Source organism: Peromyscus maniculatus, chromosome 1 (genome assembly GCF_049852395.1).
Source record: "Peromyscus maniculatus bairdii isolate BWxNUB_F1_BW_parent chromosome 1, HU_Pman_BW_mat_3.1, whole genome shotgun sequence".
NCBI classification, from domain to species: Eukaryota; Metazoa; Chordata; class Mammalia; order Rodentia; family Cricetidae; genus Peromyscus; species Peromyscus maniculatus.
The window spans coordinates 61,824,833-61,967,949 of NC_134852.1; the positions used below are offsets into that span (position 1 = coordinate 61,824,833).

Here is a 143,117-nt window from a genome sequence, read left to right on the forward strand (position 1 = left end):
CAGTGACGAGCTGGAACTATATCTGGCTTAGGTGGGGGCCACACAAATCTATGCATGAGTTCCAACTGCATAGAGATTTGTAAAACTGGGAAACACTGAAGAACACTGTCAACTCCAATTCCTGTTTTGCATGTTGTACTGCATGTGTGTAAAATGTCATTGTGGTAAACAACTGGATGATGAATGCGTGGAACATTTTTAAATGTCTGGCAGCTTCCTATGAACCGACAATTACATAGCACTAAAAGAATTCTTGGTACCATGCACAACTGTTTCAAAATCCTGAAATCATGATAAATTTAGCAAAGTATGGCTAATATATGTAAGGCATTAATGAAATAAAGAAAACCTCCATAGCTGGGGAGACATACATGTGGAATTCAGAGACTCATTATCTCTAGAGAGTCTATGGTCCCCAACTATATCTAAAGACTCAATGAAATAAGAAAACCAAACCCCAATTCATGTTTTGTTTTGTTTTGTTTTGTTTTGTTTTGTTTTGTTTTGTTTTGTTTTGTTTTGTTTTGTTTTGTTTTGTTTGAGGCAAGGTTTCTCTGTGCAGCCCTGGCTGTCCTGGAACTCACTCTGTAGACCAGGCTGGTCTCAAACTCACAGAGATCCACCTGCCTCTGCCTCCCAAGTGCTGGGATTAAAGGAGTGTACCACTACCACCCAGGCCAACTTATGTTTTTGTAGAAACTATAGGGAGTCTAAAAATTACATGGAAACTTAGCGGGGAAAGGAAACTTATTTTAAGAATAAGTTCAAACTTCAGAATCAGTTATAAGAATAGACCTATGGAACAAGACATAGCCTAGAATAAGCCTATACATTGCTTTGATTGGTGACAAGGTGTCAAAGTAATTCAAGTAAGAACAATGTTTATAAAAACAGGAAAAAAAGATGAAAGAGCATAAACCTGATGTTGAAAAGAAGGATCTTGATCCTTATCCCACACGACACACAAACACTGACATGAGAAGAACATGTGAAAGGGAAAATTGGAATTTTCTGAATGACAATATTTGCACCTTTAGGTAAGTCAATGGACTGAAAGCATGTCCTCCCCACACCCCCATTCATAGGCTAAAGCCCTGCCTTCACTATGATGGCATCTGGATGTGGGGACTTTTGAAAGTCATTAGGGTTAATGAGGGTGTGGGTCCCATGGTGTAGTTAATGCAAGTGGACAGAAGCTTTCTTATATGTGGTTTTTCTTACTTTCTAACTCAGTCATCTTTGGGGAGCATATTCTAGTCTCCACAGGAACACTCAACAGTGCAGAGGTTTCCTCTCATAGTGGCAACAGTTCATGAGTGGAGTCTATGGAGAGTTTTCTCCAGACAAGTTCTCAAGCACTAGCCAGCCTAAGTGTGATGAGGTTCTGGGATCCATTAACCACATCTACCATAGTTAGGGTTTTGGGGGATGGTACCATGAAGTAGGAGAAAGACAGAAATAATACAAAAGGGTGGGAAGGTGAATAGAAGCCATGCTGTTAGAAGTCAGGGCCCACAACACTGGTTAGACATTGGGTCCTCTAGTTGACAGGGGTGCATAAAGGAACCACTCCCACTCATTTGTGATATCCCAAACTATGCAAACTGTGTCCATATGCCCAACAACTGAACATGAAAACTCAGTGTTAATTTTATTACCTCTCACACTGCTAGCTCCCATTTCTAGATAATCTGAGGTTCTCATCACAGCAGATGATATGTGAAAATAACTAGAGTTGTTCCATGGTTGGATGAGGACCACAGCCACACGCAGGATACCCCTTCCCATTGTTTGAGTCTCTGTCAGGTTCTCTCTATGACAGACTCATTCCTCATTGTTGATTCTCATCAACACAGTCATTTCACAGAGGTAGGGCCATTCATTCCAACCATGTCTCTCAGGGACAAAGATCTCAAACGAGACTGAGAAGAAGGATTTACAGCATCCTCAGTTGGTTGTCATCTGGATACAGTGTCATTAATTTGTCAGTGCCAAGAGCTGTGACAGTCACAAAGAAGACCAAGAGAGGCCAAACAGCTCCAGAGTGTTCACTATGATTTTTGAAAGCTGCAATGTGGTTATTCTTCACAATCCAGAGTTTTTTTCAGCACCATAAAGAGAAGATACTGGATAACAATGACGGAAAACACACCTACATTAAGATAGCTATGGAACAAAAGCTTATTGGAGAAGAACTTCATGTTCTGAACCAAATTTATGGAAATTATTATCTTAGATAATAATGACTTGCTTCTACTGGACTCAAGCAGAAGGTTTAAGATATAAATGCCATGTTCTCTTTGCTTTTCAATTGTGCTACCCAGAGCACAAAAGACGCCCTCCTATAATGCAGGAAACCCATAAGCAACTTCTAGATGGGGGCTGCCATCCTGTTCTCCTTTATTGGAGGTTAAATAAAGGGTAATGTGGCATGTGACACATAAAATGCATTATTGTAGAAAGGAATCCTGAACCTTGAAATGACAGTGGTGGCCATCTTTTCTTCTCCCATGATATATGTTGGGCCAATGAAATTCCAGTGGTATTCAGAGTAAGGTGAGTGGCAGGAGCCGAATTTTAACATTGTTGGACAAGATTGTAAGAGTGTGCCTCATCCAGAAACAAGGAAGGATTTCTATGCGACACCTCTTGGTACCAAAATGACGACACAGCAGTCACCTGATCACCTTGCATTGTAACATACAACAAGAAAAGGAACATGTGGACAGCTGTGACCCTGAATACTATGGAGACTTTAAACTGATTCCAGGAACTCGAATACACAAACTTGCTTGTGAAGGTGAGAAGCTTTCTGAGGGCTCCACCGCTCCCACCAGACACCATTAATGGAGTACTACAGGTCCTTGAGAAAGCTGAGGCTGCTAAGCAGTCTACTGACATGCCACTGAGTAGCAGAGGGGACCTCACTGTCACTGTTGGCATTGGGCGGGGTGGGGGTGTCTGTCATACACCCTTCCTACTTTTATCAGTTTGAGTCTGGTTTTTTGTTTGTTTGGTTGGGTTTGTTTTGTTTGGGTTTTTTTATTTAAAGAAATGTATTCATTTTACATACTATCCACAGATCCCCCTTCATCCCTCCTCTCACCCCCACATCCCTGCCTTTCTCCCCAGACCAACCCCCCATGCCCTACTCCAAAAGGGTAAGTCCTCCCATGGCGGGACAGAAAAGCCTGATATATTTGATTGAGGCAGGACCAAGCCCCTCCCCACTGCATTAAGGCTGAGCAAGGTGTCTGACCATAGATAATGGGATCCAGAGATAGATCCTAATCACACTGCCAGGGGCCCCTCAAACAGACCAAGCTATATAACTGTCTCCTATATGCAGAGGGTCTAGTCTGGTCCCAGGAAGGTTCCACAGCTGTTCCTATGAGCTTGGTTCAGTTGTCTCTGTAGATTTTCTCATCATGATCTTGACTGCCCCCCCCCTTGTTCATATAATCCCTCTTCCCTCTCTTTGACTGGACTTCTGGAGCTCAGCCTGGTGCATGGTTGTGGATCTCTGCATCTGCTACCATCAGTTACTGGATGAAGGCTCTCTGACGACAGGGTATTCACTGATCTGATTACCAGGGTCTGTTTTGAAACAATGTAACAAACAACTGGTCTGGTTGCATGTTTTCCATTTACTCTAGTTAATATTGTCATCATACAGGGCTGCAGAGATGGCTCAGCAATTAAGAGCATTGGCTGCTCTTCCAGAGGACCCTGGTTTAGTTACCAACATCCACGTATTGGCTTACAACCTCTGTAACTCTGGTCTCATGGGATCTGACATTTTCTGGCCTCCACAAGGCATTACACACACCCAGTGCACAAACACACATTCAAACACTTTTACACATAAAATAAAAATAAATAAAATCTCCAAAAGTTTTTAATATTCTTTTTTTTCCTTTTATATTATTTTACAATACCATTCAGTTCTACATATCAGCCATGGACTCCCTTGTTCTCCCCCCTCCTGTCCCCCTCCTGCCCTCCTCCCCTTCCCCCGAGCCCATCTCCCATTCCCACTTCCTCCAGGGCAAGGCCTCCCCTGAGGACTGAGATCAACCTGGTAGACTCAGTCCAGGCAGGCCCAGTCCCCTCCTCCCAGACTGAGCCAAGCGTCCCTGCATAAGCCCCAGGTTTCAAACAGCCAACTCATGCAATGAGCACAGGACCCGGTCCCACTGCCTGGATGCCTCCCAAACAGATCAAGCCAATCAACTGTCTCACCTATTCAGAGGACCTGATCCAGTTGGGGGCCCCTCAGCCTTTGGTTCATAGTTTATGTGTTTTCATTTGTTTGGCTATTTGTCCCTGTGCTTTAGCCAACCTTGGTTTCAACAATTCTCACTCATATAAACCCTCCTCTTTCTCACTAATTAGACTCCCTCAGCTCCACCCAGAGCCTAGCCGTGGATCTCTGCATCCAGATCCCTCAGTCGTTGGATGGGGTTTCTAGCACGACTATTAGGGTGTTTGGCCATCCCATCACCAGAGTAGGTCAGTTCCGGCTGTCTCTCAACCATTGCCAGCAGTCTATTGTGGGGGTATCTTTGTGGATTTCTGTGGGCCTCTCTAGCACTTTGTTTCTTCCTTTTCTCATGTGGTCTTCATTTACCATGGTCTCCTATAAGTTTTTAATATTCTTATGATTTAAAAATCTTCTCTTTTTTACTGTATTTATGCTTCTAAATATCATTTTCAAGTGGTTATATTAGTTGTGACCAGTAATCTAGACATTAGATTTCCCTTTTAATCCACAGGGGGAAAAATTACTAAAAAATAAATTTGGCTAAAATTCAATAATATGTGAATTTTAGGACATATTTGTAATAATGAAGATGTTTTTCTTCATTGAAAATGTAAATTACTTCCTCCCTTCCAACCAGCTATTTATCTTTCATTTCTTATAATCTGGTGTACTCTTATGGTCTGTGTAAGCACCAAATGAACTTCCTGGCTGCTTTTTTTAAAAAAAAATGACACATGATGTTCTGTTTTCATTTTTCTTGCTAACATAAAATATTCTGACAAAAAGCAACTTAGGAGAGAAAGGGTCTATTCAACTTAAAACTCTAGGTCAGAAACCATCACTGCACACGTCACAGCAACAGGAACCTGTGACAGGTGTATCACCTCCACAGTCCAGAGCAGAGAGAAATGAATGCCTTTCTGCCCGCCCACTCACCTGCCTGCCCGCTCACCTGCTCACCCCCCACCCCTCGTGCTCAGATAAATTTTTCCACTCACACGTAGTTCAGGACCCCCTACTTTGTAAATGGTGCTGCCCACAGTGGGCTGGGTCAATTAATTAATTAAGACACTCTCCAACAGATATGTCCACAGGCCAATCCAATGTGAACAATCCATCATTGAGACTCTCTTCCCAGGTGATTCTGGGTTGTATCAAGTTGACACTTAAAGCTATCCATCATACATGGTTTCTTTCAGATTTAATAAAAATGTTCCAAAATTAGATTATGGGCTAGGCAAATGGCTCAGTTGGCAAAGTGCTTGTCCCACTCACTAAACAAAATTCTGGCTCAGCGGCACACATATGTAACTCCTGCACTGGGGAGGTGCTGATAAACAGATTTCTAAAGCTCACTGGCCAGGTGGCTCAGACAAATTGGAGAACTCTGGATTTAGTAAGAGACCCAGTCTCAAAAAAATAACATGAAGAGCGATCAAGTAAGACATCCAGGGTTGATTAGGTCTCTGTGCACGTGTGGGGGGGTGTGCACGCACGCACGCACACGTGCATACACACACATGCATACACACATATGAACATATACATATGCCAAACAAAAAAATAGAAATTAAATAATTTAATTAGATTGTGTAATATATTTGCCCAACTCTGATGATAGTACAAATCGTCTCTGTTCGTATGTATTACACATAGATGTCCACTAGGGGGCGCACATTGCAAATTAAAGAAGGCTTGAAATATGACTAGGACCCAATCCAAGTTGTGTTTCCCAGCATGTCTATGTGACAACTCTAAAACAGGTACAGTGAGATCATGCAGAAACAGCCGTGATGGCAGAGATTAAAGTTATGCACAGACTTACAGCAGTCTCACCCCAACCAAGCTTAGTCTGACTTCTGGACTGCTGTACTGTGTCTGAATATCCCTAATGTCCCCCAAAAGGTCCATATCCTAAGAGGTTGGTCTCAGGGATATTTAATTGGAAGGTGTGGAAACTGTGAGAGGTGAGGTCTAGTAGGAGAGCATTGGTCTTTAAAGGTGTGACCTTGAAAAAAATTGCTCTGTGTGTGTGTGTGTGTGTGTGTGTGTGTGTGTGTGTGTGTTCAGTATGTCAGTATTTTGCTCCTACACACACTTTACTAGATGCCAAACAAATGGCATCATCTGATCACACACTTGAACCTCCAAAACTGTTTAATTGTTCTTCATAAAGTTAGCAGTCTCCCCAGTATTTCATTGCATTAATGCAAAACTAACTAATCAACATATAAATTGTAAACACTGAAGATCAACATCGAGGTCCCCTGTTGTGGGCACCATCCCTCAAAGATACCAATAACCCTGGGTAATAACCGGAACCTTGTGTCCAAAAAACAGCATCAGTTCATCCTGGCTAAAATTGACAGACCCTTGATATAAGTACTTGTCACTCCTGCCCAGAATGCCTTCGCTAGCACCGTGGGCCAAGGGTTCAAAGTCAGGGTCAAAAATAAGATGAGCCAAACAAGACATGTGAGGTGTAAATATTAAGATTTTTTAGCATTGACATCCAAGGCACCTCTCTCCTCACCCTAGTCCCACCCCTGCTTGACAAATATGATTCACTTCCATGAAACCACAAATGGCATCATGTTGGACCACAGAGCCTTTGAGGAACTAGAGAAGAAAACACCAGGCACATTGTGGACTCCACTGATCAAATCATTTGCCTCACCATGTAATACTGATAGCAACAATGAAGTCACCTATACAAGCTGAGGGTCCATCCTCAAGCCAAGGATGACTCAAGTGGAAAGTCCTCGATGAGTGAAATACTTGTTCAAGAACTACAAGATAGAATCAGGCTTGGCCCCATTCAACATCACTCTCGGAAGCACCAGGAACATTTTGGCTTCCCACACCTGCAAATCTAGACCACAAGTATCACATGATGCTTACACTGGGGTATAAAATAAGAGTTTCCCCGGCCCTGAACAAGTTGGTTGCCCCCATTCTCCTGTTCCTGAGCTAACAGACCATCAGGGAAAGGCATAGGAGTGACAGATACTCATCACCATATGAAGAATGGTTGCTACCGAGTGGGACAATGTGAGGTGAGTCCACAACCCACTGTCTCTTCTCATTTCATCCCAGCTTTAACTGTAAATGGTAAAAAATATAGCCACGATGGCCTGCCAAGGAGACAACAAAACGGAATTAAGACTCTCAGGAATGAGTGTTTCCTCATTCTGCCAGACCAGCCAAGACCCTGGATAAAATGCAAAGAGTCCACAATGAGCTACTTAGAGAAATGCGGTGGTGAGCTGATGATCTCAGGACCAGCTGCAAGAATGGGAGCTGTGAGCCCCCTGGGGCCATCTGAAATCCTGGCAAACCTCTGACAAGGTGGAGTCAAGTCATTTCAGAGGACTCTAGGCTGTGCCAAGTTGACAACTAAAGCTAACTAGGACATTCCATAACCCAAACCCCAGAACTGCACCTTGGGAGCCAGATTTAAAGGGTCCCCTGGTGTCTCTGGTCACCATGAGCTTGGAAACCACTGGTTTAGACCACTCTCTTGTAGTGAGTGGTTTAAATGTGTATCTGTATGAGCTTTGTGTGATCTCAAAATGAAATTTCAAGATCTCTCCCAGGATCACAAGTCTAACATCCTGCTAATCACTCATTACAAACTAATAGCCATTTTTTTAAAATCATAGAATGACTATTCATTGCCAGGGGAATTTACTGGACCCATTTCGGAAAGTGACACATTTTCTGAGTATGACACATGCTTTATTGACTATGCTTCATGAGATGCTGAGGGCTCTTTCTAGTGTGTGTGTATGTTACTATAGTAGTCAGAATAGACAAGGTGAGGCTGTGACAACAAACACCAAAATCTGTGACTCAATACAAGAGTCAGTTACAAAGTCATCTCTTCAGATGGGTCCTCCAATCAGCAGGGCAGAAGTTTCCTCCTGAGACCCCTCCAGCTCAACACTCAGCCTAGACTTCACTACTGCAGGACACTCTCTAGAATCAGTTGTATTATGCCACATAAGAAGTCATTGAAGGGCAATCCTGCTGTATGTTCAGAATGGGGCCCTAACTGTACATTAAGGTGTGGTGGTATTCTAGTTATACTGAAATGTGATTTTGATTGTATGTTAATAAATAAAGTTGCCCGGGGGTCAGAGCTATTAGAGCCATAGCAAGAGTGTGGCGGTGGTGGCACACGCCTTTAATCCCAGCACTTGGTAGAAAAGCTAGGTAGATCTCTGTGTGTTCAGGGATACAGCCAGCATTGGAGACATACACCTTTAAGACCTGGGGGGCTGTACATACAGACAGTGATGAGGCAGTCACATGTTTGGGTTTACAATCAATGAAAAGGCAGAACAAAAGACTATGAAAAGACTTACACACAGGAAATAGGTCTCTTTCGGGAAGCTAGGAGCTCGCAGGAGGAAGTGTAAGATTTTAGCTCTGAGCTCTGACCTCTCAGCTTTCTCTTTTACATTGGTTCTGTGTTTCTTATTTAATAAGACGGTTGGTTACATCAACATTAAGGAGACCAGCAGTGGCTACCATAGTTAAATAAAATGTATAAGATATGGGAAGCTGGGAAAGAAAAATATAGTTCCATGTATGTGTGTGCATATATTTGCATACTCTGGTTTTTGCTTGTTTCTTTAAATCATTGAGGTTGTAAGCTATTTTGAATAATTTAAATTTTTATTTTACGTTTAGTTTGCATCCTTATGGCAATACAAAAACTCTCAATCTCACATCTGAAAGGTAACCATGTGTATTCTTAATCAAAGTTGGAATCACTGTTTGCATTTATTTCATGTGTTTATTCTGTTTACCAATGAGATTTCATTTGATCGCTAATAATTTTGGTTTTAGTTTCCGGCAAGGCATTTCTCTCTGGGTCTCCGTTATTCCATCTCTAAAATTAAAGATATTTGAAGAAATTGCCTCTAAGATGCCCTTCAGCTGAGGATGTGCAAATGCACAACCCTATGATATCTATTCTCTTTCTACTTTTTCCTCCACAACTGCACCCAGGACCATTCATACCTGGCAGAATAGACTTTGAGCCAGCCTCCCTAAGTCTACTTCCAGGGCCCAGAGCAGCTAGCAGTGCTCAGGCATCCTGATAGTGCCATTCAGAGTCCATAATTGCTTCCACCATGATGTATAAGCACCATTATAGCCTTAAGGCCCTGGCCAAAAGCACAGAACGCTTGGAATTCTAACTTTGGTTAGAAAACAACACTGGAAGTTACTTCCCCCAGCATATTCCAAAAGTTTTACGATTTTTTTATTTTTATTATATTTATTCATTTAACATTATGTGTGTTTTACTTGTGTGTGTATGTGCAATTTGTGGTGTGTGTGTGTGTGTGTGTGTGTGTGTGTGTGTGTGTACATGTTTGGTGCCCACAGAGGTCAGAAGAGGGTATAAGATACTCTAGATTCTGGAATTACAGATGGTTGTGAACCTCCGTGTGGGTGCTGGGAATTGAACTCAGCAAGTGCTCTTAAATGCTTAACCATCGCCTCAGCCCCCAGGCTTTTTTGCTTACAACTGTACACCCTGTTACTTAGGACAGCTCCTGGAACGTAGTTACAGACTCAGTATTTTCCATTTCAGTAAGTGAGTCTAACCTCACCTCCACCCCCGTTTTAGAGCATGCTTAGGAACTCACCATCTGCTTCTCTAGCAACAGAGATATTATTACCTAATGAGATACTCCAGTCCACTGTTTCACCCAGAGACGGGCATACCTGGAGAACAATGGTGTTGAATTTTATTCAAACTGTTAACACAGCAACCAAGGGGAAGAAAGATGGACAGTCAAGAAAGTAAACATCAGCTCTGAGACAGGAAACACAAGCTCCAATGACAACCACCCTCTAAAATGTAGGCTGTGTTTTGCTTGTCCAGATATTGATGACTATTTTTAAAATCCTGCCTTGAAGATTAGACAAGGACAAGATTTTCTGAATTTGGTGTTTAATGTCTAAGGTTTTCGGCACAGAAGCCAGCAGGGGGCGTACATGCTGCTTAATCAGCACATCTTGCAGAAACTGAGGCTGATTCTGCACTTGAATAAACACTGAGACATATTAAAGCTCTGTCACTGTCTCTTTTGACAACACAGAGACTGTTCTATAATGTATATCCCCAAGTAAGAAAGGGACTTGGCAGCAAATGGTATGTAGTGAAAACAGTGTGTCTAAATCCTTCCCTTAAAAGAGTCCCAGAGGCAAGCCTAAGACCTAAGTAAGAATTGCTACTGTAAGCCCAAAGGGTAGGCCTTGTTCATCCTGAACTAGAGTTCTTCGAAAGTTACCTATTGATGAATACTTTACACTCTGTCTTCATTAGGATTACTAACGCTGTCATGAAACACCATAACCAAAGAAATCTGGGGAGGAAAGGGTTTATTTGACTAACCCTTCCGCATCACTGTTCATCAGTGAAGGAAGTCAGGACAGGAACTCAAGCAGGGCATGATCCTAGAAACAGGAGCTGATGCAGAAACCATGGAGAAGTGCTGCTTTCTGGCTTGCTCAGCCTGCTTTCTTATAGAACCCAGGACCACCAGCCCAGGGATGGCCCCACCCACAATGGGCCTTCCCCCATCAATCACTAATTAAGAAAATGCCCTACAGTGGTAACTTATGGAGGCATTTTCCCAATTGGAATTCCCTCCTTTCAGATGACTCTACTTTATATCATGTTGACATGAAACTCTCCAGCACACAATCTAACCCTCTGGCATTCTTCTTGTAAATGGTAAGGCTGGGAAACACTGCAGAGGCATCAGGCAATATGGATCTACTGCCTCTGACATAATTGACATGGTCCCTCTTGGTTGAAGGAGGTGGTGGTTTGGGTGAGATGTCCCACATAGTCTCAGGAGTTTGAATAGTTGGTCCCCAGTTGGTGCTACTGGAGGAGGCTTACAAGGTGTGGCCTTGCTGGAGAAGGCATGGCACTGGGGGTATGCTTTGAGAGTTTAAAGACTCATGCCATTTCTAATTCACTCTCTACTTCCTGCTTGTAGTTCAAGGTGTGAACCCTCAGCTTCTACTCCAGTCAACGTGTCTGCTGCCTACTGCTTCTGCTCCACCATCATGGACTCTAACCCTCAAGGACCATAAGTCCAAATAAGATCTCTCTTCTATGAGTTGCCTACATCATGTTTTATCATCATAACAACAGAAAAGTAACTAACTCACAGAGTCTGACTTAAATCCAGGAGGTTATTTCAATAAGCCTTTGACTGGATGTGGGAGGTGGTCTTTAAAAACAAGTCATTGGGGCAGGATATGGTTTCAAATTCTAGCTCTTAGAAGGTGGGAACAAGAAGATCAGAAGTTAAAAGGCAGACTTACCTACATGAAACTCTGTCCTAAAAATAATAATCATAATTATCATAGGACAGTCTAAACTCTTGGTGCCTAAAACTAGCCTTTATAGAAAGAGTCATTGTGATACTTTAGCTCAAAACGTGAGAAAAGGGGAGGAGGAAAAGAGTGGAGGCAGAGGTCTGAAGAAGAAAGAAGGAAGGGAGGGAGGGAGAGAGGGAGGGAGGAGGGGGGAAGGAAGAAAGAGATGGAGAGAGGATTGGGGATTTTTGAATGAAGATTCCCATGGCCTGTCTCCAGGCAGCCTCTGTGGCTGTTCACTTTCCTAGCAACTGAAGCTATGCTGCGGTGTTTGAAGTGCTCTTTTTGTTCCAAATCAAAGATGAAGAATGGACTCCCAAGACAAAAGGCATTTTCCTCACAGGGCTCGGATAAATCAGAATCCAAGGGCAGGAGAGTCAAGGGTGAGCGATCCCTCAAACCCCATCTGCAGAACAATCAAGTGTTGTCGATAGCACCACTCACTTCTGAAGGGCAGGCGTGGAAAACGTCAGCTTCAGGAAACCAGACAGGCCCTGGGAACTGGCACAGTCAAGCATTTCACTTGGCCGATGAAGATTTAGTCCTGAGAGGAAAAAAAGAAGTCACGAATAGAATGATTGCAGATGCCAGGGAAATGGAGCAAGCTGAGGTGGGTAAGACACAGGAACTTTCCCTCTTAAGAATAGAAACAGAGGAAACTGATTGATGGGTGATAAGTAACATTTGTCCTCAACTATGAGGATAAGAATAAGGGCTTTGGTAAACTGGATGCATCCTGCCTCTAAACACCATTTGCTACCCAGTTCCATTTGATCACTGCCATAGATGGATGGAATATGACTGTTGCCAAATTTCCTGGGGTTTTTAATATGGACTAGGGACTGAGGACGTATCTCGGTGTGTGCCTACTATGCACAAAGTCCTCAGTTCATCCTCAGCACCACATAAACAGGAATGGTGGTGCATGCCTATAATCCCAGAACTCAGGGGTGGAGACAGGAGGATCGGGAGTTCAAGGTCACCCTTGGCTATATAGCAAGCTCAAGGCCAACCTGGAATGCAAAGGACCTATGTAGATAGATAGATAGATAGATAGATAGATAGATAGATAGATAGATAGATAGATAGATAGATAGATAATAGATGATAGATAGATAGATAGATAGATAGATAGATAGATAGATAGATAGACTAGATAGATGATAGATAGATAGATAGATGATAGATAGATAGATAGATAGATAGATAGATAGATAGATAGATAGATAGATAGATAGATAGATAGACTAGATAGATGATAGATAGGTAGATAGATAGATAGATAGATAGATAGATAGATAGATAGATAGATAGATAGATAGATAGATAGATAGATAGATGATAGATACTTCACATGTGCGCACGCGCGCGCGCGCGCGCGAGAGAGAGAGAGAGAGAGAGAGAGAGAGAGAGAGAGAGAGAGAGAGAGAGAGAGAGAGAGAGAGAGACTGCATGGGGGAAGAGAGAATTGAGAGAATTAAAATGCCCAATTTTTTTTTTAATGATGGCAACTAGTTAAATACAAACCCTTCTGGAGTCTGGATCCAGCCCCTTGTTTTTTTTTACCCTCTAGTCCGGAGCACCATACTTAGTGAGGAAGAGTTCTCCTGGAAAACCATGAACTCCAATTTTCACCCAGATGTCCCCTTTATGATCTCACAAAAGACACTTTTCTCCACTTTGTTTCTCATCTAAAATGGGAGGAGGAGGAGGAGGAGGAGGAGGAGGAGGAGGAGGAGGAGGAGGAGGAGGGAAGGAAGGAACCTACAAAATCTCATTACAGTCTCTGAGTTTTTGTGTCTGTACAAAAGGAAATTAGCAAGGCATCATGGGACAATGGTGATCTCTGGAGGCCAAGTGCCCAGCAAACTCCTGTATCTCCTCCCCTGACTCCTGTCCCACTGGACTGTCAAAACTCCTGTCCCCACTGAGCACACACTGTCGACCCTCCCTGCCAGCCTTCTCCCCAGCAGATGGCACCACCTCTAACCCAACTGCCCACGTTTTCAAAACTCTAGCCGTCATCCTAAACTCCTCCCTCCCCCTCCCCCCTCATCCAACCACAAACACTATCTATTTATTTTTTTAATCTCTTACCTCTGCTCACTTCTCTCCATCGAAGGCACCTTCCTTCTAGTCTAGACAGCCATGACTTTTACCCACATTACATCTGCCTCCTTTCCCCCTCTCTTTGTTCTCAGCTCTCTTCAGTCCATCCTCCATAAGCCTAGCCAGAGTCCTTCATAAAACACAAGTGCCCAGCTTAAAACCCTGTGGTTATCAGAGGCCCGGTCCACAGGAAGGAACACAACCTGGCCAAAAGCTGTGAGCGGGGAGGTCTTGGGCTTATGGTAGAATCCTCTATTGATGCCAAGGATGTTTTGATAATGGAATCATATTTAAACTGTCCCTGGCTGCTTGTATGGATTCCTACAGACTGGTGTAGTTCTCTGCCTTGGTTGGAGGAGTCTGTCAGCCATGGGCACAGGTCAAATCAGAGACTGCTAACTCACCAAAAAAACTGAGACTGAGGGATTGCAGAGTTCTCCACTGCAAAAGAGACATCTGCATCGCTCACTCCAAAGCTCGGGAAACTTCTCAGAAGAGGAGTGGAAGGACCAGAAGAGCGGGAGAATGGAGAGGAGCGTTATAAAATGCTGTCCTCCGAACAGGACATGGCTGTTGCGTAATTGTGAACACTCGGAAGCTGTGACACCTGCAAAAGACAGGCACAAGGGAGAGATAGGAAAGTAGGAACAGGCTAAGAAGAAGGGAGTCAGCAGGCGTGGGAGGAGGAGAGGGGTGGTGATGGGGAGAATGTGATCACTGTGGAATGTATTCACATAGAAAGCTGTCAAAATCTTACTGCGTTTGCCCTCAAACATCCAGACCCCCTGTATTATTTGCCTTGGCTTCTCTGTGACGGAGAGCCTGATGGAACATTTTGGCTCGCAGCTTCAGAGGACTTTGGTCTCTGACAATGGGCAAGGCATGATGGTGTTCATAGTGATGAGAATGTGTGATGGAGGTGCCACACTCCATGGTGCACCAGGAAGCTGTGAGAGCGACATAGAGCCAGGAGTTGGTCTTTTTCCTTCCAGGGCGTGTCCCTGGTGACCTACCTCAGCCATCTAGGTCTCACTTCCTAAAGGGAAGTAAATGTTTAAACCATGAGCCAGAGGGGAACGTTCAAGCCATAACACCTCTTTAACCCAAGACCCAGCATGCGTGGGCGCAGAACCATTGGCCCTTCTTTCTGCCGCTCAGGACTCAGTGTCCCGGAGGAGTTAAGTGTTCAGCTGACTGAAATCTAAAGTTTAGTTGTGGGCCTACCCCCACTGGCTTGTGACAAGTCCACTTTAATAGTCCCATCAGGACTTTACACAAGACCTCCTCTAAAAGAGAGGTACCAGGGGCCTTTGGTCTATCTAGCCTTAAGTCCTGCTGTGGCATTCTCATGGTCTACCCTGAAGAAAAGAAACCAGCTTGTTCACCAGTGAGTAGCTGTCACCTTGCATTGCCTGGTCCCTAACAGCCAGTGCACTGTTTGATGAATGGATGAGTAACTGGATGGATGAATGAACGTAAGAATCACCCAAGGACTCTGCCAGCCACTTTCCAGCTACGTGTCTCCAGTGAGCCTGCTCTAGCTTCCTGCACCTGTCCTTACAGGTGGTTGTGGGGAGAAGTTAAACAAGAGGTGTAAATGTGTTGTAGGACCTATAAAATCTGAATCTCGACATCGGCTGCTACACACCTTCTCTGTGCTTCAGTTTCCTGGCCTGGTTCCTACTCCATAGCCTTAAAGTATGAGTTAAGTGAGTTAGCATATGCAATGTGCTTTAAATGGTACTTTACACATTGCAAGTATTATCAGATGAGTGTAGAGTAGCAACAATGACTGAGCTTTGCAGCCCTCTGGGATGCTGGGTGTGGTGAACGTCTGCTCGTTTTGGATGAGGTCTTGATAGGATCATCAATTGGGGTGAGCCCTTCCCTAGTCAGTGGAAGCCTACAACCAGAGTTCCGTCAACTAGGCACTTAAGCTCCTGGAACTTTGAGTCCAGAGAAGTGGAAAGGGGTAAATGGTTCAATGTTCATGCATTCTTGGGGATTTTATTTACCCTACCAACCTCTGGAGCGGCCCAGCTTCCACCTTTCGAAGCTAGGTTCTTCAGCCTCCCTCCACCTGTGAGCTTCCTCGAAACCTCCCAGGGCACTGGCCATTTCTTTGAGCCACTGCAGGAACTCTGCACTTTTCCAGACCCCAAAGCCGGTCAAACCATAATCATTGTGAGATGTCACACAAGGTGTTTCCCTTTCCTATGCCTCAGTCTTCCCCTTTCAAAGTGGAGCACTCTGAGTAGGGTGTCGTCCTCAACCCTGGATAATCAGCAGAACCTCTAGAAGCCTTCTTTATCATCAAGCCTCACTCGATCTCAAGCTGTCCACGGGGTGGGGGCCCCTCAGAGTAGCTATATATTTCACAGTTGCCCCAGAAGACCTGGAGACACAGTCACTTGGGAAGCTCTGGCCTGCATGGCCTCTGAGGACCCTTTCAAATCAAAAAGGCCTGGGATCCGGAGTGTACATGAAGCTACTGCCCTATAGAAACCCAGTTTGGGTTCACATCCCATTACTCTCCACATCTAGGGGAAAACTCCATGTGTTAATTGTTTTCCTGTCGCTGTGGTAGAACACAATAGCCAAGGCAACTCACAGACAAGAGCTGTTCTGGCTTACAGTTCCAGAGGGGTAAGAGTTTGTCATGGTGGGAAGACATGGCAGCTGGAGCAGGAAGCTAAGAGATCATACCTCTACCACAAGCACCAAGCAAAGCCAGCTGAAAATCCCAAAGCCTGTTCTCAGTGACATACTTTCTCCAGCAAGACCATAACTCCTTAACCTCCCCCAAACGGTGCTACCAACTGGGGACCAAGCATTCAAAAGCCTGGGTCTCTGCACGACCATTACCCTCTAGTACCTTCCACATATTAGAATAAAATTCAGATATTTTCCAATATCCCTACACATTCTAGCTCACGCATTCCTCTCCTCCCTCGCGTCTCATCTTTATTCCTGGTAGAAAAAGGTCTGTCCTTTGCACTCGGAATGGCTGCTTCCTCCTGCAGCTCAGATGAGCTCTCCTCCTCAGAGACTCTTCTCTGGAAATCTAGTTGAGAGCTGTGCCTCTCCATCTCCAGCCTCCATCATCTGCATGGCCAGCCTCTTTTCTTTCTCTACCTTGTGCTTGCCATAGTCTGAATTAGCCTTATTCGCTGTTTTATTTTAACCTGGTTCATTGCCAGTGTGTCCCCTCCACTGGAAGGTAAGTTGTATGAAAGCAGGTAACCTGGCTGTTCTTCAATGCATACCAGGCCTGTGAGTGGTAGGGTGCTCAGAGCAGACCCACAATAAAGCATCTAGTAATTCCTATAGTTTGCAAGAAACCCCAAACAATAAACGTAAGACAAATAGAGCTTCAACTCTCACTTACCTGAGCAAGTTTTTGTTTTTATTTTACTTTTTTTAAACTTTGTTGTTTTTCGACAGGGTCTCACATAGCCCATGTTAGCCTAGAATGTGCTATGTAACCAAGGCTGACCTTGTATTCCCTATGTCCCTACCTCTACTGCCAGGATGCTAGGATTACCACGCCTAGATGTGAGCAAGTATTTCTGATATTACATTCTGAGATCAGGAGCCAAGTAACCTTAACCCTCACTTTGAGCTGACAGGCTGGTGCCTGCCATTCCCAAAGGCTTGGCCTAATCTGTAGTGACCAGGGGCAAGGGGATCTCACCACACTCTCCAATTATATACACCACAATGATCTATCCTTAGCTAAGGTTCTCCTCTGAGAAAGCTTGAGAATGACCTTGGTCATCCTTTTACCCTTCAGGCTTGCAGCCAAGAAATATAACTCCGGGAGTGAGCTCCTGTCCCTGGAGACCAATTGATTCGCGTAAAAGCTGTGCTTTTTATTTTCCTGTCTCCACTGTCACGGTGTCAGGTCTAAGCCCAAGTCCTGAAGATATAGCAGCAGGGCATTTTTAGCCCCCTCAAAGAGTCACCTTTGTTGGTTTTAATGTCCAGATAACACCTAAACTTTTATTGAGAGATCCCATCAAAATGAGGTTCATGAATTTCATTCACCCGTTTGCTTTGTAGGAACCTTAAACAGTGACCTACTTGATAATGACGCTAAGGTCACTGGAAACACAAACCCTCAAGTCTGCCTTCAGAAAGCTCCTGAAACCCTGTTCTCAGGCCTGAGAGCTGGAGCTACCTCAAATTCTTTACAGAAGTGAGTAAGTAACGAGGAACAGAAAGGAAGTGTGAGCTACAAAAGCAGTACCCTACATTGGCAACCAGGTATATTGTTCTATTCTCCAATGCCACTCAACAAAAATTCAGAGTACCTTGTGTATGTCAGACAGCCAGACACCTAGAGTGATACGCACAGATAGAGATGTTTGCCCCATGTGAATCACTGGAATCAGTGAGAGAAGATGGACATTACATAGTGACTTTATTGGGCATTGGAGAGATATCTCAGTGGTTAAGGGTGTGTGCTGCTCTTACAGAGAACTTGAGTTCAGTTTCAAACACCCCTATCAGGCAGCTCACAAGGCAACCCTAGTGGGATCCAACACCTCTGGCCTCTTCAAATACTAGGGCACAGGTCTATATACCCACACACAGACACAGACACACACACACACACATACACACACACACACACGTACACATAATTAAAATAATAAAAGTTACAAAATTTAATAGTGGCTATTAAATAAATTATCTAATTTGTAATTCATAAATTTATTCATATAGAATCTCATAAGAAATACATATAAGATGTACACGATTACAATATAGGTTATAAACAAGTTCCACAGTGTGTCAGAAGGTAAAATAAACCAACATAAAAGAAAAATTAAAGGCAGATCAGAACAGCCAAAGGGAACAGGAAGGGCTCCCTAGAGAGAGCAGTCACGGAGGGTCGCCTCACTGAGTGACTGATACTTCAGCAGCTCTAAGAAGGTGAGCTGTACCTACACAGAGACTGTCCTCCTTTCTTTTTAGCTTCCAACGTGCTCAGACCCAAACCTGACCCTCATGACAGCACCCCAGGAGTCCCTGGGGATGAACTCAAGGTCTTTTGTCCCTTGGGAAGCACAGTGGCTAAGGGCAAGGATCCCAGTTCCAAACTGTCTTCAAACACTGACTCTACCACTTTCAGGGTACATGGCTTTGTGGGTGGTGTTCCGTTCCTCTGAGCCTCAGTTCCCTGCTTCAAGCTGGAGATATTAATAGTACCTACGTCACTGGGCTCTTTTCAGGATTTAGTGAGATAACACAGGTGAATTCCTTTGCACACAGGAAGAACTCAATAACATCAGCTGTAATTATTGAGCCTCGCTCTGGTCTCTCAGCATTTATTTACATTTTCCTTGGTCCTGGTTCTTTATCTTTATCGATATTTTAACATTGTTTATGGTTTCTGCTTCTGTGGTAAGCCACCTCAGATCCTTTGTGGATTGGGGTAGTTTATAAATAAGTAAACAAATAAAAATCTGGACAGGAGAACATTTACAAAGAAGCAAAACATTTCATTACCAACAGACTGAACTGCAAGTGAGGCCAAAAGCAAGAAATATTGATTCTGATTCCTAAGAGCCCATCAAAAGCCACCAAAAGACATCCTGGTTTCTCTCCAACTATCTTTCCCCCTTCCCTCCCCCCTCCTTCCTCTCCTCTCTTTTTTCCCAAACCCTTCTTCCTCCCTCAAGAGAGGGTAAGTGAGTCACACAAAATGACTCAATAACCCCCTCGATCCTCCAGCCTCCTGGCAGCTTCAGTGTTGTGGGCCTCAGAGAACTGCCCTTCCTCCCCGTCAGGAAAGAGAGAGGAAACAGATGAGGTCACTTTCCATGTTGATGGAGTTACAGGAGGGAACGCTGGCTCTGTGAACTGACAGACACAAGCTGGACTCTTCCCTGTCATGAGTGACTGAGCTCTGTGGTGACGTGAAAGTCCCTGAACCCCTCAGTGCCTCTAGTTCCTGATTGACAGTAACAGCACCTCCCAAGGTGCTTGTGTAGATGAAAGCATAGAATTTGGGACAGCAACACATTATTTTCAAAATCTTCCATGAATGTTGACTGTACCAAAGTAACCCTTAGAGAGCCATGGAAATCCTAAAGTCTTCATAGGAATGGATATGGCAGGTACAAGGTGAACAAGCTGCTTGATAGAGACCCCAGCAAGAAACAGAGGAGAAAGATCATTTGAGCCCCGATTACTTTTTTTTATTTTTATTTTATTTTTAATTATATGTATGTCTGTGTGAGCGTATGTCATGTGAGTGTAGATGCCTGTGGAAGCCAGAAGATGGAGTTGGATCTCCTGAGGCTGGAGTCACAGGTGGCTTTGGAACTGGCTAGAGCTTCATTTGACGGCCACACCTCTTAAGTGATATTAAGTTACTTATTCTTTCTAGTTCCTTTGGATTATTGGCTTATCAAAAAATGTCCACCACTCACCTAAGTAGCCACAAAGATTAAACAAAGAAATACCCTGGGAATATACAAAGCACTGCCCCATACACATAGGCACTCGACAGTCACATTGGTGATGTCTGGGGAAGCTCGACCTGACAGTCCACCATGGTGCTGATACACTCAGGAGAGGACAGCAGGTCCTTATGCACCCCACCCACACACCCAGGCAGCTGGGGAGTGTGACCTGGAGTATTGTCTGACACTGATTCCTTCTTCCCACCCCCACTTCCTGGAAAGGAAATTCTGAGAGAGTGCATAGGAGGCCTAGCTTGTCTCTGTGTCCCTCATAGACAAAAGAAAAAAGGTCAATCAAGGCCTAGCGTATGGCCTCCTGATCAATATTCTTGACCTTCAGACACAGGTGTCTGATGGGCCTTTCTGTGTGGGAATCGGGCGAGCAAAGTCTGAAAGTCTAGAGTGTGTCTAGGGGGAAAGATGAGAAAGTAGTGGGGGCTGAGTGTCCATGGAAACACCACTTTAGCTATCCCTTGGATGAAATGGGGAGCCAATGTAGGCATTCGGATGAAGAACCAATGCAGATCGCCACCTGAAGGATGATCTGAAGGTGGCCAGAGAGGTTCCAAGTTCCAAGGAGGAGGTGACAGTAATGTTGAAAATTGAGCAAAACACGGCAGGGGGCCCGGGGGAGGGTCCGCGGGGAGGGGGGGTGTTATTACAGGCCCAGGCACAGCATGGTCAATGGCCTAGAGATGGGAAAACAGCAGTTGGGTGACAGTGGCCAACTGCACGGCTGCAGTAAAGTGGCAGTTGACAAAAGAAACTGGAGCACCTCCAGGTACACAAAAAAAAAGGTTTTTAACTGCTATAGTAAAATACGAGGAGCAGGCCTGCAATCCTAAGTAGGATAATCACAAAGACCTCATTGAAGCAGCACATCAAACAGGTAAAGGAGAAAGAAACCCATGTGTTTTTCTGGAGGAGAAAGACTAACAATTCAAAGGTCCTGGGGCCTGCCTGGCTGCCATCTTGGTTATGGCCACTGATTGGGAGGAAGGAGCGAAGGGCAGGAAGTGAAGTTAGACCATGACAAGGACGCCTGCTCATGAAGACCCTCCCTGGCTGTAGTGTGCGCTTTAGCTTTCCCTTGGATGCAATGGGCAGCCACTGTGAGAGTTCCGACAAAGGACAGATGCAGCCTGGTGAACGTTTCAAAAGGATCGCTCTGACTGCTCTGTAAAGAACCGGCTGCAGGTGGCCAAGGATGGAAGACTAGTAAGGAGGCTACAGCGGAAATTCCAGCTACAGAGAACGGTGACTGGGACCGTTCTCCTCAGTAGCCGCATGCTGCTTCTCATTTTCGCCATGTAAAACTGCTGCGCGTGCAGTCCACTGCCTCACAGAGCCTCCAGTGGGGTGAGATGTCAGGAACCAGCCCCAGAGAAGGTAAGACTGGGAATATGCTGCACCAGAGCAGCCCTCAGAACCCTGGTACCCACATGAAAGCAAAGCAGATGGTGCCTGCCCCCCTGCTTAAGTCAGGAGCTCTAACCCTGGTGGAGAAAGAGGTATCCACCTGCTCTTGCTCTACAAAGACAGAAAAGGAAGGAGTGGGAAGTCAGGCGCCTCCTCCGAGTCCTGGAACAGGTCCTGAGCGCCCGGGTATGCAGTGTCTCCATGGGTGCAGGTGCCAGCATCCTGCAGGAAGCGCTACAGCACCCCTCTGTGCACGCACACCCCCACCCCAGTTCTGACCCCCTTTGTCTAGCTTGCCTCTATCCTCATCTATCTGTCTGTCCATCCTGCTCCAGATTTAATGTGCACAACCCTAGTGGGGTCCCTCTGGCGGTTGCCGTAGTCGCGCAGCCCCGACCCGGGGCTCCCTGGAGAAGAAAATCATGAATGAAATGGATGCGGCGCTCCCACTCCCCCGCCCTCTCAGTCCAGACAACCTTGGCATGGGGGCGGCGCCTGTGGGGACTCCGCGCACAGTTGCTGCGGGTGAGGGGGCGCCGGAGATGGGATCCGAGGTTAAGGGTCTGTGGTGCGGCCCCTTAGAGCCTTAGGCGATGCCAGAGCTCCCCGCCCCCACCCCGCCAAGCGGGCGAGCCCTGCGCAATTCCCGGGGAGCGGCGCAAGCCCGTCCGGGGGCGGGGCGGAGCTGGGTCTGGGGGTGCCAAGCAGACCCGGCAGCTGCGCCCGCGACTCCGCAGCCCAGGCGCATTTGGTGGGGCGATTGGGCAGGGAGCGCGCAAGGAGCGCGGGACTGAGGGCTCCGCGGACAGACCGACAGACGGACGCCCCCGCACACGCAGACGCACCGAGCTCCGCACGGCCCCTGTCACATACAGACAGGGACACACGCAGACACGCACACTCGCGCGCGCGCATCCTCCCGCCAGCCTGCCTGTCCGCTCGCCGGCGCCTGGAGCCCGTTCTGGCCGGTAAGTGCGGCGCCTGGGTGGGTGCCTTTGTGTGAGAAACCCGGAGGCACTGGTATGGGGTCCCCTCTGGGGCGGCAGCAAAACTAACACCTCCTCCAACCTCGGGACCCAGGAGCCCGCTCCCGCCCCCGCCACGCCCCCCGTGGGGCGTCCTGGAGACTGGAAGTGGGGTCCCCACGCAAGGGAGGGAGCTTGGCGCTGGGGACCACGGAGGGAGCGGCCGGCACTCCCCGCGCTCTTGCGTGGTTCCAGGGAGGGATCCAGATAGTGGTCCGGGTCCGAGCCTCTGCGGCCCAACCTGGTGTGCAGCTCTAGGCTGTAGCGCCTCTCCAGAGTCTGAACCCCCAGAAGCGATATGGAGATAGGAGCTAGCCTACTGATCTCCAAACTGTGCCCCCCGCCCCCGACTCTTTAGCCATCCGCCACCCGTTTCCAAAATAGAATCCCGGTGCGTTCCCCTCCTCCGACATATTGCTTTTTTTTTTCCCCGGAGGAGGCCCGGGCTCCTGAAAAGCTCAGGTCACAATCCTCACCATGGATCAATTTAGAGAGAGGGGTAGGATCTTAGGGCCCAAGGAATTCATTTGACAGCTTCATTTTACAGACAGGGAAACTGAGGTCCGATGAGGTGGCTTGGCCAAGGTCACCAGAGAGTTGGTAGCAAAGCCTGCATCAGAATCTGGGCTGCTTGGTTTTTATATTCATTTTCCTCCCCTACACAATCAGACCCTATTCCTATGAAGCCCCAGAGCCCAGACATCCACGTGAGTATGCCAGGTGAATCTTGGCAACGCTGGCCCTTCCCCCAACTGAAGCTAAAGATTCCATTCATTTCCTGCTATCCTTACTGTTAAAAAAAAAAAAAAAAAAAAAAAAAAAAAAAATGGGAGGGGGTGCTTTAGTTTGTCTCATTACACCTCAAAGAGGGCTCTGTTTTGTAAGCACGCCATGGTTTGGAATGTAATTTAGGAGAATGGAGCAGAAATTAGATTCCAGGGTGTTAGTCCCAGCCCTTCCAGAAGTCACTAAGCCTGAGGGTCCTCAGTTGAACTAAGCGATGTGGCATTCCAGGCTTCATCTTCTTACCCAACTTTAGGCTGACTGCATGCCCTCCCTCTCAGTCACTCTGCCCTCCTCCCTAAGCACCCACCTTTCCTCATCCAACCAGGCCTTTGTGGCGGTCCCCAGGCCCCCACTCCTGTTTCTGGCTGCTTATTAAGTGTGACCTCTTGATGTTGCTGAGAAAACTTCTGGGAAGCTCGAGTTACAGCTACACTGAGCTCCCTCAAGGGCGGCTGGTTGTCCTCATCCAGAGTGGGCTGTCTGGTGACCGAGGATGCCCCGAGAGGTGGGTACAAGCACAACTGGAGGGAGAAAGGATGAGGTCGGTCACCTTGCAGAGTTTGGATGGGATAGGAAGACCAAGTTCAGACTCTAGGGCCATGAGGTTGTCTCGAGTTCAAGCTTCCTTGAGTGAGGTAAGCAGGGCAAAGGTGGCTATGAAACAGCTCTAGGAGCCACCACTGACATTGTAGTCTGTGTGGGTGACATCCTGCTCCTAACAGGCACCATCTGTATGAACTTATAAAGAGCTACAGCCCATAGGTTTGGGGGTGCAGGAGCTCCCACCCTGAGACTGGGAGATCTCTGTCCCACGTCCAGCTCCTCACAACCGTGCAGTTCCAAAGCTCCTTGTACCCACTCAGCAGTGCTTTCTCCTTGAGGAGAATTCTCAGGTGCTCAGGACAGCTTTCAGGTCTGAACTATTTGTTGGGGAGAACTGTGGGGGAGGGGAAAACACTTTTTTTATGTAACTACTCTGGGCCTGGTTTCCTCTCCTTTTACTGTGTGAGGGAATGTTTCTTGACTTAAAGAGATAATGCATACAGGCTACTGAGCAGAGTTCCCAGGACAGAGGGAGAATTCAAGATACTCACAACATTAGTACCTTTGCTTTACAGATATGCCCCCTACCTGTTCCCACCTTGAGATCATCTGAGGGATTCTAGGTCGCCACAGTCTTCCTCCCTATAAAGCTAGACCTCTTCCTGCTGACCTATGCCTTGGTTCAGTGCTCAGCCGTGTCAGACACCCATGTCAACACCCCGGTGGGGCAGTTCTTTAGTTCACAGGTTAGTTTGCAGTTATTTAGCTTGAGTAATTTAACAATTAATGTTTACACGATGTCAGACTTTTCTTACCCCGGGTCACTTGGGTTTACTCTGCACAGCACCACGGTGATGCTGACAGCATCGTCAACTCCATTCAGCAGGTAAGGAAGTTAAGACTGAAGAATGCAAAGACTCCAGGGGACAAACAAGACAACCCACTGGAAGAGTTTAGAAGAAGGCAGGTTTCTTCTTGAGAAGCAAGGTAGTTTCATGAAGCTAGGCAGCACCTGAGCTAGGTCTGAACGACCTGTATTAGAAGACAGATGGGGTGTTTCCAAGAGGTGGAAACAGCCTGAGCAGAGGGCAGACAGATTCAAGGACTCAGAACATGGTCAGAAACTGGAAAGCAATCCATCCCCACTGAAGCCAAGAGTTAAAACCAATTCATGACAAGGAAGGCTTGGTGAAAGCAGGCAATGGGGCCTGAGTGGCAAGCCAAGAAATTGGACTTTCACTGTTGAGTCGAGGAGAGATGTAATCAATCTTGCTACACGGAGGACAAGCTGGATGGGGACAGCCTATTGACAGGGAGCTCAAGCAGGAAAAGATGGCAGTGGCCTAGGTGAGAGATTACAAGGATCTGGATTGGTCGTGGTTGCAAGAATGGATAGAAAAGGGATCTGGCATCAGCAAGGGGCCAAATTGTCACCCAAACCTGCAAGTGACCAAATGTGGGCATTTCAGAGAAAGAGTAAGCCACAGCAAGGCTTTGAGGTTGAATGGAGGGAGAAAGAGACTTGGGAAGGGCAGGAGTGACAGATGGGAGCTTTGATGACTCCTGACACAAAGCTTGGCTTGCCAACCCCCTGATATTGTCAAGAGCTAGCTCATCCATTCATCCTCTGATGCATAGAAATATCCGTGATGTGCTGGCTTATTGCAGGTTCCAGGGATGTGTTGCTGCAAAAGACAAACTTCCCACATCAGCCCAGGAGAGACAGAAAATAAAACCTAAGCAAAGATAAAATACTTGAGGTGGCTAGCAGTGCTCTGGAAAAGGATAAAGCAGGATGAGGGGTAAGTGGAAGTGAGGTGGAGGAAGAGATGCTCCTTAAACAAAACTGCCTTTGGGGAGTTGATATGCAAACAGAGCCTTGAAGGAAGTGAGGAGGAGACTTGAGAGAGCAGTAATCTCTAGAAGAGGTTGCATGTGCAAGAACCCTGGGATAAGAAAAAATGGGTATTTCCAAGGAGCTCCATGGAGATAGATAAAAGATAGGCAAAGGAGAATTCGGGCAAAGAAATATGTGCAAAAGAGGGCAGGGCCCATCATGTGGCTGCTTATAGGTCTGAGGAATGAGACCTATAATACATTGGTGTTAATGAGTCCAAGAGGACCTGAGTCCTATTTGTGTATTCTTACTGCCCAGCAAAACAACCCTAGTGCTATACACAGCGAGTGGCTCACTAAATATAGTCATTGAAGGGATAAATGTTGGACCTGGCCATTCATGCACCAGATTTCATATCTTAGACTTAGCTGAATCAATAAATATGTTGTGTTGAAGTAAGGATACAGTGAACTTGTAGTATGGTCACATTCATAAAACTTAGAGGACTTGAATGCCTGTGTTGTAACTTGAGTTAGACACCAGTATTTGAGGCAGCAAGATGGCTCAAGAGATAAATTACTTGCCATTGCAAGCCTAACATCCTTGGTTTGATCCCTGGAACCCATGTAAAGATGGAGAGAAACGACTCCACAAAGTTGTCCTCTGATCTCTATATATAGACCATGGTACTCATGCACCCACACACAAACATTTTTTAAAATCTTGTATCTTTTTCAGTCTGCCTGGATGTTGTAAACACTGCTCATGACTGAAACCAAGTAGAAAAAAAAAAACATACCTAAAATGACTGCAAAAAAACAATTAAAAAGGTAACATTCAAGGTCTTTGTTCTTACTTGTAGCACAAAGGAACATTCTTCTGTTCGTTTCCCATTTACTCCTGTTTAACTCCGGCACCCTCCACCATTTTTCTAACAGACATTCTGAAGACTCTAATTTCTTGCACAAAGGCACAGATTTTCAGGACAGGGCATTATCTTCATCGGTAAAATGACAGATCCCAAAAAGGCAGAGATAGCAACAGGACATAGAAATTATTTAGAGAAGTATGAGTACCTTAGGTACCTAATTAGTTATTTAAATGAATCTACAAGTGTCAAGGGTAAGACTCTAGAAGGTAGCCAGCCATATATTGCTCTTGTGCATTAAACTAAACAAGGCATGTATGGATAATTTAAATTATATAGGACTTTATGCCAAAAACAAAAGGTCACCAGAAATTACCCATGCACTCCAATAGACTGGCACAACTGTTGGTGTGTGTCTGTGTTCTTACCCTAAACTTACTCATGGCTGAGTGACCTGGGTAAGGTTCTTTCTGTCTCCCAAACTTAGTTTCCTATTTCTGGTGGGGTGTGATTTGGATTTCCAGGATACTGAAACACTAAGCCCTTCTAGTCTGTGCAGTTGACATTGCTGCTGTGGCCCTCAGATGAGTTTTGAGTGTGAGGCAGACAGGTGATATGTTGGCCTGCTGCCAACATGAGCTGTTACTGGGAACAGGAGACAAGCTGTAAGGTGGCACCTTGTGGGGAACAAGTTGACAGGTGGTCTTGGTCTTAGAATCAAAGACTGTCTGAACCTCCTGGTCCAGACCCCATCTGAACCTAGCAGATGCTTTGGCTCCATATCCTAGAATAGGAAGAAACATGGGACATAAGAGCTGGATCCTGGAGAAAATAGAGAGACACGTGATCAAGGAGTTCTAGGAGAGGGTATGCTTAAGCCCTGCTTTTAGTTCTTTGGGGTATGTACCTACAGGTGAAATTGCTGGCTTATATGGTAATTCTATGTTTAACTTTTTGAGAAGCAATGGGGTTCTTTTATTTTTTTAAGGGGGAGAGAGAGAGAGAGAGAGAGAGAGAGAGAGAGAGAGAGAGAGAGAGAGAGAGAGATTTGTTTGCCTAGCATGAAGAAGACCTCTCATGGACATCTTAGGAACAGAGGGTGGAGGAAGAAGCCATTAATTTAAAACAAGTAAATTTCATGTGAGCTCTGCATGATCTTGGAGGTAATAGAGAGGAAGAAAGGGGAACAGATTACAAATGAGTGCAGCCTCCATTTCTGAAGAATTATTGTGATCCAAAGGCACTGTGGGTGGAAAACGAATGTTCTCAAGAGAGATCGCAGTGGGTGGAATTCATTCAAGCATGCAGGTATTTACTGCATTGGGCATCAAGGTGGACATGGGAGCCTCGGCAATCAGCATGACCTGGAGGGCCTTGCCCTTGAATCACTCTGCTCTAGTAGGGGCCAGAAAATCAATCTAGCAACAGTGATCCATATCAATGTGTGTCTTGAGAATAAGACATGAGAACTTTCAGATAGACCTGGTGCTTTATCTGAAAAAAGACCAGTTTGCAAGCCTCACTACTCAGGAAGCTAAGGCAGGAGAATCGTGAGTTCAATGCTAGTCTGAGTAACCTAGTGAGACTCTATTCAGAATTTAAAAAAAAAAGAGAGAGTAGTGGAGATAGAGATGTAGTTTAGTCAGTAGAGTGCTTGTCTGGTGTATATGAAGCCCTGGGTTCAGTTCTCAGCAGTGCATAAACTGGGTGTGTAATACATACCAGTAATCCCAACACTTGGGAAATATAGGGAAGGGGAGCTAAAGTTCTAGGTCATCCTTTAGCAACATAGTAAGTTCAAAGCCAGCCTGAGACACATGAGACCCTATATTTACCCTATCTTTATTAAAGATTGCTCACATATAATCTTAAGGTATATTTTATATTCAGTCAGATGCACAATGGTCTACTGAGTATTTACAACCCTGTGGGCTTGTATGCTTTAAGGATGCTATTCATGTGTTACATGCATAATGTACAGCTGCTTTTATGGTTTTATTTTTATGGAATCAGAAAAGTAAATTTCTTCCCATGTCTAAAAAGTAAAAAGGTATAGATGTGAAATGCTTCATTAACCTCCAGCTTTCAGAGACAATAGCTATTCCCATTTCTATCATTGTGGAAGGGTTTTATCTCTTCTGGATCTTCATGTAAGTAGAATCATGTTATGGGTGGTATTTTATATTAGGAAGCAGTTTTTTGAGGGCCATCCATGTAATTGGACTCACACAAATGGATCCAGTGACATTGATTTGGGCTTTGATTTCTAAATGCCAACTAGAATAGTAACATCTGCCTTACACCCCCAGGGGGAAAAGTGGCCTTTGGGCTCAAATCAGTGTCTTGTCCTTCTGCCCAGCCTCCAGCCACACTGAGTGGCCCCTCCTTGCCCACTTACCTCACCAAGCCTTTGTGTCCTGCTTCCTCCCACCCCAAACATCTTCCCTGCTCTCTAGGGACTCCTTGTCTTTCAGCTCTGGTCTGTGCAACCTCCCAGACTCCAGTTACACACACCCATAAGGCATCCTCAGCTTTCACTTTGCACATATCTGGCACCACTCACTAGATTGCAGGCTAGTAGAGGGCAGAGACCAGCTCTGTGTCTCTGGAATGAGCTATATAGATGTGGATATTATTATACTATGTTTCGTCAATTAGTTCAGATACAAACAGAATTTAAGATGGGAGCAGATGCAGAGACCCATAGCCAAACACCAGGCTGAGCCAGGGGAATCCTGCAGAAGTGGTGGGTGGAAGGATTGCAGGAGCCAGAGAGGTTGAGGGCACCACAGGAACACAGCCCACAGATCAACTAAGCAGGGTTTATAGGGGCTCACAGAGACTGAAGTGACAACCACAGGCCCTGTATGGGTCTGAGCTTGGTCCTCTGCACATAGGTTATGGTTGTGTAGCTGGGTATTCTTGTGGGACTAACAGTAGGAGTATGGGGTGTCATGGACTCTTTTGCCTGCTCTTAGGACTCTTTTTCTCCTACTGGGTTGCCTCGTCCAGCCTTGATATGAGGGTTTGTGTCTAGTCTTATTGTAACTTGTTATGCCATGTTTGGTTGATATGCCTAGGAAGCCTGCTCTTTTTTTTTTTTTTTTTTAGGGAAACAGGAGGCGTGAATCTGGGGGAGATGGGCGGTGCCAGAGTGGAATGGGGAGAGGGAAGACCAGGAAGAGGGGAGCGAGGGGAAACTGCAGTCAGGATGCAATATATGAGAGAATGAAAGAAAGGAGAAAAAAATGACAAGTATGCAAGCCAAGTGTGGTGGCCATGCCTTTAATCTCAGCACTTGGAGGCAGAGGCAAGTAGATCTCAATGAGTTCAAGGCCAGCCTGGTCTACAAAGTGAGTTCCAGGATAGCCAAGGATGTTACACAGAGAAACTGTGTCTCAAAAAACAAAACAAAAACAAACAAACAAACAAACAAACGAACGAACAAAAGTATGCAGCAGCTGAAGAGATGGTTCAGTGGTTAAGAGCACTGGCTGCTCTTGCAGAGGACCCAGGTTTGATTCCCAGCACCCACATGGCAACATATAACATCTTCAGGGGTTCTAGCCCCACCTTCTAGCTTCCATGCATGAAGTGCACATTAATACACACAGGCAAAACATCCCTACACATAAAATAAAAATAAGCATTTTATGTATATACGTGTACACGTGCACTGAGCTGGGGATTATCTAAGTGGTAGGTACTTGAATAGCATCTAAGAGGCCCTGGATTCAATCTTCAGGACCACAAAATAAATAAACATAAAAACACAAATTTAAGAATAACATTGGGAGGGTGACAGTAAGATGACTCAATGAGTAAAAGTGCTTGCAGACAAGCTTTGACCTGAGTTCTGTACCTGGAATCCACATGACTCCAAAAGTTTTCCTCTGACCTCTGCAAGCATACCATGGTATGTATGCACGTGCGCGCGCGCACGCACACATGCACACACAATAGATGACAGATAGATGGATAGATAGATAGATAGATAGATAGATAGATAGATAGATAGATAGATAGATAAATGTGTGTAAATTTTTTAAATAAAATAACTGCAAATATCTCAGGCCATTCTCTGAAGCTGATTTTTAAAAAAGTGGTGAAAAGAAGTCTGTAATTCCTGAGCACAGACGAGAATCATAGCCTAGGACTTATGGCCAAAGAAGAGCTGTGCAGCTCAGGGAGCCATAGGGAAGCAGAGACCAGTCAGGCAAAGCTGCCTGGAGGAGGTAAACTTCAAAGGTGGAGCCTGGGGTTATATAATCAGAGGATAATCCACAGAAAACCTGAAAGCATGATCTGTCCAATGGTGCCGAATGCTGAGTCTCAAAAAGCCATCCTTCCCTCATCTTTCTCTCCTTCGTCTTCTCTCACGTCTTCCTTTCTGGTCTCCTTCTGAATGTGATGCACAGGGAAGAACTGAAGGCTCATTGCATTGCCTTTTGTTTCTTCTCTGTGTTGTCTCCCTACACTGGATGAAACCTGCTGCTTACTCCTTCTTTGCCTGGACAGCTCCTAGAAAGCCATAGTCACAGACCGAAGAACCAGGGAACAGCTCTAGCAGGGGGTATGGTTCACTACCAGGTCCTAGACCACCAAAGCACTGGAGAAAGAATCCAGTTAGAGCTCAGGTTGCATGCAGCAGCCTCCCTGAAGAGACCTCCTGGAGGAGACACACAATAAGGTGAGCCTTGGAAGAGAGGGCAGGAGGCCACAGCTTGGAGAGCCTATCCAAACAGGAAGCGTAGGAGACAGAGGCTGAGAAGCAGGAGAGAACATGGCTGGGGAGGGACCTCCTGGAAGAGGACCTGGAGAATCCAATTATTTTACCTGCTCCTCCCCGGGGCTCTGGGTCTGACTGAGGATCTGGAAACAGCCAGGGCTCTCCAGAGGGGAGAGGAGGAGTTTGGCTGGGAACCCTTCTCACCCTGCAAATCTCTTCAGCTGCAGGGATACCTGGCAGGGCCTGAGGCAATGGGAGGCTGACTTTTGTAGCTGATGGAACTGCAAAAAGCAAGAGGTCTCCCCTGGCTCAGAGGGAGACTGGAGAGGACGCTTTGAGCTATGTCAATGGGAACGGCAGTGAGGATGTCTACCTCAGGATTACCTAGCGTTTTCTGCTACACGTGATTCGCTTACTAGTCTTCACCACAGCCTTGCAGTTGCATCATACCTGCTGAGCTTCAGAGAGATTAAGACACCAGCCCAGGGCTCTATAGGGGAAAGGTAGGATACAGTATTTCAGCGTCTAAACCCATCCTTTTCCCAAAGATCTGTGATTGACTTAGGATGGGTGACTGCAGGATTGCCAGTGTGTCATGTTTTGAGAGAGTCAACTCATGATTGAGATGTCTGTTGAAGGCCACCCAGGGCCCCAGGAATGCAGCTGTTTCCAAAACACAGCAATAAAAGAATCCACTGTCCAGAGTGCAGGGCCAGGCTTCATCCTGTCTTCTCTATTGGCCAGAATGACCACCACATCAGATCCTAAGTCTCCCTAATTTCTTTTAACTTCTACAAATGGATGGTGATGTCTCCCTCTATGGTGGTTTGAATGAGAATGTCCCCCCTACCCACTACCCCATAGGCTCATATATTTGCATGCTTAACCCCCAGTTCAGGAACTGTTTGGAAGGATTAGGAGGTGTGCCCTTGTTGGAGGAGGTTTGCAGCTGGGGGTGGACTTTGAGGTTTCAAAAGCCCACAGCAGGCCCAGTCTCCACCCCCCAACCTCACCCCCACCCCACCCCCACCCCACACATGCCTGCTGCCTATAGATCACGAAATTAAAATCTCAGATACTGTGACAGCGCCATACCTGTCTGCTTCCTGTCATGATAATGGACACACGCTATGAAACTGTAAGCAAGCCCCCAATTAAATGTTTTCTTTTATGAGTTGCCTTGGTCATCGTGTCTCTTCACAGCAATAGAAGAGTGTCTTGGACAGCCCCCCAGGCTTGTCTAAGGAAGCATGTGGCACATGGAAGCACCTGGCTTGTCTTTGTTAAATTTGTTTCAGGAAGTAGGACCCTTCCAACCTTCATTTCCAGTCCCTTCTAGATCTTTTTCCTGGTTCACACCCTGTTGATGCAAAAGAACCTCAATTCAGAAGCTGTCTCTGCTTAGCCTGTGCCTGGGCTCTCCTAGGCCTTGCCTCTGACTCTTTGTTTCTGACTCCTCCATCAAACCCTGAAGTGCCCCCATCTTCCTCACATGTACTGATGAAGCCTAAGCCAAGCCTGACCCCAGAAGGGCTACTCAGAGGCTGGAGTGGGACATAATGGGAACTAGAGCCAATGTGGAAGTGGCAGTGGCTGAGACTCCCTAGATACAGGTGGAGGCAGACTTCGAGGTGGGCCTCAGCCTTCCCTTCGTGCATCCAAGCCTCGTGAGAAGGAATGCAGAAGATTCCAGAAGCGATCATCATAGCTTCTCCAAAGCAAGTCACAGCAACACTGATAGACAGTCAGCAGCAGCAGCATCAGGAAAGTCTGGGTGAAGCCAGAGGCAGGGAGAGACCAAAAGCACAAAACAGTGTGGTGAGGTGACATCTAAATCCCAGAGGACAGCAGAGAGCTGCAAAAGAGGCAAGGCCTCAGTACTACAAGTCAGGAACTCTGCTGCCAGAGCACAAGACAGAAGGCCAAGTGTGGGGACGAGGTCTCTGTTAAAGCCAGAGAAACTATGCTAAACATGGGTTCCCCCTTAACAGAACTGATGGCTAACACTTAGGGTACTGTGTGCTCTTCTAAGATCTTTTTAGGTTTACTTAGCACAGTTATCTCTGTTGGTCCAGTTTACCAGATTTGCCAGGTCCAGTTTTCTCACCAGATAAGGAAACTGAGGCACAGAGAAATTGAACAAAGCTCTGGACTTCTTCCAAGGCTGGCAGCAAAACCCTTCATAGTTACAGCTTGAAATCAACCATTGTATTAGTCAGGGTTCTATGGAGTCACAGAATTTATGGAGTGTGTGTGTGTGTGTGTGTGTGTGTGTGAGAGAGAGAGAGAGAGAGAGAGAGAGAGAGAGAGAGAGAGAGAGAGAAAGAGAGAGAGAGAGAGAGAGATTTATTGGAATGACTTAAAGGCTGTAGTCCAGCTAATCCAACAATGGCTAGCTATTAATGGAAAGTCCAAGAATCTAGTGGTTGCTCAGTCCCACAAGACTGGGTGTCTCAACTTGTCTTCTGTATATACTGGAATCCCAAAGATGTAGGCTTCAATGCCAGCGAAGGAATGTTTGTGCTAGCAAGACAAGGACAAACAGGCAAAGAGCAAAAGCTTTCTTCTTATATGTCTTTATATAGACTTCAGCAGAAGATATGGCCTGAATTAAAGGCCTGTGTTTTCCAGCCTTAAGATCTGGATCAAAGGCTTATGTTTGTCTTCCCACCTCAAGACCCAAATCAAAGATGTGTGTCTTCTTACCTCAAAGGTCCAGAGTAGAAGTGGATTCACCCACTTCCAACCATGCAGAAAATCTCTCACAGGTGTGGGTTGTAGTTAATTACAAACATAGTCGAGTTGACAACCAAGAACAGCCACCACGGCATAGTAGCAGCATTTACACCATGGAAATTGGCAAACGTTACAACAAAGCAGAGCTCTGTCATTTAAACCTTTCGGTGTGTATGATTCAGGACTCACCTTGAATCTCCACAGCACTGGTATGGGAGGAAAAGGGCTGTAGTCATTAGAGAACACCCCAGAGCCTCACTCAAAAGAATAACAATGGGCATTCCCCCTTTAAAAATCACCATATATCTGTACAAATCAATGGATGTGATTATGACATTTCCATCATATGTGTGCACAATATATTTCAATCCTGCTCAACCCCTTCCATGCTCTTGCCCCCTCCGCCCTCCTGCTGTTCCTGCTCTTCCCACTTAATCTCACTTCTATTTTCATGCCTCTCTTTGTTTGCTTTTGTTTTGTTTTATTTTGTTTTGTTTTGTTTTGTTTTGTTTTGTTTTGTTTTGTTTTGTTTTGTTTTGTTTATCCAGACAGGGCTTCTTTGTATAGTCCTGGCTGTTCTGGAACTCTCTCTCTGTAGACCAGGCTCCCTCTGTAGACCAGGCTGGCTTCAAACTCGGAGATCAGCTGCCTCTGCCTCCCAAGTGCTGCGATTAAAGATGTGTGCCACCAGCTCCCAGCTGCCTTTTTTTTTTTTAAGTCTATATTCTACCTATTAGAGAAAATGTAATATTTGTCTAAGTCTGGCTTATTTTGTTTAACATGATATTCTCTGGTTCTATCCTTTTTCTATGAATATGACATAAATTCATCCATTACAGCCAAATAAAACTCCATGGTGTGCATACACCATATTTTCTTTATCCATTCAGCTGCTGGTGGACATCTAGGTTGTCCATACCTGGGTATTATGAACAGTGCCACCATAACTTGAGTGTGCAGTTGTCTCCTTCCTCTGTTGGCTTAGATTTCTTTGGGTAAATACCTAGAAGTGGTATAGCTAAATCCTATGGAAGCTCTATTTTTAGCTTTTTGAGGAACCTCCATACTGACTTCTGAAGCAGCCACACCAAATTTACATTCCCAACAACAGAATCTAAGCGTTCCCTTTCCCAGCATCCTCTCTAGAGTATGCTGTTTGGTTTCCTAAGGATAGCCATTCTGATTAGAGTGAAGTGGAACCTCTAGTTTAATTTGCATTTCCCTGTTGGCCAAGGGTGTAGACATTGTTTTACATTGTTTGTTGGTCATTTATACAATTGCCTTTGAAAAGGCCTTGTTCATCAGCTGGAGTCTTTAGGAGCTTATGGGATCACATCCTGAACATTTTACGTACATCTCATACAAAAACCTTGTATAGGACCCAAAATTCACCTAATCTTTTGAATCTAAAGTGTGTACTGGGTGAGGAAATGGATACCTAGGAATCTGGTATCTTGGCAAAAATCAGGTAGGCAGTTGGGAGTCCTAATTTGTAGAGCAATATCAGGGGCTCATGTTGGCTTCTTTTGTGGTGATTAAAATCATTCAACACTCAAACTCTAGCCCACTTTGACTTATTTACTTTTTTAGAACTACTTTTTGAACGACTGCCTGGATAAAGATTAAGTGTAAGAAAAGGAACACTCATCTGAGACCATAAAGCAAGCAGTTCAAATAGAACCTGGCTGGGGTTGGAACAGTTTAAAGCCTGCCTCTGCTGTTTGCCAAGTGTGCTCTTGAACAAACAATCCTCTCTCTCTCTCTCTCTCTCTTTCTCTCTCTCTCTCTCTCTCTCTCTCTCTCTCTCTCTCTCTCTCTCTCTCTTCTCTCTCTCTCCCAGGCCTACATGCACATGTGTAGAAGGAGCATGTTGTTTCCTACCTGGGATTAGAATGAGAAAGGAGAAAGGAGGTGATGTGCTTGGGGTGGGACCCAGCACACAGTAAACCCCAGTCACAGGGAGGCCATGATGACCATACCATAGGCCTGGGTGCAAATCTTCCCAGTGAAGCAGGCCCCTGGGCATTGATCACAGAATAGAGGAACAAGAACAGGAAAGTGGATACCAGGCTCCCTGAGGGAGTCAGCAGGAATTCTTAAGGAGGTGACATTTGAACAGGGTCTTTAATTTTTTTGTTTTGTTTTTTGTTTTCTGTTTTTTCAAGACAGGGTTTCTCTGTGTAGTTTTTTGGTGCCTGTCCTGGATCTCGCTCTGTAGACCAGGCTGGCCTCGAACTCACAGAGATCTGCCTGGCTCTGCCTCCGGAGTGCTGGGATTAAAGGTGCGCACCACCACTGCCTGGCTTCTGGTCTTTAATTTTTATTAGCACAGAGTAGTGGGTTTCATTACGGTATTTTTGTAAACAGATATCATTTATTTTATTCTTATCCACCACTACCGTCCCCTGTCTTCCCCCACACACTCACCTTGTAGGCCTCTTTCTTTGCTCTAAATAGTCCCCACTTCTCTTAAAGGGAAAATTGGTGTTTTCCCAGCTGACAGTTAAAGGGACCTTTCCAGTGGAGAGGAAGGTGCATTTCCAAGGCATTAGAGATGGGGTGAGAGTCTAAGTAGAGAAAGCATTGGCACCCCCACAGAAGGTGTGATCAGCATCAGCACCCCACAGGAGGTGTGATCACACCTTCCCATTTGTGATTGCCTGTTTTCTCCTTGCAAATTAAACTGTGTACCTGGAGAGGGGGGAGCAGAATGGAATGTTTTCAGAGTCATAGAAAGCACAGGTAGACCAGATGGCCTTTGAACCCTCAAGACCTTCAGTTGTCCTGTGAGTCCCTGCCTGACACACTGTTCATAATCAACATAGGTCCATACAGCCGTGTGGATGATCGCACTGTCCAATGATCACATCGGGACTCAGATTCCACCAACATCTGGCTCAGCTCAGTCCACCCTCCACACCTGGTCAGCAGCCTTTACCCAGCCTCCCTGGACCTGGCCTGACGTCCTTGGTGTTGAGAGTATCTTCTGCTGAGCCATTGCCACTCTGCCACTGCCCCTTTTAACCTTGACAACCACAAAGTTGAAACCTGGGGGATAGGCCCATTCACTAAACATCTTTTTTGGGGGGTAGGGTGTGTTGTTGTTTTACATCTTCATTTTTATTACAGGCTATTAAGATTCAGATCATATAACACCTGTATCTATAACCAAGAATTAGTAGGTTCTGGACCTGTAAGTGCATCTGTCTATGCTCTGATGGAACATGGTTGCCATTATCCACACTCCTCACACTGCCTCCCAAGGCAGGCTTATGCTTCCTGGGAAACTGGTGCTCATCCACCAGTCCTTCTGCTCCCACAGAGGACATCAGGGAGCTTCCCCACACCAGGACCTGGGTGCAGGAGTCTCTCTCTAGTCTCCCTCTCATTGACTCACACTATGAACCCAGAAGAACTACTGTACCCCCAAGCCTTAGTATCTTCTTCTGTAAAATGGGAATCATCACATGCTTCCCCATCTGTCTGTGGGAAGGGCTTGCTTTTCTTCTTTTTTCTTTTATTTTGGGGAGGGGGATATTTTGTTTTGTTTTGTTTTTACATCCCAATCAAAGTTTCCCCTCCTGCCTTCTTCCCAGTTCCTCCCCGCTTCCCTGCTCCCACCCACCCACCCTGTCCACTCCTCCTCCACTGTTTCTGTGTGGATACAGGCAGGCCTCCCATGAATATCAACCAGCCATGGCATACAAGTTGCATCGAGACTAGTCACCTCCTCTTCTATTAAGGCTGGATGAGGCAATCCGGTAGGAGGAAAGGGTCCCCAAAGCAGACAACAGAGTCAGAGACAGCCCCTGCTTTCACTGTTTGGCATCTCACATGAAGACCAAGTTACACAACTGTAACATATACACAGAGAGCCTAGGTCAGTCCCAGGAAGGCTCCCTGGTAATTGGTTCAGTCTCTTCGAGCCCCTGTGAGCCCAGGTTAGTTGGTTCTATGGGTTTTCTTGTGGTGCCCTTGACACCACTGGCTCCTACAATCCTTCCTTACTCTCTTCAGCAGGATTCCCCGAGTTCCACCTAATGTTTGACTGTGGGTCCCTGCAATGTTTCCATCAGTCGCTGAGGATAGCCTCTCTGATGACGGTTGGGCTAGGCATCAATCTAAGAGTATAGCAGAATATTATTAGGAAGCATTTCACTGGCTCTTTCTTTTTTTTATTTGTGTTCAGGTACCCACTTCTGGGTCCTGGCATTCAGGGGTCAGCTCCCTCTCAGGGTATGGGAGCTCCCTCTCCACCTGTACCAGTCATCAGTTGGTCACTCCTACAATTTCAGCACCATCTTTACCCCAGCACATCTCATAGGTAGGACAAATTGTAAGTTGAAGAGTTTGTGGCTGGATTGGCATCCCAGTCCCTCTCCTGGAAGTCTTGCCTGGCTACAGGAGATGACTGGTTCAGGCTCTGCATCCCCTATTGCTAGAAGTCTAGGGTCACCCTTATAGATTCATGGGAGTTTCCATTGCTCTAGGTTTCTAGCTCATCCCTGAGATGTCCCCCCAATTCGTTATCTTTCCCAGTACTCTCTCTCTTCCTCCATCCTCCCCCCACACACACACCTGGGAAAGGGCTTTCTTAAAGAACATCCAGCACCTGCTAGAATGTGTCATCTTCCTATCTCTGATATAGTTTATATCCAGGGCTAGAACATGGAAGAGAAAGGACCAAAATGTGGATAATAGGGGCAGATCTGTAACTGTGAGTGGCCTTGGGCAGGTCACTTCACTTGGCAGAATCTCTATTTTCTTCTCTAGAAAAGTAAAGTTAACAGTGTATTCCTTCTAGGCTGTTGTGAGGGCCAAATGCCTCACACAGTGCTCAGGAAAGGGCCTTCGTCAATGCCGCCCTTGCCCATTCCCTCTTCAGGCATGGAGAGTGGAAAAACAAGCCTGATTCTGTCTGCTTCCCTCCCTCCTCTGGGCAACTCCTCCTCCTCCTGATTTCCATCGTCATCAACCTACCATGAGAAACAGACGATAGAGATTTGGAAGATCAGGAGTGGCCCAGGGAAGGAATGGACAGTGTCCACAGAGCCTTCACCACCACCAGCACTTCCTCCCTCTGTTGTATCTTTGTTGGTCACCTGCAGGGTTTCTGGGCATCCGCTATTTTACCAGGCTGTAGGATAGCCCCTGGGGAACTAAGGAATAAGCTAGAACTTAGGGGCCAATGATGCTTAACAAACAAGGACACTTGCTGCCAAGCCCGATGACCTGAGTTTGATACATGGAACCCACATGTTAGAAGGAGAGAACAGGGGATGGAGAGATGGCTCGGAGATTAAGAGCACTGACTGCTCTTCCAGAGGTCCTGAGTTCAATTCCCAGCAACCACATGGTGGCTCACAACCATCTATAATGAGATCTGGCACCCTCTTCTGTATACATAATAAATAAATAAATCTTTTAAAAAAAAAAAAAGGAGAGAACAGATTCCCACAATGCACGTGCGCACATGCATGCACAGGGTTGAGGCTGGCTACGTCACCTTTCTTGGAGTGAAGACAGCTCTCCATATCCTCAGCACCCACCTCCTTGTCCAGAAGATTCCACCTTCCTCAAGACACAAAACCTTAAAGGACAGCTTCTCGGGAACATGGCTTTGGGAATCTACAACCAAGCCTGCCTCAAAGTAGCTAGGACGGGTCTGTCTTGCCTCTCTGGAAGCAAGAGTAAGGAGAAGGAAAATGAGGAGAAAAACACCACCAATAGGCATCTCTGCAAATCATCCCGTCCCACGCCACCCTCCCTTCCCACACTTGCCTTGTCAGGCTGAATTTCTTTCCTTCGAGAATATGCCCTGCTTTCTCTCAACCCCACATGACCTCCTCTGCTTGGACAGCACTCCCATCCCACAGTCATGCCCACTCCTCCATCAGTTTGATGACTCCTGTGCCTTGTTTGGGGCCTCAATGGTACCACAGGGAGCCCTGAACATTTCCTAACCGGCATCGACATGGGCCTGGCTTTTTTCCTACGTTGCTTGTGTTCATTGTGTTTGTATGGTTTGCACACAGTAGTTGTTTGTAGTAAGCACACACCGAGGAAATGGATGGGCCAGTCCCTGTGTTAGACTCACCCAAAAGACAGAAAGACAAGCTGCCAAGCCCCTTAGGTGGCCTGTCCAGGCCGTTCCATCCTCCCTTCCTTAGGTCTCAGGAAATCCCATGCTCTATAATGCCACCCACAGAATGGGGATGAAAGGGAAGTCATTCATTTGAGTACACCTCAGCCAGAGAACACTCAGGCCCCTTCTTTGGGATCCAGAGCACTCCTAAGTCTGTGGTCTGCTCAGACGAGGGCACAGATGGCTGGACAGTGGACAGATGGGCCAGGAGGGTAGGCAGCTTGCTGGGATGGAAATAGCATGAACTAGGCATTGGGAGTCCTGGGCGCAGAGCCTGTCTGTTCCCTGAGTTTGCTGCACGCATCATTCTGGGCTCTTTGGCTGGCGACAACAGAAACACTTAGTAACCGAGACGGCAAAGATACTTATTAGAAGCCTTGGAACATGACACAGCCGTGATGGGCAACTGAGGTCTGCTTCAAGGATCCTTCCTGTTACAAGGGGCATACAGGGCACTGGGTGAGAGGGTGGGTAACTACTGACAAGAACTCAGGACTTGGTAAACTACCTCAAAACAATTGTTTACACCATGTGACCTGAGTTACTTCTCTGTGCCTCAGTTTCTCCATCTGGATGTTCTGAAGCTGGCCTCTTTCTCTTTACATAGACAGTTTGCTTTTTAGCTGAGGAAAATTCCTGGCCCTGGCCCCATATGGCACTTTTTTCCTACCTGGATACCTTGGGAATGAAGTTTGAGGGAGCTAGGTGAGTGATCACTTGTGTGTGGTCCCTGAAGGGCCCTGAACCTTCCGCCTGCATATTCTGTAACTAGTGACTCATTTGCGTGATGTGATCACCCTGATCATTTCTTTTCCATCAAGCCAGCACATGCCTCTGCATGTTAAACTTGCCATAACAAACCTGGATAGGGTTCTACCTGGCCATCTTCTCTATGCTGAGAAGCTTCTAGCTGGATCCAATCTGTCCCCTCAGAGACCCCAAAGCCACCAACCCGGAGAACCTGACACTACCCTTTGTTAGACCTTTAACCTGTCCATCAAAGGCTCAGGAGCTGGACTGGATGCCTGGGATGCATCAGGGGCAGAGGGGAAAGGATGCTCCCACATCACTGAAGTGGGTGGGAAAGGCAGGTGCATCAGCAGCTAAGAAGCATTGGAACAGAGTAAGCAACAGGAGAAACGTGAGCCAGGTATTGGAGAGCCTGGGCGGGAGGGGGAGAGACACTGATTCTTCCCTTGAAATTAGGAAGTGCTCCATGAAGAGATACGGAGGAGTAGGATGTGGAAGAAGTTGGAAAGAACATTGCAGGTTGAGGAACAGAGAGAACCAAGGCATGAAAGTGAGAGAGATTTCGTTTGGCAAATAGAGATAGAGGATAGGATCTTGGGGAGAAAGTGATCTTGAGGAGAGCTTTGTGGTGACAGAGAGGCATGCTGGGAGGGCTGATTGCAGGCAGAAAGTCCATGGTAGGGGGCAAGTCTATCTGGATTGCCCCAGCTTCATACCCAGGAATCACAGTCCCTCCCAGCTAAGCTTCCTCCTCCCATCTCCTCCATACCTCCTAGGATGAGCACCTGCTCAGGCTCCTCTGCCTGCCACACCAAGTCTGTCACCTTTCTCTTCATAAACACTGCACAAAGCTAGCATCTGTTCCAGATGCCCCCAACAGCACCCACCCACCTACTCCTAGGCAAAGAAGTGGTACCCACCACGTACCCCCCATTGTCCTTGAACAAGTCCCTGCTGGAATTCCCCCAACTCATGGCATCTATTTGTGGCAGCACCACCAGCCATGAGCTCCTAGAAGTTGGGTGGGTGGTCCAGGCTGAGTCTGTAACTATAGAGTAATATTATGTCCACAGACAAAAAGGGACAGTTAAACATAATGGCGATGATATCCATGCTGCAAGGAGCTTGGGATGTGACTACTTTATTTACAGATGAGGACTCGGGCCCATGGCAGGGAAGGGATGGTCCAAAATCATAAGCTTATGGGAATCATAATAGCAGTTGGCAACACCATTCACAAAAACCAAAAGGCAGAGCCAATCTACATGTCCACCAGCTGACAAGTGGACAAATGCAATGTAGTCTGTCCATACAGTGGGAAATTACTCACCCATAAAAAATACGGTACTGGGTAGTAATGGTTACCAGCTTAATAAACCCCGAAGACACTGTGCTAAATGAAAGAAACCAGACATAAAAGTTTTCATGTATGATTCTACTTCCATGAAATATCCAGAACTGGCCAGAGAAACAGGTATAAAATCAGAGATTGCCAGGGGCTTGGAGGACGGAAGATGGAGTGTGGCTCCTTAATAGGTGTATGTGGGGTTTCCTTTGAGGAGGTAAAAACATGTAACTAGATAATGGTAGTACTGAACATCATAAGTGTATTCAGTGCACAGTGATAGGCTTCAAACAGGCATGATAGTCCCAGCATTAAGGAAGCAGAGGTAGGAAGATCAGGAATTCAAAACCAAACTGGCCTGCATAACGACACTGTCTCAATAAATAAGTAAATAAAGAAACAATAGATTTTATGCTCTGCAGACTTTATGACCAGATGCCCCCTGGTGAATCCAATGTCCCTTACATCTGTGCTGCTAGCCTCCACCTTCCTCCTGCTACAGACCTCCCAAGCCCATGCTGGCACTGGGAGACTCGTGCCACCCCTCAGTACAGGGAAGCCACACAGCCAAGTGCAAAAAGGCCACCCCACCCAACAGGCAAGGCTCATGACTTCTGGGAGATGTTTTGTTCTAGTGCCTCTGCTGAAGCTTAAGTCTCACCTGCTTTCCCATTCCTCTGACCAGCCTACTTCCAGGTCTAACACTTGTACTGCCCAAGTCCTTACTCTGGCAGCCCATCATCTACTAGAAACATCCTTTAAGAAGTAGCTCCTGCCTTCCCTTTGGAGGACACTTCCTCCTCCCACAGACTTGAGTGGAACTCTCCCCCATATACACACATCAATCAAAGGAGATGCCACGGCACAATCATGTTAGCACCTCCAGCTTTTTGGTCAGATGAGAAGGGTCCTGGCTTGCTCAGCATTGTATTATCAGGACTGCCATAGGATCAGGATCTTGCTCACAGAAGGTACTTGGCAAATGCAGGCTGAAGGCACCCATCATTTCTGAGGCGCTCTGCTTCTAAGAGCAGCAGTTGCTGCCTGTTGACACAGGAGAGTTTTAGCAAATGTTGTCCAGGTGATAGAGGTGGAGGAGGAGAGGGTTGCCCACAGCATTCCATTCCAAGCTGCTCTTTCTGCTCCTGGTGGCCAAAAAGAAGGGCAATACCCAGAATCAGGGCTTCTCTGTGCTGTGTGAACGGACCATCTTTTCTGTCTCTGTCTCTGTCTCTGTCTCTGTCTCTGTCTCTGTCTCTGTCTCTCTCTCTCTCTCTCTCTCTCTCTCTCTCTCTCTCTCTCTCTCAAATCTGGTCAAACTCCTGACACAGCCTAGACACACAGCTATGAGAAGGAGTGGGGGCTGGAGTCCACCACAGGGCAGAACCACATCTTGCTCCATTTTCCTCCACAGTGCTGGGGTGCTACTCTTTCTGCTCTTCTGATTATGAAATTAGTCATTTTCTAGGAAGCTTATTTATAGAGTCCACTGCACACATGCAGCGCTGAGCTATTCTGAATGTGGCTGGAGTGTGAAAAGCAGGTGTGAGTCACATGTGGGTCTCCTTCCAGATACCTTGATTACCTTTCTGCCCTACATCACAGGCCACTCTTTTGGGGTATCTTCCATCTAGGGGTGCTCTTATAGTAAAGCAAGTTCAGGATTGAGAGGCTGTTCTCACACTCAATCCCTATGGCTCCCATTTTTAATTCAACCTGCTTCAGTGCCCTCTTCTACGAAATGAAAGGTCTTAGAAACCCATGATTCCCTGGCTGCTGTTGAGGACCGTTCCAGGTGGCTCAACAAAGACCCACCCATAAAGTGGCTGTGATGGTGGCGGCTTGAGGTAGCTGATGTTTTCTGAAGCACATTGCAATGGCACTCACTTATTCTACAGTTCTTTATCTGTTGAGTCTCCTTCTATGGGCCAGGCACTGGGCCGTACCTTGAAGATGCAAGCTAAATTTATAGAATTAAGAGTGGTCATTGACCTTTTGCAGCCTACACCCTAACGGCTGACAATGATGTTGGTCCAGCAATGGCCTCAATGAAAATGGGCTTCCTAACTGTGTTGAGCGCTGAATAAAAGGTCCCAGCAAGTAGAGATGAATGTCCTATCCAGGCAGAGAAATGTGAGTGCAGAGGCATTTAAAGGAAGGAGCCTGTCCAAAGCAACCCGAGTAGCGGTCAGGGCAGGAGGGACGGAAGGTAATGCTGAAGGAGAAATAATCTAGTTAACTGCATTAAGGGATGTTTGTCTTTGTTCTCAGTGAATCGGGATGCTGTGGGAGTATTTTTCCACAGCAAGTTATGTGGTGAATTTGAATTTTGAAGAGCTGGTTCCAGCTCAAGGATGCCCTGTCCTGTGTGCAGTTTGGGAACTTCACAACCTATGTAAGTGATAGACTTTGGCACTGTGTTGGGGAGTGTTTTTGATGGTCTTGGGCATCCATTCAAGTTGGCCTGAACGGATGCCCAAGACCATTAGGTAAAGAGCACACTTACAGGCAGGGATACCTTGAAGGTAATGTCCCTCTGTGTCTGAGACATCTGGTCTCTAGAACTTGAGATTCTCAGAAATGCTGCCAGTTAGAGTGAGAGAGGAAAATAAAACAAGACAATACAAGTTAAGAGTGGAAAACACCAAGAGTGGGAAGAGTCAGCCTTATCCTGGCCTATCTGCCCTTATTATTGAAATCTGTAGTGGTCCTAAAATAGGCTGTAGGATGGATGAGAGTCCACGTTGCAGGACTGGTGGGCAGAGGCTACTGGCCTTCTGGACCTCGAATTTGTGCTAATGAGCCTGCGTTAAAGGTTGTTCAGCTGCCAGTTCTCCTGGCTAAACTAAGATGTGGGGGCCTAGTGAGAAACCCTTGGCCATCTCACCGTCTTAATGGATGTGTTCTCCAACAAGAGACTCAGCACAGAAAGGGCTAAGGAGCTCTGAGGCTCCAGTCCTCTGCAATCCTTCTCTCAGGGCATGGCCACAGCTATGAATCAACCACAGAAGCACAGATCCCAGAGTCCTAGAATGCACAGTAGACATGAAGGGATGATCTCTGATAGGCACAGCCTAGCTTGCATGTTCAGGCCTGATCCAGCCCACAACTGCCAAGAGTTAGGTATGAAGGGGAACCAGGACCATTGGGGCTTACACCTGCATTGCAGACCATTGGCAGAGCAGGGGATCCTGTGAGCATTATGGTGCTCTGCCCTCCAGGTTTGTTGAGTCTGAAGATACTTTCTGGAATCTAATTGATTTTGAACAAGCTTTTTCCAGTTCACTGTGTGAAGAAAGAAAATTAGACCCTAGGGCAGTTTATTAGGTACCCTGATGGGCTAGAAAGAGGGTTTTCTGGGGTTTGGATAGATAGCTTGGTAGTTAAGAGCACTTGTTGTTCTTGCAGAGAACCAGGTTTCAATTCTCAGCACCCACATAGTGACTCACAACCACCCGGAACTCCAGTTCCTCTCTATGGCACAAACCGGCACATATATGCATCATCATTATCATCATCATCACTAACAAAGGAACTAGGAAACAGAATGGCATAGCAATAAGAACATTAGCTTGGAGCTCTCCAGTGTAACTTCAAATGCAGCTTCACTCTGATAAGACCTTGAACAAGCCACATAAACCTCCTAAGCCTTGTTTAACAAGCCCCGTTTCATGGGGTCATGGTGAGGACTCTGTTTCAGAGTCTCAAGAAAGTGAGCCAGTCTTTTGTTGTGGTGGAGGTGTTGGTGATGGTGTTGGTGTTGGTGGTGTTGGTGTTGGTGGTGTTGGTGGAGGTGGTGTTGGTGGAGGTGGTGGTGGTGGTGGTGGTGGTGGTGGTGGTGGTGGTGGTGGTGGTGGTGGTGGTGGTGGTGGTGATATATGGAAAACACCTACAAAACCCTGCCTCTCCTCTGCAGCTTGATGCCATAAGAGGCTCTTCTTTCCCTTGGGTCCCTTGATGAGGTGGAGCTAATTCAAGGAATACTGAGGGAAACAGCTTTTCATCTTTGCTGGGACTCTTGATCCTGGACCACCAGCATCCCCTGACAACAATTTCTCTCCCACTGCAGGAGTGAGAGAGAGAACCAGGCTGCTGATGACTCCGAGGGAGGGGCCCTGGACATGTGCTGCAGTGAGAGGCTGTCGGGTAAGTGTCCTCAGAACTCCTAAGACCCAAGAACTCAGATTGGAGAAAGAGGGTACCAGCTGACACAGAACCAGAAGTCTAGTTGCTTGTGAACTTGCTGTTCTGAGGTCTGTCTCTCTGTCTAGTTGAGGATTGGTTTCTCAAACCCTCGGTGTCTTTCTGTCCTACGGTCATGTAGGGCGGTTCTGTCTGCTCTGGGAGGAAGAGCAGACATCTGAAGGTGTGCTTGGAGGTAGAGAGGAAGAAAGCAGACAAGGGAGCTTAGCATGGAGAGAGAGCAGCTGACCAGTAATGTGTCAGTGCAAGCCTCGGAAGCAACGGAGGAAATCTAAACCAGGTGATGTGGTCTGAGCTGAGGGTGGCCAAGCAGCATGCAGAGCTGCCTGTCAGTCCTGCAGAGAAGCCTGGCTGAGAGTCAGAACCTACAGCTGGAGTCCAGGTGACCACAGATGTGGGAGTCTGCCTGCCTGAACCCCTGCCATGGCTGTCACCATGGAGACGGCCAGGGCACTGTGCCCACAGAGTGGCAGCATGGCCCACCAGTTGGAGACCATGATCCTGGTCAAAATAAACTGCATTAAAAGGAATAGAGTGGAGAAAACAGTGAAAGGGGCTTTATTTTCTTTTTATATGTTTTAATTATTTTTCTTATAGCAAGTGTCCATTGCAGCAATATTACAAAATAAAGGCAGGTGAAACATTTGAAAATTTGCCATACCTTTGTAGCATAGCCTGCGTGTTCATATCCCCCACTCAAATGTTTGTTTTAAAAATAGCCTTTTGAATTCCAACTTCGAAGCCTCAAACCTGTAATGTCTGAGAAACCTTGCGATCGTGCTAGTTAAGAAGCTTTAAAAGTGCCGTCTCCATGTGACATTTAAGATTGGCATTGAAAACAAATAGATGTGCCTCTGAAGCAGTGACTTCAAAATAAGCAATTACAGCATCCACTGCCCACCCTTCCCCAGCTCCCTGGCTCCTCTAGCAGCCTGAGCCCTTGGTGCAGTTCACCCTCATCCCCTAGGGGCACCATTGCACACCGTGATCCCCTGGTTTTGCTGGTGGGGGGATGAATGCAACTCATGGGAGGCAGCCTGGCAGGGACCACAAGGAGCTAGTTGGAAAGAAGGAATTCTCCGAAGGTTATGAAAGCTGAGCATCTGAAGGACCCCTGTATGCTGGGGCACAGAAGATCTATCCTGCATATTCTACCCTGCATATTTTAGGAGTATGACATAAGCCCAACACATAGACATAAAGATCTGGGCCCACGGGATCAAGAACTTACTTTCTGACTCTCACAGTGGTCCAGTCATAAAAACTGATGATTCCAGAGGAGGGAAATGAGTGTTCCATCACTGGAGGCATTCAAGTATTGGAAGAGAAGCAATGGAGAGGAAATTTCCACAGTGGGTGGGAGGGTCTCAGTGACATCAAAGTCTCTTTCAACTATTAAACACTTCTGTGATTCAGATATGAGTCATAGAATTCGGAGATGATTCTACAATCAGAGATGGCCCCACTGGCTAGAAAATATCCACAGAAAGTAGGACATAATGTATAGGAATCCAGGGAGGAGCATGGTATGGAGGAAGAGCATGGGGCTTGGCATTTGAGTCTGACTGTGCTATTTCCAGGCTGTGTGTCTATGGGCAAGTCATTTACCCTTGCTGGACCTGTCTCCAGTCCATCATCTGAAAATGAAAATAACAGCAACATGAATATTCATCTTCACAAAGGTCCTGGGGAAGTAAATAAATGTAACCAAACATTTGTTCAGCAAGTCCATTTATTGAGTACCTACCATGTCTCAGACACTGTACTGGGTGCTGGGTATATAGTGGTAGATGGAACATAGTCCCTACCTTAGTTGAAGGTTCACAGACAAGCTCTGAGCTGAGCCAATTCTGGAAAATGGGACAAAGCCACAGCAGAGAGGTTACAGTAAGAAGCACAATATGTTTAATTCTAACTCTCCTCCCCCAGAGCCAGCAAACAATGTCGAATGGAAGAGATTAGTCATCTCCATTGAAGCTTGGCACATTGCCTGCCTTATGCAATACTCAGGAAGTTGGTATCATTTACTGCCCCCATCTTGCAGATGACAGGACCAAGGCCCAGGGAAGTTGGACTTCCTTCCCTTAGGCAAGGGAAGACCCAGTCCAGCCACTCCTGAGCCTGTGTCCTCACCACTACCCTGTTCTCACCTCCATTGTCTCCATAGAATTAGTGTTGTCTGTAGAGGGAGAAGGAGTGAAGATGTGTTTGTCCTCAGAGAGGAGCCGGGCAATGTCACTGTGCCTGTCTCCCTCTGTGTCCTGCTTCTTCTGGAAAACCCTGTCTGCCAAGGGCCAAGAGGGTGTATGCCCCCTAGACACCTACGATGCCAGGCAGATATGGTATTGTAATAATTATTTATTTTGTGACCATGAGCTCTTTAAGGCAAGCCTCTCTCTGTCTCGATTCTGTGTCCTCCATGCCCACCATTTATTTGGCCATGTCTTAGTTATTCACCATTAACTGAGCACCTACATGTGACTGACACTGTTGTAGGTTCAGGAGATCCCATAGAAAATGAAACTGAGAGAGTGCCTACCCCGCAGCACTATATTATGTATTAAGAGTGGGTTTTCAAGCCTAGAGAGATGGCTCACCTTGTAAGAGCACGGGCTGTTCTTCCAGGGAGTCCAGGTTCAATTCTCAGCACCCATAAATCATCTGTAACTCCAGTTGCTCCATGAACATTGCATGCATGTAGTGCATAGACATATGTACAAACAAACATCCATACACATTAAATAAATTAATTTAAAGAGAAAAAAAAAGTGGGTCCTTGGGGCTTAGACCCGACTCAGTCACTAATCAGTGAGATGCTGATTTCACCTCCCTGGATCTGCTATCTATAAAGTGTCAAGATCAGTCTTCAGTGCCATACAGAATTGTTGGATGGCTCAGTGAATTAACAGAGAGCTGAGAGCAGAACCTAGCACACAGTAGTGCTACATAAGCATTCACTGTAAAGGGAAGATAGGCAAAATGAGGAGGGGGCATCATTTGGCAAACAGAGGGAGAGACTGTAGAAAAAGATGAAAGCAGAGGGAGACAGGGACGGACTGGAAGGTAGTTTCGTATTGTGACTGTGTGGACCTGAGCCTGGTGTGCAGCAGATTGCCACCAAGACTGGTCATCCAGATCTGCTGACCTAAATGGAAACTTGGACATAAAACAAGTGGATGTATAGAGGCCAAGAGCACTGGGGTGCTGGGCCTCTAGAAGAGCCCATAGACACTGTGAGCAATTGCATAATGATAATAATGGTATAAGAATACAGCCCTAAGTAGTTTCTCTCCCTCCCTACTGTCTTCCCTGCTGGGCAAGACACAGGCAGAGCGAGGGCCAGCCATGCCAGGATGACTCATTCATTCCCACACAAACTTCAGAGTAGAGTGACATGGCCAACACTCAGAGACTCGGTCACCCGGACCTGAGCCAGCATCAGGCAGGTCATATAGACCTCTTAGATAATGCTTCCTGGAGTGAAGATGTCTTTAGACATCACCAGCAACCCAGGAAGCCCGCAGCTGCCTTCAAAGCGGGTAGGCTGCTCACACCCTCCAGGGTACTCCCACGTTTGCTCACACACTTGTGTTTGTTCTCATTTGACACAGCCGCATGCTCACGTACACACATGCACATGCCCACACAGTCACCCAAGCACGTGGCCTGCCTCAGACTCACAGGGCCCTGTGGGGGTGGACACGCACCGCCAGAGGACACACACCTGCATGTCTTCTTCCTCTTGCATGCTCAGCTCGCTCGGCTCTGCAGCTCCATCAGCCTTCATCCACCATACAAGCTCCCTGGCAACTAAAAGACACACCAGCTCTTTCACTCTCTTTAGTTCTTCCCTGGGACTACACCCTGATCTCATACATATGCACAAACATTAGAAAGTACCCTCCTTCCTTCTACATTCCCTGTCCTTTCGCTGGCACGTAGCCACTCTTGGTTTCAGGAACCAATGGTAGGCACTTGGTGTAGACCTGGATGCCTTCTCCACTCCATGCATATGCAGGCTTCTTTTCTTTCCCCTCATTCACACATTCCTTTTCACGTGGTCACTCTCTTCTCTTCCAGTCCCCTTGCATGCTCACTTTACTTGCTTTGCAGTCATCCAAACACATCGGCACATTCAAATCCACACTCCCTGCTCTTTGGTGCGTAGGTGTTCACATTTGCATAAAAGCAAAGAACACTGCTAGGGCCTCTGTTCCTTCCCCCAGCTAGCAGTGGTATGGGCCTCGCCTCAAATCCAAGAGCTTCCTTAGAGTACATGGGAGGTGGAGAACACTGGTGCCAGTGATGGCCAGGTCGTGCAATAGAGTGACATCATTAAGTCTTGCTTGCAGTGTCTCCAATGGGCAGACTCATGGGCAGGCTGCCTCCTGAGATCTGCAGGAACTGGGGCCAGATCATCAGTGAGGACTGTAATGGAAAACCACCTCCTGTTCAATCTTGTACTGCAAGGACCCTTGCATGTGTGCATGTGGGCACATCACTCTGTATAATCAGTCATGGTCCACAGTTCACCCCAATCAGTATGTAACCTCAGAAAGATGCTCCTGAGGGAAAAACCTTGAAGGCATCAGGTCGTGGTAAAAGGGAATTCTGAAGTCCTCACTATTAGAGTACTGCTTGAGAAGAGGGCATGGACAGCAGGTGGGTGCCTGGGCACCCCTCCCAGGACTTGTGAATTATTTCCCTATAAAAATGGTGGGGCCAAATGAGAGGAAATGCAAGTCCCATGTCTAGGAATGCCATTGCTCTGGAGACCGGGGTACTCCAGAGGCCCTTTATAGCTGACTAGAGTCATGATAGTCCTAGCAACCCTAGGGTTAAGTGTGTGATGTTCATCTGGGTTCATACAAGGTTTCAAGTGTACACTGAAGGCCTAGAACTTGTCCTTTTGGTAAGAACAGAGATGATGTCTTGGGCTAATGGCTCTGAACCATGCTTCCATCTTCAATCTTGATATGTTGAAGGCAGGTCCCAGCCCAGCACTAGATACAGTGCTCTGTATGTATGCTTACCAGTGTTCAGTGGATTCTCCTGAGCCAGGGATGAGGTCTCAGTCTCAACAAAAATCATTTGCTTATCCTGGGTGCTGCTTTATGGAGTAAAGGAGATAGATGCAGGTCTGTACTAATGAAGGCTTGGTTATCCTAACCCTGCATTGACCCCCCTGTGATCAGCAGAAGGGGTCATAGCTTTCACTGCATCTCCATCATGCCACTTAAGAGGCTTTGTGCTAGAAGCCAATGGACTATTGAAAATGCCCTTTGATCAACTCAAATTTACAGAGCATCCACTCCATCCTGACATGTCCCAGATTAGTGGTATAGTGCTAAGCAAAGCAGATGTACTCTCCCTACTCTCAAAGAACACAAGACACCAGGGAAGGCCTATATGCAGCTCTAACTTCAAGAACCAGGAAAGGCTCCTGCAAGCATCCTAGAGGATGAGTAGGTCCCCACTCATGTCTTCAGGGTCTCCATCAAGCGTTGTAAGGAGAGAGGTAACCTCAAAAGGAAACTTAGCTTCCATCTGCTAAACCCTGTCCTAGCTGAGCATCCAAGCCTGGTGCCTAGTACTGGTTCTAACTAGCCTGGGAGCAGGTGCAGGAATCCAAGTGGACAAGCAGAGAGGAGGCAGAGTAGATGTGTCATATGGCTGAGGTGCTGTTATGCCTGTTCACAAGCACAGCACACATTCTGCATGTCTTTCTCTTTTCCTGGTGGTGGGGCTAGAACTCGTGGCGTATGTGCACACTAGGCAAGCACTGAGCTGTAGCCCCCATTCCACTGGGTTTTATTTCTTTACTAGATTGATGCTTCTGTTTTCATTTAGGACTACTAATGCATTTAGAGATGTTATACACTAATGATTTGAATCTTAGACCATTATAGAGTAACAAAACACTATTAGGATGTGCTAAGACACTAATAGAGTAACATTTTGGGAAGAGGCCTTGGTCAGGTATCCACTAGTCAGCAATGATAGAATTTAACTAGTCTCTGACACCATGACAGAAATGAGATCAGGAACCCCATGTAGCTGGGCCTAGAAGTGCTTTGGGGAGGTAGACAGACCTGGGTTCATGTTTCAGCTCTGTCACTAACTGGCACCATGGCCTCAGATAAATCATGTTTTGACCTCAAAATTCTATTCTCTAAACTATAGATCATGATGTAAGATCTTCACAGAGGCCATGATAATGAGCTAATAGATTGAAAGTGTTTGTTGCACAGTGCTCAGTCAGTAGCTGATAATGATGGTGGTCATTCCAGAGTATGGAGCATGAACAGAAAAATTCTTGCATTTTTATGGGCCTGCTCCAGGGCTCAGGTGTCAAGTTCTGGCCAGTTCTTCAGCAATGTAGCTTTATCTCTTCCATGACTCTCCACCACAGGCCCGAGATCTCACAGAGATAACCCAGCTCAGACAGGAATATTGTCGGCTTGCAAAGTCAGGTAGGAAAGGGTCCAGCTGGTGGGAAGAGAATCTCTGTCCATTTTCCTTCACTGAGGCGGACACAGCTGTGACAGTGTAGGGAGGTGTCTGGATGTGCAGGGACACTAAAGAGAGAGCCTCTGCAGCTGCTGCCTCTACAAAGGTTGATGCCAAAGCCCATTGAGATAGATGAGAACTCACCACATCCGCAAGATATGTGGGGACAGATGATCCCCTTTTCCTTTGTTCTGTCCAGTGTCAAGCCACCCTAGCTCTCAATATGTTCTTTAGGACCTTCTTAAAATGTGTCCCTTTAACATCCTCCTTTACTCCAGCTCATTCATTCTTCCAAGATCTCAGTGTCTGTTTTAGTTAGCTATTACTTCCTTATAAACTGTCTCAAAACTCAGTGGCTTCAAACAGGGACCATCTTACCTACTCATGAACTACAGGATCAGGCAGGGTGTTCTTCTGCTCTGTGTCAGCTGAGATCATCCACCAGGCTGTGTTCACCTGTTTAAAGGCCTGGGAAACAATGGCCATGAAAGCTTTTCTTATGCATCTGGTGCCTCAGTCCCGGCCATGTGGCTTTGCTCTCTCTTTAGTTAGCCTGGGCTACCTCACGGCATGGTAGTCATAAGTACGTTAGACTTCTCATGTAGCAACTGACTCCTGACCTTCTAAGAGGTGGAAACAGAAGCTTCGGATTTCCTAAGCCTCAAAAAAGAAACTATAGTATTATTTTGATTTATTGATCAAAGCTAGCCACAGTCTCAGCCCAGATTCAAGTAGAGGAAGAAACATGGCACCTCTTCATGGGACACTAGGAATCTACACCACTCTCATTTACCATAACATCCTTTATCAACTTCTCTGCTCCTCTTATATGCATTTCTTTCCCAAATATCTATTCCTTTCTCCCATTTCATGTCCCACTGTTTTTCCAAGCCTTTCCTTATTTCAGCTACTCGCCTGTACATATCTTAAGTCTTTGGCTCTTCTCCCTACTTGCAAAGAGCATAGCTGTGTGCAGACTCCTCAGCAATATTTGCAAGGCCACTGTGTGCTACATCAAAATAGTTTAAAGTTGAAAACAGAGCCAATGAATTTTGAAATTAAGTATATTCTGTCCTACATGGACAAATATTCATCTATAAGGAGTATGAAAACCAAGTTCATACTTATTAGTTAAGCCAGGCTAGAATTGTGACCCCTTGGCATTCTGCATTAAGATACAAGGTTTGGAGAAAGTCAGTACTAGCCTATCAGGCTCCATCCACTGCAAGGATATTCACATGCACTTATGTGCAGGGGCACTCTGACCCACACATCTGATCTCTTCTGCAAACTAGAAATGCACACAGCGCTGTGTTGGGCATTAGAAAACAAGAAAAGAGAACAACATTCTGAACAACGAGGCTCAGGCCAGTCCGCACAGAGAACCTTTGGATTTGTGTATAAACTGAGAATTGTCTTCATGGCTCCATCTATTCCTCACCTCTGAGAAGGATGCCTGGTAAAAGAGTAGATAAGAGCCCTTCAAATATAAGTTCAGACCAAGAACCATTTTCCTGGTGTAATGACAGTACTAAGCACGTATGCCCTGGTGGTGAGCATCACTCTTGTGGCTAGATTAGGACAAGCCCCCACACTATTCCAGCTCTCAGGTCACTCTCCTGCACTGGGAGACAGGGAATTAGTCTTCAGATAGCAGTTGTGAGGCCACAGTGAGCTGGTATATTCATGGAGCTTGTAAACTAGAGTCTACTCATTTGTCTATTTGTTTTCTAATTGTTGGATTCAGGCCTGGATATGAATCTGAGCTCTTCCTTTTAAAGTCTGGGATCCTGAATAATCATTGCACAACTCTAAGTGTCTGTCAGCCCCGTTCAGGCTGTGGCTGCCTGTGACTGTTAAGAAAGATGGTCTTTTTGCCAAATTCCAGTCAACTATCACCTTGCTTAATACAGACCATTTCTAGGCCAGCAAGATAGATTGTCAGATAAAGGTACCTGTTGCCAAATCTCATGACCTAAGTACAATCTCTGGGAACTACATGGTAGAAAGAGAGACCCACTCTGCAAGGTGGTGTCCTCTGACTTCCACACACATGCCATGACAAACATACACTCAAAAAAATTAATTAGAAAAATAATTTTTAAAAGACAACTTCTCCACCACAAACAAGGCCATTTGGAATGTGCTTCTTATGTCCACCCAATACAGGTCCACCTTTCTGCCAACATGCGCAGCCCACACCCAGCAGGAAGGCCCACTGTAGCCATGCCCAGCCTCTCAAGCCTACCATAATAAATGTGAATCCAGCCTGTTGTGGGGTCTGTTGTCTGAGAAAGGAATAAAGCTGCTCGTGTTAGACAAGGTCTGTTGCACAGTTAGTTACCAAAACCTTTATAGCTTCAGACGTTTGTTATCGTACTGTGTTTTTAATTCAGGAGCCCTGGGCTCTGAGCCTCTCAGACCATCTCAAAATGTTGGCCATTGTACAAAAATCTCAAAACTTGCCTAAGGCTGAACATCTACTTTATCGAAGTTCATCCATATCCCTGCAGCCTGTTGGTCTCAGTTCCTCTCCAAGCAGACCTCTCCACAGCTACCCAGTCAGGAAGCTGCTTCCCCCAGTGTGAGTGACTCCAGAGAGGAGGAGGCTCCCCAGATGAAGTTACAGTCTCTTCTAACCTAAGATTAGAAGTGATATGCCTTCACTTCTGTTATGTGCTTTTGGCCACAGAGCCTACCATGGCTGCCATGTGGGAGAGACTGCAAAAGTTTGTGAGTACCAGGAGGCAGGATCATTGAGGGCCACCTTGGGGGATGTCTACTGTATTGCTTAAAAGTTGAATAATTAAATTTGAAAAGCTTTTAATAAAGCTTAGTATCGCTATCACCCTCCATCCAGCTTCCTTTTCAACACAGTAGACGATTTCAGTGTGCTTCCTTCTTAGCATCTTTCAATGTTCAACTTGCAAGTTAAGTTCTATGTAGTTGGAAATATGGGCTGGTGTATCATCAGTCTTAACATTTTAATATAAAATGTCTGTCTTTTAACATAGTTAAATCCTCATAATCCAAAGAGACATAGTCTTAGGATGTGCTAATGAACTGTAAGGGGGAAAGCCCATTTACTAAAAGAGAAAAATAATAAGAAGGACATCAACATGAAACCAGTGCCTTCCTCAGGTGGTGGGACTGTGAAAGACTTGGTTTTTCTGTATTCTCTTATGGAAACTGGACTCTCTGCACTTTCTAAAGTCATTTTTATACAAAAGGATGGCGCATTCCAAAATGCTAATTAAACAGTAGCTGTAGGTGGTGGGGACACTCCTCCCCCTGCTTGCTCTGTTGGCAGACCCCAAACCTGTGATTGACCCAAACCCACGAATCCCAATGAGAGCTGATTAGTCCTGTGGGGAACCTCTGTAGACACAGATGACCACAAAACATGGAATTCTGTTTCCTTGTAGAAAACCAACAAAATGACTCAGAGGTCACATTGGTGAGCCCACTCAGGGAAGGGGAGATTCAAAGGCTCCTTGACAATGAAGCCATGAGTCTTTCCTACTGGGAGGTGCTGATTCCCAAGCAATGTCTCTCCAGCTCTTTCAGGAGCAAGAACAAAGGTTCTCAGGCTTCTGTTCTGTCTTCCTCTTCAGACACTGGACAAATTTCTAGTTCAGTGGTTTGGTTTCTGGTTTCCTTAGAGGCCGAGAGGGTATTGTCACTGTCAACCAAGCTTCTCGGTGTCTGCCGTCAGCGCATCTTCGGTGGCCCACATGAGGCCCCAGGCTGGCTTCATGAACTTGCTTCCTGTTCTCTCTGCTGTGCCCCTCTATACATAATTTGTGTGTTTAATGCTCATTCTTGCTCCTGCCCTTGCTGAATAATGTCAATATTTCATATTCTATATTTTTAATAGTGTATACCATATAGGTGGTCCCTGATTTGCAATGATTGGAATTAAGGTTTGTTTTGTTTTGTTTTGTTTTGTTTTGTTTTGTTTTGTTTTGTTTTGTTTTACTTGAAGGTGAAGGTGAGGCAGTAGAAACAGAACTTCAAATTTTGATCTTCTCCCATGCTAGCAACATAAAGTATGCTACTCCAACAGCGAACCAAGTCAGTCAAATCACCAAGGGTAAATAACTGAGTTTGCCCTACTGCCAAGCCTGCTGTTCAGTGGGTTAGAGGGAATAAATGCATCTACTTAGGGTATTTTCAACTTGCAGTGGGTTTCTTGGGCAGTAACTCCACCCTAAGTCAAGCACTCACGCTTTGTGTTGGATCTTGGTTTTGGTACTCAGTATTCTAAGTGAGTCTAAGCTCCACCATGATGCCATATGTATCTTGATATTTTGCTCCTGATGGATGCCAGTGCTCTCTTTATGTCCCTGAACATTCGGCCTTTCTCCTCCCCTGGCAATGGACATGCAGCTGCACCTCCTCCCATCAATAAAACAGGAGAGAAATATGGGCTTACTCCTCCCTCAGTAAGATGGTAAGGTTTTTGTTTTTGTTTTTTGTTTGTTTTTTGTTTGTTTTTGGTTTTGGTTTTTTGTCAACTTGACACAAGCTCAGGGTCATCTGAGAAGAGGAAACCTCAATTGAAAAATTACCTCCATCATATTGCCGGTAGGCAAGTCTGTAGGGCAGTTTGATCAATGATTATTGTGGGAGGGCCCAGCCCACTATGTGTGGTGCCACCCCAAGGCATAAGAAAGCATAAGTGAGCAAGCCAAGGAAGCAAACCAATAAGAAGCAATAAGCCAGTGTCTGTCCGTCAGAATGCCCCCATACAATGCCTGAAAAACCTGCCTCAGCTTCTGCCTCCAGGTTCCTGCCTTAGCTTCCCTCCATAAAGGACTGCAAGCTGTGAGATGAAATAAGCCCTTTCCTCCTCAAGTTGCTTTTGGGCGTGGTGTTCATCACAGCAATAGAAAGCAAACTGGAATACTCTTGGACTGTGTCAAAATTTCCTTGAGCTTTGCACCTCGGAGCACACCTTCTGCTTTCAAAGCAGTTCCAGCAGAGAACCTGGATGCAGGAGTCGTGGGTGGAGCCTAAGGAGCCAGAGCCTGCTGGACCTTTCCTACTGGCCGTGGCCAGGACTTTTGTTCTTTATCCTAAGATCAAAGAGAAGCCATTGAATTAAGCTAAGCAGCAGGCTCAGGATTCCTTTTTAAGCAGAAGGGTCTTAAAAGCAAGACAGGCCCTTAAAGACCTGCTCTTTAAATTCGTGGAAGGCCTAGAGAGGCAATGGAACACCCAGGGTCACAAGCCTGACACGGAGCCCTCAGGCCCCACCACCTGGAGAATGTGGAAAATGAGTCTGCCATCTGATGGTGGCAGTTCCTGGGGATTTGTCAACCCAGCTGTCTGGGGTGGGGGAGGGGTGCGGCTTGGATTGCTCTTATTCCTCTCCTGCCATCTGGGCTGTCTCCGACTTCTGAGGTCATTTAGCAGAAACTGCTAAAGAACTTCAAACTAGGGCTTGGCTTGCCACTGCCTTGGGCTCACGCCCCAGTCCTTCAGGATACCCCCCATACATCGCTTGTGAAGCCTCTTTGCTGTCTCATTCATGAGAGAGAGCTAATGAGAGAATTTAGGGAGGAACCTCTAAACCAGGGTGTCGTGGTGCACACCTGTAATCCCAGCACCCAGGAGATAAAGACTGGAGGATCAGGAGATCGAGGTCATTCTCAGCAGTATATTGAGTTCAAGGCCAACCTTAGGCTATCAGGGACCTTGTCTCAAAAATAAAACAAAAAAGACTCTTATTGTCTGGATCTCCATTTCATTGTCAGACAAACAAGAAGGTGGAAGGAGAAACTCTCATTCTCTATGTGCCTTTGTGCTTAGGTTTGAGGCACTGAGGGCTCCTGAGGGTCTCTGATGTCTGTTCCTTTGGTCCTCAGTGTGGTGGCTGGGCCAGAGGATGCACCCATAGGGTCTCACTGGCACTTTTCACCCTCGTACTTTGGAGCCTCCACTGCAGAGAAGCACAGAGTGCTCAGCCTTTGTGAGCAGCTGCAAGGCTGTCTGCAGTTTCACACAGAACCGTTCCATTATATCCCGTCCAAAGCGTACTTGAGTTGCATTTTGTTTTGAAAGCGTGTTAGCATTGTGGATTTAATTAACCGGCAGAGACAAAGCCTCACTGTTTCCTCACCCTCAGTCCATGCCCATTCTACCTACCCACTGACCCCAGTTCTCAGCCAGCAGTCTCGAAGCTCCAGCCCACATCCAGGTGGGGTGCTCATTGTCCTCCGGGAAGCTCAGCTGGCACATGAAAAGGAGGTTCTTACCGCTGCCTGCCTCCCCACCCCACCTCTCGCCCACCTCATCTCTTACCTCTGGCTATCGTTTATTGAGCATTCATGATCTACCGGGCTAAGCATTTATGTGTTTTTAGCTCATGCTATTCTAAAAGTCCTATGAGATAGTATTTATTCATCCATTTTCTAGAAGAGAACTAGGTTCATTCAGATTGTCACTTAGCCACAGTGTTTATCCAGGGTCACATGTAGTAAATGGCAAAGCTAGATCTCAAGCCTCAATCTGTAGGACTCTACAACTTTGGACTTCTGGCTACTACAAAAAGCTGCCTGCCCAGAAGACAGACTGGTCCTTAGTACTACTTCAAGTTCTCTGGAGGTCTGCCTACCTTGAGTTTCCATGCACAGTCTCCGATCAGGCCCCCTTCCAGAGAGTAGACTCTCCAGTGTCTGTGAGCAGGGGTCAGCTCACATGCCCACTGCAGACTAAGCAGTGGGCACCCTTGACTTCCAAAGCCCTCCCCACTGGGAGGGGAGGCAAAGGCAGCAGCGGCAGTCTAGGATAGGTAACAGAGACAGGATGAGAGGACAGATGTTGGCACTAGACCTCCTAAGGCTGTGTCCTGACCCTTCAACCCATGGTGATAGCTTTGGACAAGTCACTTTCTCTCAAACGTCTTTCTGTTTTCCAAACTGTAAAAGAACGGTCCCATCACCTCCATCATGCAGTCATTCAAGGACTGACTGAGTCAATGCTTGTAAAGAGGTCACTGAAGTCTCTCTCCACCAGGAAGCCAAATTTCACACAAGAAACCAGCAAACATTACGTGGGCTTTCCTTTCCCAGCCTGGCAAGCCTTTATGTGACATCCCTTCTGCTTGGGATGGGAGCACAGACTCCACCTATTGACAAAAGGACCGTTGAGGGATTTACTCTTGTTCAGACAACCACAGAGAGGTTTCACACCTTACCCAAGTCACTGGGGCTGAGAATGGTGAGCACCTGCATCCTAGTCCAGAACCTTCTCATGCCCAAACCAGTTTTCTTATGCTACTTCCTCCTGAAGAAGTAGGAAGATGAATAAGCTGTGGGTGTTGGGGCTGAGAAGATGGCTCACTCAGGGAAGTGTTTGTCATGTAAGTACAGAGACCTGAGTTGGGATCCCGAGCATCCACAAAAACAAATTTAAGAAGTATGGCATCACGCGCTTGTAATCCACCACCACCCTCTCCTAGGAGATGGAGACTGGAGGATTCACAGAGCACACCGGCCAACCAGTCTAGACTAATCTGTGAGCAATGCACACACACAAGATGCAGGTCACACCATCAGCCAGCTTACTGTCCAGGGACCTTCTGTGGATCTTTCCATCTTGGTGTTCACTGGCTAGCAGGACTGATGGGGTAGAGGTGTGGTGGGGAGCCAGTTCACATTCCCAGAAAGCTACACCTACTGCCCATTGCCTTTGCAGAGAAGAGACAGAATTTTTTTTCACCAGGATTCCTGGTGTTCCTAGAACCCTGCTGGCCTACTGGTATATGTGAGTGCATACATACATACACACACACACACACACACACACACACACACACACACACACACACACACGCACGCACATACTAGTGACTCCATTTCCTGGGTTGTTAGGAGGGTTGAGAATCGATATTCACAAAGCTCTGGGAGCTGCACCAGTGTGTGGTAAACAGTCTGTTTCCAGAAGTTCAGCATGGTGGCTTCCACCTGCAATCCCGGCATTCAGGAAGTGAGGGCAGGAAGGTCAGGAGTTGAAGATCTTCCTTGGCTGCATGAAGAGTTCAAGGCCAGCATGGACTGACTATAAGAGATGCTATCTTGTGGGTGAGGAGAGGGGGATCTGTTTGCTCATAATGCTTGGGATAGCAGCCAACCCCCATGCTCTGACACTGGCTACCTGATGACCTTGGGCAAGCCTTGTTCCCACGTTGTCCCTCAGTCTTTTTAAAGAAATCATCAGGCTGAGCCAATATCCTTACCTCAAATTCTCAGTCTCTGATAGTCAGTGGCTTTGGAAGCCTGAACAGGACTAAGTGCCATGCTTAGGCAGGCATGGTCTCCTGTGACTGGTAGACTTAGCTGGGAGGTCACTCTTGGCCACTCTTGAGAAAGATGAAAAGCTGAATGGGACAGTCTCCCTCCTCACATAAACAGGAACAGGCTGAGCCGGGCTTCAGCTCCAGTTATGGTGGGCTGATGCTGAGAGCAGGCGGATGAGTCACTGGGGAGCCTCCGTGGTTCTGGAGCTCCAACCAGCCCCCGGGCAGAGGAACTGCAAGGCTGAATGGTGTGATTTGAGAGCTGGGGTACAAGAGAGGGATCAGCGTGTCCTCACATGCTCCAGATGACTTCTGAAGACTGTTTGCCTCCACGCTTTACCCAGAATCTCAGGAGTCTTGGCCTGGGTTACTGATCCCTCCTCTCAGTCACTCTTCCTCTCCCTCAACACCACTCAACACCCAGGATCCATCTGCCAGATGTCAGGTGCAAAAGCTGCACCAACAGCCCAGGACAGCTGTTTAGGGCTCAAGGTTCCCACATACATATCACTCCCTCTTCAGTCTCCAGGCTCTCCCTATCCTTCCTGCCTGTGCTATAGCAACCCTTTCCTAAGAAATCATACAGCAAAAAAAGAAACCATCCCTTGGTGTCAGGAAGCCCAGGGTTCAAATCTCAGGTCTGCATTTACTTGGGAAAAGAAGTGCTTGGCTTCTTGAAGCCTACATTTCCTCACCTGGAAAAAAAACCCTTACACCTCACTCAAGAGGCAAGCCTAGCAAGAGCCTCCAATGAAATCGCTTGGGGGAGGGGGGGGTTCATGCTTGGCAAAGCAGCTACCTTACTGTGAACTACTGAAAAGCTAACCCTAGATGCAAGCATCTGCCTCTCACCAACAAATGCCTCTAATGGTGACGCTGCTGTAGAGAGGCCAATGCAACTACTTTGGGAATTGTGCAGCCAGCAGGCCAGGGAGAACATGAAAGTGAGTGAAAGGCAGGTTAAGGCAAAAATAAGAGGCATCATTAGCTGGGTGGTGGTCCCAGCCCTTCGGAGGCAGAGGCAGACAGATCTCTGTGATTTCAAGGCCTGTCTGGTCACAAAGTGAGTTTGGGGACAGCCAGGACTACACTGTCTCAGGAAAATAAATAAAAAGAAGTGGCATCATCTCTAGAAGAAGAAGAACCAAAGATAAGAGGAGTAATGGTCCAGGACCCTGGCACCTTCACAGGCTGGATTGCTTGTTCACTGCTCAATTCCCAGAGCCTGGCTGAGTGCTTGGCTCACACAAATCCTTACTGGACGGCAGGGAAGCAAATCCTTGTAACCCCAGTGCTTGTCATGCACTTGGCGGCAAATAAACGTGCACTAGAGTCACACCCAAGTGAGCAGAGCCTAAAGTCAGGCATGTGATCCCAGACTAGAGTCACACACACCCAAGTGAGCAGAGGTTAAAGTCAGGCATGTGATCCCAGCACAGTTCTCCCTACGTGTGATTCCTACCACTTCCTATCAGAGATCCCCACTGCCCAGCCCTGGAGATCAGGGCTTCTTAACTGGAGGTCCATAGAAGCCCCTCCAGATTATATGAATAATATGGTGTGTATTTGACAGTGTATCTAACCTGATTTTAAAAAATCCTTAATTTCTGTCTAGAAAACAATTTTTTTAAGATTTATTTATTTCATTTTATGTATATGGGTATTTTGCCTGCATGCACAGATATATGCACCACATGTATGCCTGGTACGATGGATCCTTGGAACTGGATCCATCTGAACAGTTGTGAGCACTATGTGGGTGCTGGGAGTTGAACCCAGGTCCTCTAGAGAAGTAGCCAGTGCTCTTAACTGCTGAGCCATCTCTCCGGCTCCCATTAAACTAGTTTTTAATTATAAAAAGTTTCTGGGTTTTTGTTTTGTTTTTGCTTTTTGTTTGGTTTTGGTTTTTCAAGAAAGGGTTTCTCTGTATAACAGGTCTGGCTGTCCTGGAACTTGCTTTGTAGACCACCAGACTATCCTCGAACTCACAGAGATCCACCTGCTTCTGCCTCCTAAGTGCTGGGATTAAAGATGTGTGCCACCATCGCCTGGATAAGATTTTATTTTTTATTTTATGCATGGGTGTGTGTATTAACATTCATTCATATAGTGCCTGCAGAGGCCAGAAATAGGTATCAGATCCCCCTGCAGCTAGAATTACAGATAGTTGTGAGCCTCCTAATGCAGGTGCTGGGAATTGGACTCTGGTCCTCTGAAAGAGTAGCAAGTGCTCTTAGTCACTGAGCCATCTTACTGTATAACTGTAATTAATGAGGCAATTCCACATAATTTATTGGGTAATCAAGAGAGGTTTATTTCTGGGATAACTTACAGCCAATAGGGGTTGGTTACAGGATCCGAGAGAAATGAGGTACCATCCAGCTTCCAGGACTATGAGGTTTCCAGAAGGGGCTCCCTCTCAGCCACGCCCCAGGGGCAGGTCATAGGCAAGTATGACAGTCACCTAGGGGCAATGTTTCAAGGTCAAAGCTGGAACATCTGCCCACTACATTTCTGGTCCCCAATTTTTTTTAATTTTCATATTATCATTATTATCATTAGTGTGTGTGTGTGTGTGTGTGTGTGTGTGTGTGTGTGTGTGTGTGATATTGGGAGGGTCACACATGCCATAGCACATGTGGAGATCGAAGGACAACTTTATCAAATTGATTCTCTCCTTCCACCTTTCTATGGGTTCCAGGGATCAAACTCGGGTCACCAGAATTATGTGGCAAGGACCTTGACCCACTGAGTCATCTAGCTGGCCTCAGAAAATGATTTTAAATACACTCTGAAAGGTGTATATCTGCCTGGCACCTGGTAAATTCCATCATTTGGTTCATCAGAACACCAGAGATTTTTTTCTTTAAATGCAGTGCCTTGGGCTAGAGCTATATAGCTCAGTTGTCAGAAGGCCTGCCTAGAGTGCACAAAGACCTGGGCTTGGTCCCTGTCACCATATAAAATCAGGTGCAGGGGTGCATGTCTGTCATCCCAGCACTTAGATGTTCAAGTTTATCTTCAGCTACATGGTAAGTTTGCAGGCAGTCTGTAATACAGGAGACCCCATCTCAAAAAAAAAAAAATGTGTGTAGAGCACCCACCTTTGTCTCTGACACCTTGATTCAGCCTGTGCTCCCCTCTCACCCCCATCATATGCCTGCAGCTCATCTGTCATCTCTCATATGCAAGCACAGGGTCTCGGAGGGGCTGGCTTGCCTTCTGAGTAGCCATTAGGCTCAGCCGCTCTCACAGGGCAACGTGCACTGTCGACCTCTATATCTTAGGCCCCGAAGTGTGACAGGTGGAGTCAGGGTCAGACCTTGAGAGTACCTACCAGGATTCACACCTGAACTCAGAGCTTTTATCTCTTTTTAAGAATATCTTTATTGCTACACACACACACACACACACACACACACATATATAGTGAACATATGTATATGTTATATATTACAGGGAACTTAAGATATATAAATAAAATCACCTCTCCTCTCACCATCCCTCCCCGCCATGACTGACATGGTGGCACATGGCTTTAATCCAAGCACTTGGGAGACAGAGGCAAATGAATCTCTGTGAGTTCAAGGGCAGCCCAGTCTACTTAGAGAGTTCTAGGCCAGCAGGGTTGTACAGTGATACCCTTTCTCAATAAATAAATAAAAGCTGTTGTAAACACCTGACTTGTTCTCTTTCCGTTTAGCACATACATTTATTAAACACTTAATTGTGTGTCAGATCACCACGCTACCGGCTTGCTTACACTACCACGTCATCTTTATCTTTAACCATACTCCATCTTCTCAGTATATTTCTATCTTTCTTAAATGTTAAAGCCAATAAGCTCATGCTGTGCCATAACCTTGCCTTTCACACTCCAAATTTCTAAACTTTCTTTCCATGTTATTAAATATTCATCCACAGAATCACAATACAATGGTTGCATGATACTTTATTGCAGGCAAGCTTCATCCTTCTCAGACTGGAGCACATGTAACCCTGAGGGCAAAGCCACAGGATAAATGTCACCCATCTTCCTGAAGCACAAATTTGATTCAAAACTTTGGGAGGGGAAAAATATTCAGTATCAAAATGAGTACAGAAAAGCCACAGTGTAGGTTAGAGACAACCTATAATTTTCCAAAGAAAAGCAACAAAATCCCAATCTACATGAGCTTAACAGATTACCTACTGAGTTTACCTTCTGAGGCTAGAAGCAGACAAGAACAAAATTCCAGTTCGAGTCCCTGTGTGTATCCATAAAGAGAAGCCCAGGGAAGAGAAGAAATGGCTGGAGACCTGCAGCTTACGCTGAGGCAGAGGAGCCAGTGGCCCTGGCCTGCACCCTTCCACCCATCCCGACCTGACGTCACCTGTCAATGTGTGCAGGGGGGCCTTACCCCTGAGAAATCCACACCCCTACACGGGTGCAAACCAGCTTCCTACACAGTCCAGCTTCTAGCAGCAGCTTTTCCTCTCACCCAGCATCAAGCTGAACTTAGTGCTCACTAGCTGTGTGCCTGCCGTGGTGACCTGCCCTCCTCCTTCCTTCTTAGACGGTGCCTCACCTGTGCAAGCAAGAGTTGAATCAGGTGCCTGCGAAGTGTCAGGAATCATACAGTGTTTTATCTGCAGTGTCTAAAGTCTTTGTAGCATCTTTGCAAAGTACCTATCTTCCCCATCCCCATTGAATAAAAGAAGAAGAGGAGAAGGAGCTAGGCAGGGTGGCACACACCTTTAATCCCAGCACTTGAGAGACGGAGGCAGGCAGATCTCTGAGTTTGAGGTCAGCCAGAGCTATACTTGTCTCAAACATGCAAACAAACAAAAGGAACAGGGTAAAATAATATCATTTGTCCATGAGGCACTTGCCCAGTCAATATGTATCAAAACCTACATACCAACAAACATGTGCTATAGACAGTCACAGAAGCTGCACTGATACCAATCTGCCTTCAGGGACTAATGAGTGAATTGAGACAGTGGCATTCTACAAGCCATAGTGAGCATAGTATATCCAGAGTCCCATGAGACTGCCTCAGACTGAACCCACCTCTTCCACTTACAAGTAGGCCACCTTGGGGGCAAAAAACCACCACCTCTTAGCCTTCTGCCCCTCATCTCCCCTTTGTAAAATGGGGGGAGTGATGGCAGTGCCAGCTTTCTGGGGATACTGTGACCAGCAGGTGAATTAGCGTATGCCAGCATTCAGAACAGAGCCATGTCGGGGTATCTTGCTGTGGATGGTAGCATGAAGGAGTGGCATGAGGAATGGGGCAGAACCTAGTTCCAGTGACGTGAAACTGGCAACTACAAGATGAATAGGGGTTTCCTCGGTGACATATACAGAGGTGGGCGGGGCAGGGTGTTGGAGGGATGTTCGAGGTAGAGGGAATAATAGGCAAAGTACAGCATCAGCTCACCTGGAGAGCTATGGGGGTGTGGCTAAAACACAGCGTCAGGGAACTATCTGCCCCCCACCCACTGCAGCAGTCAGCAAGGGGGCTGTGGTTTTTAACAAGGCTTCTCCAAGACCCAAGGTTCTTGCATAATGGTGCCAATCTAAGTCTGGTGTGAGGCTCAGTAAATGTTGAGTGAGTGACTGAACATGTGTACAGCTGTGTTGGCCTCACCTGCTCCTGTTATCGCCCAACCAGAAAGCAAGTCCACAGCCTCACATGCATACTGATGCGTGAACAGCCCCTTCCCAACTGTCCTGTCCAGCGATACACATCCATTTGGTCAGACTCTTTCTTTTTGGCGATATACTGAGCTGAGTTTGGGTGGACATCTCCAACATCTGGAACTCAGCTGTTCCTGGTTCCCCACACCACATCAAGAGGCTCAGAGCTAAGCCAGCACGTTAGAGGTGGAACTGCTTCTGAATAGTCTCAAGGGAATCAGGACTGGGACACTGGAGGCCCAGGCAGGGGCACTCGGAGCACTCGGTGACAGCCTGTGCTGCACCTGACAGGATGTAGGGGCTCCGTAAAGCTCAGTCAGGAAACCAGGGGTGGGCTGGAGATGTAGCTCCATTGGTCTTGCTTGCATGGGGCTTGATCCCCAGCACCACATAAACTAAGTATGGCGGTGCTCACCTGTAATCACCGCACTCCAGATTGGGGGTGGTGCGCAGAAGGGAAGAAAGAAAAAGAAAACGGAGCCAAAAGGGTGAGTGTGAGCCTGACAGCCTGAGTTCAAATCCCAGAACCCACATAGAAAAACTGAATGTGGTGCCTTGCATATGTAATCCTGGCATTTCTAAGCGGAGGTTCAAGAAAGAGACAGGAAAAAGAACCAGCTGGTAACAGCAGCAGGACAGCAATGAAAACAAGAGGCTCTGCCTCGGAAGTCAGCCTTTGGCCAGGGCACTTGCATGCGCACTCCCAACAAATGACGTTTCTTTTAAAGAAGAGAAAGACTAGGGGGTGGGGCGATGGCTCTGTGGTTAAGAGTACTTGCTGCTCTTGCAGAGGACTCAGGTTTAGTTCCCAGCACCCAGGGCATGCAGCTCACAACTGTTGTGCCCTGGGTGTGAGACCCCCGAAGAGACCACCAGAGACACAAACTCACCGAAATGCAAAAGCAAGGTTTATTGAAGCAGGTCAAGCCACGGCAGGGCCCTCGTCAAGCCATCCAACATAGTAGAGGCTGGAGGAGGTGCCCGCCCCTCTGCAAGCTCAGGTTTTAAAAGCAAAAACCATAAAGTTACATCATTTAGGGGCACTAGTATGGGTGCAATTCTGATTGGCTCAAGATTTAATGGCTTTTCAGAATTTCTGTGTTATCTTACTTTGTAGTTTTAACTGGTTGCTTGTCAAACTTTATAGACTACCTCCAGCATTGGGGCATTCTGTGGTTAATCAATTGCTACCAGATAGTCCTTCAAACATCCTGGCTTTGTATTTATGACCATCTCCGGCATTGGGGCATTCTATGGTTAATCAGTTGTTACCAGATGGCTCTTCAAACATCCTGACTTTGTCCTGGGACCTATGTCAGCAGCTCTGAGAATTTTGAAACTCGGGCCTGTTTCAAGCTGGGGTGAGGGGCTTGCTTGAAATGGGGTTCCTTTGGTTCCTCAACAATCATCTGTAACTCTAGCTCCAGGGGATCCAATGCCTCTGACTTCCTTGGGCACCTGCACTCACACACATATACCCACATTTAGAAGCATACAACTATGCATAATTAAAAATAGTCATTTTCTTAAAAGGGAAAGAAATATGTTGAACCCAACCCCCATTTCTCAGATGGGGAAACTAATGTGCAAAGAACAAGTGCCCTAGGTCACGACAATGGCAGTCTTACTAGAACTGGACCCCAGGTAGCCATTATCTATTCTTCTTACCAGAATTTCCTTCCATACTGTGCTGATTTCTCTTCCCCAGTTGGTGTGGGGGGTCTCAACATGGGGAAGATGCATAGCCATAATCACCCCCGGGATTTCAGTCTTCCAGCCCCACGTGGAGCACACATCACAAAAGACGAAAATCTGGAGAGCAGGCGTGGGTGGGTTGTTCAGGGTCATGGCCTGCTTATGCCATATTCTTTATTTTTTTTTCTCCCTTGCTTTTTTAATTGAGTTTGAGGTAGTTGTTTTTGTTTCCTTAAGAAATGGAAAAAGAATGAAGCTGCGTAAATACAACGGTATTAACTCTGAAAACCCCCTGCCATTTTAACTCCCTTACTGCAGAAATAAAAGAGAAATAATTTGTCCACCCACACGTAGCTCTTTCTGACGAAGGTAGGTGAATATTGCTTTGCTAATCGAGGGTGACTGCTGGAAGTGGAGCCTCGCTGACTGAGCCAGGATTGAGAGGAAGCCACAGCAACCCTGAAAGGGACCAGACCTCCAGAGGTCGGCCGAGTCCTGTGCTCAGGCAGAGCCCAGAGTTCCCAACCCCTCCTGTCCCATCTTCCGCAGGTCTCCCCCAGCCGGTAGAGATGGAAGCACTGGACGAGGCCGGAGGGCTCCCCAGCAAGCAGAGGGAGATGCCACCACCCCCGCCACCCTCCCCGCCCTCTGAGCCAGCTCAGAAGCTGCCACCTCAAGGCTCCCGGAACCACTCCCTCACTGTCAGAAGCAGCCTGTGCCTGTTCGTTGCCTCTCAGTTCCTGGTAAGGATACCACAGGCCTCACTCGGGCCTGAAGAGAGGGTGGGTTGAGGGACAGCCTTCTACTTCTTCCCAAGATGGCTGCCCGGGGAGGCTGAGGGATGAGGGTCTTTCTGGTGGCCCTCGGTTACTCCAAGTCTCCAGACCGGAGTGAAGGGAAGGCGGAAGTTCTGAGCTACAGTCTCAGGAATGAAGCTCCTCCTAGCCTGCTAACCCTTATTCCCTAGCTAAGAAGACAGGATCCCCAGTCCCTGAGCCCCTGGTCCTCCAGAGTTCCCTCTGAGGACTTCCTGTAAGGAGGCCATTCTGGAAGACTTCTCTTCTGTGTGTGCTTGTGGGGTCTCCTGTGGGGTCTCCGGTGGGAAGGGTTCTGTCTCAGCCACCTGTGATTAGCTTTTCTCCCGAAGAGTGCTGGGGCCTCCTCTAGGTCCATGGCCCTTCCCTCCGATGCCCAGTCTGAGAGACTCAGGAGCTTCCTGGGGGCCCAGGTTGGGGCTGAAAGTGAGCTCTGCAGGGCAATATAGGGCAAAGGGCTGCAGCTATACGCTCAGTCTGCTCCCCTGACTGCCCCAGCTCGCCTGTGGGGTGCTCTGGCTCAGTGGCCATGGCCACTCCTGGCTGCAGAACACCACAGACCTCATCTCCTCCTCGTTCACACTGTTGAACCATCTGGGACCTGTGGTGAGTAAACTCTGGGGGACCCCCAGGATGGTGGGATGGAGTGGGATAAGCTGGGGCTTCCCATCCCTCCCTCCCTCACAACACCCGCCTGGGGCATCTCTGAGTTCAAGAGATGTTTCCAAGAACCCAAAGGCCATCTGTGTGCATCCCACCCAGACCCAGGATGGGTTTTCTTGTTACTTTTGAAGTAGATAAGGCTATTGCCCTTTCCCACTCCTCAGACTACTGACCAGTTTGTCTGATGTTCCCCAGGCCTGGCTGGGTTCTGGGACCTGGGGGATCCCGAGTCTGCTGCTGGTCTCTCTAACTGTGGGCCTGGTCATCATCACCACCCTGGTAAGTAAGGTGCCTCCTTGTCCTCAGCCTCAGGGCAGTCCTTCCCTCTCCAAAAAGCCCCACTTCCTACTAGAACCACCTGATCCCTGACCTGGGTTCTGAATAAGGCAAAGATGGACTTGTCTCCTTCAGCTGCATGCCTACTTAAAGCAGGAGTCTCCTTTCTAGAAGTGATCGGGGCTGAGAGAAAGGGCTGAGGCAGAAAGAACCCCCAGGCCCCACCCAGAAGGATTAAATCCACTAGAAACTGAGGACAGAGAAGGGAGAGTCGGGGTGGATCCTGACATCCAAGAGTCAGGAGAATGTGGTTGCTCTAGACCTTATAGCATCAGACAACTCAGTCCCACAGGGTACCCCATGAACCCAGCAGGCAGCAAACATGATCCCAGGTCCGTGATGCTGTTGTGCTCCCAACCAGGTGTGGCACCTCCTCAAGGCACCCACAGAGCCACCCGCCCCACTGCCCCCAGAGGACAGGCGCCAATCCGTGAGCCGCCAACCCTCCTTCACCTATTCGGAGTGGATGGAGGACAAGATAGAAGATGACTTCCTGGACCTGGACGCGGTGCCTGAGACACCTGTGTTTGACTGTGTGATGGACATCAAGCCTGAGACTGATCCCACCTCATTGACTGTCAAGTCCATGGGTCTGCAGGAGAGGTGGGAGGGGTAGAGGAGGGGTGGCTGGGGGTCACAAATTCCCAACTCCCGTCAGAAGGGTAGATGCCTAGCTCCAGGTTTAGAGTACAGGGTGAGCCTCATAGCTTAGCATGTGCAGACAAGTGCTTTTCCAACAGTGCATATTGATTGGGGTGCTTTCAAGATGAATGCCCACGAGTACAGTTCCTTCCCATGCACACACAGGCGTGTGCAGGAGTGCACACGTGCACAGCCGTACTATCCTTGGCTTGAGGAAGTCAGGGTTGGTTCCCTCACACAGGGCTTGTTGGGGCCTTTAGCTTAACGGTGTTCCTTGTAAGCTGACAAAGGGACAATAGGTAGCATTTCCCAAAACTTCTACTTCCCTAGAGTTCCCCATGGCATTCAATGAGCAAATTTTGGGAGGTAGTGACACCCTGAGTTTAGGGCTGGGTAAGCCAGCTCACACATGGCTTGAATTACCCACAGGATGTCATGGAAAGTGCTGGAGGAGGGCTCAGAAAGCCTAGACAATATTTTTTTTTTGGCTCTGCCACTTCCTCATAGTCGAAGCCTGGACAGTGCTAGTGCCCTCTTGAAACTCAGTGTCCCTTTCTATATAATGAGGATGCCCTCCTTTGCTGAGGCTTTAGACACTGGGCATGGTGGAGCTGGCCCAGTATAGATACCTTTGCTGCTACTGGCTGCCTTTGCGCTCCCTACTTCCCTGAATGCAGAGGGCCCTGGCCTCTCCTAGCTGTGATGCACTTAACGCCATGACAGCCTCATTCTAGGACTGTGAGGCTAGGGTCTGAAGCTGTGCTCTTGGGCTGGAAGATCACCTTAGCATGCGTCTTCCCTGTGGACCTCCTTTCAGGGGGCCACTAGGGATTGCTTGGGGTTGAGCTTTCAGAACTGGAGCCTCCACCCCACTATGGGAAGGAGCCAACCATGGTGAGGACAGAACCATGTGCTCCTTAGGACAAGCGCTTGTCACATCCCTCTTCCTGGAGCCACCCTGCTCTCGTCCGACCACCTTCCTCCTTTCTTTCATGCCTAAGGTTCTTCTCTTCTTCTGTAACTCTTGCAGGAGGGGCTCCAATGTCTCCTTGACCCTGGACATGTGTACCCCTGGCTGCAATGAGGAGGGTTTCGGCTACCTGGTGTCCCCACGAGAGGAGTCAGCCCATGAGTACCTGCTCAGTGCCTCCCGCGTCCTCCGGGCAGAAGAGCTACATGAAAAGGCCCTGGATCCCTTCCTGCTGCAGGCAGAATTCTTTGTGAGTCCCTTGAAGTAACCACCCACCCTTGCACTCATAAAGGGCCACCACTCGGCCACTCAGTATCCCAGAGTATACAGACCCATCCATGGAATAGACTAGCAACCCCTTGTCATCTCTCCCAGCATCCTGGGCAAGCTCTCAGCCTCTGAGACCTGATGTCCTCATCCGGAAAGTCAGACAAATGACAGGGTCTTTTTGGGACAGGCAGACAACGGTACTTCTGGATCTATTGGGAGGACTGTGCTCTGGAAGCTGTAGAAAGCATCCCCCTGGTGGTGTAGTTCAGTGGTAGAATAGGTACCTGGTAGCATACACAAAGCTTGGTGAACTCCCATAAGAAAAAGAAAGCCTCATCTACTCATTCTCCTGTCTTCCCGCCCTCCTCTGCCTGGTATCATCAAGGATGTTTAGCCCATGCTCCTGGGTCCCCCCTTTTCTCCTCTGGGTTTCAAGCTTAGGCCCTAAGTCCTTTCCCAACCTCTGGCTGACATGTGCTGGATTCAGAAGGGCCCAATAAATAACAGTCCTGATCTCCTGCCAAGAGTGCTTAGCCAGATAAAAGCTCAGCCTTAAGAATGTGTGGCCCTTATCGTCACCAATACTAAGTGAGACTTTTGATACTGGTCCTCAGAAATGGCAAACTCCACTGCCACGGGGGTCTTGGCCTTTCCCCATGGGTCTGCACCCATAGTTAAGAAAAGAACCCCAAGAGGGGCGATGGAGGAACTGAAGCCCAACAACCCACTTTCCCTCTCCCACTGTGCTGCTTGGGCTCAGTGCTCCATAGGCTGACTGCTCTTGTGGGGACACTCAGATCTCCAGAACTTGTCTCCACCTGAAGAAAACCCAAAGTGGTGGGTCCCGACCTTCTTCTCCAGCCATGTGCTCCACCCCCATACCTGCAGGAACTGTCCATTTCCGGGCCAGGTGACTGGCACCTTCCTCACATCATTCCCACCTCAGTGTCTCTGGAAAGCCTTCCTCCACCACCCCAGCTCCCACCATCATCCTCTCCCCGTGAAAACAGTCCTGCCCATCCCTTCCTGCTCAGTAGATACCATAGATTTGGCCAGGCAGGAAGGAACACAGTCTGCTAACCCACTCCATGGGCAGTTCTGTACATGTGTGTGGTGGGTTGTTTTTTTTTTGTTTTTGTTTTTGTTTTTAATTATTATTTCTTTTGATTCTCACAAGAGCCATAGAAGATATCACCATCTGCATTGGGCAAAGACCATCTAGTATATCCAGAAACAATGAGCAGTATGACCAGGGGCTAAAGTGTGCAGACATATTAGACAGAACATTAGACAGGATGCATAGGGAGGCATCCCTAGGGAGGTATCCCAGAGGCCATGGGTGGGGGAATGGAGCTGAGGGGAACCTAAGAGCTAGAGCCAATTTGGAGGTGCAGGGCTAAAATTAGTAGTACTCTCAGCCAGCATAGCCCCATGAATGCAAAGCCCCATGGGCCTGGGCAGAGGAGGGAGGCACAACTGGGGCCTGAGAATGGCAAAACAAAGAAAGCCAAGTCAGGAAGATCAAAAGTTCAAAGCCCGCCTGGGCCACATAGTGAGTTCAAGGTTGGTGAGCAACTTCCCGAGACTGTCTTAGAATTTAAGGGAGGAGCTGGGATTTTAGCTCAGTGGTAGGGTACTTGCCCAGCATGCACCGGCTCTAGGCCCAACCTCCAATATAAGGGGGACGTGGGGAAGGGGACCAGAGAAGCAAACCCAACTGCAGCTAAAGGGAAGCCAGGTCCAAAGAGACCTCACATGCCAGGGAACCCATCAGACATGGAGCTGCTTCAAAGGGACAAACAGCCTTACGGGATGAAAAGCAGGTTCCCTTTTTACTGGGAAATCAGGGAAGGTTCTTAGAGGAAGTGACCTCAGATAGACAGGATGTGTAGAAAAGATGAGAGTCATTCAAGTCTTACCAAAATGAGAACATCACAAACAAAAGTCCAGGGTGGGGATGACCACAGCAGGAACACACATCCCCAGAGCTTCCTGGCTGGCTGCTGCACAGAGAACAGGGAAGGAGGGGGTGACTGTCAAGGTCTTGTTCACTTTTGCTTGGCCTTTATTGAATGTCTATCTCAAACCAAGCTGGCCCTCAACAGACAATTGCTGTGCTGTTTATTTTATGCACTTGGCATATGCCAGTAACTATTCTAAATGCGTGTGTGTGTGTGTGTGTGTGTGTGTGTGTGTGTGTGTGTGTGTGTGTGCTAACTCACGCAGTAGTAAATGCTTGTCGAATGAATGCATGAACTCAAGACAGCCCCTGCACTGGCAGTTGGAGGCAAGCAGCGCCTGAATTTGGACTTCTGGGAAAAGCAGCCTGAAGCTGCTCACAGCCCCGTATCTTCCTCATGTAGGAAATTCCCATGAACTTTGTGGATCCAAAAGAATATGACATCCCAGGGCTGGTTCGGAAGAATCGGTACAGAACCATCCTTCCCAGTGAGTACCTGCTGCTCCAGGGTGGGGGGGTGGGGTGGGTCCTGTCATCTAGGAAGGCCTCAAGTCCAGAGATGGACCTCCAGAGATGATGGACAGTCATCACAGTAGATGGTATGGAGACCGGGCCAATCAAGGAGAAGGGAATGAGAGCAGAGACTGGCTCCCTTTCTGGCCCTGGACCTTTCCTGGCTAGTGGCATTGAGCTCTGTAGAAGCATTGGGAGAAAGGGTGGCTCTGAGGCAGTGAACAGTGGCTGAAGTTATTGGCATGGCCTTTCTCTCCTGACTGGGTATATTTTAAGAAGAAAACATTAAAGGCTCAGAGAAAGTAAGTGGCTTATCCACAGCCACACAGCTAGTAAACAAAGATCTGCCCTAAATCTGGGCCTCTGTGACCCCAGAATCAGGCTCTTCTGTCTACCTGTGTTCTGTGTGACCTGACTATCAGTCCTCTAGCAGGCAGAGCCACCTCCAAGAGGGAACGGGGTACCTCCATCCTGTAGTGATCTGTCTACCATGGGGTGTGTCCAAATGAGGCTAAGGCCTGAGCAGGGCTTGTCTCCTTTGGAGACGGTTATACCAGGTGACCTACTGTTCCCATTCCATCCCATGGTGTCATTGTCATCAGGTCGTTTTGATCAAGGCCCTCTGGGGGCTAGCTCGGAAGGAGGGGGTGACATGTTGAAAGTAAATCCCCGAAAACCTACTCCAACCAGTTCTTGGAGTAGCAAGCCCTTAAAAAGCAGTTTGCCATCAGCATCTCCACCAGCATGGAAGATGTCATGACTTATTTTTAACTTTTAAAATATCGACTTGTGGTTGCTATGGTTACACAGTCTCTAGGTAGTTACGTTTAAACAAAGCACCATTTAAGGCCAGGATGCCTTAGTTGGGCTGCTCACCTCTTCTTTCAACTTGTCCTCCCTGCCCCTGTTCTTCCTGCAGGCAGGGGCCTGGCTACCCCAGAACCTAGGGTTTTGCTGGCTCCTTAGAATGGCCACTGGACTCAGCCATAATCCATGTGGTCCTGCTGGACTGTTGACAGGCTCCCATCTCCTCCAACCATGCCCAGAACCTCCAAGCCCCCAAACCCAACATAGAACGTTGTACAGCAAGGCAGAGCTGACCCTGAACCTTAAGAGACTGGACTGGGGGGAAAAAGGTCATGGAAGGCTCAGCAGAGGCAGCCTCTGGGATCAGGAGGGGGCTGGAGACACACTGAGATTTGTTCTATCATTGATCAAACATGTTTCCTGAGCCCCATCCCAGGGACTGAAATTTTGGATTCTGCACACAGAGCTGTCAAGCAAAAGAAACAACTCTGTGGACAGTCCCAGGGTGAGCACTGACCTAGCAGCAGCACTAGATTCAAGGGCACAATGGCTGTCCCAATCACACAGTACCTCCACCTCCTAAAGAATGCGGAGCAACTGGGAGACAGTCTGGACCTTCTTGGATGAATGAGTGGATCAATCTCCCAGATCTGACCCCCTCCCTTCCATCCTTACTACCAAATGACTTTGTGGGGGTTCAGTCTTCCATGTTGCCCAGTTCTAATGAGCACCATTGACATGTGGTACACTGGCATAAATGTCCCTGGGCAAGGTGCCAGGGAGGGCAGCCTGCGACCTTGACACTTGTTACTGGACTGTGGCAGTCATACCCTGACTGCTTTTTCTCCTTCCTGCCCCTCTCTCACAGTGGGCGCAACAGAAACATAATCATGTCACCTCCCTCCTTAAACACAGTGAACGTCACCCTCTCTAAACGTGGTATGTGAGACTGTGGCACCTGGCTCCTCTCCAGCTCCCATCTCTCGCCAGTCTCAGCCTTGGCCTGTGCACCTGGTCAGGCAGTGTTCCCTGTTTCTCCTCCTGGCCCTTTAACCCCTGAAAAGTGCCACATCTTCCGGGCAGCGCAGCCCCCCTGGCCCAATCACAGCCCCCTCTATCCCTCCAGCCTCAGAGCTCTCAGGCCATGCACCACTTGTCTCCCTGCCCAACACTGTGTCCTCTTTGTGGCAGGGACCATGTGTGTCTTGTTGATCTAGAAGGCTCTTCTCACAAGCCAGCATGGACCTGGAGCTGTAGAATGCAATCATTACCATCACCGCAGTGACTCCGTGATGGCAAAGCTCTACTGTCTGGCCAGAGAGGGCAGTGCCCACAACTGTCCTCCCAGCACCTAACCTGGATAGGCAAAACCAAGAGGTCCAGGCAGAGGTGCCTGCTTAAGCACTCTCTTCTGCTGATGCTGCCGAAGCCCCTCCTACCTACTCCTACCCCTCCCTACCCCTGCACTACCTCTATACCCTCTCTACAAGAACCGTCCACCCCCATATCACCTACCATGACCCAGGCAGAGACGGGGACTAGCAGAGGGATGGAGATGAGAGGCGTATGCCTGTCACCCCTAGGTTTTTCCCCATTCCCACTGTCTGCTGGAACTCATGACAACAGCAACTGCCTGTTATGTAGCATTTGTCATAAGCTACTGTGTGCTGCTTCAGGGGCTCTGCTTTTTCCTGTTAACTCTTTTTTTTAATATTATTTATTTATTTATTGTGTATACACATGCATGTAAGTATGCATGGGGCACACTCGTGGAGGTCTGAGGACAATGTGTGAGATTCAATTCTCCCCTCCAGCGTATAGGTCCCGGGAATCCAATTTGTTGTCAGCCTTGGCAGCAAGTGTCGTTACCCTCTGAGCCATCTTACCATCTGCCCCCTGTTAACTCTTTAGGTCTTTATAAGATAAAGGAGGGCCGGGCGTTGGTGGCGCACGCCTTTAATCCCAGCACTCGGGAGGCAGAGCCAGGCGGATCTCTGTGAGTTCGAGGCCAGCCTGGGCTACCAAGTGGGCTCTAGGAAAGGCGCAAAGCTACACAGAGAAACCCTGTCTCGAAAAACCAAAAAAAAAAAAAAAAAAAAAAAAAAAGATAAAGGAGGTTGTCAGGTAATGACTCTTAATAACACCCCTGCATTGCCTGTGAGGGCATATACTGGCTATGACCCCAGAGGAAATGTGGATACTGTGGAGTAGGACAGAGACGTTCGCCCTATACCAGAAGACCCAGCTCACAGCCTCACCTGTCTCCCACCTTAGATCCTCACAGCAGAGTGTGCCTGACTTCACCGGACCCTGAAGACCCTCTGAGTTCTTACATCAATGCCAACTACATTCGGGTATGTAGCTCCATCCCGAGAGCCTTCCACTAAAGGAGAGGCCTGAACTGGTGGGATCTATCCTCCAGATTTGTCCCCAAGCCGGTGTGGCTCCTACAAGCCCCAAAACGAGCCTAAGTGTGGGATGGGGCCCTGGGAGTGCCGCCTCTGACCCCGACCTGACAGGCTGGATTTGGCTGGCTGCAGGGCTACAGTGGGAAGGAGAAAGTGTACATCGCCACACAGGGACCCATCGTCAGCACTGTGGCGGACTTCTGGCGCATGGTGTGGCAGGAGCACACACCCATCATTGTCATGATCACCAACATCGAGGAGATGAACGAGGTAGGGACCATGTGCCATCGCTCAGTGCTCCCTGCTCTCTGTCCCACATGAAGCATCTCACTTGCATATTAATTTTTATGAGGCTCTTTGTGAGCCTGGCGTGCACTCAACTGTCAACATAAGGAAATGGGAGGTGTCGAGAGTTAAGGTATGCACTCAGGGCCACATAGAGCAGAGCAGAGCCTGGAGCTGGCTTCTCCCTCCCCATCCAATGGCCGTGCTGTCAACCATGATAGTTTGCTGCTTCCCAGTATGACACTGGTGTGGAAGTTCATGATGAACAGCTCATTTAATTGAATCTCCATTTAAAAAAAAAAAAAAATCCTTCTAAGGGAAGCTGGAGAGATAGCTCAGTTGAAGATCTCAGTTTTAACCCCAGGACCCATGAAAATAACAGGCATGGTGTATGCATTTGTAGCTCCCCCCGCCCCCCCAGTGCTAGGGAAGCTGAGACAGGCAGATCTAGAGCTCACTGGCCATCCAGTCTCCTTACTTGATGAGTTCCAGCCCAACAAGAGATCTTGTCCCGAAAAACCGAGGTGGCCTGCACGTGAGAAACAACACTTGAGGTTAAACTCTGGCCTACACACACACACACACACACACACACACACACACAGTCCTATAAAGGGTACCATTTTCATTTTTCAAATGTGGAAACGGAAGCTCAGGAATGAGGAGGTCACGGGTTATGAAGCCAAGATTTCAATACAATCCTCTAATAACAAAGCCTGTTGTCCTTGTGTGCCCGTCTGTTGGCCCCAGCAGAGCAAGAGGGAATGTGGGAGGAGAATAGTAGTGTAACACAGCCTGATCTTCTTGGTCCTTGCAGAAGTGCACGGAATACTGGCCAGAAGAGCAGGTAGTCCACGATGGCGTGGAGATCACCATACAGAAAGTCATCCACACTGAGGACTATCGACTGCGACTCATCTCCCTCAGGGTGAGGCCTGGAGCTAGACAGGGCAGGGCTGGCTGCGAAGCTTAATTGGGACCACCAACTGAAAAAAGTACTCAGAGGCCTACTATAGGTGATGCCTAGGCCTATGTCACACCCAGGATTCACTGGTAAGCAGGGTGAATAGACTTGGACACTAGGGTCAAGACGGAGCCCCGGCTGCATTTTCCAAACCTTATTTTCATGTGCCATCAAGCTCTTCTGTGCACTGCTGCTCATAACAGTTCTAGCTCTTCTCCACAACCTCTCAAGGCCAGGACTGTCCTGGTGAGGAGGCTTCAAGTGCTTCTAGCATTGTTCTTATCATGACAGAAGGTTCTTTATGACTTTGAGTGCCAGTAATGTCCCTTCCATTAGAGTTCTGTCTTCTGGTCTGATGCACCCTATATGTCCACCACCAGAGGGCAGACACTCCCTGCTGCTTTGGGGCACACAATCATGCTTACAGGAAATGGCAGGAAAAGGGAAAACACATAAAATATGAGCAACACAGAGCAGCCCAGAAGAGAGGGGGAAGATGCCCCTCCCACCCAAAAGTTGCACTTCTCCCAGGATAAGCAGAAGAAGAGAGACTGCTCTTTAGGGGGCAGTAGAAGGTTCTGGTTTGGAGAGGTAATAAGGGGTGTTGTGTGTGTGTGAGTGTGTCAGTGTGTGTGTGTGTGTGTGTGTGTGTGTGTGTGTGTGTGTGTGTGTGTGTGTGTGTTTTGCAACAGAAGGTTCTGGTTTGGAGAGGTGATAAGGGGTGTGTGTGTGTGTGTGTGTGTGTGTGTGTGTGTGTGTGTGTGTGTGTGTGTGTTGGAAGGTGATCACCAGAAAGGTGGAGAAGTTAAGTGGGGCACCAGGAAGCTGATGCTCTGTTCAGAAACAGCCTAGAAAGGTCACTGATGCTGACAGCCATGGGGTCCAGCCACAGAAAGGAGCTCAGGGCCTGACATTTGTCCCTCTGAGCTGTCCTGTTTCCTACTAGATGCAGAACTAGGCAAGATACCAGGGTACCTGAGCCCCCAGAGGACAGTGTCCATATGAGCATCTAACACCAAGATTTACTGGAAACACTGAAGGCCAGGAAGTAAGAGGCAGGTGCTGCGGTCACTGTCACAGCCATGTAACCCAAGAACATGAGGAACCAGCTTCCAAGTAGAAAGAGGCTGGGTGTGGGGCTGCTCATCTCAGTGCTATGGGAGCATCTGGGGAAGAACGAGGGTGTCTTGGGGTTTAAGGGTGTTCACAAGCACCTGCTGTGGGTGTGGTTCTGGCCTGGGTATGGGGGACAGAGCTGTGTTCTGGACTCCTTCTTCAAGGAGCACCTATAGGATGGTAAATACCAACTAGTGACAGGCAAGGATACAGAAGGGCACCCTGCCATATGGAATGCTCTGGGAATGCTTACCGGAAGGGCTGTATGGGACCTTGGAGGATTAGTAAGGGGTGAGCAGGAGCAAACAAGTGGGAAGGCTTTCCTAGTGTGCAGAAGAAGCAGCTGTGGGTGCAAGCACACATGTGTGCCCACTTCCTATATCATGTCCTCCCACAGCAGAAAAGATGATGGAGTGAGGAATCTCTCCAGGGTCTCTAATATAAGGGAATGGATCACATTTGAAGGTGTGCACTCCTGACCCACAGGCCTCACCTTCAGATTCCCACCCAGTGGAAATGAGCTTTCAACATATGAAGTTGGGGGACAGGAAACCACACTTTCAGTCTGTAGTGAAGGGTTTCTGGGTTTGGTGTAGGGTTAGGTTTCCAGTCCTAGAGATTTAACCCAGGTTCTCACACTAGGCCAGACTCTCTCACTGAGCTACATCCCCAGCCCTTTTTATTGTTTTGTTTGTTTTGAGACAGCCTCACTAAGTTTCCCAGACTGACCTGGACCTACTTTGTAGATCATGCAGGCCTTGATCTTCCTGCTTCAGGCTTCCAGGTAGCTGGGATTACAGGCCTGCACCATCAGGCCCAGCCAGCAAAAGGTCTTAAACACAGTGCAGTGTATCCAGATTTGTGCTAGGGAGAGACCATTTTGATACTATGGGTCTTTGACAGTTGGGGAGAAATAGGGTAGGGTCATCCCAAAGTGGGACAGTAGAGCAGAGAGGAGACTGGCAGCACATACTGAGGACAGCAGGATGGGCAGGCAGAGCACAGTGCCTGTGCTCTGGGCCATGTGACCAAGGGGTGCCTGGAACATCTGTCCGAATAAGCAATTTCCAGATAGTAATGAATTGGAGAAAAGGCTCTTTGCCTTTCTTGGATGATTTTAGAGTTTAGAGGCCAATGTCTCTCTCTCTCTGTCTCACTCACTCTCACGCGCGCGCACGCACGCACACACACACACACACACACACACACACACACACACACACGCACACCAAGCTAACTCTGATCTGTCTTGTGCCATTAGGCAATATGGTAGATGGGGGCTAAGAATCCTTACACTCTCTGCGCCCCTCCCTTTCCTCCCTTCCCATCTCCATCTTTGGATGAATTAGGTCTGGGAACATTCACATGTATCTGGGGGGTGGGAGGACTCTCTCTCTCTCTCTCTCTCTCTCTCTCTCTCTCTCTCTCTCTCTCTCTCTCTCTCTCTCTCTCTCTCCTGGGCAGAGAGGGACTGAAGAGCGAGGCTTGAAGCATTACTGGTTCACATCCTGGCCTGACCAGAAGACCCCAGACAGGGCACCCCCACTCCTGCACCTGGTACGGGAGGTGGAGGAGGCAGCCCAACAAGAGGGGCCCCACTGTTCCCCAATCATCGTTCACTGCAGGTGGGTTTTCCTGTCCACCCACTGGGGTGGGGCCACCCCCATCCCTGGGCTACTGTGCGCCTCACCCCATCTATCCTCTCGACCGGCCCTCAGTGCAGGGATTGGGAGAACTGGCTGCTTCATCGCCACCAGCATCTGCTGCCAGCAGCTGCGACGGGAGGGCATCGTGGACATCCTAAAGACCACATGCCAGCTCCGCCAGGACAGGTCAGCCCCTGGTCCAGGGAGGGGAGGGTGGCAGTGTGACGTGTGCATGACTCGAGGGGCGGTGGATCAACCAGACATAGTCTGTAAGGCAGATGGGGAGCAGAAAGAAACAAATGGGAGAGAGCAGAATCCAGGCAGCTCTCTGGAGGAAGACAGAAGACAAGCCGCTGGCGGGAAGGACAGGGGCTGAGAACAAGGGTGTGTCCCTGAAATGAAGGGGCAGAGGGCAAATGGCTGGGAAGAGTTGCTGTCTCTGAGCTACAGAACGCTGGTGCCCCTAGCGTTTGAGGACCCCTCCCGCAGCTCACTGCCTCTCTACTGGCCAGGGGTGGCATGATCCAGACATGCGAACAGTACCAGTTCGTGCACCACGTCATGAGCCTCTATGAGAAGCAGCTGTCCCACCAGTCCTCAGAGTGACCGCGCTCTTCCTCTGAGCTCCTCCGGGCACTGCCCAGCCTGAGTCTGGGCCTTCACCCCAACAACCTAAGATCTGGCCTTGGGCCCTGGGCCTGCTCCCTGTCCCTTCCCCTCACCCTTCCTTCTCTTCAGTCTGCTCCCCCTCTGTTGTCCTGGCCTGGTCCCTACCCCCAGCCTAGCTCTCCCACTGTACATACTGCAGAGTTGGGGAGGGCAGGGGAGGAACTGCCAGGCCAGGCCTGGGGCCCCTGGGCCTGACCCACACCGTACAGACCTGGGGCCTCAGTTTTAACCATGGTTCCACTGCTACTTGGTCCAAAATGTTTCCATGCCACACCCCAAGTGTTCTACCACTACGTGCTCTGTCTGTCCATCCATCTCTGCTCTCTGTACCAGACACTGTGTCCCCTCAGGCAGGAAAGGAACACTGAACTGAGCTCTAGACCCTCAGCCCCTCCCCCAGCCCCCAAGGCAGAGGTACCTGCCTCTAGCCCCACCAGCTCCTCTGAAAAGGCAGATTGCATTTTGCCACCAGGATGTGGACAGCAGGAACAGGATCCAGAGAGCAGGCAGGGGAGCACGTGGTGGTTAACAGAGAGACCCCAGCTAAAGAAGAAGGTTCCTGGGCAAGGGTGGGCATTATTCTAGACGCCTTCTGAGTGTTTGATACTCTCAGGAGGCAATGGCCAGCCTGTGAGGCACCGGAGAGGAAGAGGACAGATGCAGGTGGGGAACCCCAAAGAGCCGGGCCCTGAGGGGGGCCTCCAAGAGTAGGATGGGGACTCAACTCCAGACCTGTAAGACATCTTTCTGTGTCACCACGGGGAAGCCCAAAAGTCTCGCTGGCTGTGTGTTGCTCTGTGTGTGTTCCCTGTGTCCATGTACGTGTTGAGAGCCCATGAGCAGGGGCGTGCATGACTCTTTGGCAACATGTGTTATCTGGGAGCCACGTGTTTTTATTGCTGACTTTAAATATTTATTCCACGGCAAACAGAGACATTTGGTGTCTTTTTATAACTCGCTCGTGGTCATTGATTAGAGCAATAAAGAGAGCATTTGGAGCAAAACTAAGTCTCCTGGGTCTGTCATTGCCGGTTCCTTCCATCCCCAGCCTCCTTGCAACCCAGGGTTTTGTGCCTCTCCTCTGCCCGTGCGCATACAGTTGGCCCTCTTGCTCACTGGCGCCCCTTGTGGAGATTGGGAATATATGTGAAGCCGGATTTGAAAAGACAAAGTCTATTAATACCTGAAGATTGCAATTCAGCCTTCAGCCCCAGCCCACAGAACTACACTGTACCACAGGGAACCTCACAGATGGAAGGCAAAGCGGCTAGTGGGTCACCAGCTAGAGAGCTGCTCCAGGGAGGCCAAGGGTGGGGCAAGGGGGCATTCCCCTCTCTGATTGGATAGTATACTTCTGTTCTCTGGGACCCCCATCTGAGCTTCAGACACCTTTATCTTTTCCTATTGTCTGTGCCATCCCCTCCATGGTTGAATCTTTGAAGACCCTGTTGGCTGGCCAGCAGCCTGCCCTGGGGTGACCTCCATTTTTACCATCAGTGGATGACAGCTTCATCTTAGGGCCAGGGGAGAAGAACAGAGCAGAAGTGTCCCAGATGGCTTAGAATCTAGTTCCCTGGGGCCCTTTGGGAGGGGCTACTCTCAGTCCAGGCCTTCCAAGGGAAACTACTGGGTTGCAACTGTTACTGGGCCCCACAGAGCCAACAGGAGGTCAGTGGACTGGTCCAACAGGTCCGAGGCAGGGCTGCCAGCTCACAGAGATCTCCCTTTCAGAGGATGGGCCCTTCTACCCAGATTTCAGAGACTGGACTGAGGAATAGGAAGAAGAGCTAATGTCATTCCCCTACCCCATAAGGCCACACAGTGCAGGACAAATGGTATTCCCAGGATTTGTGCAGGGTGGCACAGCCACAGGACTCACCCAACGTACCTCGTCCAGTCCTGAGAAGACAAAAGCCTTCGGCTTCACCCCCAACCCTGTCGGGCTGTATGTGCTCATGTACCCGAGCATGGACAGCAACCCTGGCCCCCTCAGCTCAGAGAAGCCCCACCCTGCAGCAGTAAGAAACAGCACCTCTACCATAAGGCACAGGAAATGGACTCCTGACCTGCCACCTCAGCTTCCCTCAGGCCTAGTCCCCAGCATTCCGTCCACAGGACAGAATCCAGCTTGCTTCCCTCCTCCAACTCCCATGGCTAAGCTTTGTGCCACCAAGTTGAAATAAGAGCCTAAGAAAGGGGTTCCCCCCCAAAAAAAGAAAGGGATCCCCCAATGACGGGTGCAGCATCTAAGGACTAGTGACAGTCAATGCCCGCTGTTGGAAAAAAGGAGACCGACCACCCTGCTTGGCCAGGGCAGCAGCTGAGCCTCCAAGCCACAGGCACAACATTCAAGGATTGGAAGGCTCAGGTTAGTAAAGAAGGGGAGGCTTCCTGCCATTTCCTCTGGAAAGAGACATAAACTAGTACTTCCTGAGCCAGAGGGGGAGATGGAGAAAGGCAGAATATGGAATGCTCTCAGAACCCAGAGACAGAAGCAAAGATGTACAAGGTAGAAATCAGGCCAGCCTGGGCTACCAAGTGAGTTCCAGGAAAGGTGCAAAGCTATACAGAGAAACCCTGTCTCAAAAAAAAAAAAAAAAATCGGGAGTTAGTCTCAGACCACCTGCTCAGAAGAAGGCTTTGAATTCTCTGAAGAACACTGGACTAGGCAGGGCTGGTGGAGCAAGAAGCTCAGATTCTGTTCTCAGCGACAATTTGGATAGGTCACTTGAATCAGACACGTTTCTTCATATGCAAAATAGGTTCTTAAAAACCACCACGCAGGTTAACTAAGAGGCAGGTGCGTCCAGTCACCTGAAACACTAGTGCCGTCGTCAAGAACAAGAAAATGCCTTGTAGCCGGGCGGTGGTGGCGCACGCCTTTAATCCCAGCACTCGGGAGGCAGAGCCAGGCGGATCTCTGTGAGTTCGAGGCCAGCCTGGGCTACCAAGTGAGTCCCAGGAAAGGCGCAAAGCTACACAGAGAAACCCTGTCTCGAAAAACCAAAAAAAAAAAAAAAGAAAATGCCTTGTAAACTGGTATACGGAGATCTCCAAGGCACAGAGAAAAAGCAGGGGCAGAACTGTGTATGGCAGGCCACCTAATGTGTACAATGTGAAGGTCGCATACCCCTATCCGTGTCTGAATGGAAGGGCTTCAGTGGGAACCCCAGATTGCATCTGGAGAGCTGGGAGGTGGGAAGAAAATGTTTATGGCATCTGAAGTTGTTAATATATTAAACTACTGGTTTTAAAAAAGTATAAGAAATAAAAGCTAAGCCTCTGCCTTTGTCCTGTGACAAATGAAAACAGCTGTGGAAACACAGTCACCTGTCTCACCATTCCAAATAATGCAAGTCCCTAGGACCGAGAAAAAGTGCTAATCAGCTTCCTTGAAAGGCCTACCTCCTAATAGCATAGTCAGAAATCCCTCCTTTGGCCTGACTTCATTTCCTCCTGATGAAACGCCCAGCACTGTCTTCCTCTCCCATGCACCTCTCAACAGGTATCCTAGCTCCCTGTGAGCCCTACTCAGCTATCTGAGTAGGTTTAAGCCCCAGATCCTCCCTCTCCAGGAACCTGGGATTGTTTGTGTTGCTGGGTGAAGGAACAGGCCCGCTAGTGATTGTAACCATTCAGGGAAAATAAAATGGGGTGTAAAGAAAAGAGAGGCCAGAGAGTAAAGGTCCATTGCCGGACTGCTCTCCTTGGCTGCGCATTCCCACCTCTTGTGTCTACAGACACAGCCCACGCACACGCACCACCTCTGAATATCCCTCCTACCCTCTTATCTTCAGGGGCCTCACCCCCTCTGTGGTCTACACAGGTGAGTGCCCACGACCACTTACCACCAGCAGACGGCACAGGAATATGTGTCCGTGGTGTTCTCCAGCTCCACCACCCACCTGTAGACCTCTCAGACAACCAAGATGGTGGGAGGCAGTGGAATGGGTGAGGGGTATGAAGGGAGGTCAGGAAAGCCTTTCTTCTTCTGTACCTACCCATGGGTGGCCTCAGTCTTTGCCATGAGTTGGCCCTTCAGGAGACCCCAATACCAGCAGCAACCTCCTCCCAACCTGTGCTTCTAATCCAAGGCTTGAGCTAGATGGCCAGATCTCTGGGAAAAGAGATTAGGAAAAAAGACGAATCCCACAGATGTGTGTAAAAGGTTGATAAACTCTTGAACTGATTAAGACATTCAGAGCCAGGGGCAAATGGGTTGCATGAATGTCACTCTTGTAGGAAGGTAGATACTTTATCTACATTGAGCAATGCTAATCCTGGTCCACTTAAGAAATGGGAGACCTGGCCACAGGCAGAGGTAAGACAAGCACATAAACAAATGCCCTTAGCAATCAGGCTCTGAATCCTTGGGGGCCGGACTTGAAGGAGACAGCAACAGCGATGGAAAGCTGAGAAGGGGTCTCAGAGCAGGACAGACGGTTTCAGCTGAGTCTCTGGTGGAAGCTGTTAAAAGACGCCTGGAGGCCAAGGTATTGAATATCTTTCCCCACAGTCATTATAACTACCTTCAAGGTCCCAGAAGGACAGAGTCTCACTAAGTCATCTGTGTACAAGGTCATGAGATAAACAACATACCACTCTGGCCAGTGAGACAGTGAAACAGTAAAGCAGCCAGGACTCAAGGTCTACAGTCTAGACCAAAAAAATGCAAAATGGTTTACAGTCATGATTCTCAGCCCTAGCTGTGAATTGGAGTCATCTCGACAGAGGGGTGGGGCTGGAAAAGCTAGCCATGCCCGAGTTTCTCCCAGACCATTAAATCGGGAATGTTTTTTAAGCTCCTCAGGGATTCTGGTGTGCAGCCAGGGTTGACAGGAGTGACCAGCAGAGCTCAGGCAGGGAATGGGGAAACACGAATGTGAAGGTAAAGTGGGGGGACGCTTGAGAGGACACCCTTCTAAAGAGAGAGATGTGGTTCACCTCCCACTAACTAGCAATCAAAATTCACACATGACATCTTTCCTTTTTCATGGACGGCTACTTTGTTTACACATCGTGGAGGTCAAAAAAAAAAAAAAAAAGACATCTGCAGGCAAAGTACAGCCTCCACACCGCCTGTTTAGACCTCTAGTTGCTATTTAAAATCAAGCCGTGAGAGCTTCTTAACCAAATGTTTTCCATCTCAGCCGGAGTGCAGATAGCAAAAGCACCTACTTCACTGGCTGCCCTAAAGATTAGCACAATCACCTCTGATATGTGCCTCCCACCACCCAGGGCACAGAGGAAGGGCTTGTAAAGCAGAGCAATTATTATTCATTGATAACTCATCAGCCGTAAGGATCTTCTGTAGTTATAGGATAGAGCACTGGCCTAGCAGATACAAGGCCCTGGGTTCACTCCCCATCATCACAAGAAAACAAAACAAGAAGGGGATGAAGTGGGATGTGCTCTTTCGGTTCAAATGAAATCCACAGACAGCCCCTCTGGGTTGGCAGTGTATCCTGTCCCTCACCCAGGAATCACTACTTCCAAGAAAACTAATGCTGAACCCACAGACTGGCTGAGAAAATTTAGGACAGAGTTCAGCTAAGCTACAGCCCTCCCACGGAGAAGCAGGCCCAAGTACCTTATATTAAGGGACCAGAACTCCCAAGAGAGAAGCTCAAGAGAAGATAGATAGATAGATAGATAGATAGATAGATAGATAGATAGATAGATAGATAGATAGATAGATAGATAGATGATAGACAGATAGAATGATTGATAGATAGATGGATAGATAGATAGATAGATGATAGATAGATAGATAGATAGATAGATAGATAGATAGATAGATAGATAGACAGATTAGATAGATAAAAGATGAACAGATAGACAGATAGACAGGTTAGACAGACAGACAGACAGACAGACAGACAGACAGACAGACAGACAGACAGATCTCCTAAAAGGGAAGTCTCCTTTTATACATCTGTATAAGATTCAAGGTGGCCCTACAAAGATCCTTGACCACTGGAATGGTGGAGAGGTGTTAGCTCCCCCTAGTGGCTGAAATTTGGCAGAATTTGATAACGATCAACTCCAGCCACAGATGGTTTCCTGTTCTCTCTGTCCCTCACTGCCCTTGCTTTCCAGGCTCCACCCACGCAAGCAAATGTGACCCTCAATCCCTCATTGAACTCCCACCTAGAGCCTTTCCAGACCTCTCGCTTGGCCCACAGGAAGTAGTGACAAGGAAGTCGTCCAGCACAGTGTTGTTCTCCACCAGACCTGGAATTCCAGCACCCTGCCTGGGGAAGTGTCCCTGAGTTCATGAGAAACCTCATCCCATCATCTCTCCTGAGAGTATGCCTCTCCCTGTGTCTCCCCTAGTCCTCTTTTTTCTCCAGCCTTTTCCATGGTGTCCCCCAATACACAAGCAAAGTATTGTATTCCTCCCTGCTCCAGGCTGGACCCTAGCTCTCCAGGAGGAGGCAAGGACTAGACAGTGCTTCCAACCTACAGGCTGTGAAGTAAAACATGGCACATTTCCACCATAGGGAATAAAGCAGTGTTCAGGGAGCCCTGGTGCAGGAAAACCTCAAACTCACCATGTCCTGAAGAGGGGGAGGGGAAAATAGCTAAGACCTTCTACGACAAAATCTACAAGGAACACAACACATGCTAAAGATGAGGCTGGACACCGAGGAGGTGGAGGCCTAGACACCTCCCACCCATTACGCACCCCTCCTGACCCCCTGCCAGGGCAGACTACAGGCCTCAGCCACCATGCAACCCCAAAACAGTAGTGGGAGAAGGGACACCACAGGATGGGAAAGGCCTTGGGGACTGAGGTGTTACTAGAGCAAGCAGGGGCCCAAAATTATCTGCAGGGCAAGGCGACAACTAGGGCCAAGCCAAAAGGCAGGGTTACGCCAGCAGAGGAAGGCCGAAGGAGTAGCTGATCAAACTGGGGACTCAGGAAGCAGATAGCTACATAGTGAGGACAGCAAAGAGGGACCATAATGGATGCAGTGAGACCATGCTGGGGGACATAGGGTTAGGGGTGAGGCCCGGAGGTCCTGGACCCTCCAGAAGAGCCTTATCAGGGACCAATCATCCTTAAGGTATCACTCGGGATCACTTCCAGAAAAGTGCTGCCTGGCTTCAATTTCTGGCTTCCAGAGGCTGATGTAAAGCAGAGATGGGTCACCGGGAGACACTATAATGGCTAAGGTCCTTCCCCACTTCCCCACTGTGAAAGGCAAAGTTCTGCCTCCCTCCCTCAAAAGAAGTTGGTTTCTCTTCCCAAAGCCTGGTCTTTAGATCTTCTGCCCACACACAAGCTGTCCCCGAGTTTCCTCCAGGGTACCCCTCACACATGGCCAGCCATTCAGCAAGCTCTCTGAAAGCCCAATCTCACTGTGAACATGATGCAAACAAGAACCAGGACGGCTTTTATTCACTCTTGTTCCCTCAAGAGTCCAGGCTAGTGCCTGAGGTGAACAAATAAATTGCATTAAATGAAATTGCATTAAATTTCCCACTGCAGGAAAATGGAATATAAATTCCAACTCAGGAGATCCATGCCCTTTAGGAGCTCATAGCCAAGGGAAGGTCTGATGGAGAAGCTGACAATGTTGCTATGGAATTGGGCAGTCGATGCCCATATCCATGCTGCTTGCCCAGTTTTTCACACATAAGCTCAACACTCAAGCTCCCTTTCCTCTCCTCTAAAAACTCTTTTCCCATCTCATAGAAAATCTCTTGCGCGCCCCCCCACCCCCCGCCCACACACACACACATACACAATGGTCTGACTCTGATCCATCTGGAGCAGCTGACCTCAGATAATTCAGACAAGAACAGGTGTGTTGCAAGCAATGAGTACACAGATGCCATTACACCATCCCTGCTGGTAACAGAGGGCAAGCCTGTCTCCTCCTCCTGGCTTTTTCTCCTAGGAACCTAGGAATCTGACTGTCTGACTGTGCCCTCGTTCTGTCCTCAGGCCAAGAAGCTGTAGAAGAAGATGGAAGGTTAGGGGGAAGGGGTTCCCTGCCCAGGATGCAGTTTCCTCCCCATCCAGCTGAAGCCTCTCAAAGGCTTTGTCAGAGTCCTGAGTTCAAGAGCTCACAGAGTGTAGAGGGGTATCTCAAGGCTGGTGCAGAGGGAGACAGTGAGTAACAATCTTAGTCCCCCTCTAACAATCTAGGACTCACTGACCCCCCCCAAAAAAAAAAAAGAAAAAGAAGCAGAGGGTGACAGAAGAGAAGGATGCTGGGGATTTGGGCTGAGGTACCCAAGAAGGACTTTGCAAAGGTCTACACGGAGTTAAGTTTTCCCTGACTTGGGAGAGCTGCTCAAAAAGCTCAAAGGCATAGAGGAAAGTGGAAGTAGGGGTGAGGGAGGTCAGTGCCCAGCAGAGAGCAGGGGCTTGGGCCTCAGACCTGGACTTCTCCCCTGCCCTGCACACAAACGTGCACATACACACACACACATACGCACACACGCACACTCAAAGGCAGGTTGTCTACCAGAAATGCAGAGAGAGAACCTGTCACCCTCCTACCTTTACTCATTTCACACACACCCCAGTTGCACGCATGTGGATTCAGACAGATCTGGGTTCTACTGTCTTAGGTATCTCTCCAAGTTTCAGTTTCTACATCAGCAAAAATTATATTTCTCTCTTGTATTTGTTTTCAGTTGTCATTTACTTGCTCATTCAGCAAACTCTTGCTAAGCACTGACCATATAATTATAGAGAATGTCCTCGGCCCAGGCACATAATGACTATTCTGTGATTGGCAGTTCCTTCCTCATCTCCTACAATCCTACTCTTCCATCTTCCAGTTGATCAATGAACTTGGTGAGGCATGGAGTGTTACCGAATGAGTGTGGATCTTAAGGGGTTGCCTCCAGGACGGTGGGCACAGCCTAGACAAATGCCTCTGATCCTTGCACTTTGTCGAAACAATCTCTCAGGTCATTAGGATTTTAAAGGCACCAGAAGACATAGAGACCAAAGTTGACACCACCGCGGTCTTTGACCGCATTGTGGAGCTGAAGGACCCCAACATTGAAATGATAGGGGTCATGGTGGGGAGCACCTAGCCAGGTACCACCCTGGCTCCACCATGGCTGCTGCACCTTCTGCCTTCTCAGACCCTCTCATTAGCTATAAGCCAGGTCCTCTCTTCTAGCCAACCAAGAGGACATCTTCTGAGAACATTGAAAGAGGCTGGTTCCTAGACTTTGTTTCTAGTTATTCTACCATTTCCATTTTGATGTGAAGCGGTCACTTTCCTCTTTCCATGACTTAGTCTACCCACCTTCAAACAGAATCTAGCTTGAAGTAAATAACTCTGAAGGTCACTGAAATCTTGCTCCTAGGAAAAAGTATCTAATGGGTTCATACACATTAAGAATGTGGACCTTCCTCTACATATATGTGATAGTTGTGTAGCTTGGTCTATTTGTGGGACTCCTAACAATGGGAGCAGGGGCTGTCCCTAATGCTTTGGTTGGCTCTTGGAAACCTATTCCTCATATTGGATTGCCTTGCCCAGCCTAAATGCAAGGGAAAGTGCTTAGACTTATGGCAACTTGGTTTGCTGATACCCCATGGGAGGCCTGTTTCTTTCTGAACAGAAACAGAAGAGGAGTAGATTGAGGGGGAGGAGGGCAGAGGGGAGGGAATAGAAGAGGAGGGAGGGAAAACTGCGGTTGGATGTAAAATAAATAAATTAATTAATTTTAAAAAAGAATGTGGGCCTTATGGGAAGACTTTGGGTCTCACCAAGCTGGATGATAAAGCTAGAGAGATTTATGGGTCTGGGTATGTTTAGAGAGATGAGCATGCACTCTCCAGAGTCAATCATGCTGACTCTGGGGAATGAGGAGCTCAGAGGTCTCTTCCTAAACCCTTTCATTGCCTTCCCCACTGTTCTATGAAGCAGGACACTGAGCTTTTCAGGATCCAGCATTCCCTGGGAAAGGAGCATGTGAGGAAGGTGGGTACCAAGTACATGCTGGTTATTACCAACATAAACATGAGCAATGCCAGTGTCTACAGCCTGACTGTGGGAGACAACTGGATGAGTGCTGTGCTAGCTTGAGAATGAGAATGCCCCGCCCCCCGCACCCATAGGCCCATATATTTGAATACTTGGTCCCGAGTTAGCAGAACTGTTTGGGAAGGATTAGGAGGTGTGGTCTTATTGGAGGAGGTGTGTCACTGGTGACGGCCTGGAGTTTCAGAAGCCCATGTCATCTCCAGTAAGCTCTCTCTGCCTTGTAGTTATGTCTCAAGACGTGAGGGTTCAGCTACTGCTCTAGTGCCATGCTTCCTGCTGTGATACTTATGGCAGCTAACCCTCTGAAACTGTAAGTCCCAAATAAGTACTTCCTTTTATAAGCCATAGAAAAGTGACTAAGATAAGTGCACAGTTCACCATGCTGGAAAGTAGGCATATGAAAGTAAGCATCTAGGCCCAAAAGGCCTGTCAGGGTGAGGAATGGCCTTGAAGGGTTTATGGCCATATTGGAGAGAGGACTGTGGTCTATGCATGAAAGGACTACATGGGGATGGGTGTTAGTATAAAAAGGAAACATGAGCTATAAGGTGTAGATATTCCTTAAAAATTATGAAATAGTGTCATGGGACAGTGTGGCATAGTGGTTAAGAGGACAGACTCTGGAGTTAGACTACTGGGGTCCATGTCCCAGCTTCTGCTACGTATGGATGCGTGATTTACATACAGCAAGTTGTCTTATTTCTTTGCCCAAGTTTCTCTCTGTGTAAAATGGAAAAATCATAATAGAACCTTACCTAGATGAGAATTAGAATAATCAATGTGTGAAAATTAGCTACAATAGTGCCCATCAGATCTCTCATACTACATACGTTTCTTAAGGCTGTTAATATTCCTGGAGGAGAGACCGTGTGACTAGCACAAGATGAGACTCCAGAGCAGATGGAGGTTAGCGAGTGGAAGGCAAGGAAGGGTGCTTCCCCAGCCGTGGGCCACAGGAGGTCAGTGACCCCTGCATCTGCATTCTCCTTCACGGTCCACCTCCCTGCTCTCTGCTGCAAATGAGCCACTGAAGTTCACGGAAGAAGTGAAACTAGAGATGGTGACAATGACAGACATTGGTGATGGAGACCCGCCACACCGAGAAAGAGACTTGATTTTGTGCGGAAGTTCAACAGGAATGAGCTGAAGAGGGGTGACAAGTAGGAGATCTCAGGCCGTGAGGTTGGTCTGACCTAGACACTTAAGATCAAAGATGCTAGACTCGGCAACAGTGGCAAGTTCTCTGCCCGAGCAGGAGCTTCGTACAGAGGCTCATATCACATGTCAGATCACTCATATCACTATGAGTGGTTCAGTGAGAGCTGGAGGGGTAGAATTCATGTCACGGCAGCCCCCATGTGTCCATCCATCCATCCATCCACCCATCCATCTATCTGCTCTTGGCAAGGCTCTGTGATGGGTACTGAAAAGAGAACAATCTTCTAGTAGGGGAGACAAGTGTGAAAATGAAATTATAATAGTCACTAACCTGAAGTTAACACACACCCTGGGGTCATATTCTCAGCTGGGTAATCATGAACCAAAAAATTGCTAGCTTTTAGCTGTGTGACATTCTCTGTGGAAATATGAATCCACATCTGTTCACCCCCAGATAAGCCCAAGTATCTGTTGCATGTAAGGACCTCTGAAAATAGAAAGGTTCAAAGATGCTGGGCCAGCCCATATGGTCATAGCCCCCACCCCATTGCCACCAGTTCCTCCCCATCCCCTGATGCCTTGCCCTGTAGATCTCCTTCTATTGACTCATCCATCCGGAAACACTAGCTTCCCTGTGACCATGAAAGTACGCTACACAGCTTACAAGCAAGGCTATTGCTCAAAGTGACCTGATATAAGATGTTATGTAGGTGACCGAGAAGGAGCATGTGTCGGTGGAGCACAGAGAACCAGTACACCATCTCCGATTGTGTACATAAAGACATCAATTTGGTCCTGCTCAAGCTCAAGAATAACAGTCACACAGCAACTGCTCCTGGTGTGCACCTCAATATGCTAGGTGAAGGCATGGTCACCGGGTTGTCTGAGAGCACCAGCTGGCCAGTAATCAGAGTGGGTGACTAGGAAGGAGGCCCTAGACATTGTTTGAGTTTTGACTAGGAGTGGAATTGGAATACTGGCTTTGTGACCAGAAGCTGACTGCCTAATTTCTTTCTTTCTTTCTTTTTTTTCTTTTTTTCTTTTCTTTTTTTTTTTTTGCTATTGCTGTTTGTTTGTTTTTTGTTGTCATTGCTGTTGTTTGTTTTTTCGAGACAGGGTTTCTCTGTGTAGTTTTGGTGCCTGTCCTGGATCTCGCTCTGTAGACCAGGCTGGCCTTGAACTCACAGACATCCTCCTGCCTCTGCCTCCCAAGTGCTGGGATTAAAGGTGTGCACCACCACCACCCAACCTGCCTAATTTCTTAAGCGGCCTTGGTCAAGTAGACCTCTCTAAGCCTCAGTTTCCCACCAGGAGAAGGGTAGAGCTTTACCCTAGCATCTATTTCTAATGCTTCTCAAATGCGCAGCCAAGTGCACAGCACGTAACACATCTTCCAGTGATCACGTGAGTGTTGCTGTGGACTAAACAATGATGAGGTTGGAGGTAAGGAGATGAGGTGAGAGGGAGATGGGACTGAGGAGCAGAGGTTAGGCTGGTCAAAAAGAGCACTGAGGTGAGAAGTAACACAATGAGATGGGAGGGCAGAGGGTTGGGATAAAATGAGAATAGAAAACTGGAGTTGGGATAGGAAGGGAATTTTAGATGGGTTTGAACGTGATGAGGAGCTGGCCTTGTGACCTTCAAAGTCCACCACATACACACACACCATCATGCCACAAAACTGGGTCAGGGAAGGTTTGCATTTTCATTCAGTTTACCACCCCTGTGTTCTTGGTGTTGGGGACACACGGATGCAGTATACCCAAACGAGTAAAACTAGTAGACAGATAAGTAACTGTAACCCCAGACGACAGTAACACTAGAAAGCAGGGGTATTCTGGAGCCTCAGGAAAGGGAGAGACCTTGTCTGGGAGAGGGTTGTGGTGTGAATGGCAGCTAAACAGGGGTTGCCAGGGGCTACAGAGCACTGATTTCCAGGTAGGCAGGAGGTTCAGAGAGGCAAGGATCAAACTCCCTAGGCATATCTTAGGAGTGCTGGACACAGGATAAGGGAGAATCCAGAAAATTCACAGTTGAGTTATGCCCCAGGCTAGCCAGACCTCTGGTCAGTGAGATGCCCTTCTGTCCCTTTGTTCCAAAGCCCCATTTGTGAAGCTGTTGTCTGTCTCTAGACTGTCCAAAGCCTCGCCAAGGCCAAGTGCAGTTCCTGGAGCTCTTGGTTAACTGTGTGCACAGGAAATGGAAGGCCCACCTGTAAAACAGTTCATAGTAGAAGTACTGGATTAAGACAAGAGAGATGGATGACAAAGTGGCCAACTTCACCACCCAAGCAAAAGAGGAGAAAACTTACACACTCTGTATTCTGTTCAGAGGGTGGCAGTAACCCAACTGAGACTGAGAAAGTCTTTGCAGCAAATCCAATAGTTGAAAGATTGCTTCATGTTAATGGGTGCACCTAGTGGTCATGATGGGGGCCTTTGGCCACTGAGGTATGCTGATCTGCAGGGAATACCACAGGCTCACCCACTAACTGTTCTGTCGGGCATTCTGATTGCAGATGAAAAGCAAATGTCATTACAAGAATCAGTTCCACTTCTTTCTTCACTCCAGAGATCATTTTGGAAGCGGGGTGCATGACACCAACTTGGGGATAAGCTTGAAACCACTTTCACTTTTCCAAAGAAAACTCTTGGCAGTACCGGCATTTTAATTATGACTCTCAATTAATTACCGGCTGCACCCCTCCCAACTGATTTCAGGGGTCAGTGTGTCGAGACTGAGAACTGTGGCACCAGAGTCGCAGGAGTTGGAGGACTTGTACTGCCACATCTTACACATAAAACCATTTGGGCTTTAGTAAATGCTCACGCCTCCCTCTACCCCCAAGAAAATCCAATTAGGAAATTTTGAATTAGGACCCAGACACTAATTGGTGGTGGTGGGTTTCCACACATTGACCCTTTAATGTTTAACCAGCAGTAACAATCATAGGTTTAAGGTGTTTTAAAGAGGGACAGAAATCAACATGGGTTAGGGAAATATCTACATGCTCCCCTTCTTTACTTTTTCTCTCTGTGTGTTACCTACAGAACCCCCTGGCCTTGCCTCTCAGCCTCAAGTGGCTGATGTGACCAGGGAATTGGTGACCATAACATAGAATATCCCTGCCCAGGATGGGGCAGGGCAGTGCTTGGCTACTTTGTCAAGTGGAGAAAGAAAGGCAATAATCTGTGGATGCCAGTCAACAAGGACCCCATCCAGGGTGAGGTGCTTGGAACAGAGGTTCTAAGTCAGGAGGGGGTGGGACAAGGAAAGTCTTGCGAGTAAGCATACTCCCTCCTCAAGCTCCTTGAAGAGTTTCAACATCCCATTATCTCCTCTTCTGTAGCGTCCCACTCTGTGGTCTCTTATCTCATAGATGCCCCTAGCTTCATGACCCCTCATCTTCCCACCTCAGGTACAGAGTATATTCTGGATGGAGGACACAGAATGTAAATTCCCAGTTATAGCTGTGTATAAGGACATCCCAGCATGCCAATCAGTTCAGTGGTAGCCAAGGACCCTGTTGGTATGAGGCCAAGTCCAACACGTTAGTGGAACAAGCCCCTTTAAGAGAGGATGTCCTCACTGGGAAAAGTCTGACAGGAAGGGCTACAGCCTCACTCTCTGGCAATTGCCAGACTCATAGAGGAGCAGGATTCACACTCAAGAGAAAGCCAGCAAATAAAAATTGAGCATCTGGGACAGTGAGAAGGCGGGGTGAGCAGAGTTTTTATCAAGCTTTGCTGTCTCGTGTTGGGGAAGTGAGTAAGTGTGTTAAGATTGAGTGAGGATAGCGGATGGATGCTTAGGAGGCCTTGAGTTGAGGATGTGAGGTGGGAATGCTGCTTGTAAGTGGATGTGGTGGAAATGGCTAAATTAAAGCTGGATTTTGAATGTAGGGGAGTTGAATGTAGGAGAGTTGAATGCATAGAGTGTATTGAATTTTGAGAATACTGAAACTACTGAGTTGGTAAAATAAATTGGCACGCCAGGCAGTGGTGGTGCACACCTTTAATCCCAGCACTCAGGAGGCAGAGGCAGGTGGATCTCTGTGAGTTCGAGGCCAGCCTGGGCTATAGCGCGAGATCCAGGACAAGCACCAAAACTACACAGAGAAAATCTGTCTTGAAAAAAATTTTTAATAAATTGGCACATTGTTGAATAATTAAAGTTATATATTAAGAGTGGTCGCTGTGGGAGCCGCTGTAGAAGTGGTGAACACTAGGATTCCGGCATACTGAATGTGAGAACTAGGCATGGGGTTGGGATGGATGAATTTGGAGATCAACTGGATATCTGTGCTACCCTAGAAACTCCGGGCCTGGTACAGGGCCAAAGTATGTCTGATTCCTGCAACTCAAGCATCTCCCTTGGCTGGTGTGAGCCTGTAGAAGGGACCCACCATCCAGCTACATCCTTGACATGAGAACTGAAGGCAGCAAACAGAAGAGCAAGTACATGGACGACCCCATCTCTGATATCTGCTACACAGCAGGGATCCTCACCAAGAAGCAGAAATACTTCTTCCATATCCGAGACATCAATGAGGCTGGGGTTGGAGACCCTGTGGAGCTAGATGAGGGCCCACGCGACACCACTATCAGGTGAGCACACAGAACTATAGGTCCAGGTCCAACATCCCAGTTCCAAACCTTTCCCCTGAGGCTTCATCCCACAGAGAAAGATGTGGCGATGTTCTGATCAAGGAAAACCCATCCATACTTCTTATGCCTGGACAAAGCCAAGGGTAATCTCTGGGATCCCTTGCTTGAAAAAATATGAAACAAACACTGTGCCGAATTAGTATCTCTGTGTGTCCTTGGAGGCGTAAGGAAAATAGAAACAAATTAAGATGCAGGACCTGCCTTCCAAGATCTTACTTGTTGGGAGACACAGATGAAAATGTAAATGTTTCCCAGTGTTCCAGGACAGCCAGACATCTTTGTATGGCCTGTACCGCAGCCACTAAAGGGGCTGGGAAAGGCTCTGGAGGGGAGGCTTAAAGCTGAAGAGCAATCCATGCCCTTCCACCCCAGCTGTCCCCAGGTTTGACCTCAGCACCTAGCTAGAGCCAGACAGTGGTGGGTGCTGGGACGGCCCTCTGCGCCTATGCAGCCTTCTCTGGGTTGTCCCCGACTCTGCTCCCCATACAGCCCCCTGCAGCAAGCTGGGTTTTGTAGGCACTATTGTCTGAGGCTACTTCTGCCACTCACCAGGTCCCTGGAGCCTAGGAGACTATTTGATAACGAGAAAAGCCTTCTTCCAAATACTCTCCCGGTGACTGACTATGCTGTCTCCAATTACCACCCAGGACTCACCACTACCTGCTGTGACCTGGCAGAAAGACAGCATTACTATCAAGGGCTGGAAAACCACCACCAAGGTCAAAAACTATCCCCAGTTCCTCGTTAGCAGCACCAAGTGTTCCGACTAAGGAGTGTGTCGGACCTTGCTCCAGAATGAGTGTGGAGGCGCACACTATGGTGTCTACATGCCAGTGGTAGGTACAGTAAGAGGCCCGGGGGGCTGCGCTCCTTACATATCACCACATGCATATGGTACGTGCAGGAGGCAGTGAGCAGCGGCCTCTGGGAGGTATCATCGCACACTTCCCGTGTGCTTGGGGCAGGGGCAGGTGGTGGCAGAGGCCTTCTGTAGCTATCCTTGCACACTCCACCAAACATAACTCCCCACGGCTCCTTACCAACCTAAGACACAACCTTTGCCGGCGAGTGGGCTGGGAGGCCTACTTTGACACCACAAACCAAGGCTTCATCAGCCTTTGACTGGTAGAGAGGTTTTTTGGTTTTGAAATGGTTTGGTTTGGTTTGACCCTTTTATCTCAGAGTCCTGGAGCCCAGGAGACATTGACGCAGGGCACAGCCCTTGTTTCAGAGTCTGTGGCTGGTCATATCTGATGAGATATGAAGCATAAACAGAGAACAATCTGCAAGGAAAGAAGCTGAGAAGGGGTGAAGGGCAGGAGCTACCAGTGCAGAGGAATCTACTGAAAACTGGGGGTGACTGCTGAGGTCTGAACAGTGCAGAAATAGAAAAAGATGAACCTTTATTGACTATTAACTATGTGGTTATTAACTACATGGTGGCCACGTTATCCCTTAATCCTGTAAAATAAGCAGCCATTGTTAGTCTATAATAATGAGGCAATGGGTATCATAAAAGACATGTGACTTGCCAAAGGTCACAAGCTATTAAATGGCAAGATGATACTTCACAAACAGGTTTTTCTGACTGCAGGACATCTGCTGCCTACCACTCACAGAAGGGAAGTGTGTGGTTCCATCTTCCAACAGGCTGGGCAGGTGGGTGGGGAGGCTAGGGTGAAGGCCCAACTTCTGTCCCCAGGGTAGCTAACAAACTTCCAATTCTTCCAGATTTCTCCAGACCTCCTGCAAACCTATGGCCGTGTGCCCACACGTGAGTGACTCTGACCTGGAACCACAATGCTGATGTCCAGGAAGACGATGATGACCACTATGTCACCGGCTGGTTCACTGCAGCCAAGCGTGTCTTCAGCAACAAGTGCATGGTGACCAGGCAGGAAATGCTACTTCAGACTGGTGGTTCAAAATGAAATGGCTGACAGCGACCCACTGCACTCCAAGAATACCTGGCTTGTCAATAAGGACCAGAGTGAATACAGGACTGGGGGCCTGCTCGGGAAGCCCTGATCGTGAAGAGGGCATAGGGTCACTAAAGGGTAGTGTTAAGGTCAGAGAGCCAAGAGATCGGTTATCACTTAAAGCCCTTTGAGAAACTCAGCAGAGATGTTATCTGGTGGGTGCTTTCAGTGATGTGACTGATACGGAGATGGGAAGGTGCCCTTGGGGGCCCAGATAATAGTGAGGGAGAGGAAGATTACAGAGCCAATTTGAAGCCTGCTAGAGAGAGGGACAGTTAAGGGCGAGGGCTGGGACTCTGGAAAACAGTGGTAAACTCTGAAGAGATATAGATAACATCAGGAAGCTGGAAATGAGGGTTCAATGGGGCAAAGAGGACAACCTAAACGCTGACTTGGCATAGGGGAAGTCTGGAGGAAGAGTTCCATGCCAGGGAAAGAGCTGAGAACACCAGGATCCAAGAAGTAGGTATGGCGAAGGCATCTAGATTCCCCCCAGTCTAGGAAAGCATAAAAACCCGTGAGACTGCTTCAGCTAGTCAAATCCTGGAGTGGGGAGGGGCACTGAGAGTGTACAAAAGTCCTTAAGAACTGTGTATATGCGATAGCACACACCTTTATAGTCCCAGCACTTGGGAGACAGAGGCAGGTGGATTTCTGTGAGATTGAGGACAGCCTGGTCTACAAAAGCTCCAGGTCAGGCTGTATAGTGAGACTCTCTCAAGGAAGAGAGGGAGGGAGGGAGAGAGGGAGGGAGGGAGGGAGGGAGGGAGGGAGGGAGGGAGGGAGGGAGGGAGGGAGGGAGGAAGGAGGACCTGAGCACCATGCTGAAATTGTATCAGCAGGACAGGCACTATGCACTCCTCTTTCCGATCCACTGTGATCTGTGGCCAGGACTACACCATCACTGGCACCTCCTTGGGAACCCATGGCTCATGGTGACTACCTACAAGGGTGATGTCAACATCACTGCCAATTCCAAGTTCTGGCACAACTCCAGCAGCACTGTGTGTACCCTGGTCATCCCCACCTGCACACTGAAGGACAGTCGTGAATACTGCACTGAAGAATGAGCTAGGCAAGGACCATAGCAGCTGCATGGTCACTGTCTATGGTGAGACCACCACCAGGCATGGCCTGCAGGGAGGACACATCCATCTTGTCGAAGGGCAGGGACCCAATCCATTCATCACTCTCTTCAATTGGCTAGGGCTGTCTTTTCATTTGATCTGCTTTCAAGTGATACAAATATTCTCCCATCTTATCAATGTCTTATATAATGTTCCTGGCCTCTACAGATATGGAGAGTTCATAATCCCTTGCTAAACTGTGACAGCATATACGGCTGGACTGAGACCCACCTTTTAAAAAGATACTGGTCATCAGGTTTAAACCAGACTGGCCCACCACAATTTATCCAGCAGGGTTCTGGAAGAAATCTGTATGTTTGCAAATTTTCCCGAGTGGCTTTGATATGCATTGATGTTGAAAATCACTGGTCTAGGGTAAGGGCAGAAGAGAGGCCCAAACACTGGGAAGTGTGAAGCAGACCACTCCTCTCACATATGCCTGCTTGCTTTGGCTTGTGATGAACATGTCTGAGGCGATACTTTATTCCTTGTCACCCAATCTACTGTCTTCATGGCTACATGGCTAGCAGTGTGGCCCCTCCAGTGTGAAGCCAACCTGCCATGCTTTGTTGTTCAGGTTCCTCCCAGCTTCTCCCAATCCTCATGTTAATATCCTAGCAGGCCAGGCACCCCATTTCCTATCTCCTCAGCTTCACGATCTATCACTCCCTCAAATTCTCTGTGGTGATGCCCCTCCATGGTTGTGGTCTCCATAGCTACAGATCTTTATTTGGCCAGTTAGAGATGACTTTCTTTAGGGAGAGAGAGAGATGGTGTCCCACTGCTCTGTCTCCTAAGTGCTCAACTAAGTGTCTGGCCCTAAGAAGATCATGCTTCCAGAACAGCTCTGCTGAACTGTGTCAGAACTAAGCCAGGAGGGCACGGTGATGGAGGTGGGGGATCCAGCTTCCACTCCACAACCAGAGATCCCTGACAGTCACTCTCATTGGTTTTGGGAACATGGAACCGAGCCCTGGTGCCACCACTGTCTAGCCACCTTTCTGGTTTGCTAACCTACTGGGTGATGAGGAAGCGCCTAACACAATTCCTGGAAAATACCAAGTATGACTAGATGGCAGCTTTTGATCCCACACCCAGCTAATCCAGCTTGGGAGACTCAGGGACCAGTTCTCAGTTCCTATGTAGCGACTCTAAATCCAGCAATTTCAGATCTTTCATGAGCACTAATAAATATTTGCTTTGACCTTTCAAAGATGACAGGTCAAGCCTAGCATCCATCACTGAGAATCTTCGGAAGGTGGAGGACCTCATGCGAGCTGGAGGCATCAGCGTCAGCTGTGGTGATGTGGGGCTTTTCGGCCAGTCTGCCTTCCAGGACGTGCGTCACTGTAAGCGTGCAGGTGAAGGTGTGGAACAAGAAACTCACGGAGCTCACCCTCCCTGCTCCTGAGAGTGGAGTGCAATAGGAACCCTGGGGATGGACACAGCCAACCCAAGCACATGAAGTCCCCTTGGGGCTTCCCTTCCTTCTCCATCCCCACACTCACTCTCACCCTCCCCTCAGCAAGAAAGACAAATTCTGCTAACTTCCTCCTCCCCATCCTGCTCCCTTCCATTTCTTCACATCATAGGGGTCTGTGTTCAGCATTCTAGAGCTTAAATGGATCAGGACCCTACTCCCTTAGTATCCAGCCAAAGCAGGACAGAACTGCTCGTGTAGTTTACTAGTTTTAAACATGTTTTACAGTAGAATACTGCCTTGAAGGATTTTAAACTAGAGGCTTGAAATGATGGAGCCCTGCGTCCTGCTCTCCGGGTCCCCCCACCCCCATATTTCTTTGCTCTCTATCCCCATGAGAGGTGTCTGTAAAAACTTTAGTTTGGGTCTAGCTTAACAGCTCATAGTATTACACAACTCAGTGGTAGAGCGTGATTTTAGCATGCGAAATATCTTGGTTTTGATCCCCAGCACCAAAAACAAAGTTTGGAAAGTCATCAATCAATTCATTCAACACCCATGAGGTTTGAATCTCCTATATTACATTCCCCGCAAAGGTACAGCAGAAATATCAATGGCATAATTCACCACTGACCCTTTCTACTCCAGGACTAGGCACTGCCTGTTAAAATCCAAATGCCGCTGGAGTAAGGCAGACAATAGTCTGCTGAGGTTTCAGGTCTAAAGTAAGAATCAGCTCATCTAATTCCACTCCTCCAGGCCGCTCAACTAAACCCAGAGTCCAAGGAGGAAAGGCTAGAATAGAAGTCTGCACCACTTAGAGAAGCAGCAGGTCTGGGCTGGGGACAGGGGAGGATAATGCAGCAAGTGCATGAAGGGTTACCAAGACTGCTAAGCACCGATACACAGGGACCTACGCCCAGGACAAAGGCAGACAATGGCAAGTCACTACCCACCCACCCCCACCACACACACACACACACACACACACACACACACAGTGAACACTGAAGTATCAGCACAGCCAGGGAGCCAGCGAGGTGCCAAGAGGCCTGAGCCAAGACAACTGTGACCCAGGCTATGAGGACAACCAGGGCTCCTGGCACCATGCCTCCACTCCGGGTCCAGGACAGGCACGTGCCACACAGGCAGACAAGTTAGGAAGCCAATGACCCTTGGGTTTTTATTCTATTTTATTTTTTTCACATGGGCAGTAGAGGGTGGAGTGACCCCATCCTTACTCCCCTTGCATTGACTGTGCCTCAGGTCTTAAGACCCCAAAGTGTCGTTCAGAACTCACTCCCCGGGGCAGGAAGAAAGCATTGCCAGGGAAGGGCCCCCAGCTCTGAGCCAGGTTAAGCACCCCCCCCCAGGAGCTCTCTGAGGCTCACCCCTTTAAGTCTTTTACAGACAGCAAGACAAAGACATGTAGCTGGAGACCAGCCCCTTCCTTTGGCATGGTTCACCCTAGCCCTGGGGATAGTCTGAAGGTGACCGTATGAGGCCTGAGCTCTGGGCTGGCCTGTGAAATGGGACCAACCTGAAACCTTGGCCCCCTGAAGCTTCCAAACCAAGGAAGTTCCCTCTATTACTTCTCATAGACAGATGGACATTCACCACTTGAAGACTGAGATTGTGGAAGTAACAAGGCTAGACAACGGAAAACAAGACTACCTTCAACCAATCTTCCCAACGGGGAGGCCTGGGGAAGGAGCTTCAAGCCCTGGTCCTGGGTCATCTTGGGAGAGAAAAGGTGGGAAAAGATGAGCCTGGCATTGCCATTGGTCCTGGGCATAAGAGATAGTCACACTCTTCCAGCTAGCCAAAAAAAAAAAGGCGTCAAAAAGCACCATCGTCTTCCAGGAGGGCTTTGACAGTCCTGCTGGGATGCGGACAGGTCTACTCTGACTTAGGCGAGGGATGTGAGGCTGCCTCTTTGAGCTCAGTTTTCCTGGGAGCTCCTCCCACTGACCCCTTCAAGCCTGCCACTTTCCCAGGAGGTGCCTGGTGATCCAGCTCCTGCACACTCCCAAAGTCTGGGCCCCAGCCCCAGGAGAAAGGGGAGCAGACCCCAGTCCCTTCAGTTGGCCTTGCTCAGTCTATAGTCTTCCACCGGCTCTCGGCTCTCGACAGCCGACAGGGCAATGAGCATCTGAGCAGCATAGTACGTGGACATGATGAGCTCCCGAGAGTAGGGCACAGGAAAGCAGAACTTGTTGACAGCGATGGTCAGGTCTGAGATGATGAAGAGCAGTGCCCCACTGCCGGCCGCCAGCTCCGTCCATCGCCAGGCTGCCCCAACCAGCCGCAACCCTGCCATAGCTCTCCAGCCCATGAAGCTGATAAGGGCCACATAGACCCCTACCAAGTAGGTGAAGGCACCTGACAGCCCTGGGTAGAGTAGAGCATAGCACAGGCCTGACAGCACTCCAATCACCAGACCTGTCCGGAGAGCCAGTGGCCGCATGCCAAAGGCCGAGGCATACAGTATGTGTGTCACAGCAAACATCAGGAGACCTGGAAGTGAGAGGGGACAAAGAATGCTAAAGGCAGGCTTGGTGACTAATGAGTACTTGTGTGCAAGAGAACGGGACTGGGGATAACCCAGCAGCTTTTGCTCTGGGACTAGGAGGGTTGGGAAGATCTATAGTTTTAAACTCACCCTCTCCCTTAGAGAACTGGTCCTCCTCCAACAGAAGACCAAAGTCCCCAGCCTCAGAAACCCTCCGACTCCCTGTCCCTTCTTCCAAAGCCTTCCCCTATCCCAACCCCAGGACCCTCTTTTCTCCAGTCCCAGGCACCCTCCCAGGCAACTCCTATAACTACTGACCATGCTCAAAGTAGCCGTGGTCCTGCCAGATGAGGAAGGCATCACCCACAGCAGAGAAGACGAGCCCCACAAAGATGAGGGAGGCACTGGGATGGGCCAGCAGGAACCTGAAGCCATGGGCCAGAAGGAAAAGCCAGAGGCAGAAGATGGGCAGGCACTTGATAAGGGCACTGACCCACGATGGGCTGGACGAGGGCAGCCAGAGCACAAAATACACACAGGTGGCCTTAAAGAAGGGTACCAGTTTGGGTCCTTCACTCTTCACCTGGAAGAGACAGGATAAGGGGCAGCACTCAGAGGTTGGGGACACAGAAGTCCATGGTGGTATGGAAAACCCAGTACCTTTCCCCAAGGCTACAGTGCATACACTAGCCCTCTACCACTCAGGACAAGGAGGACTGACAGAGAAACCTAGCCTGTCCGGCTCCAACCAGCCAGCAGGATGTGAACAAAGCCATTATCACCCCGAGGCTCAATTTACCAGGACAGGCAAGGGTCCCACTGTCCTGTCACTCTCGTCCACTCTTGGCCCTGGGACTAGGCCAGAATAGTCATTCACTGGACCAACAGTAAATATTGGGATATTCCCTTCTGCAACTTAGTGCTGGTCCCTTCTAGCTTCCTCCCTTCCCCCTCCTCGAGGGATCCCGTAGCACCTCTCCCTGTGAGCGTCAGCTCCCAGCTGTCTGGAACTGGAGTAATGTCAGAGGAAAACCACAGAAACACACTGACTGACCAACTCATGATCCCAGCTTTAGAGCCAGGACTCGGGCTTAGAGCCCCAGCAACACACCAGGTGAGTGCCAGGAATGTAGAAAGTGGCGGCACCTCCACCCCACAGGCTTTCCCTTCTGCCCAGCCTGACCCTCAGCTCCTACTCTACCTGTGTTAGACTAAAGGTAGCATCAAGGACAAAGAGAGGTGCTAGGGATGCTGGGAAGAGAAACAGATTTGTGTTGGGAGCAATAAACAGTGCTTGAAACACCAAAGATTTCCAGGGCTGGGGAAAGGGGGTGTTGGCCATTTCTTTTCCCAGAGAACAAGAGCAACTTGAGGCACCAGAGACAGGAAGGGGGGTGGGGAGGGCTTCTTGTCCCAGCTTCTGATCTGGAGCCAGCAGACAGGCTGGGAGGAGATGGGGAACTGAGAGGGGGAAGTTGGCCCAGCTGACTGGGTCTCAGCTGGATTAGGGGGAGGGCAGCTAAAGAAAGGTTTTACTCAAGGCCACTGCAGGCACAGTCCGAGATGGGGGAGGAGAGTCTGCAGATGTTCCTCGGTCTCCTGAAGCTCCTTCTCTTGGGTTGCTAGTTCACAGTTTCTGAGGGTGAATGGGAGCAGTTAGGGTCCCCTATAGACCCCAAGCTCCACCTAAAGTGCTCTGGCTGGGTGAGGAAGCTGTTCCACAGAGGACTCTGAGGACACACTCAGATTCCCAGGCTACCAGGTACCTGATGCCCCTTGGGAAGGGTAGAGAAGAGACATATAGTGGGTCCAGAGATAAGCCTGCTCTCGCTCTGCCAGAGGTGAGAGATGAGAGCAGAGTTGACACTCCCTCCCCATGGAAACTCCCTTATCAGGGATAGTCAGGGTGAGGGCATAGTCAAGGGAGGAGACCCGAGGGGATGACCAGCTCCACCTGCCAGCCCTCCGAAACATCAACTTTGCTCTCCCCTCACCCCCCAGGCCCATATTTTCTAGAAGAAACAGGCAGTAGGTGGTGAAATCATGACGGAGAAGTCAGCCTGATAAGGGTGGGGAGACAAGCCAAAGGTTAGAGTTGACAGTCTGAAAAAGGAGGTCAAGCCAATAGAGAGCGGTCCACTGTCACCTAGCGCCTTAACAGCGCTGCTTAGACTGAGACATCGCCTCCTGCGCCGCCGCCAAGATGACGAGGAAACCAACTTGGAGCAGGATTCCCAAGAGGTCTGCCCCCCCCAACCCCCCCCCCACACACACTCCCGAACGCTTCTCTGAGGTCCCTCCACACAGAACCCTGAGGCCTGCTGCGTCCACTCCCAGGCCAAGACCCGCAGACCCGCTCCAGACACACATGGATCAACAAAGTCACGCTTCCGAGTCACGTGCACAATGTTTTCCTCCCTCCTGCGGGCAGACTGGGGGCGCGCGGAGGAGGGGTGCTGCGTGAGTGAAGAGCAAGGAACCGTGACAGCCGCCGCTTCCCCCGGAGGGGTACCAGCTTCCTCGGCTCCCACGGCGGCCCGGCTTGCCGCTACCTCCTCCCAGGCCCGGGAGGGGCTCCGGCCGCGGCTCGCGCGCTCGCGCACTCACCACAGTGACCGGGGACACCATGGCGGCGGCGGCGGCGGCGGCGGCGGCGGCTGCTGGCACCCGCTCCGGGTTGCACGGCCAGGACGCACCTAGGGCCAGGTGAGCAGACGAAGGAACAAAGCCGGGGAAGAAGTACAATACCTCCCGCGCGCCGGGCGCTTGGAGTACTGTCTGTGAACCTCACGACGTCACCACGGATCCAGCCAATGAGCGGGCCGGAGCCTCGGATGGGCGGAGTCCGGCTGGCGGCGCCGGCCCGGCTCCCACTGTTTCTGAGCTGAAAAGGAGGTCCTCCCTCCCACCCCGGGCGCGGGCGGGGCCTCAAGGCCACGCCCTTTCGGGAGTTGTGCCAAGCATCCCTGAACGTGACCAGGACCCCCACGGCTGAGGAGCCAGCCTGGCTAGGAGACAAGCACATCGCTGCCCCGGGAGCATCACGAGACGCATCTCTTAATTCTCGAACAGAAAAAGCAAAGACAGATTCTTGTCAGTCTTTAAACATGCAGTCTAGGCGAACGCAAGTCCAATAAGACACGGCTTTAACAGTGTAGCCACAGTAGACATGGGAGGGTCAGCAGACACTCAACCTTCCACACAGTGTACATAAACTATACAGAATCGTAGTTGCATTAAGCGCTCGTGGACACTTGTGCACTGAACAAATAGAGCTATGGACGGGAACTGGGGCTTGACCACCATCCTTCACCGTACTACTGAAAGCCGAGGATGAAAGCAAGCACCAACCTGTGTGTGGACCCCATGACCGCCACAGGTAAACAAATTACAGGTACTAGATTGCCTTAGTCACACACCCCTCACATCTGGAACAGTGACACACAGACCAGAGCAAAGCAGGAATGGTAAGCAAACCCAAGCATGATTAAGGAACCAAAGGAATGTTAGCTGACTGCCAGAAGTCCAATGTAAATGGTTATAATACTGGTGGGCTGGAGCGTGTTTAGAAGTATGTGTTCAAAACTGGATGGACTGGCAGGGAGTCGAACGGACTGTGTGCTAGAGCTCCCGTGGCCTTTGCCCTCTCTAGCCTAGATTTCCTCATCTGTAAAATGAATGGGTGACCTCTAAGGTTCTACCCAATCCAGACCTGTTGCATAGGATGAGGAAGGGAAAAGGTCGCTGGCTTCAGGAAATGCAAGTCTGTCTAGCTGACTTCATGGAAATGACACGGGATAGGTATGTGGTCTGTGATATATACACAGAGCTGTGGCTGTGGTGTCAGCTGTTGGGAAAGGGAGGAACACTGACCTCTGAGATAGGGATGCCAGGCCCTATGCTGGACCCCAGCCTGGTGCTGGCCAGGAAGAGACACAAGCTGAACTCTCCAGTGAGCCCTTCCCACGGTGACTCTCGTCATTTGTCCTCCAGCCCTTCCCCAGGTATCCCTAAGCCCTGAACTGCTGACCTGACACCCCTCAGAGAAGAACAGCCCCCTTCTAGTGACAGAATTGACAACCTGAAATTCCAAATAGGGTCTAAGAAGGCAAGGTTTGGGGAAGGGGGGTCGACCACCTCCTCTCTAGGCAAATTCAGGGTCTGGTTTTTTTTCAGTCAGGAGCTTCGAGGAGACCACCTACCTTATCAGAGTGAGAAATGAGAACAGCTGTCCCCAAGGCTTTGTCATGAACGCCATTACCAAATGTGTTCCTGGGAAAGAACTGAAAGCAGCATGGCCGTGGTCCCGCCTGTCCCGGGACTCACTGGTGTTGCAATTGGTCATCTGCCACTCTGTCTTTGGAGCCTCAATTCCCCATCAACAAGTTACAAAATACATTCCAGCTTCAAGCCAAGCCCTCCCCTGTCACCTAAGGGAGTTCTCAAGTCAGGGCATTTTTGTGTCTCTGGACCCCAGTTTGCCAAACTACAAAGATGAAAATGTGAGCTTTTAAAAGGACTCATCGGGGTGGCGGTGGGGGGAGGGGAGGTGTAGTTGAGGTCAGAGTTGTCGGAACTCCCTGGAGGTGGTATTACAGGTGTCTGTGAGTTGTCTGAAATGGATGTTGGGAACAGAGCTCTCCAAGAGCAGTATGTGCTTCTACCTACTGAGCCGTCTCTCCAGCCCCCAAGAATGTCAACTTTATGAGTGGGTCTCAAACACTGGGGCCAACCAGAATTGCTTGGAAGTCTTTTAAAAACATATCATTTTCCTACCTTAGCCCTACCAATTCAGCAAGTTTCATAAGCTTCATATACAAATACCTAAATATACAAAAAAAAAAAAAAAAGGTCTAGAAATGTCATTCACAGGATACGACTACCAGTGAGCAAAGTAATGTCATAAATAGTTGGCTCACAGAACCATTGCATCTCTCCTCCGTGCCGCTTCTCAGTCTGCCCTCCTACCAGTCAGAGCTGTTTGTTTTGTTTTGTTTTGTTTTGTTTTGTTTTGTTTTGTTTTGTTTTGTTTTGTTTTGAGACAGAGGTTTCACTGTATAGCTCTGGCTGACCTGGAACTCTGTGTAGACCAGGCTAGACTTGAACTCACAGAGACCTGCCACCCAGAACCATTCTTGGTCCTTCTCTCTGCCCTGGGAGTCCAAGCCTTAGACTTAAGTACAGTGCTCACCAGGAATACCACTTCCAGTTGAGTTCAGCTGAGAGTCAGAGGCCTGTCAGAGTGGGAGGAAAGCATGGACGAGGTCCACTCGACCAGGCTGAGAGTCCAGCATTTCTAGAAGCTGTGCTCCTCCCTGCCTAACTCAGACTCTCTTCCTCAAACCTCAGGCCTTTGGCAGTGTGCCTCTGGACCAATGACTAGTATTGTTACCTAATCCTCATCTCACTCTGCCTACTTGAACTAACAAAATTTCTGCCCTGCCCTAATCTTATCTTTGAAGACAGGATGCTTGGTGGCCAGAAGTCCCTCTTCAGGTGGCTAACTAAAACCAGTCCGATCTAAGATGTATTCTAGAGTGACTGCCCCATGACTCCTAACTTCCTTAAGATCCTGACTACGTGCTGAATGACACCTCTCAGCACCATCCAAAAAGAACCATAGAAGGAACAAAAAATAAGGGCATCTGGATTCCTGGAAAATCCCTGTCCACCCCCAGAAAGACAGGGTTCCTCCTGTCCTTCATTAGCTTATCCTGCCCTTGTTTCTTTCACCTGATGGCCATCACCTCCTGGCCCGAGCCCCTGGAGCAGCCACTTTGCAAATTTATCTTCCATGCCTATTCATCACCAAAATTAAAATTTCCCTTCACTGTTCAGTGAGCCTTCAATTTTATTGTGGATTCTATAACTCCAAGAGGGACAAAGGAACCAGGTATTAGCAACAGTTTGGCTAATCTGCCCAAGCTTCTACAGGTAGTGATTGATTCTCTTCAATACTATAGATGTTGAGTCTTCATGGACAGGGACACTAAAAATTTTGCTTTCTCTCAAAGAAACAACTTATTCTAATTTTATTCATTCCATTCATTGATTCACTCCACCAACAAATATATAAAGTGTACCTGCATATGTGCTGGCTATCACATTAAATGCTGGAGTTATAAATATTGAGTCAGAAACAGCCTCTGAGCTCATGGAGTTCACAGTTGACTGCAAGCAGGCAAGTAAACAAACAGGTAGTGTAGCAACTAAAGTAATTGAGATGTGAAGCTGGGTGTGGTGTCACATACCTGTAGTCCTAGATGCTCAGGAGGCTGATGTGGAAGTGTGCCTTGTGCTCACAAAGTCAAGACCAGTACGGTCAACATAGCCTCAGGAAAAAAATGAATGTATGTCACAAGTGACGAACAGAAGACATCAGAATGATTCATTGTTCCTGTCACAGTAGAGGAAGGTAGGGTTTAATCTAGGAGAATAAGTTAGCCTTCACTGAGCAAACACCAGTGAGTACAACTCTAGGAAAATGGACTCGGACGTGTACGGAACAGCACGAGAGACAATGCTGAATTAGGGACAAACCTGTAGCCCTGGAGCTGGGAGAGGGAGGCTGACGCCTGTGATCTAGAGAAACTGGAGAAGAAATAAGAGAAGTCAAGTCAGGACGGATCTTGAAGGTTCTAATAAGCTTGGACTTGGCCCAGGAGATGCCAATTGTTTTCTGTTCTTAACTTCTCTGGTTAGTTCTGGCTTTCTAGGTCTGGCCCAGACTCCCCAGAGCACACCTAACCAGCTCTAAGAATCTTCACTCCAGCCCGATGATGGTGGCGCTCACCTTTAATCCCAGCACTCAGGACATAGACAGGCAGATCTCTGTGAGTTCCAGGCCTGCCTGGTCTACAGAGCGAGTTCCTGTAGGCTGCAGAGAAACTCTGTCTCAGAAAAAACAAAAAACAAACAAACAAATAGAACTTCCATTTAACCTGCAGGTCTGGAGAAGAAATGTTAGAAATGTCACAAGGGAGCTACATAAAATTATGATGAACGTATGTGAGAGTAGGTTGATAAGGCTGTTGGGGGGGGGGGTTGTTTGTTTGCTTTGTTTGTTTTTGAGACAAGGCCTTACTCTGTAGCTTAGGCTGGCCAGGAACTCACTATATAGACTACACTGGCTTCCAAAGATCCACCTGTCTCTACTTCCCTAGTACTGGGATTCAAGGTTTATATCATCATGCCTGGCCCAAGTGATAAGTTTTTTTTAAAGAGATAAATGTATATCAGCCAAAGGGGAGTGTTTGGAAAGCACTAGGTACAGATCTAGAGCTCTGACCAGAAGTAAAGATTGAGTATAGACTTGCAAATTACAGCCAATTGTTTCTTGGGCTTTTGTCTAAGATCAAGTGCATAAGTAATAGCCACACTGACAGCTATATGGATGTGACTAACCAGGGAAGGGTCTTGATAGAGTAGAAAAGAAGTACCAAGCCAAGCTCTGAGGGACAATGACATTTAGAGGACTGGCATACAAAGGAAAATCTGTAAAGATTCAAACACAGGTAAACATATACTGAAGATGTGGCTCTGATATACTCAGCTACAAATGCACTCACAAGGAAAGAGATAGGCACACTCAGAGGATATGCCCCCCACCCCGAGGTAATGTGGCTTTCTGATTTGGTTAACTCCATCCAGAAAAGGTGATGTATGGTGACTCTACTTCTCTTTTGTGGTGTGGAAGAAGCTCCAAAGATGTGAACCACAACCTGTAACTAGAGTTTTCCTGCCTTTCCCACAGTCAGGACAAATCTTTGTCACCCGCCAGTCCCCATAGCTGCTCAAACCCAACCAAGTAAACACAGAGACTTATATTGCTTACAAACTGTATGGCCGTAGCAGGCTTCTTGCTAACTGTTCTTATAGCTTAAATTAATCCATTTCCATAAATCTATACCTTGCCATGTGGCTCGTGGCTTACCGGCATCTTCACATGCTGCTTGTCATGGCGGTGGCTGGCAGTGTCTCCTTCTGCCTTCCTGTTCTTTCTTTTCTCCTCTCTGTTAGTCATGCCTATACTTCATGCCTAGCTACTGGCCAATCAGTGTTTTATTTATTGACCAATCAGAGTAAATTGACATACAGACCATCCCACAGCAACAACCCATCCCCATTCCTAACTATGTTCCATGCCCCAAGTCTATGTGAGACTCTGCATGCACAAGTGAGTGTACACACACACACACACACACACACACACACACACACACACACACACACACTGCTTCCCTCTCTATTTTCAGGAGCTGACCTAGGAATGCCAAATCATCTGAGAACATCCATTCCAGAATGCCTGTGTCATGGAGGCAGGGAGGTGAGCCCTAGAGTTGACAATGTAATCCATGGTTCAGGATCAAAGAACCTAGCAGAACTACTTTCTGTACCCTCATTGAGGGCCGAATTTTGATACTGTTGGAGATAATATGTGAGATCAGGGTGATCTCAGTAAAGATGTTCTGGGCTCTGTGATTTGACTCTGGGTTTGGGGCTGGTTTAGGTCCAGGCTATTGTGAATGGAAGTTTGTTAGTATATGTTCCATATCCAGCTTCCAGAAGGTGCGTGCTCTCTCTTGTTCATTGACAATGGCATCATTGGGCCTTAAGATCCAAGTGGATTTTCATAACTAAAATTTGTCAACCGAAGGGTCTTCTGGGAATGTTCAGTCCCAGGGATGCCCCAGGAGGGACTCCCTTTCTTCCAGAAGAATATGTGGGATTAGATGACCACCAGCACTGAAGCTTGCAGAATTCCAGGTTCTCTGAAATGTTTTTGTTATATTTATTTGTGTTTGTGTTTGTGTGTGTGTGTGTGTGTGTGTGTGTGCCATAACACACATATAGAAGTTAAAGGACAAGTTCTAAAAGTCAATTCTTTCCTCCCTTCCTCTCTGCTTCCGTCATGTGAATCCTGGGCTTTGAACGCAGGTCTTCAGACTTGGCAGCAAGCAGCTTTATCCCCTGAGCCACCTCAGCAGCCCCCAGGTGTTTTAGTCATCCCAGCCCCCTCAATCTCACACACCCTGTTAGATCCTACAGTGTTTAAGGCTGGCTTTGGGGTTGTTCCCTCCCCGAGGAGGACAAAGAAAACAGTGTCTCAAGAGTTGAATGAGAAGGTGGCCTTAGCGGGGAAACATGAAATTCTACTCATTACACCCTAGGACTCTAAATTAGTAATCGTCTCCCCGATGCCAGCATCTGAGGGCCAGTCTTAGGATAACAGGGAAGAACAGAGTGCCCAAAGTCTCTCCCCTGCACAGACCACTGCTCTAGGTATCCTCATTCCGGTATGGCTATTCCTTTTCAGTCAGGCGTACAAATGGCACTCACTGGTCACTTACACCACAACAGGCTGCATCTGAAATACAGACACGAACACAGCAGAGCTCCTCTGCCACCATGGAGCCCCCAGTCCAGCTGGGGAGGCTGACACAGTAACTTCTTTCTCCTAAGATCTGACTAGGAAAGTGGACAGGGACCGTGAGGCTGGGGGTGGGGCAAGAACGCTGTGCAGGGGTCAGGGAGTTATTTATATTACCCCAGCTCTCCCAAAACCCTTTCCTATTCCAGCTCAGCTTCCTGTCTCCCATCCGGAGGAGTACAGGCCTTGGAAGCATGTCAGACTCGTGTGTTACAATAGGGTTGAAATTCCAAAGCAGGAAGTGCTGGAGTTCTGCCCATAAACCCCTCTTTGCTCTAACTGGGAAGAAGAGGGCAGCCGTTAATTAAAGTGGGGGCTTCAGCCCTGTCTCCCCATCCCTCTATCTTCCAGAACTGAAAATTTAACCCTTTTTTTTCTTTTTTAAGTTTTTTAAGTTTTACAGTGAAGTTTATTTTGGAAGGCTGTGTTTAATCCTCCCCTCCTTTTCTTTCTTGTGACTTTCCAGGATTTTTAATACATTTCAAATAAAGAGGACTGGTTCATTTCTGCTCCTGAACTGCCAAAGGGACCACCACAGTGTCTCTGCCTTCTCCTTGTCTGTGGTAACCACAACATAAAGGTTTCAGGTGCATTGAACTTTGAACCTCACACTACCCTTGTTCTTGGTCTTGACCGACTTGGCATCCTTTTTTCCTGGCCATCATCAGAGAGTCCTTGACATCCTCAATTTTCTGAGGTATGGTAATGAGAAAAATAGCATCTGTCTTATCTTTTCACATTTTTCCTAGGCCTGTCAAAACCCTACCAAGGCCAGCATCAGTATGCTATGGGTACTTGAGGACAGTGGGAAACTAGACACAAATAAGAGACATTAGTTACGGCAGGTGTGGGAAGGCAGGCCAGTGTCATAGGGACATCATCAAAGAACAGAAGCTCCTGGCTGGATTTCCAGCACCAGCCATTCCTCCTGGACAAGTGCCTGACTCTGGCCTCAGTTTCCTTTGATATGGGGAGGCAAATAGTTTCCGTGCACAGTTCTTATAGGAACTACATGAAAGCGGTGCATACGGCATTGAAATAGGAAATTCCTCAAACTTAGTACTTTATAATGTTGCTTTTCTTCTTTTTAGGGGGCTGAAATTCAGGGCGGGCTTCTGTCTTCCTGGAATGATGTGAGGATGATCCTTTCTGAAGAGCAGGTGGAACTTCTCAATATTCACAGTCTAGGACACATCAGAAGCATTAGGAAGCTCGTTAAACACATGGGTGCCCACACTTTGCCCACAAGCTTCTGATTCAAAAGCTTCGGGGTGGAGCTCTAACCTCTGCATTTTAACAAGTTCCCTGGAGTTATTCCTGTGCACATGCAGCTTGAGGTGCATTGTGTCAGATAACACACTGCCCTGTTCATCCAGCAAGCGTGTGCCTGGGACTGGCCGAAAGCAATGAACTCTGGGAGAAACTCTTGCCTCATGCAGGGCCTGACATACCGTGAGCCCTAATTAAATGGCTGCCCCCCCACCCCCCGAAAAAAGCCTTCAAGAAGATGTATCATTTAGGGACAACAGACATAAATCTATAGATAAATTGCTTGCAAAAGAAAGGGTCAGCTCGAAGGAGCTGTGATTACCTACACAAGACCTGCACAAGAACAAGCCAGTAAACATTCTAGCATGGGTAAGGAAGGGGTTCATGAGCCCCTACCCCTGATTGGGGAACTGTGGACAGCTGATGGCTTGGAGCGGGAAGAGTGTGGCTCCACCTTCATCCAGTAATTACTGATGGAAGCAGATGCAGAGATCCACAGCCAAGCACCAGGCCGAGCCGCAGGAATCCAGTCGAAGAGAGGGAAGAGAGATTATATGGGGGGGGGGGGGGGGTCAAGATCATGATGGGGAAATCTACAGAGACAACTGAACCAAGCTCATAGGAACTTACAAATGTTAGACCAACTGTGGAATCTGCATAGGACTGGACTAGGCTCTCTGCATACAGGAGACAGTTATATAGCTTGGTCTGTTTGAGGGGCCCCAGGCAATGGGATCAGGATATATTCCTGGTGCGTGAGCTGGCTTTCTGGAGCCCATTACCTTTGGTGGGATGCCTTGCTCAGCCTTGATGCATTGGGGAGGGGCTTGGTCCTGCCGCAACTGAATGTTGCAGACTTTGCTGACTCCCTTACAGCCTTACCCTTTTGGAGGAGGGGATGGGGGATGGGTTGGTGGGGGGACTGTGGGCAGAGCGAGATGGGGGAGCGAGAGAAGGGATGAGAGGGGGATCTGTGGTTGGTATGTAAAATGAATTTTAAAAGTCTTTAAATAAAATAAAATTCTGAGAGAAATTTTAAAAAAAAAGTGTGGCTCCAATGGATGGCCCCACACTCAGGCAGCACAAACTGGAGTCAATGGCTTATTAAAAAGATATGGTGATCTTGAGGAGGTAGGGAGGTGGGGGATGGATCTGGGAGGAGTCAGGGAAAGGAGTGGGGGTGAATATGGTCAAAATACATGGCATGAAATTTTCAAGTAACTAATAAACATTCTTTTAAAAAATGCTTGCCAAGGGAAGATATGAGACAAGGTTTCCTAGGGGAAAGAATGTCTGGCGGTTTAAAGGATAATGTTTAGAGCCTCAGTTGTAGATGTGTGCTAACAGTTATGGGTGTGGCAGAGTGACAAGGTATGTCTGCATCTTAGGGTACCAGGGAATGTGGTGGGAAGCGCAGCTGGAAGCGGTCTGTGGGTTTGAGAATTGGATTGCAACAGGTTTATTCAGACACAGAGCTGGAATGAAGTCCATCGGGTAACACGGGCCATAACAGCAGGCAAAGAGAACCATTACGAAGCTGTTACTGGAGAAGACCCATTCGGAGTAATGTCAGTAGGTTGTGGAGGGATCGTTCCAAAGACTGTTAAGTAGCTCCTTCCCCTGATGGAGTTAGGATTATCATTGCTGTGAGGAAACACCATGTTCAAAAGGAACTTGGGGAGGAAAGGGTTTGTTTGGCTTACGCTTCCACGTTGCTGTTCATCACCAAAGGAAGTCAGGACAGGAACTCAAATCAGGGCAGAAACCTGGAGGCAGGAGATGATTCAGAGGCCATGGAGGAGTGCTGCTTACTGGCTTGCTTCCCTTAGCTTGCTCAGCCTGCTTTCTTATAGAACCCAGGACCACCAGCCCAGGGATGGCACCATCCCAATGGACTGGACTCTTTCACATCAATCACTTCTTAAGAAAATGCCCCACAGCCAGATCTTATGAAAGCATGTTCTCAATTTTGGTTCCCTCCTTTCAGACTCTAGCTTGGGTCAAGTTGATATAAAACTGTCCAGGACATGGAGCTCCAAAAATGTCAAATGGATATCTTGATTGTCTCCCACTGAAATCAATTAGAAACTATAGCTACAAAATCATTTGCGCTGTCTTTTCTTACATGCGGTAAGCCAGGAAGATTCTTTTGAGAGGAAAGTCCCTCTCATTCCAAGATGGAAAATGCCTTTGGTCATCAGAGGCTGGTAACTGGGGCCTCAGGGAAACTGAATAAACAAATGCTTTAAATTACCCTTATTTTCCACTACCTTTAACCTCCTCTAGTCCTGTGTATTTACTGGACAGAATTACCCCCAGAATTTACTACCCAAGTCCAGATATCTGTTTGTTTTGTTATTTCTTCACAAATTTATAATTCTTTGAGGGTTTTTTGTTGCTGTTGTTCGTTTGTTTGTTTTGGTTTTTGGTTTTTTCAAGACAGTGTTTCTCTGTGTGTAGTCGTGGCTGTCCTGGAACTCACTCTGTAGACCAGGATGGCCTCAAACTCATAGAGATCCTCCTGCCTCTGCCTCCCAAGTGCAGGGATTAAAAGCATGAGCCACCACCACCTGGCATAACTCTTTCTCTTAAAGGTATAAGGGCATCATCCTTGGCCATGTCCTCGGGTTTCACTGTGGTGAAAATCTCTAAATACTTGTAAAATTAATTTTTAAAAACTTTTTTTCTCTCTGGATTTGTTGGTGCACACATTTAATCCCAGCACTCAGAGGTAGATAACTGAGTTCAGGGCCAAACTGGTCTACATAGAGAGTTCCAGGCCAGCCAGGTCTGCATAGTAAGACCCTGTCTTTAGGAAAAATAAAATAAAGAAAAAAATCACTGGAGAGATCAGTGCTTAAGAGCACTTGCTGCTCTTCTAGAGGGCCTGAGTTTAGTTCCCAGCCTGGTGGCTCATAACCAAACCACCTGTAACTCTAAAGCCTCTTCTGGCCTTCTACCCAGGCTCTCACCATCTCCCCCCCCACACACACACACACATGCACATACATACATACATACATACATACATACATACATAGCATTAATTTAAAAAAAAAAAAGCTCTTTGCTGCATCTACTTTGGGAATGAAGATCATTCTGAGCAATCAGACTGTTGACTTTCCAGAAAATGTCAGCACCTCTCTGAAAAGACACACAGTTATGACTGGCCTCAGAGGAACTTCCATCTATTGATGGAGAGCTGAGTCTCCCTGGAGGGAAAAAGACAAGGTGCCAGGTTGACACATGCTCCCTTTCCCACCAACATTATTAGTCAGAAAAATGGGTCTCTAAATTGTCTCGATTGAAATCTGAAATTTGGGGGGGAGGGGGGTGAAAATACATCCATAGGGTTCAGATGAGGACAGGTATTGCTTGTTCTGTCTCTCACAAAGGAATTAATCCTTAAAAATGATAGTGAACTTGTTTCAAATTCAAGGGATTTGATCCAACAAGTCAGAAAAGCTAAAACAAGGACATCAGAAAGTTTTGGCATCTGTGTTTCGGAAAAAGGAACAGAGTAGCAATATAGTGAGTGAGATCTGAGTTACTCATCTCCGGAAACAAGACCCTGGATTAGATGAACAACCAGGGATGTGTTTCAGGATAATAAAAGCCTTCTGTTATCCACTTGAAGTGGAGGAGGGGGCCTATGGGCTCAAGGTCATCACCAAATACATAGCAAGTTCTAAACCAGCCTGAGCTTAAAACCCTGTCTCAAAAAAATAAAATCAAGTCAGGTGTGGTGGTGCCAGGCCAGCCAGGGCTGCATAGTGAGACTCGATGTCTTCAGGAAAAAATCCAGCACTCAGGAGGCAGAGGCAAGAGAATCTCTGTGAATTCTAGGCCAGCCTGGTCTACATAGTGAGTTCTAGGCCAGCTAGAACTACATAGTAAGACCCTGTCTCAAAAAGTAAACAAATAAAACCAGTTCTTGTATTTATTGGGTTCCTAGATTCAACCAAAAGACCTACACAAGAACTAAGGAGCTAAAGCTGGGTAGTGATAGCACATACCTTTAATTCCAAGGCTCAGGAGGCAGAGGCAGGTGGATGAATTTCTGTGAGTCTGAGGCCAGCCTGATCTACAGAGTAAGTTCCAGGACAGCCAGAGCTGTTATACAGAGAAACCCTGTCAGAAAGAAAAAAAGAAAGAAAGAAAGAAAGAAAGAAAGAAAGAAAGAAAGAAAGAAAGAAAGAAAGAAAGAAAGAAAGAAAGAAAGAAAGAAAGAAAAGAGAGGGAGGGAGGGAGGGAGGGAGGGAGGGAGGGAGGGAGGGAGGGAAAGAAAAGAAAGGAAGAGAAAAAGAAAAGAAAAGAAAAAAGCAAAAATTTTAGCTATGAGATTCAAAATAAAAAATAAACATAAGACTAAAACCTGAATAAGAAAAAAACAACTAAGATTCAAAAACCTTTAAAAATTAAAATTAAGAACTGGAAAGATGGCTCCAAGCATAAAATAGTTGTCACCAAGCCTAATGACCTGCATTTGATCCCCCAGAACCCACATGATGGAGAAAACCAACTCTTCCCAAGTTGTCCTCTGACCTCCACACATGCCTGTGGCATACACGCACTTGTACAAATAAATAACAAAATTATTTAAATTTTTTTAAACAGAGGGTTTGAATTGAGGTGCCAAGCATAAGTGAACAGCGTTACTTCCAAGAAGCCGTAAGGTTATTAAATGAAAATCCCAGTTCCAAAAGTGGGCTACCTCACTACAAGTTGTTGGCCAGGGAAACCTCTGAGGACCAATTCCTCAAACAAGATAGGGTACTGCCACCACAGTTGATTGCCCACCAAAACTGGCTGGTATGGTGATATTTTATTTGTGCTGAAATGTGATTTTATTTGTATGTTAATAAATAAAGTTGCCGGGAGATCAGAGGGAAAAGCCAGCCATTAAGCAGAAGTCCAACAGTGGTAGTCCACGCCCTTAATCTGATCACATGGCAGGCAGAGTCTCTGTGTGGTCAAGGACACAGCCAAGCATGGTGACACGAACCTTTTCTCCCAGGACTAACCATAGAGACCTGGAGGTCTGTATAGACAGGCAGTAACGAGAAAGTCATGTGGTTGGGTTTAGAGCCAATGAGAAGGCAGAACGGAAAGGCAATAAAAACACAAGTCAGGCGGGAAGAAACTCTCTCTCTGGGGTAGCGACGACAGCGAGGTAGTAAGGTAAGGTAGTCGCAGCTCTCTGATCTCTTTGGCTGTTTACCTGTGTATTTGGCTCTGTGTTTCTTATTTACTAAGACTGTTTATAATTTCGTCTACAGGCTGGTAAGGCCTTTTTGCTGAAGACACCATACTGCAGGACAGACACATCAAGTTAGAACTGAGCTAGAAGCTTCCTCCCCTAGGACGAACTTTCATAGTGCTGGAAGGTGTTGCACGGGCTGCTAAGGGAGACTTGTGGACAGTCCTTCTTAGCAGTGAGTTATGTCTGCAAAAATACTGGACAGCCAGGGAAGACACGCTCATTGGTGCAACAGTGGTGACTGTCATGGGGTAACCAAGTGCTCTCTGATTGGGTTTGAAGCCCGGTCCACAGGAGGACAGTCATACCTAGGGAGGTGACCCAGCTGACAGCCCATGGCTGGAGAGTCAGGCGATCCGAAGAAGCTATTGCTACTTTCTGCCAAATGGACATGATATGAGTGTCAAACCACCTTCTAAATATCTGTGCTCGTTCCCACAACTAGTGCTGTTGTCAGGTGTAGTCCGGTGTACTGCAGAGAGTAACTGGCCAAAGTGCTGAGAACAAGTAACATTGGACGTTCATCCTGGAACATCTCTTTTACCCTCTCCAAGATGCTGTAAACATTAGAAAGAGGGTAGGAAAGATGTTAGGGCCAGAAGCAGCCGCCTAGTGTTGTAGAATACCATCTCTGTCTGTTTCAGGGATGGCATGGCCTTTGTGCTCATGGGCTCTAAGCAACTGTGATAAGCTGGGTAAGACCGGGACCATCAACATTCCATCACTGAGCAGTGAGGGTCTCACAAGCCCCCCCCCCCCCCGTGGAGCTATAGGCAGTCACTGATGACTGGGGGAGGGGAAGATGTGTTCAATGGTGTAGCCACTGCTGAATTGATACCCTAAGGAAACCCATTGGTTCACCAAACAAAAATAAAAGGCATGGAAATAGGAGGAGGATTAGCTGGGTAGTGGGGCGGGGGGGGGGGGGGGGGGGGGGGGGACGGACAAGATACAGTGATATGGGGAAAATATGATGAAAATGCGTTGTAGACATGTATGGAAATGCCATAATGAAATCCACTATCCTGTATAATTAATACATGTTAGTAAATTTTTATAAAGAACTGAGAAGATTAGAAGGGATGCAGATCCACTACACCAGTGGTATCTCTGTGAGACCCTTTCAACAGCTTACTGGAAACAGTTTTCTCTCTGCTGTTAATTAACTCTGCTTGTAAATACAATACATTTACCGTGAAAACTTTGAAAAATAGAGAAAAGCCTAAATAATATATTAAGGACACCCTCTAATGCCACAGTCCAGTGATAATCACATTGGAATGAGTTAGCATATTTCTTCCAATGGTTTTACACATGAATATCAGGCTTTAAAACTCAAATTTATGATAGTTTATTTAATATAGCCATATTTGTGGATATGCAAGTTTTCCTATTATAAAAAGGCAACAATAAACACCACATACATCAGTCCTTGTCTTTATTGTTTTCTTTCCTCCTTTTCATTTTACGCCACTGCCACCACCACCACACCCACCCACCCCACCCACTCCACCCCTGGCTGACCTCAAATTTGTCATCCTCCTGCCTCATTTTCCTCCATTCTGGAATGACAGGCATGTGCCTGTTTTGTTTTGTTTTGTTCTTAGTACAGATCTTTGGAAGTAAGATGAATACAGAATCATTGTATTGTGAATCATAAATTACTCTCCAGATAAACTGCCAAATTACTCTCTAAAAATAGTTTATGCTTTTGTGACAGCTTTGAAGAACCTTAATTCATCTGATTAATGACTGAAAGCTTTACTTAAACATAATAATTTTAAATTTATGTGTGTGCTTGTATGAGTATACATACTTTCATGCATGTACCAGAAGAGGCCATTGGAGGCCAGAAGAGGGCATTAGATCCCCTGGAGCTGGAGGTAGCTACTGGTAGTTGTGAGTCACCAGCTTAGGTCCTGGGAACCAAACTCACGTCCTCTGCAAGAGCAGGACATGCTCTTAACTGCTAATCAAGCTCTCCAGCCCCATTAAGCATTTAAATATCACATTCCCTTTTCAATTAATTTTCTGCAAGCTTTACTTCCTATATCAATAACAGCAAATATTTCCTCGTGTGTGCTATATGCCAGACAGCATGCCGTTTGATTTGCTCACATTTTCCCTTTGAATTTTCACAACACTTTTATGACATAGGATCTATTATTACTTTCATTTTACAGATGAGGAACTGAAGCCTTACGAGAAGCCAGCTAAGAGATTTGCCCTCAGTCACAAATGAAGAAACAGAAAGTCAAAGATGCCAAATAATTCTGTAATCAGCCTTTTTCAGAAAGTTCCTCATTTAATGAGGAACTGTGAAAAAGAAAACAGTAGACAGGGTGCCAGCTGGCAGTGCACCCCGGGCAAATAATGAGAAGAATTGAGAGTGCTTACAGGTCAGTTACTACCAAGTGTGTTTAAGTTGTGCCTGGGGAGGTGGCTGAGCAGTTAGGAGCACATACCACCCTCCCAGGGGACCCAAGGTCGTTCCCAGACCCTGTGTTGGACAGCTCACATTATCAGTCACTTCTGCTCCACAGAACTAGACACCTTCTTCTGGCCTCTGCAAGTACTACACTTCCATGCATCTACCTGAAAGCTCACACACTCTGTGTGTGTGTGTGTGTGTGTGTGTGTGTGTGTGTGTGTGTGTGTGTGTGTGTGTACACTGCAAGCTGTCATAATGTTGAGTTTCTGTTATGGACTGAATATTTATGTCTCTCCCAAAATCCCATGTGAAAGCTTTAACCCCCCCTTGTGATAGTACTCAGAGATGGTGCCCTCGGGAGATAATTGAATTTTAATCAAGTCATGATATGGTTGGATCCCCAAAATGAGCTCAGTACCTAAAAAGAAAAGATCAAAGTTTCTCTTCTTCACCATGAGAGAATGAAAGGCCAGGATGGAGACCCTCACCAGAACCTGACCATGCCAGCTAGGCTTCCAACCTCCAAAGCTGGGAGAAAATAGCAGTGTTTAGTCCACACAGTCTAAAATTTTGTTACAGCAGCTAAGACAGTGTCCAAGATTTTCAGTAATAATGGCAAAGGACTTCCCTGTAATAATTCAACTTGACTTTAACAGTGTCAGATGTTATTGAATCCTGACAGTCTTGGCTTATAATTTTATGTGTATAATTCTGGGGTTTGAATCCAGGACCTGTATATTGCTATCCAAGTGTTCAGTGCCACTCAGCTATAGCTCTAGTCCTTTTCTATTTTTGCTTTGAGACAGTACCCCATCAAGTTGCCTTAAACTCCCTATGTTAACCCAAACAGACTTCACACTTGGGATTCTACTGCCTCAGTCTCTTAAACAGCTCTGCTCAAGATTCCATAAATATTTTCATAGGAAATTCCTTTTATTGAAGTGTTTGGGGCTGGGGTGGTTCGTGCTCCGTCGGTAAAGTACTTGATGCACAAGCGTAGGAGTTGGGTGTCATCCCAGAACCCACATAAAATGCCAGGCGTGCTGCCTTGCACTGATAATCTCAGCACTGGGCCTGCAGAGACAGGTGGATCCCTGGGTCTCACTGACCAGCCAGCCTACCTTCACCATTGTGCTCCAGGGCTCAGTGACAGACTCTTTCTCAAAAAGCAAGGTGAAGGGGCCAGGAGGGTAGCTCAGCAGTTAAGAGCACTTGCTGCTCTTTCTTGCAGAGGACCAGGGTTTGGTTCCTGGCACTTACAAGTGGCCGTAACTCCAGTCCAGGGGATCCAGAGCCATCTTCTGACTTTCAGCAGCAACAGGCAAGCACACAGTTCACGGCCATACACTCAGCAAAACACTTATCCATATATACAAAAATGCACAAATCGTTTAAAAATAAAAGGGGGTGGACAGCTCCTGAGGCATGACACCCTGGCTAACTTCTGGCCTCTATATGTACATGTATGTGCACAAACATGAACACACACAAAAATACAGAGAGGGAGGGAGGGAGAGATAGACAGAAAAGAAAAGCTAGTGTTTCCCAGGATGGATTAATTTCAAAAAATAACAAAATGTTCGTGTTTATTGGGGGTAGAGATGTAACTGAATTGCTAAGTTGCTTTCTTAGCATATATAAATCCCTGAGTTTGACCTCCAGCACCACATAGCACTGTCATGGTGGCACACACTTGCAATTCCAGCACTGGCCAGATGGAGGCAGGAGAATCCAGCCGGTCAGGGTTGCCCTCAGCTACATTGTGAGTTTGCAGCCAGCCTGGGCTGAAAGAGACCCCAGCTGGTGGGGAAATGTTTATTGTGGAAAACTGAACTGTTTGCTGGAGGTCATACACTGTGTTTATCAGAAGAGGTTGAATTCATCCATGAATGTACGGTAACTAACTCTCTATGACTCTCAATGTCTTCCTTAAGTCACTTTACTAGTGACTTCACTTGTTTTGGGACAGCATCATGACCACTGCCTTCAATACATAATAGCTATGTCATCTTGTTCTTTTGGAGATGTCATCTCAAGTTGTAATTCTAAGCTAAATTAAGTATGTTATTTTATTATCTGCTCTCAAATTGACCTATAGGCTCCATATGGATGAGAATAATCGATGGTGGCCCATGCCTATAATCCCGGCACTTGGGAAGTTGGGACAGGGGGAGAGACATTTCAAGGTCAGCCTGGGCTGTGTAGAGAGACCCTGTGTCAAAAATAGTTGGAAGCTGGTTATGGCTCAGTCTTTTAATCCCAGCACTCAGGAGGCAGAGGCAGAGGCAGGTAGGTCTTTGTGGGTTCAAGGCCAGCCTAGCCTACCTAGTGAGTTCCAGGACTGCCAGCCAGAGCTACAAAGTGATGTTGTGGGGTGCGGTGAGACCCTGTCTTGGGGAGGATGGTTGAGGATTTGAGGGGAGGGTCACCAGTGCATCACTGACATTTAATAGAGAGCCTGGCGCACAGTATTCTTCCCAAATGACATTTTCATACTGATTACGTTTTTTGTTTTTTGTTTTTTTTTTTCAGAATAACCCTACACACCCAAAAGCTCTCAATGATAAGGAACTTTTTCTTGTTCAACACAGAATTCCCATGCCCTGGGCCAGGCATGATGGCACACACCTATAATCACAGCATTCCTGAGGCTAATGCTACAGATCACCTATTTCAAGTCCAGCCTGATCCTACACACTGAGACTGTCTCAAGCCTCACTCCAAAAATCACTGGGTTGGGGGGGCGTGTCAGTAATGTTTTAGTACATACATAATTGAATTAATTAAAATAAAGAGCTGAGCTGGGCTATAGTGGCGCACACCTTTAATCCCCGCACTCGGGAGGCAGAGCCAGGTGGATCTCCGTGAGTTCAAGGCCAGCCTGGTCTACAGAGCGAGATCCAGGACAGGCACCAAAGCTACACAGAGAAACCCTGTCTCGAAAATTAATTAATTAATTAAAATGAAGAGCTGAAGTACGGAGAGGCAAAGTTATGAGACCAAAGTCATTCAGCCCATGACGGGAAGAACCAGACATTCTCCCCTGCTGCTTCCCAGAGCAGCCCAGGCAACAAGCACTCCTGGGAAGAGTGGGCTTCAGATCAGACCCTCTAACTCAGTGGTTCTCAACCTTCGACCCTTTAATATAGTTCCTCATGCTGTGGTGACCCCCAACCATAAAATGATTTTTGTTGCTACATCATAACTGTAAATTTTCTGCTGTTTGAATCATAATGTAAATGTCTGACGTGCAGGGTATCTGATATGAGACCCCTGTGAAAGGTTCATTCCACCCTCTGAAGGGGTCGTGACCCACTGGCTGAGAACCATTGCTCTAACTGCTTTCTCTCTTTCCCAGAGATTAGGCCACACCTGCCTGCTGCTGACAGGCCCTCACCATAAAAGTGGGAGCATTCAGATAGAGGAGGGTCAAACCAGCCCCTCTCGCTGACAACTACAAGGTAAGTTTATAGTCCTGGTCGTATAGGTGAAGCCATACTAAACCACATGGTGTGAAACTTCCCACCACTCCCTGAAAAGCTATGAAAGTCCTTTTTTTTTTTTCAGGGAATTTCTCTGCAGACTCTAATCTTCAGGACCCCCATCACCGTACATACGTCTTTTTTTTTTTTTCTTTTTTAAGATTTATTTATTTATTATGTATACAGCATGTATGACTGCAGGCCAGAAGAGGGCGCCAGATCTCATTACAGATGGCTGTGAGCCACCATGTGGTTGCTGGGAATTGAACTCACGACCTCTGGAAGAACAGCCAGTGCTCTTAACCTCTGAGCCTCCTCTCTAGGTTCTTTTTTTTTTTTTTTTTTTTTTTGGTTTTTTGAGACAGGGTTTCTCTGTGTAGCTTTGCGCCTTTCCTGGGACTCACTTGGTAGTCCAGGCTGGCCTCGAACTCACAGAGATCCGCCTGCCTCTGCCTCCCGAGTGCTGGGATTAAAGGCATGCGCCACCACCGCCCGGCCTCTCTAGGTTCTTGAGGGGAAGTCTCTCCCTCTGAGGCTCCGTCACGCTTCCTCTGATATACACTGTCCCTTCCTAATGTTCTCCCGCTTCCAACCATGCCTCACACACATTGTGGCCTGGATGATCTTTCTTCCAGCAAAGCTCCTCTCTGGAGGGTAACTGGCCTCAGCTTCCTTCTCCGTGAACCTGCAACTATTTGCTGTGACAGTGGGGTGGATACATCTAGCTCTATGAGCTCCAGCTTCTGCCCCTCCCCCACAGTCAAGCGACAGTGTGTCAAATCAACACCGCTGTCTCTGGAAACTTCAGAAGTAGCAAGCAGCTCCACCGCACGCCAACATGGCTGCCATGCATGGCCTCACAAAGTGGAGAAAGCCACAAGCTGAAGCAGTGGCCCTGGCCAGAGCTCCAGAGGCCTAGAAGCCTAGAAATCCAGAGGACCAGGAGTTTAGAGGACCAGAAGCCAAGAACCCAGACTCAGAGTGGTCTAGAGACCCAGAAGACTCTAAGTCTGGAGGCCCAAGCAAGGACCCTGGCTCAGCAAGTTGACTAACCACTGTGGGAACATCCAGAGCCCTTAAACTCATGTAACCTTTCTCCTTCCTTTTTTCTCATTTGTGCCGGAGGCATGATTTTATCACCACAGACTAGTAAACAACACGTTAAAAAATAAAATAAAAAAGGAGCCTGCCACAGCACCAGCTGGCAAAAAGGCTGCCTGGACCTATTATGGCTAAATTTTAAATGTCATTTTTGACAGGAAGTTTCCAAAATTTAAGCGGCAAATGCTGTGGCCAATGGCCAAGTAGTCCAATTACTCAGTACATTTGGGAGTGCATTTTTTCAAAAAGACATAAGACGGTTCTTTCAGCTGGGTGCATGACTGTAATTCCAGCATTTGGAAAGTGGATGTAGGTCATCCACAACTACGTAGCAAATCTGAGACCAGCCTGGGCTACATTAAAATAGAAAAACGGTTTATAGTATGTTCACCTGTACGTTGGACATTCTCTTCTATGATTTATAAGTAGAATGGCATCATCTCATTTCATTCATGTAAAAATATATTGTGAAATCTGCATGTGGTAACGTGTATTGAACATTTGAAAGAGTGTGGTTGTTTAGAAAGCTTTCAACACATGGCGCTTTATTTGTTATCTCTGTGTTTATTATTACTCTTAAATTCAGCAACTTAAAGATAGGCATTGATTATCTTGTTTCTGAAGTGGCTCTGGCTCAGGTCTCATGAGGTTGTTGTGGTCCATCTGTCAGCTGGGGACTTGAGTCTACAGTTATGCCAGAGCTGAACTGAGTGAAGACTTGGTTTCCAAGCTCACTCGGGTGGGGATGGGCAAGCTTTAGCTACTAACAGGGCAGAAACATCTGTTCTTCAAGGCAACTTCCCCACAGTCTCCACAAAGCACAGTGAAGTGAGTTTCCCAGAGCAAAGAATTCGAAAGGACCAAAGCCATGGTCACTTATCACCTTGTGTCAGAAATGATAGGTCATCTGTGCTTCCGGTCACACAGACCGCTTCTGTACAGTGTGGTACAAAGCTACACAAGGGCTTCTGCTACAGAAACAGGAACCATTTGGAGGCCATCATGGAGGCTACTTACTACACTGCTTACTGTAATTCTTGTTTGAGTTGGGATTTCTGGCCCCAACCCGAGGGCTTCTCATTTGGAAGTACTGCAGTAGCCACCAAAACGGATGGGTGAATCATCCAACAGATGACTAAAGCCAGAGTTCAGTGGGCCAGCAAATCAAGGAAACAAAAAACTTAGGAAAATATTTTAGATTTGGTGTTTTTTTTTTAATATTGAAATCATTACCCTCGAAAATTCAGAGTTTTCCATACTTATGTGTTGTTGTTGTTGTTGTTTGGGATTGTGTAAGGGTTGTTTGTTTGAGATAGTCTCACTGACCCTGACAAGTTGGCCTGGAACTCACAGAGATCCACTTGCCTCTACTTCCTGATTGTTGATATTAGAGGTGTGCTCCACCCAGACCTGCTAGTCTTGTTTTTGTTGATTGGTTGGCTGGCTGGCTGGTTGGTTGACTGGTTGGTTAGTTGTCTGGTTAACTGGCTGGCTGGCTAGCTGGTTGCTTTTTGAGACAGGGTCTCACTATGTAGCCTTGGCTGGCCTGGAACTCACTATGTAGACCATGTTGGCCTCAAACTCAGAGATCTACTGCCTCTGCCAGCTTCCTGAGTGCTGGGATTAAAGGTGTGCACCACTATGACCAGATGGTCTCAGTCAGTGGAAAATAGTCTGTTTGGGTTGGAAAGATGACTCAGTTGCTAAAAGCACTGGCTATTCTTCCAGAGGTCTCGATTCCCAGCACCTACATGGCGGCTCACAGTCTGTAACTGTAGTCCCATGGGATCCAATGCCCTCTTCAGGTATGCAGACATAATGCCCACATACATAAACAAATAAATCTTTTGTTGTCATTTTGTTTTGGTTGGTTAGTTGGGTTCTTTGGTTGTTGTTGTTGTTTGTTTGTTTTTTCTAGTTTTTCATGACAGGATTTCTCTGTGTATCCCTGGAACTTGCTCTGTAAACCAGGCAGAGAGATCTGCCTGCCTCTGCCTCCCTCCCAAGAGTTGGGACTAAAGGCATGTGCCACCACTGCCTGGTATAAATCCTTTTTTTAAGGCTTTTTTGTTTGTTTGTTTTGTTTGTATTTGTGTTTGTTGTAGGGCATTACTTTTTTTGGTTTGGAGTTTTAGGGATTTTGAGACAGGGTCTCATGAATTTCAGATTAACTTCAAACTCGTTGTACCAAGGATGACCTTGAACTCCCAAGTGCTGAGGTGACAGGTGTGCACTGCCACTAAACTTTATTTCTCAGGACACTTTGAGCTATGCAAGTAACTTGAGTAAAAGCGTTGCTCTGTACCTTTATTTCAGCTACATATATAGTAGAAAGTGCATCTGGTTTAGTAGTTAGGGCCTTGACTGGGGTCCATACTTTGGGAACTGCTGTTCTCACACCAAATTCTAAAAACATCTTTCGGTTCCCCAATTTTAACACCTGCCCCATGACTAGCCCCCTCGGTCTTTCTTTTCCTGCTAATGCAAATCTTCAGAGGCCCCCAATAAAAGAGTATAAATGGGGGTTAGTCCCTTGCAGAGGACCTGAGTTCGGTTCCCAGCACTCACATAGTACCTTACTAACCAGTAACTCCAACTCCAACTCCAGGGATCCACTGTTCTCATCTGACCTCTAAAAACACCAGGCACACATGCAGTGTACTCACATATGTGCAGGCAAAGCACTCATAAACAAAATAAAAATAAATATTTTTCAAAATCAGCACATAAAAGCTTCCCTTCACAGATGAAAAATATCTTAAATACCCTTTGGGAAATGTTCAATGAATTTTTATGTCTCTCTCCTCTCTCTCTCTCTCACACACACACACATACACACACACACACACACACACACACACACACACACACACAAACTGTGTAGTGGTCTACAGCTTGTACCTTGCTTTTTCAATTACCAAAATATCTTAGAATTCTTTTCATTAACATATAGATCTACCAACTGAGAATAAAACTGACATTGTCAAGAACCAAAAAAATTGTATTTATGCAGGACTACTTGAATCCTGGAAATCACTAATTCAAGCAACCTTGAAAGTGTGCTCTGAGGTCTGACAGAGTGGCAGCTGTGTTTATGGCTTTGGACATCAAGGAACTGAGACCAGTTCTGGGGAAGTGAGAGCATCTTGTAAGAAGGAGTTAAATGAGGTCTCAGTCTCTGCGTAGTTCAGAGTAAGGGGTCTGCTATAGGGAAGATCATTAAGGAACCAAGACTGCTTCTGGAAAAGGCTGCTTTGCTCAGCTCGCAGGTCAGCTTGACTGTGGGTAGGAGGCCAAGCTCAGTTCAAAGGTTTAACTATGGAAATGTCTGAGTGCTTATTAACTATGACCTCCTGACTCCTTGCTAAGGGCCCTGAGCCAGCGCTGCCCCATTTTGACTATTGCATTCCTTACCAAGTCTGCATCATTCTTTAAAGTACTGCAGGATTCTATAATTATAATTCTGTCATAGAGTATGTCATCGTTTATTCAACCAGTAGCCCTTGGGTAGATTATTAGGCTGTGTGCTTTGCTTTTGTCTGGTACAAAAATACAATGAATATCCATCTATGTACATGCCTCTGAGTATAAAAAGGAAATCTGCTGGGTAAAACTTAAGGTTTCACTAATTTCCCTAATTAAAGGCAATATGTATTTCTGGCTTTGGTGTGTGTGTGTGTGTGTGTGTGTGTGTGTGTGTGTGTGTGTGTGTGTGTGTTCATGCACACATGCACAAGTGTGGGGTCACAAAATAACTTGTGAGAGACAATTCTTCTAAGTTCTTCCAGAAATCAAACTTATGCTATTGGGCTTGGCAGCAAGCATCTTTTTTTTTTCCCCCCCGAACCCACAGAGATCTGCCGAGATCTGCCTCCCAAGTGCTGGGATTAATGGTGTGTGCCACCACCACCCGGTGGCAGCAAGCATCCTTACCCACTGAGCCATCCCACAGCCCAAGGTGATCTGAGATTCTACATGGGATATGGAGGAGCCCCCTGTGCTGTTCAGTGCTCTACCGCCACCCAGTGCTAAGGCGAGAAGTTACCACAGGCCCTCTCTGAGGCTATCATTTCCTGATGGAATCATGCCCTTGATTTCTAAGTAGGATTGCTGATACCGGCAAATCCAAATATAGGACACTCGTAAATTTAAATTTGGGATGAACAACAAATAACTTTTTACTTGACTTATGTTTTTTTTTAAAAAGTAGTTCACTTACCTGAAATCCAGATTTAATGAGGTAGCTTGTAATTTATCTGAGAATTCTATTTCAAGGGCTCTGAGAACTGAAGTTTCCAGAAAAACAGCTACACCTGTGTTAAAGATTCTACAAAGCTGACTGACAGGTTCTTCCATGCTGACTGGAGAGTTTGGATGCTGCAAATCTGGAGCCAATATCATCTTGGGCCGTCTCTAGTCCCCTTAGTAACCACTTATTGGCCATTTCTGTGCCTGGCATAACATCTTTTCCACTATAGGGTGACACTTTTATCATACACTAATTTAGCAGACCATGCTCTTACATTAATCCAAAAGCTAGGCATGTCACCAGCCAGCATCTGAAACCCATGGGACTCTCAGACCAGGCTGGCCTTAAACTCACAGAAATCCTCCTGCCTCTGGCTCCCAAGTGCTTGGATAAAAAGTGTGTGTCACCATGCCTGGGAGTTTGTGCCTTTCTTACATTCCACAACTAAAAAGACTCCATGAAGCCATTTCCACAATGGAACATGTTACTTGGAGCAAGCAGTATCTGTGACTGGGCCACGGTCACTCAACATCGCCTCCAGAATGAATGATTGCAGCCAGGCAAAAATCTAAAACAGACTCCTCCTGGTCAAGAGAATTTTGACTAAGGGACTAGGAAGGGGGTTCACCATGCCAAAGAGATAGGTGGAGTAACTAGTCCTTTAATGCAGTGGTTCTCAACCTTCCTAATGCTTCGACCATGCTTTAATACAGTTCATATTGTGGTGACCCCCAACCATAAAACTATTTCACTGCTACTTCGTAATTATAACTTTGCTACTGTTATGAACCGAGATGTAAATATCTGGTATGCAGGCTTTTGACATGCAACCCCTGTTCTGACCCACAGGTTGAGAACAGCTGCCCTAGTGCAGCTGTGTGAGGGCATACTCCGCCTTGTTTTCTGAATTACTCAGAGAAGTATAATGTTTCCTTTTCTTTCTTCTCTTTCCTAAGCATGCTTTCCTCAACACGTTGGACTCCCCCCACCCCAACATTTTGGGCTCCCTTATTCTTTCTCTAATGCCTCCCTGCCTGCCCTGTGGCTGGGTGTCTATCTATCATGTGTCTGTCTGGCCTCTATGCCAAGTTAAATGACATGTCTGTTTCCATCCTCTCCTCTGTCCCCTCCTCCAGATGACTGCTGAAGTTTGTAGCTTGCCTGTCTTGTGGCTATTTTAAACTCTAATAAAATTGTCCTTGAGTTTTTATTTGCTCCTAAAAACCTTTTTTTAATTTTTTTTTTCCAAAACAGATTTTCTCTTTGTAACCCTGGCTATCCTGGAACTTACTCTGTAGACCAGGCTGGCCTCAAACTCACACTTGCCCCTTCCACCCGAGTGCTGGGATTAAGGTGTGTGCCACCGCCACCTGGCTTAAGTTATTTTTTTTTTAAGATTTATTTATTTTTATTTTTTGGTATGGGTGTTTTGCCTGCGTGTACGTCTGTGCATCACATGTAAGCCTGGTGCCCTAAGAGGCCAGAAGAAGCTGGGCAGTGGTTGCACATGCCTTTAATCCCAGCACTTAGGAGGCAGAGGCAGGCAGATCTCTGTGAGTTCTGTGAGGCCAGCTTAGTCTACAAAGCAAATTCCAGAACAGAGACCCCCAACATCTACTGAATCAAAACAGTATCTGCCCTTTGTGTCCTCAGTTTCAAGGGGGAACTCTCATGACTCGGCACTTGGAGGAGGGGAAGTCAGGGGACTGTGAGTGTTTCACATGGGACTGTGGCTGTGGGACAGGAAGGTGCCAGGTGTCCGTAATTATGGCAGCAGAGCTGGGGGCTCAGAGGACTGCTCTAGGAGCAAGAAAAAGAGCATACTTGGGTTAGTTCCTTATTGTTGTTTGTTGATTCTCTCACTAACCAGGAAACCGTTGATTACATTAACCTAATGCACCAGTGAGCCCCGGGGTTCTTGCTGCCTGGTTTAGCCTCCCCAGCAGGTACCTAACTTTTTAGGTGGGTTCTAGGGTTCAAACTCAGATTCTCAGGTGTAGCAAACCCTTCACTAAATGAGCCATCTTCCCAGCCCCATGGGAAGCTGTTTTAACACAAGATGGGGGCCTGGGGTGCCGCTCGTGGTAGAGCACTTACACACACCTGGGGCTCCATCACTCGCAAGAGAAAAACATCCTTCATCCTGGGAGGAGTCTGGGCACAGGGGCCAGGTGATGATGGGAGTGGGCTTCTCTAGGCTGCTTCTCCGGCCGACCTGACACTTAAGTTTCCATCCAATCATCTGTCTCTGTCTCAGTTCCTGTCCTGCACAGCAGAGTCCTGGGATTACAGATACATGCACCGCATCCAGCTTTTCACATGGGATCTGGGCATCAAGCTCCAGTCATCAGACCTCTCCCTGCCCCCAACCACCTCTTCTAGAAGATTCATAGCAACACAGTTCATATTGAGTCCATACTAGAAACTGTTCTAATATATATATATATATATATATATATATATATATATATATATATATACAGCAGCAGTTGGTCCAGAAAGGAATATGACATGTGATTTCCTCCAGAAGAATGTAATTTATTAGGAGAAAGGACCCCCAGGCCATGATGGCTGGAGGGAGAGCATTATACAGAAACAATATGTAGACCTGTCTAAACATGACCAGGCTTTAGAGAGAAGAGGTGGCATGGCTTTAAAACCTGGAGAGGAATTTCATTAAGAATAAGAATAAGAGCCATAAGAAGACAGAGAGACCAAGAGAGATACAGAGGGAGTAGCCTCTTCAGAGAACACCTTCTAAGTGAGTACCTGAGCAAAACTCACTTGAGGAGTCTCCAAACCAATCCCAGAACAAAGGAGAAATCTGACTTTTGATAACCTTTAGGAGTGGCAGAAAGTTTATATCACAAGACTTAGTTCAACATAGCGTGTCTGAGGAAGAGCACTGAGGAGCAGTTATTCATCAGGACCATTCATCAGGGGCTGCAGCTGTAAGGCCTAGCACAGACAGCTTCTTAATCCTCTGTAGAGAGCAGAGGAAGCCCTGAGCGAGTGAAGTCCTGAGTGAATGTGTATTGCTGACATGGGCACTGTCAGGACTCCAGTGCCTCGGCCTCAAGGGTGCGCAAAAGCCTTCCCCAGGTAAGGCTCAGGAGGATGGCAAAGCCTTCCTTTGTGGTCCTAGTATGAGGAGGTGACCAATGTGTACAAAAACTACCAATTGCAGCTTTCTCCTCCCTGACGTTTGCAGCCTGGGACTGCTCACCTGCAGATACCCCCTACTGAGACTAGCTACCCCCTTTCCACTGTGCCCTAAAGCAGAAACACTCTGAGATTCTGGGTTGCACAGCAATAGGTACCACTTTATCAGGGTGTGCACACTCCCATCTGACCCCAGCCTTTCTGCAAGTGTCTGTGTGTCTGTCCTTACTTCATTCCCTCGCCACCTCTAGTCAGGGTTTAGGACCCAAGCCTTGAAGGATGCAGTAACTCTCTATGCCAGAAAGAGCTGCAGGAAGGCTGCAGGATACGGCTGTGTAAAAGTGATCACTGTTAGAGGTAAGGCCATGTTCTTTCAAACAACCCACAAGTCAGTCAACAGGGAGTAAAGTATAATGTATCCATTCAATCACTACACAACAGTGAGAATAAACTATTACCTACAGAAATATAAACAAACCTCACAAACATGACACTGAGTGAACAGAGCAACAAAACTAAGTGCTATGTGGGCCCATTTATATGAAATTCCAGAGTAAGCAGAGCTGATCTGCACTGTTAGATAATGCTGTTCCTTTAGAGATGGGTCATGAGCTGATCAAAGGTTCCAGGGCACCCTCAAGGTCCTGGCTTGATTCACCTACTGGGGTATATTGTATTTATGCTTTGTTTGTGATTATACAATTTAAAAATTATGTAAGGGCTGGAGAGAGGACCCGAGTTCACTTCCTAGCACCCATGTTGTGAAGTAGAATAAGGTAGAAAAGGCCAATTATTAGAGATTGATTTATTTAGTGATTTACTTAAAGCACTTCTTGTACTGCCAATTCCCAAGCATGACTTCACTTGCTACCTGGAACAGAATGACCTGAGGAATAGTTGAAACAATGGGTGGTTGCCCTTAACAACCTGCTGACTACCACTTATGCTTCTGTAAGATCTTGCTTGCCTGCCTGTCATACCTTGTGGTTTTAGAGTATAAAATGAGAATGAGAACTAGACCCAGATGGAAGGCTTTCAGGAGCTGTCCTGGCTTCAGTCTACTGTAACATCTCTCTTCTGCTCTCACTGGTATCAGAGTGCTTATTCCAGAAAGATTCCCAAAACAGCTGGGCAGCTGATATCTACTTGAGTTAAGCTCTGGAGGATCCAGCATCCTCTAGCTTCTAAGGACACTGGCACTCACATGCCCATACCCATACAGAGATGCACACACCTACTAAAAATAATGAAAATATGTGGGCATGGTGATGCACACCTATAGGTCCAGCACTTGGGAGGCAGAGGCAGGCAGATCTCAGTGAGTTCAAGGCCATCATGTTCTACATAGTCAGTTCCAGGTCAGCCAGGACTTACAGAGTGAGATCCTGTTTCAAAATAATAATAATTTTAATTGCTTAAATGTCAAAAATAGAAAGAATTATCATCCATGATCTATCTTATCACAAGAAATAGCTGCCATGAGTTTGGGGGTATAACTCAGTTCATTCTCCAGCACCCACATGGTGGCTCACAACCATCTGTAACTCCAATTCTAGGGGATCTGATGACCTCTTCTGGCCTCCACAGGCACCAGGCATGCAGTGGTACACAGATGTATATGAATGCAAAACATTCATGCATATAAAAAAATAAAAATCTATCAAAAAAACATAGCTACCATTATCATTTTGAGGTAGATTCATCTGGGTAAACTTCTACACATACATGAACGTTTAAACAATGAACTCGTGTCCTTTTTTATTTTCACCTTTCCCCACCTACCAGTATACATTTTCAACACTCATGTGATACTTTAAGTGTCCTAAGCTTGTCCATCGCATGTGCATACCCTAATTAATTGAATCAGCTTGCAACAACTAAACGTGTAAGTTATCGCTCCATTTTTGCCGGTATAAAAAAGCACCGGTGGACTGGGAGTGTAGCTCAGTCGTAGAGCACTTGCCTAGCATGTGGAAGACCCTGGCTTCAATCCACATCACCACAAAATAAATAAGCAAACAAAAAACACAAGGCAGGTGGGCATGGTGGCTCACCCAGGTAATCTCAACCTTAGGGGGATTGAGGCACGGAGATTAAAAAAAAATTTCAAGGCCTGCAAGACTCCTTCTGGGAAAGAGAGTAGGAGAAGAAGGAACAAATGAATTTAAATTTTTTGTCTTATTTTGCCATTCCCCCTGTATTTTTGTCGGTGGTGGCTTGTGCAGTGCCCTTTGTTAAACCTAGGGCCTCGTGAATGCCGTGCAAGTGCTAGCTAGACCTTAGAGCTCTTTTCCCAGCCTCTGTTGGAGATACTTTTTTCAAGACTTTATTTTTATTTTAGGTGTCTGAGTCTTTTGCCTGCATGTAAGCGTACTGTGTATGCCTGGTGCCCTCAGAGGCCAGCAGAGGGCGCCAGATCCCTGGAACTGTAGTTACAGATGGTTTTAAGATTCCATGTGGGACCCGGCACCTGAGCAGCAAGTGCGGCAATCACTAAGCTGTCTCTCCAGCCCCACTTGGAGGCATTTTTAGCCCCACCCTTTTTTCTTTTCTTCTGTCCCTTTTCACTTCACAAAAACAATCGTGAGCTTTTCTCTAAAAGCTTCAGAAGCCAGGTGTGGAAGGTATATGCCTGTAAGCCAGAACTAGAGAGGTGGAAGCAGGAGGATCAGGAGTTCAAGATTATGCAAGCCAACCTTTGTTACATAGTGAGTCAAAGGCCAGAATAGTCTACTTGAGACACTATCTTTAAAAAAGAAAAAAAAGAAAGAAAAAAAATGTTGGCACACGCCTTTAATCCCAGCACTCGGGAAGCAGAGGCAGATGAATCTCTGTAAATTCGAGGCCAGCCTGGTCTACAAAGTGAGTTCCAGGACAGGCTCCAAAAGCTACACTGAGAAACTCTGTCTCGGGGAAAGAAAAAAAAATGTCAACAACCAGAACTCCCTCCAGAACAACGGATATAAATCGGCCACTTTGTTGATCAATCAACAGCTCACACCTGTAATCCCTGCACTACGAGGCAGGGGGATCTCTATGAGTTGAGGCTAGCCTGGTTCAGGCCAGCCTGGGTTACAGTGTGAGACTCTGAAAAGGAAAACCCAACAACACCCCCAACAAAACATCAATTAAACAACAACAACAAAGTATCTGCCAATGCGTCTCATGGAATGAGCGCTCCGTGGTCTTGATTGGTCATTATCATTTTAAGAACATCCAGATCATTTCTACTTCTTAGCCATTACAATTAATTTCCTTGTAAGTAGAACCTTACCGGTTCAATTATCGACTTTCTCAGTTCCAAATTTACCCCCTTTTGACTGCTCAATGGAAAACAGTCTGAGCCTTTTAAATATTTTCCCTTGGCAGTAATGAAGTTCTGTCATTAGAGGGCGCCAGAGAAAATGGAACGAACCCGTATTTGATGTCCTAGATCCTGCGTGGCCCCCGCGGGTTTATAAACTCCACGGTCAGCACGGCCTCTGGGGCCCTGGCGCCTGCAGCGTGGGGCAGGCAGTCAGCAGAACCAGCAGCACCCTCCGCAGCCTCCTCCTGCATCCTCAGGCAGCCCTGCAGCAGGGACCACAGAGCGACTACCCCCAGCACCCTAAACAGACAGATGTCAAACTCTACCAGGCAGTTTTCCAGCGAGTTCCATCAATTCCTCCGTTACTCAGCAGCAACCCATAGTCCCATCACCTCCAACAAGGTCTGGATCTCAGTTGTGGGGACAGGGAATTCTTTCTCAGATGGTGTTTCAGATGGTTGATGACCTTTTGTAGTCCTTAGAGGACTCTCCTTCCTTCACCTGGGGGCAGTAGTTCAGCCCTAAGCGGCTTACCGTGCCAGCACAAGTTCCCCAGAGTCATCCCCAGCCCTCGGGTAAAAAGGTGGGCATGTTGGAGAATGCCTTCAATTCAAGCGTTGGGCCAGTAGACGGGGATGTCTGTCTATGGGGCTTTCTAACCAAACAGCCTACCCTCACCAGGGAGCCGCAGGTCCCAATGAGACCCTGCCTCCAAACCCAAGCTGGTAGCACTTGAGGAAGGACGCCTAAGGGGCACACCCATACTCACGCAAAAGTGAATTATAAGAAATTCTCTCTACTTCTTGCTAACCAATCCCTCATTACTCAAAGCCCGTTATATTCCATCATTCTTAAACATTAAACTCCCCTGTTACAACACCACAGGTTGAGTGCGTCCTTGTGAGCGCTCCTGTCCTCCTCCTGAGAATACCCACGTTATTTCCAGGGTTTTGCCAAAACACATAAGCCTGCAATAAATACTGTACACGTATCCATGTGTGTTGGTGGTTTTTATAACTATGGATTTTCCTACACAAGGATTGTTGTTTCACAGGTGCCAAAAAATTTCAACAGCCTCGCAAAATAAAAAAGTGTCCGCAGGCCACTACCTGCCAGACCCATTCTCCTTGCGCTTTGCTTTTAGTTAATAACCTTGCCTTTTAGTTTGGGTGAGGAAATGCTATTGTGTCACCTGATTGTCACTGGCCCTTTAGTCCATCTCAAGTATCTCGGTTGTCACTCTTTCTTTCTTTCTTTCTTTTTTTTTTTTTTTTTTTTTTTTTTGAGATAGAGTCTCATTGTGTAGCCCTGGCTGTCCTGGAACTCACTTGTAAACCAGGCTGGCTTCAAACTCACAGAGATCCTCCTGACTCTCACTTGACCTTCTTCATAATGAGCATGTACATTTTTCTTTCTTTTTTTTAAGAAATTTTCTATTCATTTTACATACCAACCACAGATCCCCCTCACCCCCTTCCTCCCGCCCCCCAGCCTTCCCTCCCAACCCACCCCCCACTCCCATCTTCTCCAAGGCAAGGTCTCCCATGGGGAATCAGCAGAGCCTGGTACATTCAGTTGAGGCAGGTCCAAGCCTCTCCCCCTACACCAAGGCTGTGCAAGGTGTCCCATCATAGGCACTGGGCTCCTTAAACAGCTCAAGCTAAACAACTGTCTCGCCTATGCAGAGGGCCTAGTCCAGTCCCATGGGGGCTCCACAGCTATTGGTCCACAGTTAATGAATTCCCACTAGTTTGGCCTGGCTGTCTCTGTATGATTCCCCATCATGATACTGATGTCCCTGAGCATCTACATTTATAGTTAACTTCCTCTTTTATGAGTCATATGGATTAGGGCTCCACAATGACCTCACTTAACCTTGATTATTATCATTAAGGGGCCTGTTTCCAAACACATTCGTGCTGGAGATAAGGATAGGATGGGCAGAACGCAGACCTTAACACATGTAGAAACATTGTACATATGTCATTTCTTTTTGTTTGTGAAGGGTTCAAAATATAGGAATAAGATAGGAATACAGGAACAAGATAGGAATATAGGAATAAGCTTAAGAGTCAGAAACTGACAACCATCAGCTTGGCCAGCAAAAAGGGATTAACTTTTAACTGGGCCCTTCCATGTTTTACGATGGGCAGCTCTGTCAGCAACCCAAATGTTAGTCTTTACTAAAGAGTGCCCTCTGTAGCCCTGGGGTTAGCTATTTTTCGATAACCCCTACCGTACCTCACTACTGAAAACAAAGTTAACTTTTAACGAGTTCTGTGTGACAACCTGTTTTGCACTGTTTCGTATTCCTCCTGCTATGGGAACCCAGCTGTGTCAGGAAAAGCTGCAGGTCTGGGCAAACATCAATTATCTGTGTCAGGAAGGGCTGCAGGGATATGCAAACATTGTTTAGCTAAAACCCTCTAAAACCTTGTTAATGGAAAACCGTAAAACCTAAAAGCAATTTGTCTCTGAAAGTTTAACTTGAAAATTGTAAAGATTCCTTCGTCCATGCCTGACCTCTCCACTTACTATAGAAAGGGCTCATAACCCCCTCGAACTGCCACAGCCTCAGAACCCCAACCCTGGCTGTGCTCTGAGCTAGCTGATAAGCCTTTGTGGCCCACCATGATTTTCTTTTCTTTGTTTGTTTGTTTGTTTGTTTCTGGAATAAAGTCTGCTTCTGGTTTAATAGACTTTGATGGTCTGTCCCCCCTTATTGTGTGACCCCAGACCAAACATTTATATGATTTATGTTTTGAGACAGGGTCTCATCGATAGCCCAGGCTGGCCCTAATTTTTTTTTTTTTTAAATCTTCCTGCTTCAACCTCAGAAGTGCTAGGATTAGCCAGGCATAGTATCACACGCCTTTAATCCCTGCACTCAAGAGGAAGAGGTAGGTGGATCATTGTGAGTTCCAGGCCAGCCTGGTCTACATCCTAGGAGAGCACCAGTATAGCCAAGGCTATTTAGACCCTGTCTCAAAAAAAAAAATGCTAAGATTACAGACTCCTTCCATAAAATATGGATCTCATATGAGATATGGATCTCGTTTCTATATATAAGCCAGGGACACAAATTATAGTTTCGAATAAACTTATTTGTATATTTACATTGAAGTAATAAGTTTCTTAAATATGTGACTTCTTAAATCATCTTTTAAGAGAAGCCTCTGGATTCCACTTAAGGACCGATCAGCCCTGGAAGAAGATGACCTTGAACTCCTGACCCTTCTGCTTCTGCTTCAAAGCCTTGAAACTACAGGTGTGTGTCTCACATCCCAGTTAGTTGTTTTCTTTGAGACAGGGTCTTTGTTGTGCTTTCCTTGCTGACCTCCAGCTCTCAGCCTTCAGCTAGGCAGGCTTCTAAACACCAGGGATTGGAGGAGTTTTTCTGGCCCTATCTCTTTGCCTTTCTTCCCACAGCCCTCAAGGTCACCCGCGTTAATTGCATCATGTCTCTCTCTCTTTTCTTCATCCTCAAATAGCTTAAAATACACACACACACACACACACACACACACACACACACACACACGCACACGCACACGCACACGCACACTCACACGCACAGGCATGCACACACACGAATACCTGTTCTTCCTTCACCATTTGCTGAGGGCTCTTTAAACCTGTGCCGGG

General features: G+C 47.4%; 3 protein-coding genes and 1 long non-coding RNA gene across 8 annotated transcripts; 3 read left to right on the forward strand and 1 right to left on the reverse strand.

The window, feature by feature from the left end:
- The first annotated feature begins 20,994 nt into the window (after positions 1-20,994).
- Ptpn5 (protein tyrosine phosphatase non-receptor type 5) lies at positions 20,995-83,900 on the forward strand. 4 transcript variants are annotated; one of them, XM_042277245.2, is made up of 14 exons: positions 20,995-21,645; positions 46,509-46,585; positions 69,382-69,575; positions 70,146-70,253; positions 70,506-70,589; positions 71,008-71,249; positions 72,319-72,508; positions 74,892-74,976; positions 78,083-78,162; positions 78,349-78,486; positions 79,319-79,429; positions 82,046-82,206; positions 82,300-82,413; positions 82,740-83,900. In XM_042277245.2, the coding sequence occupies exons 2-14, from the start codon at positions 46,561-46,563 to the stop codon at positions 82,831-82,833; spliced, it is 1,626 nt and encodes a 541-aa protein (XP_042133179.1). In that variant the 5' UTR covers positions 20,995-21,645; positions 46,509-46,560; the 3' UTR covers positions 82,834-83,900. The 4 variants fall into 4 exon arrangements, with proteins under 4 accessions (XP_042133179.1, XP_076399672.1, XP_076399682.1 ...); XM_076543557.1 differs by lacking the exon at positions 20,995-21,645 and adding an exon at positions 21,877-22,643; XM_076543567.1 differs by lacking the exon at positions 20,995-21,645 and adding an exon at positions 25,698-25,831.
- An 828-nt stretch (positions 83,901-84,728) lies between these two features.
- Positions 84,729-103,260, forward strand: Igsf22 (immunoglobulin superfamily member 22). The gene is given in 26 exon segments (XM_076556229.1): positions 84,729-84,914; positions 90,680-90,775; positions 91,108-91,179; positions 91,181-91,221; positions 91,223-91,241; positions 91,828-91,941; positions 92,802-92,935; positions 93,909-93,986; positions 93,988-94,030; positions 94,032-94,180; positions 94,799-94,935; positions 96,209-96,401; positions 96,403-96,459; positions 97,125-97,219; positions 97,222-97,319; positions 97,501-97,552; positions 97,555-97,605; positions 98,390-98,470; positions 98,473-98,683; positions 99,116-99,125; positions 99,391-99,583; positions 100,523-100,631; positions 100,633-100,733; positions 101,614-101,776; positions 101,778-101,958; positions 103,108-103,260. Coding segments are annotated over 26 exon segments (2,817 nt in total).
- Positions 103,261-104,444: 1,184 nt separating this feature from the next.
- Positions 104,445-108,519, reverse strand: Tmem86a (transmembrane protein 86A). The gene is made up of 3 exons (XM_006993439.4): positions 108,389-108,519; positions 106,100-106,364; positions 104,445-105,786 (listed from the first exon to the last, which is right to left on the reverse strand). Exons 1-3 carry the CDS (start codon positions 108,407-108,409, stop codon positions 105,350-105,352), a joined length of 723 nt encoding a protein of 240 aa, XP_006993501.1. The 5' UTR covers positions 108,410-108,519; the 3' UTR covers positions 104,445-105,349.
- Positions 108,520-111,665: 3,146 nt separating this feature from the next.
- LOC107399519 (uncharacterized) lies at positions 111,666-122,315 on the forward strand. 2 transcript variants are annotated; one of them, XR_013041931.1, is made up of 4 exons: positions 111,666-112,478; positions 114,037-114,107; positions 115,678-115,908; positions 121,760-122,315. It is a non-coding gene; the product is annotated as an uncharacterized LOC107399519 (long non-coding RNA). The 2 variants fall into 2 exon arrangements; XR_006072074.2 differs by lacking the exon at positions 121,760-122,315 and adding an exon at positions 116,303-116,692.
- The last annotated feature ends 20,802 nt before the right edge of the window (positions 122,316-143,117 follow it).

Excerpts from the sequence above, each read along its gene's own strand:
- Ptpn5 (XM_042277239.2), top strand. The coding sequence starts at position 44,794 with ATGCCCTGTCCTGTGTGCAGTTTGGGAACTTCACAACCTAT. Across the intron at positions 70,254-70,505 it reads TGAACCATCTGGGACCTGTG|GCCTGGCTGGGTTCTGGGAC; the intron begins GTGAGTAAACTC and ends GATGTTCCCCAG. Across the intron at positions 79,430-82,045 it reads TGCGACTCATCTCCCTCAGG|AGAGGGACTGAAGAGCGAGG; the intron begins GTGAGGCCTGGA and ends TCTCCTGGGCAG.
- Tmem86a (XM_006993439.4), bottom strand. The coding sequence starts at position 108,409 with ATGGTGTCCCCGGTCACTGTG. Across the intron at positions 106,365-108,388 it reads TGGTGTCCCCGGTCACTGTG|GTGAAGAGTGAAGGACCCAA; the intron begins GTGAGTGCGCGA and ends TGTCTCTTCCAG. Across the intron at positions 105,787-106,099 it reads CCACGGCTACTTTGAGCATG|GTCTCCTGATGTTTGCTGTG; the intron begins GTCAGTAGTTAT and ends TCTCACTTCCAG.